Source organism: Rhipicephalus microplus, chromosome X (assembly GCF_043290135.1).
Source record: "Rhipicephalus microplus isolate Deutch F79 chromosome X, USDA_Rmic, whole genome shotgun sequence".
Lineage (NCBI taxonomy): Eukaryota > Metazoa > Arthropoda > Arachnida > Ixodida > Ixodidae > Rhipicephalus > Rhipicephalus microplus.
Genome location: NC_134710.1, coordinates 42,223,003 through 42,355,492, shown reverse-complemented (window position 1 = coordinate 42,355,492; position 132,490 = coordinate 42,223,003). Strand labels below are relative to the sequence as shown.

The window sequence follows — 132,490 nt, the reverse complement described above, 5'->3', positions numbered from 1 at the left end:
CACTGGTAGGTTGAGCTAGTGCGTCTGATGTAGAAGCACGGTCACCTCTCGCAGCACTAAGGAGACACTAATTAAATCGAGGAGAGGTTGAGGAAAGGAAAAGACGCAACTTCTGCAGCCCTAGTCGGGATCACGGCTCGGCGCCAGTAATTAAATCTGACGTTCTCACTCGACAGCATTCTTCATCACCGCCCACCCCCCTTGATGTTTTCTGCGTCCACATTTATCGCTGAAAGTTGCTGTGTCATTCTGCCAGAACGTGCTCAATCTATCGTATACATAAAAAAAGTCATCCTGCAACTCTACTTAGAAGTGTGGCGGTTTGGGCTAGTTGGTATGACATGACGGTAGATATAGCGCGAAAACAGCGCGATGACAAAGGGACAAGAAGGAGACTTCCAGTTGGAAGTTAGCGCTCGTCTACAGCGCTAACTTCCTTATGCACCTTATGCGCTCGACCGACAGGCCGAGCGCATAAGGTGCTTTGCGCCTAATAGCTTCTTTTCTTCGCTCATGCAGTGTCATTTTTCAAGTTCATTTCCGTTGATGTCCTGTTTATTGTTGACCCCCGCGTTTAACCTATGCATTTCAAGTAACTAGCGTAAGTGTCGCTGCTATTAACGTTACAATACGGAGTCCTACTTATAATAAATATGAATCCTATACTTGCCATGAGAAACAGAATATTTCTTTAACTCCAGCATAAAAGAATGTCAATTGTTCGATTCAAACTGTGAAGACGCTGCTCCACCACCGCGACATTGGATAGAGCGGAGGCGCTGCGTTATTGGTTACATTCCGAAAATTCGAGGCGTTTATCCGTGTATACTCCGCGCCCCCTTGGTAAATATATATTTTTTCAAATGAGCGTTCTCTGGTTTTTTCAAAATTCGTTTTAATAACCTATTGCGTGGATCGAGCTTGTTGCGGATTTTATCGTGTATTTATTTTGCCGCCGCGCAAATATGCTGCGCAACTAGATATTCAGCTCTTTTAACGCTGCAGTCTCATGCTGTACTCAAAACCGCCGTTTTCGGCAGTAATCCTATAGCAACATGTGCATTTTGCGTGTGCCCAGATTTGGGTGCACGTTACAGAACCCCAGGTGGTCAAAATTTCCGGAGCCCTCCACACTACGGCGTCTCATATGGTGGTTTTGGGACGTTAAACCCCACATATCAATCAGTCATATCAATCATCAACATGTGCACTTTGGTACTCACAGGGTGTGTCCTCGAAACCTCTGGAATTCAAGAGAACCTGTTCAACGCCCTCGAAAGCCGTGTAATCCTTTGATTCCCGCGCTAAAAGTGCGTTCGTCTGGCGAGCTACGTATTTGAGAAATAATGCGCCCGAGTCCTGCTTCGCACGACTTGCGCGCAATTCGAAACCGCATCGCAAACCGAGTCGAAGACACGTATTGGCGTGACGGCTCCCCTGCCGCGTGCTTTCTTGGCACCTTGTCCCATGTTACTCGCCTGTCGGTCTGCCTTCTCCCCACATCCTCGTAATTTGCTTCCTGCCAGCTCGACTTATGCTGCTTTCTCCGCTATCTCTTTTAAGCGAGCGGCAGTCGCCAACGTGCTTAACGAAAATTCACCGTGCTCATGCAGCCACAGGTGAATACTATATATATATATATATACTGAGCTGGTGGCGTCTCGTTACTCAATAACAATACCGTAATATCTTACAGGTTTAACGTTCCAAAACCCCGGTATGGTTATTAGAGTCGCCGTAGTGGAGGGTTCCAAAAATGCCGCGGGGGGTTAACAGCTACACGGGTCAGCGTAGAGGCTAGTTTCTTGTACATAGTGTTTCGCGCAGACAGCGCGTCGCTATAGTGTCAACCACCTGAGATATTTAACGTGCACCTAAATCTAAATACGCGGGTTTCAAACATTTCCGCCTCCATTGAAAATGCAGCGGCCGCAGCCGGGATTTGACCCCGCGACCTTCGTGTTAGCATTCCAGTGTCATAACCACCACGGCGGGGTGGCGTCTCATTGCTTGACATTGCTCGATAGTAATTTCTTTACCGCCATCTGCTTACACGAAAGCCTGCTATCCAAACTCACGGAAGGAATCTTGCAACGACAGAGGAGCGCACGATTGGCGATGTGCACATATTGCGCAAGTGGAGTCCTGGGAAAGACTGTATGCCGAATAAAACACCGAGTGCTTGGACTCCTCCCCCTCATCTTTGGACACTCTATCCAACCTTCCGGAGAGCGCACCATTTCAGCCATCGCCGAACATTCTTAGACAGAGGCTTAGCCAGAGAGGCTTAAAGAATTATGCGGTGGCTCCTTATAGCCTTCTGCACGCAGCCAACTTTAATTGCTTAGGTAATTATATAGCACCGAAACACTTGATAATTTTACATGTTAAAAGTTATTATACTTGCACCGCAGCGCTGGTTAAGTTTTATTTAAAAGAAAACGAATATGTGTGCATCCATGATCATCATCATCGGCGAACGTAAACTTTTTCGTACGAACGTAAAGGTTCCCGTATGTGTAGCAAAACGCTGCCAAAACTCGGGCGCCGGTAACACGGTAAACGTAAACCGGTAACACGGTAACGTAAAGAAGTATACGTACAAGCTAAAACTCGCTAATAAAATGAATAGGTTCACGTGAGCGTCGAACACAGGCCGTTTGCATGGCAAGCAGGTCTTCTCCACGCGTCTGTTCAGAAAAAAAACTTCCCCTGCCTAGAAATGCAGTGAAAATAACTTTCATGTTTTACGAACACACGCGTTATGTACGCAGGCTTCATATAATATAACACTGTAATATCGCAGTAATATTGCGTGGTACAAGCGTACACGTGACTATCCTAATGACCTCGAAGTTTAAAGCCGGCCACCCATTACAAAAAGCACACACGTTACACTGCGTGTACATACCCTTAAGACCACGTAGTGCAAGTTCGAAAACATTTCAAGCGCATAATTGCTCGTGGTTTAAAGGGGCCCTGAAGCACTTTTTCAAGTAACCATGAAACGGATACACTAAAAGAGCTTCTTTATTGCTTCACGAATTCAACGCCGCAAAAAGTCATGTTATGGCATACCAATCTTAGTATCGATACCATTATCCGAACAGCCTAGAGAGATAGATAGATAGATAGATAGATAGATAGATAGATAGATAGATAGATAGATAGATAGATAGATAGATAGATAGATAGATAGATAGATAGATAGATAGATAGATAGATAGATACGCTCATAGCCGCCGAACGAAGTTCGCTAAAGTGTTTCGCATTTAAGATGTCGAGGTTCATGACGCGTTCGCGACGTAACTTTCCCCTCTGCCATCCCTCCCTTCCTGCGGGCTCGTAAGGAGTAGAGAAAGCAACTGCAGCGTGCGACAAATTTTCGTAACTCCGCTCGAACTAGACGGACTCTTAAAATCATTGCGGTGGTTGATTCGTGTAAACTCCCTCCACGAAGCCTTTCTAAGGTTACTTAGGAAAGCGTTGCCGCGTCTCTCTAAATAGCGGCTGTGTTAAGATGCTGTGCGCAAGCCAGGAAACAACAACAAAAAAAAATCGAGCTTCGCCTTTGAGAGCCGATGGCGATAGCGTGATCGCGCGCCTTGTGCGCATCACCTTCGAAACTGCTAGCTTACTTCAGTTGTATGCCTCAACCGTTGATTGATATGTCACGGGTTTAACCTCCCAAAGTGCCTCAACCGTTGATTGATATGTCACGGGTTTAACCTCCCAAAGTGCCTCAACCGTTGATTGATATGTCACGGGTTTAACCTCCCAAAGTGCCTCAACCGTTGATTGATATGTCACGGGTTTAACCTCCCAAAGTGCCTCAACCGTGCTTAAATAAACGAACAACTGCGCGCGCAACATTGGTAATTTCAACGTATCATTGAATGCCTATTGCAAGCACAGTTGTTAAGTGCACACTGCGCCACGATTATTCCTTTTGCGTAACAGCGAAGGGCTCTCTGCGCGTCCGCAAGGCAACACGCGAATTATCCTGCGCAGCAGTTCGCTTTGATGATGGTTCCCGTTCATGATGATGTATAAATATGTCTCGGCGCTTTGTCTTTAAGTTGCTCGATTCACCTGCTCTGACGGCTGGCGCGATTCCACGCTTCTGCTACGCTTAAGGAGACTCCTAGTCCACTGTAGATGACAATCATGTATGTAGTGCTTTCCTTTCGTTTTTTTCCTAGGCAGTTTGAACCAACATCGTGGCTGTGCGGTAAAACACTTGCTTATCATGCAAGCGGCCTGGTTCAAATTTCACTCGAACTAAGCACGTTATATCAGTTAATTTTATTATTTCAATCTTTCTCGACCTTTCAGTCGGGGTCAAGATGACTCCTCGCTCACAAGTCGCAACCCACTCCGCCTACACCGATGACGCAATTTCCTCGAAACGAGCCGCTTTAACGCTATTTCGCTAAATGTAACAAGTTCTAATGAAAGCATGTGATCCTGCTACTGACGCTCTGTGGTTGGCTCCCTCGCTGTTTTCAATTGGCTTTTTTTAAGCCAATGCACTGGATGTACAGTCCTGGTCAAAAGTTCCCATGCCACGCTTCCATAAAAATGGGATAGTAGCCCGAAGACTTTTGACCCCCACCCCCCACCCCGTGCACTGGATGTACAGTCCTGGTCAAAAGTTTCCATGCCACGCTTCCATAAAAATGGGATAGTAACCCGAAGACTTTTGACCCCCACCCCCCACCCCGTACCAATTTTTTATTGGGGGTGGGGTGTTTTATTCTTGAAAACTGAGAACAAGCGCTAAAAGAACGGGGAGTAAAGTCATGTTTGTGCATGTCTCAATCATGTGTCTCATCGAATCTGTTTTCTTCGCACTTTTTTTTTTGCTTTCGCGTACCTGTCCTCACGACAAGAATGCTCAATAACGCAAGAAAGGTTTATGATACTAGGTTGTGAAAGTGGATTTGGATGCATCAATCACATTGCCAATACGACGAAAAAAAAAAAAAAACTCCGGAAGCATTCCTTGCAGTTGCTTCTGCTTCAACGCATCACTATTCTGGAAAAGCAGAAAAGTCTTGTGATATCACCTTCCCTGCGAAGTCGAATAGTTTTGCCAAATTTAAGAGCGAAAGGGAGCGAAATGGAAGAACGAAATAACAATATCCAGCTTATACAAGGGATATCCTATAATAAGAATTGTTGGGGTTTAACGTCCTAAAATACCACATGATTATGAGAGACGCCGTTGTAGAGGGCTCCGGAAATTTATACCACTCGGGGTTTTTGAACGTGCACTTAAATTTAAGTACGCGAGCCTTTAGCATTATCGCCTCAATTGAAAATACGGCCGGGATTCGATCGCGCGACCTATGAAAATAAATTTTTACACATATATAATGAGTCATTATATTGACATTAGGCCTGCAAAGCCTAATATCTCTTGGCATCAAGTGTGCGACGGAGTCTCGGATGACAACGTGCACCAGGATTTCTGATGATCGAAGTACGCAGATTTTCCATTGTGAAAGCACATCACAACGAAGAAATTTACATTGAGCTTTTATAGGCAACAAAAACTCAATCTCTTACTAATCAGAATAATCGCGAGAATTTTGCACCCCAAAGCCACCATATGATACTGAAGCACGCTGTAGCGGAGTACTTCAGAAATTTCGACAATTTGTGATTCCTTAACGAGCACCAAAGTCGAATTCAATTTCTTGCTGTCTCAACGTTCATGTGCATGTTGTCTTCCAGAAATCTCAAAGAACAAACTGTTTGTATTCCTATACATTTTTCAATCATGTTTCAGAATATAACATTGACATGATGATAATGTCTGCGAATACATGCATGCATGCTTAAGTGTACGTTCGCTGGACCTTAATAATAATAATAATAATAATAATAATAATAATAATAATAATAATAATAATAATAATAATAATAATAATAATAATAATAATGATGATGACGACGACGACGACGACGAAAACTTCCAGAGTCTCGTATGCCTTCACTTGATACGACTAGAAGGCAAAAGTGATCTCTTTTTTTTTTTTTCCCTATCAGTCGAGGTTTTGTTCATCCTGCCCCTTCGGAAGCTTGCGGCTACTTGAACTGCCTCCCAGGTAAGAGGCACCTCGCATGGTTTTGCGCAGTCTTCATAATCAGCCAGCCTTTAGCCAAGCTATGATGGAATTGGCTGCGATGTAATGACTTGATCATGTGACGCTATGTTGACGTCATCTCGTGGGGATTATTTTTGCATGACTCGTCCCCTACAGATGCTTGCATGGATGGATGGATGGATGCTATGAGCGTCCCCTTTATAACGGGGTGGTGACAAGTATGCCACCAGGCTCGACAAAAAAAAAAAAAAAACCTTTTTTTCTTTTTATGTTGGCCTAATGCCTCTACTTCGATAAATTCTCTCTTAATGGAAAAAAAAGGTAAATTTTCAGCTTAAGTTCTCTGCCATTTACGGCACACTGTCCATATTTTATTTTTCCAATATTTATTTTTGTCCTTTCTCTCTAATTTTCTGCCACCAATACTCTAACCGTCTCTTACTTATTTCAATCGCGGGTGTGTTCAGCTTTCCATTGTTGTCCCTAAAACCCAAGGCTTCCTGCAGGCTCGTGCCCAAACGTACACCTGGGTGGATATCTCCACATTCAATCAGAACATGCTCCGCCGTTTCCTTATCTTTCCCGCAGCATGTGCATTGTTCTTCTTCTTTACTGAATCTTGCTTTATAACTACGCGTTCTAAGGCAACCCGATCTCGCTTCAAACAGTAAAGCGCTTCCCCTTGAATTATCGTAAAATGCCTCCCTCCTTATTTCATTTTTGCCCTTTCGGTAGTTACTCAAAGCCGGTTTTTTCTCCATAGCTGCCATCCAGTAAATCCTCTCCGCCTCCCTGACTTTTCCCTTAACGCTCTTTGTTGACATACGGCTTACAATACCAGCCGTATACTTACTAGTGAGTCTTCTAGTTCTTTTTCTCCACTGTGTGTCCACGCTCTTCCTATACAAATAACGGAACACCTTCTCTGCCCATCTACTCTCCTTCATATTTCTTAGCCTTTCTTCGAACTTTATTTTGCTCTGCGCTTCCCTCGCCTCAAAACCTGCCCACCCCATATCGCCCTTTACAGCCTCGTTTGTCGTCTTCCCGTGAGCACCCAACGCGAGGCGTCCCACAGTCCTTTGATTTACATCCATTCCCGCTTGCACCTCTGCCCTCATGCACACCACTGAGTTCCCAAAAGTAAGCCCTGGAACCATTACACCCTTCCACAGACCTCGAAGCACCTCTTACCTATTGTATCCCCACAACGGTCTGTGCTTCATTATTGCCGCATTCCTCTTTCCTTTTGCTGCCGAGGCTTTTTCCTGTACCTCCATGTATCTATCACTCTCATTTACCCATACTCCAAGGTACTTGTATTCACTTACCCTCGGTATTTCTTGGCCTTGTATGGACACCGTCTGATCACTGGGATCATTGAATACCATCAATCCACACTTCGTTACACTGAATCCTAGTCCAAGAGCTTCACCTTCCCTTCCGCATATATTCGCCAGCTGCTGTATATCATCTCGACTGTCCGCAAATAAGACGATATCGTCCGCATAAAATAAACCTGGAAGCTTCTGCTCAATCATCATACCGCCCTGTTTGTGTGACAGATTAAAACCAATGTTGCTACCTTCTAGCGCTTTTTCCATACTCACCATGTACAGCATGAATAACAGTGGGGACAAAGGACATCCCTGTCTCAGACCCCTGCTAACCTCAACGTTCTCTTTGCTACGCATTCCTTCCCACTCTATGCAGACTGTATTTTCTCGGTATATCTCCCTCAAAAGCTGTATACAGTCGTCGCCCATGCCCATTCCTTTCAATATATCCCACAAAATTTCCTGATTAACGTTGTCGTATGCCCCAGTGATGTCTAGAAAAGCCACGTACAAGGGCCTATTCTCTATTTTGGATATTTCTATACACTGAGTGAGAACAAACAGGTTATCGTCTAACCGCCTGTCGACTCGAAATCCGTTCTGAAGTTCTCCCAAAATATCGTTATGTTCGGCCCATGTTTCTATTTTCATTTTTACTGCTTGCATCGCCATCCTGTATAGTACCGATGTAATGGTTAGTGGTCTATACGAGCGAATCTTGTCCTTTTCTCCCTTGCCTTTATAGATTAAGTTCATTCTACTTTGTCGCCAACTGTCCGGTATTTGTCCGTCCTTTAAGCTTTTTTCTACTGCTTTTAACAATGCTTCTTTAGTGTTATGTCCTAGTTCGTTAATGAGGCTAACGGTAATCCCATCTAAACCCGCGGCAGTGCGCTTTGGAATTTTTCCTTCGGCCTTTTTCCAGTTGAAATTATCAAGTACTAGCTCTTCCTCTGTTGCTTTCTCCGCCACACTTTTACTCACCGGGGAGATCCCCTGGACGCTCTTTTGAAACGAATCGGCTGTTACCTTTTGGATGTAACCTAGCGCTTCGTACCCTTCCAATTGATTTCCTCCTTCATCTAGAATATGTTGTTGCGTTGTGACAGACTTCCTACCTAGCGCCTTTATGTGGCTCCAAAAAATCCTAGGCGCGGCCTCCTTTTTTTCGTGTATCTCTGTCATCCAGCGTTCACTTTCACCTTTAATTTTTGCCTCTACCAATTTCTGTACAAGGGATTTTTTCTCTAAATATATTTCCCATATTTTTTTGACTTCGTCCTGCGGCCGCTTCTCCTTTTTTGCCTTTCTATGCTCCCGTGAGGCTTCGCGTCGCTTCTCGATCGCCTCCCGGATTTCCTTGTTCCACCAACTTTTTGGCTTCCTTTTTCCTTTCCAGCAAACAGTTTTCTTCTCTTTCCCTATCTCCTTCGTCATTAGATGTAACAGCTCACTATACTCCCAGTCCTTGCCTGGTATTTCGCCTACTTCTTCCTCGACTCTTGCGGCTATATTTATTATTTGTTTGTCATTTAAATACGAGCTGCCAGACTTTGATTCCATGCTCATATTTTCAGTTTCGTATCCCATTTGTAATGTTATTCGTTTATGATCACTACCCAAGCTGTTAATGCCTTCCTCGTCTATCCTCATTTCTGTCAGTTTGTGGTAAATTCCTTCAGTCATGAGACAATAATCAATACTTGATTGCTTGTTTCCGACTTCCCATGTGATCTGGCCGTCACATTTAGGCCCCGTGTTAACTATCTCCAGACTATGTTGCTCGCAAAGATCTAGTAATAACTTCCCATTGGTGTCTGAATATCCGTCAAGGTCATGTATGTGGGCATTCATGTCCCCTAGAAGGATGATTTCGGCCCCATTACCAAATTCCTTAATATCCGCACTCATGCAATCCACTATCTCCTGATTCTTTTCTCTGCAGTTATTCCCCGTCCACAAATAGGCTACCCCTAGCCACGTTTCCTTTCCACCTACTGTGCCCAGAACCCAGAGGTGCTCTGAACACGTCTGTTTCACTCTAACCCATTTGGCTCCGCGGTGAATTAGCATTCCTACACCCCCACCTTTCCTTTCCGATATGGTCCTGTTACACCCTTCCCAAACATAATTTTTAATATGTGGTGGCTCTTCCAAGTCTCTAAGGTGTGTTTCTGTAACCGCATACACGCCTATCTGTTCTTTGTTTAACTGCTCCTCAATCTCTAACCATTTTGCCTTCTTTCTGCCACCCTGCATGTTTATGTAACTAATTGCAACACGCGCCTTTTTCCTTTTTCTTTTACCTTTTTTCTGGTTTTTCGCAATTCTACCTGTCAAAGCGTCCTCCTGGTTGCTTTCCCTGTTACGAGCTACCCCGGACTCCGAAGGGCCCGTGAGCCCCCCAAAAAAGCTACTGCGCGTCCTGCCAGTCGCCAGCCCACCTCGTGTCCAAGCCTCTTATCGAAATGAATCCTGTCTCTTTGGAATCCACCCCACCTGTGCACTTCCCTGTTTAAATCCACTACCTCGAAACCCTTCTCTCGACTAATCCGCCATATCTCCTTGTTTGCACATCCGGATGCGAGACGCCGCCAACGGTCAAATTTCGCATTTTATGAGGCATATCTGAGGCTTGTGATTTCATTAATAGTCAATTATTTGTTATTTATTTAGTTAACATGCCTAGAAACAGCCATAAAGTCTTTGTGCAAGTATACACAAAAATAAAAATAAACAATACTATACATTCTTCAGGAAAATGATTAAAATAAAAATAGCAAATAATAAAATACTGCTGAGATATTCCGTGCCAGAAGTGCGATGTGGAGGCACACTTTATTGGGGCATTCCGGACTGATTTCGACCACTTTATGCGCATCAATTTTGAATATATATTGAAAGCTAACAAGCATAGAGTCGATCGCGTACTGTGAATCGATATCCAGAGCAGTTGCACAGGCGTGTCAAGTTTCCATTTGCACGGAGGGTGAGGGTACGTAGCCGATCGGTGGATAACGAGAACAGCACAGGAGATAAACCCATCGTATCGATGTAGCGGGCATTTGAAAGTGTATTTGAATATGAGCTACACGTTTACCACGAAAATGCGGCTGGGAGCAGTGGCTGCCAACATGTGCGTCCCCCCTACCAACGCCATTTCAAGGCCGAAAGGCTGCCGCAGTGACGTCAGAGGGTGGGGGCCCAGTTACGCCGCGAACGCGGCGGAAAGCCTGTGTTTCGTTCACGTTTTAGGAGAACCAACGCTCCCGCTCTCGCAGCTGCTGCGGCTTGATTGGGCCGAATAAAAGATGTGGAAAAGAAGTCTTACTGAGCATGCTCAGTTGGGCAACTGGGCCCCCAACCTCTGACGTCACTGCGGCAGCCTTTCGGCCTTGAAATTTAGTCGGCGTTGCCCCTACCCGCCGTCACCGGTAGGTCGTGGTGAGCGAAGGCGCGATGGAGAGGGGGAGAGAAGGGGTAGGTGGTGGTGGTGGTTAGAAGATGAAAAAAGGCACCTAATTTCTGCAACCCGGTCGGGAGCACGGCGCAGCCATGCCTCTCTCACCCCGCCACTGATGCTTCTGCTTTAGGGAGCCTACATGAACAGCCGTTTTTATATTCTGCTTGCTGTCACAACGCTACAGCGGCGTATGTAAAAAAAAAAAAAAATCAGGGGAGGGGGAGAGAAAGAACACCTCGTGGATCTGAAGACGGGGGGGGGGGGGGGGCAGGCAAATGGTCATTTTGCACCGTGTGTGCAACGGCGAAAAAGAAAAAAAAAATCGCAGGAGGAGCAGGAGGGTCACGGGCTTGGTGTGACACCTACTGGCTACGGCACTGCGTACAGAGGTAGAGTAACGGATTCCTGGTCGGATACCTTTCTTTCTTTATTGTACAGGAATGCATGCCATTCGTGCTTCTCTCCAATCGTGCAAAGCCGCTACCACAAAGGCATTGCCCTTGAGATCTGTACTTATTGGGGGTTGCGTTGCATAGACTCAGAGATGACTGTTGTTTTTAACATGAGTTCCGAAACTTTTTTAATTATTCAAAACAAAATAAATATAACAGCATAATTAATAACAGTAAATATAATATTTAAAGCACCTTTATACTTGGCTTAAAAGGTATAGTTAGTTACATTTCATATCTATTGCAAAACTTGCTTGTATGATAACACGATAGTGCTGCCACCTGCACGTTTATTTTAGTGCATACAGGAAACTACCGTAACGCCTGACTAGTGCACGAAGTACAGACCAATTATTTATTTATTTATTACTAATTTTATTCCTGTGGCGCATGAAACGCCTGCCCTGTATCAAAAGGGAATAGAAACAATTACTTATTTACTTACTTACTTAAGCCTGGAAACCCATACAGTTCGTAAACCAGAAGTTGCAACAGGCCTCGTTGTGCCAGGTGTTTGTTATGTGGTTGTACTGCAGGCTCACCACCAACTTCGCGCGAGCAAATGTGCTTCAAATCCGCGGTTACATGATTGCCGTGGTGATAAATATTGCGCGCATTTATTCTATGCTTATCGTGCTTTTGAATTCATCTACTGGATAGTTTACGCGTGTCGGAAAGTTCTCCTGCATTGATCGAGTGGCGGACGATGTCTCGCCGTACGTTGCCGCTCAAAACAGCCTCATCGGACGCGCGCCGTTGTGCCCGCTCTCAAAAGTGCTTTCTTCCTTCGTTTATCGATTACCCGCGCTGTTCGCGTGATGCAATATCGAATGTACGGAGACAATCCACGCCCCCGTGTTCTGACAAGCAGTGACTGGTGTTATACAAGAGCGGAAGCTTGAGCCTTTTGACGAGCGACTGAAGAGTGCACAGCCAATGCCAAACTTCGGTAAGTTGAAGAAAGTCGCCAAACTACTTAAGTGGGTTACTTCATTGCGTTACGACTGGAATGCAGGAACCGATAGCCCGGGCGGCGTGTTGGCACAGCGAGGATGATAAACTAAAGACCGGAAAGGCAAGTATGTTTTAAGTTGGCTTACTTTATGTCAGAGGATCTACAGAGGATTAACTACCACCATAGCGCTCTATAAGGAAAGCGACAGAATGCCAATCAAGAAGGGTGTGTGACAAGTAGATACCGTCTCCCCAATGATATTGACCGCGCGCTTACAAGAAATTTTCGGAGGCCTAGAATGGGATGAGTAAGGGATACCAGTTAATGGGGAGTACCTTAGTAACCTGTGCTTCGCCGATGACATTGCATTGCTGAGTAACTCAGGGGACGAATTGCAACTCATGATTACGGAGTTAGACAAGGAGAGCAGAAAGGTGGGTCTTAAAATTAATCTGCAGAAAACGAAAGTAATGTACAACTACCTCGGAAGAGAGCAGCGCTTCGAGATAAGTAATAGTGCACTTGAAGTTGTAGAAGACTACGTCTACTCAGGACAGGTAATAACCGCGGAGCCGAACCACGAAGTATCTAGAAGAATAAGAATGGGGTGGAGCACATTTGGCAAGCACTCTCAAATCTTGACAGGTAGATTGCCATTATCCCTCAAGAGGAAGGTATATAACTGCTGCATCTTGCAGGTACTTAGCTATTTAGCAGAAACATGGAGACTTACAAAGAGGGTTCAGCTTAAATTGAGGACGACGCAGCGACCAATTGAAAGAAAAATAATAGGTGTAACCTTAAGAGACAAGAAGAGAGCAAAGTGGATTGGGGAACAAACCGGGGTTAAGGATATCATAGTTGAAATCAAGAAAAGGAAATGGACATGGGCCGGGCATGTAACACGTGAACAGAGTAACCACTGGTCATTAGGGGAGCTAACTGGATTCCTGAAGAAGGCAAGCGGATTAGGCAAGCGGAGACAGAAGGTTAGGTGGGCAGATGTGATTAGGAAGTTTGCGGGTATAAAATGGAAGCAACAAGCACATCTGCAGGACCGAGTTGACTGGCAAAACATGGGAGAGGCCTTTGTCCTGCAGTAGACGTAGTCCACTGCAGGACAAAGTATTTATTTTGTATTTATTTTGTATTTTGTATTTTTATTTTGTATTTATTTTGTATTTAGTATTTGTTTTGTAAGGTAGTAAATTAAAAGAAAAAGATCTCATTCGTATGTTTCCACATGTTCACAGAAAGTTTCAGAATATTATTATTTTTTGTCAAGGGCTTACGTAATTAAAAGAAATCCTATAGATAGCTTGTGTGAGCAACTCAAACTACATGGGAGTTTGCTTCAGAGTACCAACAGTTTGTTTCTTGAATAGCTTATATTTAATATGTAATACAATGTGTACGGCTTGCTTTCTCTCACCCCACGTCATGTGCACATAGACCATGCACTCTTTGCAAATATTGTTTTCGTCATTTAGATCACCCACATGGATATGTGCATGCTCTGGGTAGTGCTGTTTCGTAGTTTTGTGAATGCTGAACATGTAGTGGCACTCTGTCAATTGTCAGCAAGAAGTGGCTAGTCCGAGAATACCTGTTCAAATTGTGCCATGATTCTTTATTCAAGGATCGACCTTTTATGTATCAATATACACTTGGCTAAAGATATGATTGGTGCTCGCTATTTGTGTGTGACAACGTTTATTTTGTGTGAAAGTAATATTTTCTGGTATTTGTTATGTATCAGCGATGACAGCTGTTCATGGCACCGACACAAAGGACAGGTTGCAGTGCACGATTGGAGTGGTCTTCCTGCAAGCCCTGACGAACCATATTGAGTGGTAGGCATTTCTTGTTGTTACTGCAGCGGGACAGTTCGGACACATATAAGCGTGGGACGCACAACCCAAATAATGCATGTTCCATGTCCAAGGAATACTGAACTGAAGTGCAGTATTCCTTGGACATGGAACATGCATTATTTGTTTTATAATCCTTGGACATGGAATGTTGCCGGAGTCAACATTGCGATACTTGGAGGTGTCTTGATAATGGGAACAGCTGTTTCTTGTCGCTGCTGTCTTGACAAAGGCAAGTCTATTGTTGAAGGGTTGCACAAGTGGAAAAGTTCAGCATTGTTTGTAAGACATTAGGTAATGTTTAGCTCAGTATAACAGAAGAACGAGAATAGTGCACTTACTTTGAACAAAATGGGCTATTGCTACTGAAGCACAAAACTTTGCGGCGGTGATGTTCACCCTGTATATTTTAGTGGTTCGGTTGCAATAAACCATTTTATATAAAGTTAGGGCACGTGTTGTGTCTTCTCTCCTGGTCTTTGTGTTACACTGTGCTAAATATCGCATAAGTTGGAAGGTTGGCTGCAGCGACATTTCCTCTTATAGGATTTGTTTGCCTCTTCAAGTGTCCTCTATCTTACTTATAATAATGTTGTTTCGCGTATTGTTATGATGATTGCTTTTACTTTCAACATTTTTTTGCTGTAATGAAAACAAAACATTCCTTTAACAAGTTTCTTTTTTTTTTTCTCGTACAAATCTCATTAAATTTCTGGTGCCTTTTAAGGGGACAGCAAACAACCTTGAAGTCCAAAAATTGTAGTGAAGTTAAATAAGTGCACTTTTGCTATGTGCACATGCTGCCACAAGAATTTGGAGGATTCATGCTTAAGGAAGTTACAGCAGTTGTTGTTTCAGTCGGTTTTTAAATTTTTATGTGTATGAGCTGAATATAGGAGCAGATGAGAGCTATTTTTATAGGTTGTAGTGCGTGTTTCAAGTAAAATCATGCAACATGCAAGTACCTATTTCTTTCTAACAAAGCCTTCTCAGATAATCGATATGCCTGAGAGTTTGATCATCTGAATTGAGGACAGCTTTTCTTGGAAGGCAGCTCATACTCATGTTTCATCACATTGTTTGGAACATGTTCTCACAACAGTCTATGAAAATGCCATGAATCTGTATATGTAACACAGCTCACAAGACAGGTGGAGGCCTACCACACAGAAGTATAATATGTGTGAAAGTGCCTTGAACAGCCTTGTTTCACTGCAAGTTTAATCATTGAATGAATTTATACTCTTATGGAAGTATATATATGTTAACAATACTGGGCTTGTTGGTTCGTACTTGGGAGGAAACAGGAGTGCAAGCAAATACATGAACAGCTACATTCATTATTCTTTTTGTGTTGATGTCTTAGCTCATGGCCCTGTTCACTCCTGAGTGTACACTTTATTTCTATGTTTAGCTCGTACATACACTTTAAATTGTATTACCTTTGTGACAATATGTGGGTTCAGGTAATGTTTTTGGCATCTGCACGATTTCTGAAAGAGTCATGAGTTCAACACTGCTATGTGCTCTTTCCTTATATACTTGATTAACACGAGTGTTTGGTTGGGTTGGTAATTCATCGCCTAGAAATTTTTCTAAGGTACGGCAAAATATGAACAGACAAAAGGGAGGTGACACGAACTAGCGCTAGTTCCTGTTGCCGCCCTTTTGATTGTTCATGTTTTTTCCTGCTGTTGAAATTTTCTTTAGAAAGGGTTGCTATCCTTATCCTATCAAGATGTTCAGCGAGTACTAACATACCCCTGTGTGGACTCTTCTGCTTATTAATGAGCAGCGATCAATTTCATAATTTCCAATATTTACTAGTGAACATTGGCAACTGTGCACTGTACTCTAAAGCATGGAGCTAGGAAAAAAAAAGTATTTCCATTTTTATAAAACTTTTGTCACCTCTTCAAGATACTTTAATAATGTATTTTTAGCTCTCAAATAATATGCAAAAGTAATCAAAGGTACAAAAATGTTTTGGCTTGCTTCCTCTAATCTGCAATTTATAGGATATATGTAGAAATGACCTGTAACACATTGGAACATGCATATCTGTGTAATATATTTTAGGTTACAGAAAGCGCCATTTTACTATTCTTTTCACTAGTCAAGATTTCTGGAGCTGTATCACCAAGACGTAGCTCTATATTACATGTGCCTGTTTGTTGCTCAATCTCATTTTGCACATAGGCATGTGCATGGGGGTGGGGGATTGCGCCTTCCACCTAGTTACCTAAGAGGGGGGCCACAAAATTGGCAGCTTACATAACTTGGGGGGGGGGGGGGGGGCATTGGGGTGAACCTTCTCGTTACCCCAGTGTAGGGAAACCCTGCTCACACCTATTACTTTGCACCTCTGAGCATGAGCTCCCAGTAGCTCTCTGTTAAAGAAGAGGAATTTCAATGTGGAAGATTTGTGTAAAGCCAAGTTGAGAAATAGACCCACTGATGGATGCCGTAGTTATACATGAAGTGTCACTGGAATCATAAAAGGGAGTTATTCTGATATATTACATTGGAGAAGCTGACTCAGCTAATTCCACTGTCCGTGATAGCTGGCCTCTCTCTCTCTCCGATTGCTGATGTATCTGCAGCCCTCTAAACTGTTGTGTAGTGGTTAGTTTTCCTATCTTATTTTTTTTATAAAAAGCAGCATGAAGTTAAGACTTTGTGGTTCGGCATTGAATACAGACGGATTATTCAATAAAACTGATAAAAATACTATCACTATTCTAAAAAAGGCATGAGTCATCAATTCCAATGTCTATTCACGTGCTGGACTAAAACGTATGCTTCATGCCAACAAAGTCTTCACGCTCTCTTTTGCAGGTTTTAAATACAGCAGCGGTGCCAGGAAGAGAGTGCAACAAGACATCCTATCATCAGTGCAAAGTTGGAAAATTAAATAAAAGTGCACTTCTGCAAACGTCTCATTTGGTGTTGCATCATCTGTGTGCTTGTACAAGAATTGTAAAACTGAACGAACTAGCTCCATTTATTATCCTATTGAAACTAAATGGCTTGACTGTGTAATGCATGTTTCCGAATGTGTACATTATATACTTTTAGCATTATTTATCAGCCTCGAAAGATTCAGACATGTAAAAAACAATGATCTGTTCATTGGTGGAAATGATCTGCTAGTATTTGCTTTACAATACTGTAATGTGTGCAGGCTTTCGTATTAACAACAAAAATATTTATTGACCTGCGTACAGCAAACATTTTTTTGTTGGCATAGGGCATTAGTCAACCTAATGCATATGCTCAATTACACTTGACTAGACAACGGCCATCAGAAACTCGCACGTCGGGACTCTATAGACTAACGCTAGGCAATGGTCATCAGAAACTCGCATGTCTGGACTCTATAGACTTGCGCTAGACAATGGTCATCAGAAACTCTAACGTCTCGACTCTATGGACTATCAGTGGCCAATTATTAGTAGACTCGCATTAGGTACGCATTAGACTGACATTAGATCGTGTAATGATTGTGATGTTGAACAACATTTGTCTGTTAATAAAAATACATTTTCTTCCAGCCGAGTGCCTAAGCCAATATACCACTGTGGCGGGTTACAGAAGATTTCCCAGCAGCTGAATTGATGTTCTGAACTTTTGTGCACGTTAAGATTTAAAGGGACCAACACTGAACCTTTGTAACCTAGTTTTTTTTTTAATTCTAGTTGAATGAAGCTGTCTATAGTGCTTTGTAAGCATTGTTATGGGAAATAATTTTTTTGGTGGTTTAACGACCGAAAACTACAATATGATTATGAAAGACGTCGTAGTGGAGGGCTCCGATAATTTCGACTTCCTGGGGTTTTTTAGCGTGCACCTAAATGTAAGTACATGTGCCTCAAGATCGAATATCGGCTGCCACAGCCGGGATTTAAGCCCGCGACCTTTGGGTCAGCAGCTGAGCATTATAACCGCTAGACTGCAGTGGTGAGTTATAGTACAGAACTTCTACCTAGGATTCTGCTCTGCACAGGTGTAGCCAGGTAGGGTTGGAGGTCCATACCCCCGACTCCTGCAAACGAATTTTTCAATTTTGCATCAGCACATATACAAGCAAATGCACGAGCGTACGTTCGCAGGGTGGTTGAACTCTCCCATCCCACCGAAAAAAGAAAAAAAAAACGGGCTATACGCCTCTGCCGCTCTACACTTGAGCGCGATCATCCGGCGTGCTGGGCTATGTTTCTGTCTGGAGTGTCAGAATAGGTGGAACGTTGGAAAGCCTGTGATCACATGCATGTCATCTCAATGGAGAATTTCCTGTAGTGCCCACTCTGCCTTGGTGAAGCTCTGGAACTGTGCTTTGCCGGTGCACCAATCGATGCATGAACACAGAGCTTACTAGTCACTGTTGCGAATTTGCATTCCACCAGTTCCCTGCACGGTGCGGAGAAAAAGATTAAGCATGATGGAGACGGTCTTGCATGCAGAGCGAAGCTCTTTCAACAACGGCAAGCGTACTTAATCATACTGCAGTAATTGAATTTGATGATATATTTCTAAAGAATGCCAACCTCTTGTCCTGTAGGTATTTAAAAAGGTTGTTGGAAGTCCACCTCAAAAGCGTGCAGATAAATTCAGTAGTAGCCACAGATTCTTCTGTTGCTGGAGTGGGAATTTATTCAACATCACTCGGTCAATTTCTCTTCGCTTGCCCGACTTCACACCAATATTCCAGGCAGACTAATGGCAATTATTCTTGCATTGCGTAAACCCCAACAACATATTTCTTCAGTTGTGATGTTAACAGATTCACTGTATTTGTGCACTGCTCTAACAGCATCTCACTCGTTGAGCTGCCTCACAGAGCTTAATTCACATATGCCTGATCATGTACGGCACATCCGTCTGGTTTGGGTATCAAGCCACACTGGATTAGCATTAAATGAAGCGGCAACACCTTAGCGATAGCATTCGTTAACAGACCTTTCCTAAGTGTTCTCAAAACCATCCTGCAATAATACAATCGCACGATTCAGAAACTTTTGCATGCACGAGGACCGTACTAAATATTCGGCCCTAAGCAACACAAATTTTCAGCACCTTAGATTTCCATGGAATTTCTCATGGTGGAGCACAAGAAAACTTGAAGTTAACAAAACTGTGATTCACAATACCATCATTCAATTTTTACTTGCACAGGCCTGGATTCATTCCTCCCCTTCAAATTAACTATAGTAATAAAGTAGAAACGATGGAGCACTTCTTTATTGAATGTCACATATATCAAAACTTAAGGCAAACATTTTTGAAACCAGCTTTTCAAGTAAGTGGCCTTGAGCTTTCTACATCGGGATAACTCTCCTTGGGGGTGCTGGCACTATAATGTGCTGCAAGAGGGGCATATATGATGCTGTATTTAATTACACAAAAGAAACAAAGATATTGTAACATTAATAGTATCAGTACATATAAAATATTGTTTCATTTATCTATCAAGCTTATCTGTATAAATTGAGTATTTCAATTGTTTAGCATTACTCTAAGTAGCTTTGTATGAAAGACACCAAAATTCTCACAAATATTTTTGCCTCCCTATAGATCTTTTTTCGCATATCCTTCCCTGGGTCGCAGGGTTGTAGCCAGGGGGTGGCACACCAAGCACATGCCCCCCCCCCCCTTTTTTGTCATGGCATAGAGGTTAGACAGCGAAAAATGAATGGACATTTTGAGAGGCTGCCCCTCCTCGAAAAAAAAAAAAAGTGTGGCTACATGCCTGCCGGGCCGACTTTTTCCTTCTCTCTCTCATTCATTTGTTACTTTTCTTCTTTCACAAATCCTACTGCCGCGCGTTTCGTGGCCTATCCCCCGTAGTGGGTTGTACCGTTCTTCTCTGGAACCGTTGTCATCGTTATCATCGGGCTGATCCAGATGCAGAAACGCCTGCCCCGACGACGCCGATTGTAGACTTCTCTGCGAGAACGCTACCGTGGAGACTCGAGCGTAAGTCGTATCAATTACAGGGGCTAGGTCATGCTTTGCGCTGGCCTCTTTTATTGGCAGTGCTCATGCTGGCAGTCTTTTCTTGTGCGAGTGTGTCTCTCACTGAAGTGTACCAGGCAAACGTGTCATCAACTACGACCTGTAGTGCCCGCGTTTGATGGTCCAAAGAGAAGTGGGTCGCCATACCGTCACGTCACCAGCGTATATACGTGTTTTTCCCCCTGTTTTAATGGTTTGCACGCCATCGGTTGTAGTACGTTGGATAATGTTGTGGTAAGGATGGACGCGTGTTGGATTGGCCGTACTCCGTAGCTAGAGGAGGAGGAGCGCTCTGGAGAAAGAGGAGCCGACGAATGCACGGGCACGACCAAGCAAGCGAATCCGTTGAAGAATCTTAAGGATGAACGTGTAGACAACAGCAGCAAAGACGCTTGTCGCTGCATGAAATCTCTGGTCAGACTTTTCGAACTGACCATGAAAGTTCACCAATCATCCCTGGATGTTTATTCAGTTAAAGATCGGTTCTGACGAAACCAGATTTTACGATGTTCCCGATTCTCATTGCCCGGCAGGCTCAACGTTGTGGATAGCAAAATGGCGCATCGTCTGTTACGGTACTTCTGGTTCGAGGTCTTTACTTGCGCTGCTTCAAGGTGCCTATATACTGCGCACATATGAAATTCTGTGACGCGTTTGTTGCCACTTGTTCAGTGATTATGTTCTTTCTTTATTTCATTTGCGAATGGGTAGACGATATTTCGCGCATTTCAGAGAACGAAGCAAGAAGTGGAAATGAGCAAACACATAGGAACGGTAAGAGGCAGGTTTCGAACGCAGCAAGCGATTATGCTTTGAAACATGCAGCAATGTTTTCCAGAACCACCTCGATTTAGCGATTTCGAGCACAAACGGTGACCACTTAAATATCACTCGCACTTATGGGTACATGCTGCCGAATGTCAACATACGTTCGATGACACAGAAGTACGCGTACTCTGTCAAATTTATGGAAACCACTGAACGCGTAGAAGACCCACGGGACGAAACGGCCTACCGTGGGGCGTAAAACGATCGGAGTAGCTTTCGAAGCAACGAGTAGCATGGTATGGCGTCTTTATTGTATCGGACTTGCAAGCGTAAGGTGCCGATATGCTGTGTCATGTATGTTGTGCGCGGATAATTTCGCATATATAGAAAGGCAATCTTCGAGTGTGTTAGTGAACGAGATCTCACGTTAGGAAGATGAAAAGGTGCGAAAATGCCAGAAGCCCACGAGCGCATTTCATCTCCAGAGTATGAAACGGTTTACTATTGCCGTTCACTAAATCGAACCCGGGTGTCTTTGTAACAGAAAAGCAAATAAATAATTTTACAGGTAAGCAGCATGAAAACGAGTGGACGGATAATTCGTGATGATATGAAGACTAGAAAATAATCGTGTGTGACGAAAGAGACGTGATAACACCTTTCGCAGCAAAAAAAAAAAAAAGCATGTGTTCGAAGATGCATGCCGCTTGAATAAAAAAAAACCCGCTCGCACGGTTGTAACTATCTCATGGTGACTGCATTTGTTATTCAACTAAACTGCGAAGTATTTAATTTGTGGGGAAAGGGCGCCGTGAGTGCTGGGTAGAACACGCCGAAACTGCTGGGTAGAACACGCCGGGCACTGGCAAGAATGCCTGTACGGCAGCACGGCATCTCGAACCGGAAGTCGATGCAGACGGGCGCCGTAGCCCACAATTCTTTGCGTGAACCGCGCTTTTGCTATCCACCTAAAATTAAGAAGGCACCAAACGTGACTTGAAGTAATTTTTCCTGAAATAACGAGTATAAAAGTGGCGATTTCTTTCCAATTTTGATACAGGCTGATTTTTTTTTTTTTTTGAGCGTGCACTCCAACGTTATCGCGTTCAAGCATTCAACCGCAACAGTCTTAATTTTGACGAGTCCATGCATGTAACAACCTACTCACCGGTTGGTAGCGCTCTTACCTGGCTACCAGATAATGCTAGGAGTGGCGACGGTGTATGGTTCCTGTAAATGCTCCCTTACGGACACTACTGGGATTGCTTTTGTTGATTTATTTTCTTTACGCGACCGATTGCATTGATCGTCTCCTCACAACTTTTTTGCTCAGCCTGTTCGCGCAATTTATGCAATCGCTCTCCCCGTCTTTGCATATCGACATCCTTAGGTGATTGCGACCTGCCCTGGACATGGGAAACTTCTTATCTGGGCCACCCTCAAGGACCTTTTATCCGCAAATACGTGAGTTCGTGGCAAGGCTTAAGAAGCTTTTGGGTGTTGCTACGTTATAATTTTAGATTTGCAAGGGCAGAAAGATGTCCTTCTCGATTTTAAGAGCTTCCCGATTTAACGACGTCATTCGAGCGCAACCATCACTTCGTTAAATTGAGTGTGAACTGTATGATCAGCCAAGCAAAAGACAATGCCGGACTTGTCATTGACCATTTTTATGTCTTCTATCGTGACATTAGAAATTTGCGCCAGATCTGTATTCAATCTATCATTAGTTTATAGGTTTAGTGACCTTGATCTGTAAGAATGCTTGTCAGTATTTGTTGTGAAAGAGCTCAAATTTGTCCGCAAACTCATTGTTTTCTGACAATCAGCTAGCCAGCGGAGAAAACGTGAGTGGCCATATTGCTCCGGGGAAGGGGGTAGGCAGATTTTGGGTGGGGGGATGCACGAGCTTTGTGTGCCACTCCTTGGCTACGTCATTGTCTCCGAGACATGTGGATTAACACCATAGCTGGCGGGTTTTTCCACAAGTGTGGAAGAATAGGCATGTTGGTTTGTCATTTTGCACCAAGGAAACTGAAGATAGTCGCGAGTCGGCCAAAATGATTAAGGATCATAGCGCTGGGCTCCTTCTATCTTACTTCTTTTGGCCGGCTCGGCTGTGTCATTGTTTTCCTTGGTGTCCTGTACCTATTAAAGGGCCACTCACCAGGTTTGACAATTTTGAGCTGAGAAGCTTAATGCGTAGACGAGGCGTTCATGATCACGTCTGCCAAAATTTGCAACGCTACGCGCCGCGGAAATGGGTCAAATTTTAAGATGAACGCTGCTCCCCCTCCCTTCTGCCGGCGCGCGCCCAGAGAATGAGGGCATGACGTGCGCGTATGAATGGCCCTACGTACACGGCAATGCAGTGACGTTGGTACCCTACGTAGACGACTCTACTCTGACGTTGCAAACAGTGGTACGTAACATGGCAAAAAATATTTAACATGGCATGCGTAGTTTATGTAATTTGTTGCTTGAAGAGATTAATAAAGCTCTAGATAAATAGTGAGATGCAATAAGAGAATATGAGCGTCTTTTTTTTCCATGTTTCACCGGTGAATTGCAACGCGATGCGGGTTTAATGTGCCGGCGTTTCGCATGCGTTCGTGTCCCCGCGGTCAGCGCATCGAGCAGACGACCGCCGTGGAACGCTCCTACGCGTTCGCGCACTCATTGTGCTCAGCTATTCTACCGCGTCTAACCAGCGTTTCCAAACCATCCCGCAGAAACAGGCAGAAGACAACAGAATAACGCTGGTCAACAAAGCAACGCCGCTCGCATGCTCGGGGGTTGGACTTGTTTGTGCACGTCATGCGCACGTGACCTCTTGGTCGGATGCCTGAGAGGATGGGGAAGAGATTTGGCTTGCGAAGGCTACGCGGAGGAGCGGCAAGGGTTTCGAGCTCGCCTCCTCTCAAACTCGTTTCGCGCCGCTTCAAAAAAAAAAAAAAAAACCGTTTTCTCCGCTCGTGATGAACCGATCAAAAAAAATTTTTGTGGCAAAATGGTTCTCATCGGACACCCAACAACTTCCACTGTCAAACTAAAATTTGGTATGGGGCCTGGTGAGTGGCCCTTTAAGGAATTCACTGCGACACCTGGAGGTGCATATAGCTCAATGAAACAAAAACGGAGTGTGGGCACCGCGATCTTCACGTGCCTGAGGACGATGCGGAAAGCGTGCTTAGCCCCAACCAATCAGCTTCGGCCAATATGTCGGCCAATATGTCGAGGAAAATCATTACTAGGGAGACACCTAGGTCGTATTTCATCGCTTGCAGATCCCTTGACACAATGTTTTTTTTTATTTGTGATGCGGATGATTTTATGATGTTTTAGCTTCGGCTTTTGCGTTGCTGCACTATGGTTAGAGTGCTCGGCTGCGGAAATGAAGGTCGCGGGGTCAATCCCGGCCGTGTCGGTTGCATCTCGATTTAGGCGAGATGCGAGAGACACGTGTTCTGTTGTCCAGATGGCCATAATTTCCGGAGCACTTCACTTACGGCTCATGACGGCCAGCGCAAACAGAATATAGACGAGAAAGGAAAACAATGACACAAGCGCTGCATTTTCCAACGCGCTACTACATTTCACTTACAGCGTTCCTCATAATCATATCGTGGTTGTGCCACTTGACACTCGATCCAGGTATTATTATTATTATTATTAGTCCCTAATTGGTAAAAATGAAAAGCAAAACGTCTTTGTGGCGGCCGTGCAATTAACCTACCAAGTTTAGGAAAATTTCATTAGGTCAATGGCGACAAAGTACGAAAAGTGTATTTTGAAATTTGTGACCTTACGCGCAGAGATTTCGGCGCGAAATTTAAAATTAAGAAAAATGGCAGAAATTTTCTCATTTATTATTATCTTTCTATTAATATAATAGAGACCGTGGTACCGTGGTATCACGGTCTCTGTGCGGCACGGTGAAGGGCGCTCTATGCGGCCCATATATTGCGGAAATATAAACCTGTGATGCTGAAATTAACGACATTATAGAGTTTTTTAGAGTACACTTCAGTGGCCCTTTGAAGGTACGTGACATGGAATAAGTGATGCGGGTGTAGCTCGCTTTTGTATTGCCAGAAATTAGAAAAGGCATGAAAGAAAGCATGAAATATCAGTTATACGGATATCCGTAGAATACAATTGTGCGCCTCGGGCCTGTGCTGCTTTCCCGGTAGTGTTGGAACAAAGCGTTTTATTTATCGGCTTTTTTTTTCTGTTGAATGGCGTTCAATACAAAGGGGGATCTTTCGTTATGTTCTGGGTGTATTTTTTCACAATGCAGATGTGGAATATTTGAGCCGCAAACGCGTGTTAAAGTTGCCTTATAGTATCAAAAGTCGGCATATATATATATATATATATATATATATATATATATATATATATATATATATATATATATATATATATATATATATATATATATATATATATATATATATATATATATATATATATATATATATATATATATATATATATAGACTGTTCTATTATAATGTTGTTGAAAACACTTTTTTTCATGCCTTCTGTCTCTTCAGCTATCCCCTGTTGACCTAACCTGAGAGAAGGATTTTCCATTTCAACGTTCAAGTAGTTGCGCTGTCCATGCAAGCACGGAAGATATTAAAACCTTCTTTTTTATTATAATGGACTTTTTTAACATTAAATAGCGGCAAGCCAAGCAGACCATGGTGGTTCAGTTGTTTGAAATGAACGCAACATCGAACTGCCTGACTATCTTGCGCAACTTTGTATTTTGTTGGTATACATAATTATGAATCGCCTCCGAATAGGTCGATGACGTCTTGTATGTTTCTGTCTGCTTCATGTACACTAGCGAAATGTGGCTTTTTTCTGTCTAACGTGTGACGGGTTAAAGTGGCACTCAGAAGTAAGGCATCGAGTTTTGATCGCCCGCGTCCTTGACAACGCAAACAGGGCACTGTAGCTCTCGTTTTGAACGTACATGACGCGAATATGCGCCGAAATGTGCCCGCAGGAATCATTTGTCACTCATAGTTGAGTTAAAGTGAAGCCTAAATATTTTTTTACTACCTTGTAATGATAACGCCGAAAATTTCGCGCAGCATTATTTCTGTGACGTCATATCCGTCGTGACCACAACGCGAAGGACGCGCTCTGACGGCATTCCGGGCGTCTGAGTATGAGAGGGAGACTGCATATTTGGATTATTGCGTTTTTGAAGGGTTCGCCATATACTATCGCTCACTAATACCGCGTTTACTGCAGGGGTGATATTGCATATATACATACAGCCGAAGTTTTTAATGCTGCAAAAAAATGAAATTTTAGTCACGTGTTGACGACCGCTCATAATGGAGGAACACACTACAGAGCTATGGAAGCACAAGGCTCGGAATGTTTTCTCGAGACTTGAGCGTCCCTCTGTACGTATGGCGTGCGAAAGCTTGGACGAGTTGGCAGTGGCTCATTGCGATATAATTCACAGCGCACAAATTGTAAAGAGATAGAAGCCGGAAAAAGTAAGTTGCAAGTCAGCTCTCGTTACGTATCCATCTTTGCACGCAAACTATATAGGTTCGTCCGCTGTGAATGGCATATCGTAATGACTACAAAACAGCCCTCACGTTGAGTAGTTTTCCGAGCTTAGCATTGTTACGCTAGCGTCACAATCACTTGATATCCCGCGAAGGAAAACAAGTTGCTCTGTCAGCGTTCTTACCTGTGGCCAAACCGAGCGAACGGAGCCGAAGCTGTAGACAAAGAAAAAAAAAACAATGGCCGGCCGACGGCTCCCCACGAGACACCGATGGGCGACTGGAACCGTTGTGCACAGCGCAGTGTTTCCGCGCGAAAATCGTCTCCGTTGGCGGCCGAACACAGCACGTGATCCGGGTGACCGGCCAGTCATTCCGTCCGCCCACTTACCATGGCGGCGGACAAAGGCCGGGGCACAAACGCGCGGTGCAGTATCCGCCCGCGGAACAAAGAGGCCACGTCCTCCGCGGTTTGCGCGCCAGAACGGGCGCCGAGCGCGGCCGGCGCCTCTTATACTCTCATTACCCAATTGAGCTCTCTACGAGGTCCGATTCAATCAGGGCGCCCATTGGTCGGGCGGCGTTCAATTGAGCCGGCACGTCATAGCCCTCGATGGGCGCTTCCCCGTCAACAGGGAGGGGGCCCGTGTAATGAGGATGCCTGTGGCACCCCGTGTCGCAAGAGGGGCGCGCCACGCGTGGACATGCTGTCTCACCAGCGCGATCTTCAACCGCTGCTCGCCGGCGCGGTCCCGCCAGTGTTAACAGACTCGCAGGCACTCCGGCTGCTATACGCGTCACAATGCCGGTGAAGATCGTCCCGCAATAAGTCTTCTCAAGTAATCCAGCTTTTCGCGCCAGTCGTCGAGAAGCCGACGTCATCGCCAACTCGTTCGCCCCGCAAAGTTGGCCTCTGGTGTGAACTCGCTTCTCTTTTATTTTACCGTAAGCCCTGAAACTCGCTTGCATAGATCTCATAGGTACTTCTGGGGACCGGTCACACGTGGCGGAAATATCACGTCGCCTGGTGGTTGGTTCCTAGGCTTCCTTTTGAACTTTTCATCGAGCAGCTGTGGAGTATATACTTGGCTAGTAGAACGCTGGAAAACTTCAAGTTGGAGCTTTCACTCCGCTGCCATGCAACACATTCGGCTATGCACAACTTTCCATCGTATCTAGGAGAAATCAGCATCAACCTATTTTCCGCGTTTACTACTAACGTATAATTGCTGACAGTCTTTTGTGAGCTATTGTTGCGTTTCGGTCAGCAAGGTGAACGCTTTCACATTACGTGGTGCATATGTATACGTAGGAAGCGACAACACTTAGTCCTTGGCGCAACATTTAGCACATATGGTATATTTGCGACAACGCTTTGAAACCATCCACCGAACTTTTCTTTTATTCTCTGCTTCAGATAGCTTCTTGCTGAAGCATTGTTTTCCAGGAGACAAAAGGGAGTATATACTCGAAACATAAAACATGAAACTATATAGTCACTAATGCCTTCTTATGATGCTACAGCTGAAAATGGCGCAGAAGAGCCGTATTTTGTGGGCTTCACGGTCGATGGGTATAGTTATTTCTGATCGAAAAAAAAAAAAAGGACATTGAAGCGGTTTTCTACTCTCGAGTCCATGCGAGCTCCGTCACAGAAGCAGCATGCAGCGGAAGGAGAGTTTTGTTCTAGTCGTGCGAGCGACACTGTTGCCTGAATAAAATAAATAACAATACCGCCCACCAGTAACTGTGCACTGTCACTGCATGCACGGTGTTTAGCATTACACGTAAGCATGAATGATTGCATACATCTCCAGGAGTAGCGCTTCTATCGAGGTAACTAACTAACGACCTTGAGAAAATAGCCATCGTTGAATTTCTCCGAATGTTACAGGAGTTCGTGAAGCGCATCGCTTAATTCATGAGAGGGCAGTGCGATTGCCACAAGGCCAGATCACTAGGTCAGTAGTGAACGAAAGCCCTCGTTCTCGGTGTATATAGCCACATTATGTGGCTGCTATAGCCGCCCAAACCTTGTCCTCACATCTATACCATTTCTATGGACAGCATTCCCAGACCGAGTGATTCCTCCGTTGTGTGCCGACTAAACGGCAACGGTGAATACGAGTGTATTTTCTTTACATCAGGACCAAACTATTTCCATTTCTCCGTGCTTTATAGAAGAGAAGCTGTGCTTTATAATTATACCATCTGCAGACGTTCGTATTTCTTCATGATATGCATGTTAGTACCCGTCAGAGAGAGGTTGGCGCAATCATTGTCAAAGTTTGTCTCTCCTCGCGACCTTCTTTTGCTTGATGTCGTTTAATGCATCTTAAATATTAGGCCGTTTTGGCAGTGCCGGATTACCATACCTTCGTGGTCTGGTCGGCCCGCCGATATTTTATTCTGGAAGTCTTGTATTAGCAGCTGTCTCACCATGGTATTTTACTCACCGAGCTCCGCTAAAACGTCTTTGGATGCATCACTGTAAGCGATACGGTATCAACGTTACTGCTAAACTACTCTGTTTTTATCCTCTTAGCTTCATAACTTTATTTCCAGCTGCGTAAAAGCAACCGCTCTTGTCCACCTGAAGAGTAGTGAACGCATTCCATTAATCGCTTTTATTAATACCAAATTTGATTGAAAAAAAAGTGTTAAACTGCTGTAGGAAAGGGGCGGTGTATAAGCGTTTTTCGTTCTCCGGCACATTTACCTGCGCAAGCGAGCGACAGCAAATTGATGCGGCGCACACACTCGTGTGACCCTGAAATTTGGACAGCTTGCCGTGACTCATCGCGCCCGAAAATGCTCCCGGCCGTTGCTGATTGCACGAAGTATGTCGTTAAGTATACCGATGAGTTTTATGTGGTGGCTGTGGTTGGTGTTTTAATTGGGTCACTCATTGAATGGATAATATTGCCTCTTCTATGTACCATACGTGTTTCGACTTCTTCAACGTGATGCATCTAACCTATAGGGATGAGTTTCGAGCGTCAAATGAGTATTTTTAAGTCGATTGGGTGGTGCATATCCGTTCAGTGCAGCAGAGGGGGGAGAGGGATCATCTGGATCCCATACACGATGCGGCCGTGCTCGTCGGCGTCTTTCCGGAGGGGGCACATGTCTCGCCGTGTCATCCGGCGCGCAATCTTGGCCGCGGCGTGGCTCGTTGTCGCCAATCAGGGCCTGAATACGGCCTCAATTGGGCGCGACAAGCCCCGATTTCCAGCTCGCACCGTCACTGGCCAGGACGCCGCTGACGGAACCTGCCGAAACGAGTCCGTGGGAATGGAAGGGAAGTCGCCCTGTGCCCAGGCACGACGAAATGGAGCGAAATTGCCACTGCACTCTGTCTCACTCAACCCTGCAGGCAGTGCTTCGCAGGAAGGTCCCAGCTTGCAACGCCGATCGCGCGCCGGAATAGGTCGCCATTGGCCGTGTGCAGGCTTCTCGACTGACCAGTGCGCGGGTGCCCCAGTTAACCATGACGCTCGGTGGTGTCATGCGTCTGGCTGGCATAACTCGCAGAAACGCGCAAGGTTTAACTGAATTAGGCGCATCTGATGCACTGTCGTTTCTGATGCACGAAACGGGAAAAGTTTTGACCCGACGGTATGCGCATCGTCGGTTCAGTCCTTCAACGCGCCTCGCACTGCAGCACGAAAGGGATGAATCGACGATCCCTCCTGTCTATAGTGAATTCAAGTTTACGGTACGTTTCAAAAGGGCACGAATTACATATGCTCCGTCCATGTCATGAGCATGCGTCTTCTGGGCTACAGGGTATATATGCTGCAATAATTAACAGAAAAACTAATAACGACGTGTTATTATGCCTAATCGGATGGATTTAGGCGGCTGCGGGATGCTAAAACAACCTTCCTATACATACGCGCGTTTCGTGTCATGTCCCGCCGCTGCCCGTGATAGGGTTCCCTCAAAGTGAAAAAGAGAGGGTGGGAAGAGAAGGAAGATGTCAGCCAGAGAAGCCGATTAAAAAAAAAAAAACGATATGTATGACGACGTACGCAAGAAGAACGTCAACGAACTGTGCGGACTGCGCAGAATACGCATATCTTGAGCGGATACGGTAAAGAAAAAAATATTAGGGAACCCTAAAGCTTCGCCTTTAATAGTTGAACGCAATAGTGATATCCTGCTCCTAGTGCGTATTTCGAACACTTAGTGCATGAAACCTTTTCGAAGTTGATATATGCACCCACTACGGGGCCTTATGGGAACAGGCCCAGTATGTGTGTGTGCCTTTTGCAGTGGGTGACTGGCTTTAAACCTCCAAGTAATTACTATAAATACGGGTTCTGACGCCCTCTAGCTGGCAATGGGCGCTTGTACCGCGCATTATTACTGCAATATTTCATGTTGTATTGCAAATGTACACAGGACGCGTGTGTTTGTGAAGCATGCAAGTTATACTTTCACTGCAAGCAGAAGAAGTTAGTTTCACTGTTTTCACAACGAGACACACAGCCGTGTGGTCCGCTCACCGTTCAAACGACCCGGGTTCGCTCCCCACTCCGACCCAAGATTTTGTTATCGTTTATTTTATTTGCATCGTTCTCGAATTTTCGGACACGAATAAGATTATGATTTTCCGCTCACAACCAACGACACCGACGCCGGGATTTCGGCGAAACGAGCTCTTTAACGCTGTCGCGTTAAAAGCCATTCCTGCATGGCCAGGACGAATCATCCATCACTCGTGCACGTGATTAGTAAATATAATGCCGTTTTACGGCGAAGCTGACTGGCTGCCCCATGATTGATTGATTTGTGGGGTTTAACGTCCCAAAACCACCGTATGATTATGAGAGACGCCGTAGTGGAGGGCTCCGGAAATTTTGACCACCTGGGGTTCTTTAACGTGCGCCCAAATATGAGCACACGGGCCTCGACATTTCCGCCTCCATCGGAAATGCAGCCGCCGCAGCCGGGATTTGAACCCGCGACCTGCGGGTCAGCAGCCGAGTACCTTAGCCACTAGACCACCGCGGCGGGGCATGGCTGCCCCATGCCGTCGTCGTCATCGTAGTAGTATAGTAGTAGCAGTAGCACTGGCAGTAGTAGTACATTCTATTACCACTATAGTAAGTAGTAGTGGCGGTGATAGTAATAGTATTAGTAGCAGTCTTATTACTGGTAGTGGCATCACGCAGGTATAAGCGTGACAAGAGGAGAGAGTGAATAAAAAAATAGATGGGGATGATGATAATACTCGAAATGAGACTATAAGCTGTCTTTCTCTACTCTCACACGCACTCAAGCGCGCTTACAGCTGTTGTCCGACTGTTTGCACGGCGTGGAACTGGATGAATTTCTTTTGTTTCAATTTTCTTCATTTTCGAGCCTTGTCGATGGTCAGAATGACGCCACACCACGCAGATCGCGCGCTCACTTTCACCGTTCTCCCTCTCCCTTTATCTCCTAACCTTCGGGGCCACGTAGATTACCGCTACTAATTAGGAGCTGCATTTTTTTTTCTGTAGACATGTAGTATACTGCTATAGAATAAACCTTGCCTATAGAAAAAGCTTCGTAATTTGCAGGTCGCGGGTTCGAATCCCGGCTGCGGCGGCTGCATTCCCGATGGAGGAGGAAATGTTGTAGGCCCGTACGTGTGCTGATATTTGGGTGCACGTTAAAGAACCCCCAGGTGGTCGAAATTTCCGGAGCCCTCCACTACGGCGTCTCTCATAATCAAATGGTGGTTTTGGGACGTTAAACCCCACATATCAATCAATCAAGCTTCGTAATTTTGATCAAGGCGATGAGAGATCAGTTACCTATAAAGCAGAAAAGGAGCCCTATATCTGTTACAGTTACAAAGCGATAAAAGAATAAACCAGTCAAGGAGAAGGAGGACAAATAGAGATGTGGCACACGCAACGACTTCAATATCGTCTGTGCTTTATTAGCAAACAGCCACTGCAATACAGGCGCGCACGCGCTGTTCAAACAACACGCGCACGCACCTTCAAAGAAATTGACGTATAGTGATTGTTGATATGGTATGCTTCGAGAATTTCTCTTTTCATGTCGAGGATTCTAACATTAGATAATTGATTGATTGATATGTGGGGTTTAATGTCCCAAAACCACCATATGATTATGAGAGACGCCGTAGTGGAGGGCTCCGGAAATTTCGACCACATGGGGTTCTTTAACGTGCACCCAAATATCAGCACACGGGCCTTCAACGTTTCCGCCTCCATCGGAAATGCGGCCGCCGCAGCCGGGATTCGAACCCGCGACCTGGGGGTCAGCAGCCGCGTACCTTAGCCACTAGACCACCGCGGCGGGACCATTAGATAATTCAGCAAGAAAATAGGAGACGGAAGCGTAAACGAGGGAAAGAGGGAGAGAAAGGAGGTGGGGGTATAGCGTATAGCATAACTAAATGCCAGCACAGCAAGGAGTGGGAAAGAGAAGTGATGGGGAAGAGGAGGGAGACCACTATGGAAACAGATAAAGGAGAAGGTGACGAAGAAAGAACTCAACATGCATGCGTTCGCCAGGTGGTGGCGCTTGCTTGCCAACTCTGCTGTTTAAACAGATTGAATAGGCGTGCTACTCACTATAGAGCACTACACGGCCCGATTTTTCCGGACCGAGTCCGAAAGGTTTGGGTCCGGCCAGGCCCGTTTCAGCCAGTTATGCCTTGAACAGGCACTGTCCACTCTTCGGTTATTGCCAAGATATCTGCCTCATACAAGAAATATTGTAGTGAGTGTTTTGGAACTTCTTTCGGTGTCATGGCGTTCGCTGGTATACTCTGTACACTTTTGGTTATTTACGCCCGTAACACTATTCCGAAATAATTGCAGGGTAATATAAATATAGTTGTTGTCGTAGCTGGCTGTATCATGTAGGCAGTGCTAACCACACAATCTTTTTTTATTTATAAGTACGACAACGAAATATTCAAATATTCTGACCCCTTGAAGTGAAAAAAAAAATGACAGGCATTTATTGAGTGTACATAAATTGCATGAGAGCCGTAGCTGCTGAGTAAATGTAATACATCTTCTGAACGTCATTGATTACGCTATACAATAAAAAATCACAATTTAGCTACTTTAAGATTGATTGATTGATTTATATGTTCGGTTTAACGTCCCAAAACCACCGTATGATTATGAGAGACGCCGTAGTGGAGAACTCCGGAAATTTTGACCACCTGGGGTTCTTTACGTGCACCGTATACTTTTGGGAGGAATGCACCAGGCTGGGCAGTGCTACATAAATTAAAGCTGTCATGTCAACTCCTCGCCTGTCTCCAACATTTACTGTTTCCGCGCTCAAAACAAGAAGGTTATTTTCCCCACCATGCTTCCCCGAGTCGCCGCACCGCAATTCAAAAGATCAGTCAGAACGAGCCACCGCCATTAGCAAGTGAGCCGCCGCCCTCGTTTTTTCCTGAAGATGCCTGTCTCGTCGTATGCTTGTGACGGCCTTCGATGTTTGGGAGTGTGATGTTTTTGTGGGAAAATCTCTCTGGAGCCTTTATTGGCACTTAGCACAGTGCCGTTCATACCATGCCGTACATTTGAACAGTCCAAGAACAAACAGAGCCTCTGCCCCACTACTCTTTTTAGTCTCTTCAGTCCGTGTCGCGCGCAATTTTCCGCACTCTTAAAGCAAGATCGTACTCAGTGTTTGCAAAATAGCTGTCGATTAAAGCGCCGAAGTGAACCAGCCGGTGGTTTTTTAGCGCTCCCCGTCGAACCCGGCGTGGTGGTGGTGGTAATGGTTAGAAGAGGAAGAAGGCGTCTAATGTCTGCAGCCCGGTAGGGAGCAGAGCGCAGCGCCTAAACCCGGCGTGTCGGGTGTCCAGAGCGCGCTCCCCCGCAGAGAGCAGAAGCAGGAAAGTGGGTTGCCCAGTCGCCCTAGGGGCGCCCCCCCCCTCTAGTCTTCTATGGGGGGGGGCGCAATGTCATCCCCTACACAATTATATAATAGGGAGGAGGGTCACTCTGACTCGGTGTGTGGTGCAATGTCATCCCCTACACAATGACATAATAGGGAGGAGGGTCACTGTGACTCGGGGGGGGTTGCACTGTCATCCCTTACACAATAACATAATAGGGAGGTGGGTCACTGTGACTCGGTGTGTGGTGCAATGTCATCCCCTACACAATGACATAATAGAAAGTAGGGGCACTGTGACTCGGAGGGATTCACTGTCATCCCCTACACAATGACATAATAGAGAGGAGGGGCACTCTGACTCGGTGTGTGGTGCAATGTCATTCCCTACACAATGACATAATAGGGAGGAGGGTCACTGTGACTCGGGGGAGGGGTTGCACTGTCATCCCTTACACAATGGCATAATAGGGAGGTGGGTCACTGTGACTCGGTGTGTGGTGCAATGTCATCCCCTACACAATGACATAATAGAAAGTAGGGGCACTGTGACTCGGAGGGATTCACTGTCATCCCCTACACAATGACATAATAGAGAGGAGGGGCACTGCGGCTCAGAGAGGGGGGGGGGGTGCAAGGTCAGCCCCACACATTGACATAATAGGGAGGGGGGCACTGAAACGAACCTTCGCCCCTCTTAAAGGGGAACCCTTCGCACGCCTATGCCGACGGCCAAAGGCCTCGGTGCGAACAGGAAGCGGCATGTCCGCCGACAAGAAGCGGCATGTAAGCCAGAGATACCTCGAGGAGCCGAGCGACAGAAATTTTTGGAATATTTAAGAAACATGTGGTGCGCAGTACATGTGGCCCCCACAGGTCCCTAATGAAGCACCTATGCAACTTGCGAAACTATGTCACGCAAGCACGTTGGTCCTCTGCAGGCATCAAAGAATAGAGTGCCTCGATGCGCTCGTTCACCTCACGAGGAGAGGCTACAAAAACTGCTGTAGTAGCGGAGGGGCTCCGTTGAAGCCGACGCGCCGCCATATTGCTGAGGGCAGAAAGCGGATGGGCGCATTGTAGCGTACATGGCTTTCGCGTTGTTTTGGTGCTAGTAATGTTGCGTCTGGTGCCTCTAATTGAACAAGATGTTTCTGAACACGTCTGTGATCACTTTTCGAGGCGACGATGGTGAGCTCTTGGGTAGCACTGCTGCGCGATTCGTATGAAGCGGACACCGGGCACATCTTTCGATGTGTAATGCTTCACTCGCTCGCTTTTCCTCGCATATTTTCGCGACTACGACTGCATTCGTGAGTACACAAATTTCCTTTTTGCGTCCGGAAGCACGGAGACATTTTGAGTAATTTTTGAACATTTCGGGATTCCAAAGACGTTGTGTTGCGCGGCACTTGAGAGTGCGTTCTGAGGCGAGAAGGTTAAGCGCCAAAAAAGAATGACGACTTATGTTCAGTACACATGTTGAAGCAGGCTACTTCGATGAGACAGGGCGAATAACGAGACGACGGGCTTGTAACATATAGACACGACGGGCTTGTAACATAGACGACGGGCTTGTAACAGACGACGGGCTTGTAAGCCAGTACGTGAGCGTGCCTATAGTGAGCGCTTTGTTTTGAAAGGTAGGTAGTGTAGCACCGGCTTTGCATTTCTGGAATTTCGATTTTCTGATATTTGCGAGAGCACAAAGCCCACAATGCCAAAACTCCTGATGATGCGATATGCCCCTTTTTACGTGAGAGAAAAAGAACTCCTCTGAAAAGTTAGGGAAATAAACACTTTCGCCTAAAGCGCCTCTCATTGATGGAGCTGTCAAAATCCCGCCACCCCAAAATTCACCCACAAAGGCGTGGTTGGGCGAAGAAATACTGAATTAATCGCTAACGAGGTACAATTAACGGCTGAAAAAGAAGGGTACGACATCGTAGCAGTACCAATTATATATATATATATATATATATATATATATATATATATATATATATATATATATATATATATATATTGAGGCTTCCCGGAATTTCATTGACCATATGATAGAGCATAGCATATTATCAGATGAAGGATTGGAAGTTTTCCAAGCATCGTTTTCTCCGAATATCCAAGAGCTTCTCAAACGAATACGTGAAAAAAGCTATCCCCCCCCCCCCCGCCTCCTCCCCACACAATAAAAGGAATTTGCACACACGCTGCACCATTATTCGCCAAGGACTTATGATTGCGTGCGAGTGAAACTTTTATTTTCGCTGCATCTCTTCACTGGTTACTTCTGCTGGTAGGCAATTCTGTAAACATGCAAATTCATATCCCTGAGTACCTTTCTTTTTTTCTTTAGTACGAAAGCTGTTACGAGATCAGAACACGCGCGGCTCCATATTGTAAAAAACTCGAGAAATAAAAAATACCAATGACACAATGGAATTCCAATCCGGGTCCGCTGCGTGCCTGCCCAGTATTCTACCACTGAGCCACGCTAGCGCTATGAACTCATTAAATAAATTAAAAAAAAACATTAATGACACAACACTATTCGAACCTAGGTCCACTGTGTGCGAGCCCAGTATTCAACGACTGAGCCATGCCAGTGCTTGGAAGTCGTTTCTAAATTGGCCTTAACCAGGCTTGATGTCGGGAAAGGAATCGCGTTAATATGAGTAATAAAGCGTTTTAGAACATCAGAGGAACAACCAGGCGTCACACAATGCGAATGGCCTAACGAGTGGGTCGTCCAATGCTCCAACCCATTAGACAAACTGTTTTTGATCGCTTATTAATTGCGGCGCATACCCACTTCAGCCATATGCAGGTCGCGGGCTCAAATCCCGGCTGCGGCGGCTGCATTTCCGATGGAGGCGGAAATGGTGTAGGCCCGTGTGCTTAGATTTAGGTGCACGTTAAGGAACCCTGCAGGTGGTCGAAATTTCCGGAGCCCTCCACTACGGCGTCTCTCGTAATCATATGCTGGTTTGGGGACGTTAAACCCCACATATCAATCAATCACTTCAGCCATAATTCTTCATCGTCGTCAGCCACAGCATAAGAAAAAAATTGCACAAATTTTCCAACAAGTGTGTAGCGGATACCATGCTTTTCCAAAGAATGACGAAGGATAGCATAGTGAATGCTGGCCTACTACACAAAATTTATGATTATTTATGGCGCGTTGGGTACCCTGCAGTGTGCTTGTGGCATCCCAATGATTGTTTAGAAAAGGCTTTGAAAAGCCGCTTTTCTAGCTTTCGCTGTGACTGTGCTGCGCGTTTCGAGAGCCTGGCGTTTTTTTTTAACAAGCTTAAAATGCTAAGAGTAAAAAAAAAATTAAAGCATATGTGCATTAAAGTACATAAGAAATAAAGAAGAGGAAATGGACATGGGCCGGGCATGTAGCGCGTAGACAGGATAACCACTGGTCATTAAAGGTAACTAACTGGAATCCCAGAGAAGGGAAGCGGGTTAGGGGGAAACGGAAGGTTAGGTGGGCAGATGAGATTAAGAAGTTTGCGGGTATAAATTGGCAGCAGCAAGCACAGGACCGGGTTAACTGGCGGAACATGGGAGAGGCCTTTGTCCTGCAGTGGACGTAGTCAGGCTGCTGCTGATGATGATGACATTAAAGTCCCCCCCACGTTCCCTCGCCTCCTAACAATAATAAACAGGTGCTTCAGTATATAGCTATAACGGAACTCACGACCTCAAGCGCCAACGCCCCGCCGCGGTGGTCTAGTGGCTAAGGTACTCCGCTGCTGACCCGCAGGGCGCGGGTTCGAATCCCGGCTGTGGCGGCTGCATTTCCGATGGAGGCGGAAATGGTGTAGGCCCGTGTGCTCAGATTTAGGTGCACGTTAAGGAACCCTGCAGGTGGTCGAAATTTCCGGAGCCCTCCACTACGGCGTCTCTCATAATCATATAGTGGTTTTGGGACGTTAAACCCCACATATCAATCATATCAATCAATCAACCTCAAGCGCCAAGAGCATTACGGCGCTACAAGGCAGTCGTCGCCTCCTGCCCTGAGCAATATGGCTGCCGCGGCTTCACTTCGATACATGGGTGGGTATGCGGGAGCGCCACTCCAGAGGCTTTAGTATAACCTCTCTCTTGTCACCTCCGCTCCGTTGAGAGTAGTATACAAGTGCATCGTCTGCTACAGCAGTCGCCAGCACTTGGCCCACTCCTTAATGCGCGCAATGCATGCGCACGGCTTCGCGGCCTTTTGCTCTCGAGTAAAGGCACTTTACTCGACAAAGAATATATAAACATCCTGGAAGAAGTCTACAGCGCATCAACTGCCACCACAGTGCTTCATAAAGAAAGCAACAGAACACCGATAAACTAGTGTGTAAGGCAGGGGGACACAATCTCCCCAGTGCTACGTACCGCGTGCTTACAGGAGGTTTTCAGAAGCCTAGAACGGGAACAGTTAGGGATAACAGTTAATGGAGAGTACCTTAGTAACCGGCGCTTCGCCGATGACATTGCAATGCTGAGTAACTCAGGGGACGAATTGCAACTCACGATTACTGAATTAGACAAGGATAGCAGAAAGGTGGGTCTTAAAATTAATCTGCCGAAAACGAAAGTGATGTCCAACAACTTCGGTAGAGAACAGCGCTTCGAGATAGGTAATAGTGCACTTCAAGTTGTAAAAGACTATGTCTGCTTAGGGCAGGTAATAACTGCAAAGCCTAACCACGATATTGAAGTAACTAGAAGAATAAGAATGGGGTGGAGCACATTTGGCAAGCACTTTCAAATCGTGACTGGTAGACTGCGACTATCCCTCAAGCATCTTGCCGGTACGTATGCGGAGCAGAAACCTGCATGGAGACTTACAAAGAGGGCTCAGCTTAAATTGAGTACGACGCAACGAGCGATGGAAAGGAAAATAATAGGTGTAACCTTAAGAGACAAGAAGAGAGCAGAATGGATTAGAGAACAAACCGGGGTTATGGATATCATAGTTGAAATCAAGAAGAGGAAATGGACGTGGGCCGGGCATGTGGCGCGTAGACAGGATAACCGCTGGTCATTAAGGGTAACTAACTAGATTCCGAGAGAATGCAAGCGGGTTAGGGGGAAACCGTACTCGTCCGCCAATATATATATATATATATATATATATATATATATATATATATATATATATATATATATATATATATATATATATATATATATATATATATATATATATACTGCAGTGTGCATTTCGGTTTCCTAATAAGTGACATTCCAATGAATCTAATCTTGAAACAGAACCGTCTTTTCATGGTGTCGCCGTTAAAACTAGGAAAAAATTCCATGCTAGAAGCCATCAGTTGTTCAGTTGTTTTATTTCTCAGTTTTTAATCCACTATGGTTAATTTGTAACTATATATGTATCTTGTTCACCACAAGCGTTGGCGTCCGTCAGTTTCAACCTAGTTCCACAGTTCTAAAATTTTAAAGGTATTAAGTTTTGCAGCTTTTCACTGTAACATTTTTCTGCCTGCACAATGTCCCTAAGATTTTATTTCGACCCTTAATTTTTATTTCATGGCCGTAATCAACATGAGTGTTTAGAACCTGCTACTGATTTTTTGCAAATGAAATTCTCTAACCAAATGTCATTGGTTTACACTTGTCTCACAGATATTTTGAATACTTACAATCTTTTCCATGCATTGTTTTCCTCTAGGATCGTATTTTAAGCTGAAGTTGCACGGCGGTGATAAGCAAGTGTTCATGGTCATGAAGGGTGCTCTAACCTTTTAAACAAATGTTCACCATTCTGCAGGATGGACCGAATTGCCAGAGTTCGTCAGGCGCCGCGAGTTATGGCCCCTGAGCAAAGGTTTGTTGCAAGAACTGCGTTTTGTAGACATATTTATGAGCTCTGGATGCGTTATGTTAAGGAAAACGAATAGAGCATGGTGCCAAGGCAAATGACTATAATGAGAGAATGCAATATAGTCGCATAAGGTTGATTTTGTATTCAGCATCCTGTTCCTGAAACACCGAGTTTGTGTGGCTATTAAGGTATCGCTAGTTTTTACTTTATCACAAATTACTTGTGACATATATCAGACACCTTGTTTTTGCATTGCATGAAAATCTTATTCAAATAAGAGAAATATATAGTTTTGCATATTCATGAAAAATTACACATATATTTAATGTAAAAAAATATTATTTAATAGGTCTATGGCAAAAGTTAAAAGAACGCAGTGCAGTTTACTTCGTTTACCATGCTTGTGTTAAAAATGCCAGCGAATATTTGAATGGCGATGAGTGGCTACTTCTGCGAATTCGCAGCTGTGCTCTCGTGATCTATACTCTGTACTTCAATGTTATTGCCATATTGGAGTCAAAATAAAACGTTCTAGAGCGCGCATTTCTGTTTGAAAATGTGCACGCATGCTTACAAGCTACCTTAAATATCATTCATATTCAAGATGTTTTGCCCAAAGGGTAGGGTGGGGTAAAATGAGACACGGGGCGAAATGCGGCATTTCTGCTTTGCCGGCCTCCGTAGCTAAAAAAAAAAAAAGTAAATTTCTTTGTCTCTCATTTGCAGCAATAAGTGCTGGTCCTTGTATACATTTTCACGTGTAAAAGTTCATGATTGCTCACAGCGTGTGCGCGGGAAAGATTACGCTGCTGGTGTGAATGTTTCCGCGACCCGTCAAAAAAGGGGCGAAATTCTGCTCGGCCGAATTTCCGGATCCGTTCATGAAGCTACTCCTGCGTCAGAACAGCAACGTAATTGTTTGTTTTGTTACTTAGACTACGAGCTACATGACACCAAATGTTTAGTTCGTTTCGTGCCCGGGACAAAGCCGATTTTGTTGGCATGTGAGAGGGGCAAAACGCGAACGAAAAGGCATCCTATAGAGAGTGTCTTATTGATTGAACCATTAACTTGCACTCATTATATATTATATTTCTTTGTTTAGGAGGGTTCGTACATACGAGATAGCGTTAAATAGAGCTTCCTGGTAGGAAAACAACATGAAAAAGCACTGATTGCGGTTCAGGACATGACTCCCTTCATTCGCGCCATCAAGGTTTTTTTCCGTTTTCCCAAGGATTCTATCAAGAGACGCCTAAAACGAAATGGCGGAATCTCCTAGTCAGTCGTTCACAAACACGTCTTGCAGTTGAGTTTCAACAACGTTCCTCTAATACCCTCATTTAAAAAAGTACAGGCGTTAGAAGATCTGAATCTGGCACATATTTAAATTCATTGCCTCACAAAGCCCGGTGGACGATGTTGAAAGGCGAGAAACCCCTAAGCAGTTCTGCATCAAAGCGGCAAAAAGAGGTGAGCGAGATAAGTCAGAACACATCTAACCTCTACTACTTGAATAATCCAATGAGGCGCAAGCGTTCAACAAGAGACAGCATTAGCACAAAGACGGGCAGTGTTTGACCTGCAAGGAGTTTCGGAGCCACACAACACCGGGTTCCGTGTAGATAAAATGCGTGGAGTCTAAGCACTGGGCTCCTTAAGACTGCGTAATGGCCCACAGAGCGAATTTCAAGTCTTTCTACTGCAAAAACTGAAGGAATGAATGTTCTCAGACTGTCTCGTTTTGCCCCGCAAATTGGGGCAGAATGAGACATCTGGATCATTATCTTTTTTTTTATTTTTAAAATATTGCTTTTAACAGTGGCAACACGACAATATTTATGTAGCACATACCCTGTACGCAAAGAGAAGTTTCTGCATTGATGTTTAATTGTAAGGAGTGAAATAAAACTAAATATTCACTATTTTAAAATTTTTTGTCGCGTTTTTACGCCACCCTACCCCTTATGCCGATCCGATGAACTCACCATCTAGACTACGGGAGAATCCACAGGCCAGCCCCGCCGCGGTGGTCTAGTGGCTAAGGTACTCGGCTGCTGACCCGCAGGTCGCGGGATCGAATCCCGGCTGCGGCGGCTGCATATCCGATGGAGGCGGAAATGCTGTATGCCCGTGTGCTCAGATCTGGGTGCACGTTAAAGAACCCCAGGTGGTCTAAATTTCCGGAGCCCTCCACTACGGCGTCTCTCATAATCATATGGTGGTTTTGGGACGTTAAACCCCACACATCAATCGTCAATCAATCCACAGGCCAACAGCAAGACGCTCGGCAAGAAGCGGTCGTCAGAGCAGAAGGATTCCTGGAAGCATGTAGACTGAGGTGCGCACTAGAAAATTCTGAGCTCTTGGGGCTAAGAAAATGCACAGGAGGTCGACAACCGCAGCAGACACATGACCCGGAAGTGAAGGTGGGAGGCATGGTAATTGCTCAGGTTTCAACCCGACACATCGACTCTTAGCTGCATTCAATAGGGGCCGGGAGACCAGAGTTGAGAATGTTCAGAAAACACCACTTGATAAAAAGGGTGCACGACAAACAAAAGCCACGGACTCAAAGAAGACTGCACGAAAACGATCCAAGCGCTGATCACGGGCATTATCACGCACGAGACCCCATACGTAAATATGAAGAACAGCCAACTCATCAGAAAAGCCCACAAGATTGCCATGGACCTGTCGCCCTCCACGTCAACGGTGCTCAAAATGGGATGGCACAACACATGGGAAGAGTTTGTGAACGCGCGCTATGGCAACCATCTAAAGAATACGGGTACAGCCCAACTCCGAGACCTCAGTCAGCACGTCGAAGGTGACGTGCACGTTCCTCAACGTACAAGATCAGAAACACATAAGCAATATACCAAGAAACATGCATCCCGAACTCCGATAAAGGGAGAAGACAGGCCAGGATGCAACTGCTCCTGCAGGCACTAGAACGCACCAACAGCAATGAAGAAGACGTGTGATACATAGACCAACCCTTCCTTAATTTTATCAATGCCAGCCAGATGCATCTGGTTCTATCTTGCTCTCGCCCATCGCCTAGCCCTCGCGTGTGCTTTGCGGTCACGGTGGAGAGAGCCCATCATGTAGTTGCCTCACGACGGAAAGCATATGAGTAATTTTTTTCATTTCAGTTGTGTGCAGATTTGTGGGGCTGCGTATTCCATTCCTCGTGTTCACAATGTTGGCGGTCACGCTGGCTCGACGGTGTTTTGAGATAGCGTGTCGCAGTTTGTGGCGCTATGCGGACAACCAATTGGGAAGCGCCACTCTCAACGCTACTGCATGGGCTGCGCTGTGATGCGGCGGCGGCATTGCTGCGTTCGAGCCACATAGAAGGAGCACGAAGGAACAAATATGACAGACGTACGATATTCCAGTTAAAAAACACTTCTATCGCGTCTTCCGGGTAAAGCACTCGGAAGCACGTGTGACGCAAGTAGCGCTACCTGCGTTACCCATCATGTAGCGACGCATCACGACCACTCTGTGCACTAATTAAGGCGGACCGACGGCTCCCGTCAAGAAGCGGGCGTTTGCACTGGCATTGAAATAAATAAAGGAGCAGTTGTCTGGACGCAGCAGCGTACATTATCAATGACCGTTTTGCAATCAGCATGGTCGACGAAAATGTTTAAGGAATTGAGAGAAACATCTATTCGTGCCAAAGACGCGAACAGAGAGGAAGAGCTGGTCATAGCTCTGGTCATCGATACACGCAAGAAGACGTGGGCCATAACGTGATCATTCGCCAGAGACGTGCAGAAGGTACATGAACAAATGGATCGGAAAGGCAGCACTTGATGTCTTAAAAAGCACCAAGGTGGACGAGACAACCATCCTCTGGACACCAGGACTCGAGTCTCTCGCAGAGAACCAGGTGGCGCACACCGCGGCTCGAGGTCATGCACGCCGAGCCATCTCCGACAAGCAGGGAACACGCATAGACGGGCTGTCACGGTGAGGACGAGCGCATATCGAAGAGGCAGAAATTTCGGCGTATTACAGGAAGCAGAGGAAGCGGTACCTGTCAGCACACAAAAGTCTGCGAGTAGAGAGCAAGCAGTGACCTGCAGAGAAGACTACAGGCTGGAAATTATTCGCACCGAACAATGATGCACAAAATGCGTCCTGGGACCTACGGGCGGGACCGCAAGTTTTCCCCACCGGACACGTGCAGCACCCTGCACCACATGGTGCTGGAGTGTAATAAAAATCAATGCAGGCGTACCGCTGTAATCACCCCCAAGCGAAAACGGACGAGAGCGGATCAAAAAAAAAAAAAAAAAATCGAAGGCAGTGGGAGGTTGTGCTGATGACGCAAAACGCTGACAACGAGCTACGATTGGTGAACATGGCTCGAGCGGCGGCAGCGAGCCATGGCTACCTGGACCAGGGAGGCCATTAACTATGGTGCTGAAGTACAAAGGGCCTGGTGGGAGTAAAGCTTACGTCTATTATATTTTTCGGTGCATAAGTTGGCTTCGCGGCACTGTTTGACGATAATGCAAGAAAGGCAGCTTTACAGAAATACGCGGTTAGTTTTTATGAGGTCAATTTTTTGCAGTTTGTAGATGAGGGAGGCGGCGAGCTATACATGACGAAATCCGGCATATATACAAACAGCCCCTCAACATCTACAAAACAGCTGTGCACCGTCCATGTCATGCGGGGCCAGAAGCCTTGGCCCTAATGTCGGCCATGTTCCTCAATATCGTGCTGCGCCACGGAGGAAGGAAAGTGTGCTGCGCGCACTTCTTGGAATGCAGTACGCAGCTGTGACGTCAGACGTCGTTTTCTATACGTTCAGCCACGTCGGTTATCGCCGGCCTTGCAGAGAACAGCCAGGTTTTTCTTCTTGAAGTTTTTGCACAAGCACACGGAGACAAAGATGAGAAACACAAACGGGCGCAACTCATGTTCCAACTAGGCCGAATCGCAGTTTCGCTTCTTCCGTTTCGCAGGAGCCAAAGGAAGCGAACAACGGACCCCACACGAGGGGACGACGGGCGATGAAGCACACCCTTATCAAGCAGTAGTTTCTACTCGCTCTGCGCGACGCCCCTCTTATCAACGCTACGAGAATCACACCGCCAACCATGCACATTCGGGAAAGTCGTCGTGCGTGAGAAAAAAGCCAGCTTCGTGCGTGGCAAAGCCAACATCTTTGGGTGTTTCGCAGGGCGCGATGTTTGATTAAGTGTTCCGGTCAATTTTGTTCGATGTAGCCGTAAACTTTCTTTCCTACGCGTTCACTTTCGATTATTGCTGCGTTCGAAGATAGTTTTTATATAAGGCACAGTTCGAGCTGCCCGAGTTCGGTATATCCGGGTTCGACTTCGTTTGATATAAGTAGCTGTCATGCAACGCTGCCAAGGCTGAGGAGTTGTGCAGGGCGCGTCACACTTGCCTCGAGAAAAGCAATACGTAACGCTGATCACAGTGGTAAACCTTGGAATACAGCCATAGGCGTGCGTACCAGAGGGGCAGGGGGGAGACGACCGCCTTCCCAGTTTTCGAAAAGGGGCGCTAAGCCTGCCCCCGAACATTATTACTCAGTAGTCTTGCCCCGTCATTCGACACATGTTTTTGACCATAATGCGCGGTCGAGGATCTTTGATATTCAATTCAAAACGCACTAGCCTCCCACCTTTACGAACGGAAAGAGGGGACCAAAGGAAGCTCATTGTAGGAAGTACGTCGTCGTTTCATTTTCATTTTTGCATCCATTACGAAGCTTTTTCTTTCTTTTTTTCTGAATCCACCAACCAGAACCACGGGGGGGGGGGGGGGGCGCTGCGATAAACCTTGAAGCCCCGTAACGATTTGTTTTCTAATTCGTAATTTGTTTCGTAATTTGTTTTCTAATTCATAATGTGTATCGCTCTTAAGTTTATAGATACCATAAAGGATTAGGTTATTTCGACGGCTCCTATTTTCTCTTTAAGCGTGAGAAATTTTCTGTCAAATTGGGAAATTTTACCTTCTATGTCCTTAATTTTGTCGCCCTATCTGGCAAGACTAGACAGCTGTCACTCTAAAGCTTCCATTCTATCGCTTACTGCCGACAGTTTCTTTTTCATTATATCATGTGAGGACTGCATAGCTGTCATGGTTTCCATTTTTTTTTTGTCCAGCAAGTATAGATCACGCAGCGTATCACTTTGCGAAGGGCCAGGGTTTGTTTCTATGTCTCCACAAAGTAATAAGCTTTTCGCTAAAGTAACGATATAAGTAAAGCAACATATAGTGCAAGCTGTCGGCAAGGCAGCAGCAACAAATAAAGGTTATCACTACGATAACAATGTAAAGTCCGCTTATCACCATCCTGAAGAACGAAGTAGAAGGGTTGCAGCGCGAGCACGAATGTGCTAGAAGAAACAGACGAAAGTCGAGGCACGGAAGCGCTCGTGTTGTCCTCTTTGCCTTCCGTGCCTCGAAGTAGAAGATATTTCTGAGCATACCGCCGGTGTAACTGCCGCCGGGCCCAGTGTTATAAGAAGTGAGGCTGCCAGCCGATTGTTCTGGATCCGATCACGCTTAACTGTAAAAAAAAAAACAAAAAAAAAACCGCTGGCTACGAGAATACGACCACCTCAAGGAGGTCAACACTTTTCGCAGAAAAAAAAAAAAAGCGTATGCGAGCCGCCTGTTGATGGCCGCCGAGCTAGCGCGCGCCAGCGGCCACGACCAGGGTCACGATTAAGCGAAGTTCAGTTATATCTCGAGCGACGCCCCCCCCTCGCTTCTTTTAATGCTTTTTCAAGACGGGCGGAGCCCTTCCTCTCTGCTTCGTCTACAGGCGCCCAGCGGTGGGGGGGAGGAGGGGGATGTTATTGCGCGCGCTCTCATTTGACGGAGATGGCTGGCATCGTTTCATCTTTGCTTCATGCCGCGTTCGCCGCCCCCGCACTTTTACCCGTGGATAAAACATACGATGAGCGGGTGTATGTTGTCAATTTGGAATTGATACGAGACATATGACTGCAGCGGCAAAAAAACCCGTCGAGAGTGTCCATATGATTTCTATCGCAATAGTAGAAGGTAGTCACAGTTTAGCTGAGTGTTTGGAAAATGCAGCATTGAATAAATCACAGGAGTGTGTTTCGTTGGGGCAGTTGGACAAACTTGAAAAGATTAAATACAGTGTGTTGTTAGTCAGCGCTCGTCCCGTCTATTATTTCTTCGTTCGTCCCTTCTATAGTTTGCGCTGTTTTCTCTGAAAAAGATGCTTTGAACGGGGCTACATCTGCTCTGAATGTTCTTACTGCTATAAACTTGCTCGAAAAGGCCCTCTTGGCTGCTCCAAGCCTGCTACAAAAAGCTAACGCAAGTTGCTGGGCTAGTTTCTTTGGTTTCATCATTCGTATGGGTATAGCGCATCACGACAAGGACACACACACACACACACACACACACACACACACACACACACACACACACACACACACACACACACACACACACACACACACACACACACACACATGCACACAGCAGCCGAGTACATTAGCCACTAGACCACCGCGGCGGGGCCGCCTAAGTGGAGAGTCAAACCAAAGGCAACGGTAAATGAAGAGAATACAGATTATATAAGGCTCAGGGCCGCAATGACGTTCCCAAAATGTGGCGAATGTCATGTGGGCGATAAATAGCAAATAAATAGCTCTTATGTCGCAAGTTTTAGGAATACATCTTTAAGGGAAAAATATATTTTTAAAGTTCCCCATTGGCAGGAACTTCAATGAACTATCAGCGATAGTTCCTTGCCCAGCGGCTTTCGTGTACTTCTTGTCTCTGTGTCGTCGTTTTGTTCTCGCGCCATAACTATCGTCATGCGGGTCCAGAGACGGGGCGGTAAAAGCGTCGCCCTCCCCCACTTCCCCTTGCCCATAGTCTATGCCAGCACCCCCCGCTTGAGTGCTCATAGTCCACTTCCTATCACCAATTAGGACAAATTAGTAAAACCACAGGGAACACACATTAACAGCATATAAAGGGGCTTTTCTGCTAGTAAAAACAAAGTCATGACCCCCCCCCCCTCCCCCGCGTGTAACTTCAGGCGATCGCCTCCACTAAAATGAGTGGTGTAGCGGTTCTTGAGAAAGAGAAAGGAAGAGAAAAGTTTGCCCCGTTATTGTCTGCTTCAGTGGGCGACACCGCCACAGGGCTCACAAGGGATGGGGGTGAGGAGGTATATAAAAGTTAGGAGTAAAGGTATAGAAAAGAGGAAGAAGAAGCAACAACAAACTGAGGGGATAGGAGAGATAGGAAAGATGGAAGCACGGTCACTGGAGTCCGAGGACGGGGTACACTTGCGAGAGATGCTGAGTGGCTGGATGCACTTTTACCCTTGTCTCTGCATTCACCCGAGTACCGTTTCTTGTCTTCGCTTACCTGATTCACTCTTTTCACCACTGTTGTCTAATTGTGTGTGTGTGTGTGTGCGTGAGCGGCAAGGCTGACTTGGAATAAAACATGATGCACATATGAAGGAATCGAGCAGCTGATAGTCAACGCTCGTGTGTGTAGTCTCTTTTCTCTGCGGGGTGTGTTTTGTGTTTGCGCTGTTAAATTTATTCCAGGGCTATCTAACAACTACGCCCAAATGAAGTTTCTCTGTTTTATTCAATGAGGAAGCTGCCATGTGAACACGTGAGAAGATTGCCGTCAATAGGTGACTTCCAAAATTATTTTCTTTCTTAAAAATTGTAATGATAAAGCTTGCTATATAAGAATAACTATTTGTTTCCTTTTGATTTAGATATAAAGCTGATTTTTTAATTGGAGCACAACGTGGTGTACATTGCGTCTCAATGTGAGCCAAAATTTTATTTTTCGGATTAGTGATTTTTCTTTCGTAAAACTTGGAAACTGCAGTCATTTCAAAACATTATTGTGGCCAAGTATACGTTCCGAAGAGTAAGTATTCATTACTCGGACATTCACACAGAAGGCAGCATTACAATGAAAAAAATGCAAACATTCTGATGAAATTTCTGAATGCGTGTATGAAAGAAAATTGCAATAATATCATAGGCATGACTGGTCCAAAGCATTGTCTTTGTGAGGTACCCCATGCGGTCATCGTGTGTTGAAGCGTGAGCGTGCAGTGAGAAATATATTTCAGAATCGGCGTCCAGATTTAAGCCATGTTGAATATTGGTATCGACTAGTTCTGGCACCAAATCTTCATAAATAGTGCGTATACATAAGAGATATACGGTAAGGTTTTCTTTCAACGATGTGAACGCTATCAAACATTTTCTACGACCCCCCCCCCCCCCCCCCCTTAGCCCCCTGCTTCTATCATCTTCTTCACTGCCCCGGTCTTTGTATTGTGTGACTGCGGCCCGCTGGCTGGGCTCAGTTTGAGACCCCTGCAGATGTATAGATTATACAGGTAGAGCTCCCATTCCTCCACTTCTTTTTTTTCCCCAAGGACACGGGATTTTTGCGCAGTACACATTCCTACTAATATTGCAGCATATTACAGTGCTTCGCTGTGTCATTCACCGTTGCAATTTTGATTAGTACCATTAAACAGAACATCCACGGTAAACACTCAGCTAGGAAGGTTCGAATGGAGTGGTGGCGTCCGTCGCATAATGACATTATAGGTTTCACCGATGAAAAGCAAGCGCGGACACATTTACCCATGAACTTAAGTCTGTATAATGGAAGCAGATATAATAAAATACTCTGTGAGAAACAAATATACACAAACGCCGTGCGTATGTATCACAGATACTCTAAAGCAAAAGCGGTACCTGCCGCTATGGTTATACGTTTGCATTTGTAGCAAGAGCGATATAATTGCGCAATATTGATTTGCTCTTTGCGTGTATTTGTGTCAGTCTTTCACGTGTGCAAAGCGGGTGCGGCGGCACATAAAACTAGCTCGGGGAACTAAAATAGCACGAATGAAATCATGCACGCTTTAACTTCAATATTCTATGGCCTAAAGCAGCAAATAATGAAGAAAGCTTGGCTAAACGTCATTTTTGTTAGCGTTCTTAAGCGATCTAGACCAATAATGACAATTAAAACCACAACTATATTCTAAACGGCACGATTAGGGAACTGTGCATTTTTACACGCGCATATATCACCGAAGGCAGTCGCGATCAGATACGTCCCATTAGCGGCGCCCTAGACTTATTGCCGTTTTATGTCTACCATCGTGCTAAATTCTATAGCTATACCTGCTTTCTTCGAAATGAATCGCCATTACATGTCAACTTATTCATAGAATCACCTCGCATACAAAATTTCGTTTCGCGCTGTGGCTGTGGAGACGTTCCCGAGCCAGCGACGTGCCTACAGACCTAACGCCCTCTTCACGTGCGCCCTTTCCTCATATGCTTGAACCGTCCCTGCCTAAGGTGTCGCTTTAGTGCCTTGATCATCGTGTTCGTTAGCACGCGCTATACGAACTTCTTATGCCAAACACATAGTTCAGTTTCTCATCTCCCGGAAAGTGGTAAGTTCCTCGAGTGCCAGTGCTCCGGAATGTCCCCAACTTATCGTTTGGGAGGTTTCTCCCTTGACGCTAAATGTCAGGCTTTGCTGCTGTTCCCATCTGACGTTAGATCGAAACACGGTGCCGAGGCCCAGTGAACCCCAACCTTCATACGGGGTACCTAGATTCCCCGCAGACGGCAACACGAAAGCTAGAATTTTATGTGAACTGGTAGGTGTTCTGTGGTAAGGCCGTGAAATCTCAATGTAAATGACATTGGGCTTTCAGAGTCTCACGCAGATAAACCCCTTAATTCTGGGGCACCGAAAAGTGGGCCCTTGGTTACACGTAGTGCCAGGTATTCATTTTATCCAAGAGTTACCGACATTTAAATTGAGTCTTTGCAAATAGTGTGCATGGCATAATTATCTTTTATGCATTTTTCGGTGGCGCTGTTAAAAAAATTTCCGTTGATTTTGTGCTGTGCAAGTAGGAACGAGCGATTGCGCCACTAACACGGGTATCGCAAGGTCTGCGCCATGAGCTAAGTATTATTTATTGTACACGCTTAGCAGAACATCCCTGTCATACATTCATTTCTAATGGCGACGTTCGGAAAAATAGCCCTCAAGAATGTCTTCTGAAGCATATTCGAAACACAACCTAAAAGCTTGCAGGTGGCCTCGTTTAAGCACCTTGCATTTGAACCACCCTTTACAATATTTTTATTTTATTTCGCTCAGCTGTTCTAATTACACGTTTCGAGGTAAGTAATGCACGGCAGATATTAACGTACGCGAGACACAGGTCAGACGTTATGCGTTTCTGTAAACTCCTTCGAACCAAGTTTTTTTTGTATAGTTTCTTTTATCGTAAATCAAGCAAGAGTACAATGTAGCGTTTTGTTTTAACGATGATAATTCATGAAGGAACATCAACAACGCCACTATAAAAAAATAAACAGAAGCTCTCGGTAAAATTAAAAAATAAGACATATAGACAGGTATTCAAATTAATTCATACCAGCTTTTTGTCGAGCCGATCGTTTTTTTTTTTTTTTTAGAATGAAAGTGAAAGAGCGTGCCTTACCTTTTCCTCAGCCGTGTAAGCGGCCCGACGGTCCCGTAAGAGTGAAATTAACAGCGGTGTTAAACTTAGCTAGCTGTTCGTGGCCTAGACGGCTGAGTTTAGCTCTGCAGTTAATTTCACTCTTCTCGCTGAACATTTAGGTTTAACAACAATCACAAAGCAGTCTAGGCGGCCCATTTTGGCTCCGCTGTGCCGTGAATGCAGGACTCTCAAGTCATGCGACGTAATCTAAACAGCTTGCTGATTATTATTTTTTCGGCTCGTATTAGACACCGAAGAAGCGATAAAACGCTGGACTGATTCTGCAAGGTCATTCGTACGCTTGAATCTTGGACTCAAGCGCATAATGACTACTCATGCAGTATCTGGTCCCCCACAACGAGTATACTAAAAAGAACTCACAGACAACAAACGACTGCAGTGAAGCAAAAATGCGCTTGGGCATGCAACAAGCCCGCAGGGAGGCCAATAGACATGACTAAACGCTATAACTGTACCAATTTCGAAGTGGCGGAACAAAAATACACTAGGTCGCACTTGAAACACACCGTATACATATAGCTACACCAACTGGCAGTATAGCTCACAATAGCAGCATCGAAGGCGACCTGATACGGAGAAATAAACAGCATTCACAGCGCATCGACAAAGCTGTGTTTCACTCGTAACCCTTGCGTGCTCCACTAGCCCCCATGGCGGTTTCCTGGGCGGCGCGATTCTACGAGGGCTGTGATGGCGTTAAGCCTGACACAATTGTAAGAAACGAACGCTTGTTATGAAGACGCTAACACACGTATCTCAACACACGGCGTTGCTGGCTAACTACTAGAGCTGAATATTTGCTCCGTTCTTAGGTTTCCCTAAAAGAATTGTCGAGAAAACAAGGCTGGAATGTACCGATACGAAACAGGGATTTTCGTGCCGGCCCGGTACTTCGCGCGTCAAATGCCTTTTGTGTGGTTGAGGGGACGATCGTATTTCGATTAAAAAATGAACCGCGAAGCTGCTCGCTTTATATTTGTGATCATTGCAGAGGTAATTTACCAGCAACGAGTGATCAGTGCACTGGTAAAGTCGTACTGCGCAATGTCCCCTATATCGCCATTTTGGGTGGCTGCCTGGGGAACGACCGTTTCCCCAAGCTCTTCGTCAGTCGCTTTGTCTGCGTCGCAGAGATTGTGCTAGGTCAAAATCGGTCAATTCCCTCGCTGTTATAATATATTCACGTTTTAATTCTCCACGCGGTATGTTTGAACATTTGTAGGCAATAGTTCAGCAGTGCTTATTGGTGTTACTGGATAGTTGGTAGCCGCATCGGGCGTGTCTCGCCGACCTCGGATTCTTGTCCCTTTACGTGAAATGCTCCGTTGCGGTCACAACGTGGTAGCTTGCGAGGGCTGATTATGTGCTCGAGTTCATGCTGATTTTGCGTGCATTTACAGTGCTCTTGAATAATGTTCCGATGGTGCTGCACCGTTCTAAACGTTCACTCTGAACAAAGTGCCGTTCATAGTGAACGTTGTCGGTGAGAGAATACAATGAGCCTGTGATTTACCGCTGTTGTTGGTTTTGTTACGTTCAGCGTAGTGCTTTCCACTTTCGTTTTGTTTCTTACCGTCGCTTGTGACACACGTTTATACTTACAATATTCACATTGCATGTATCCCTTTCTCTATCTTTTTTTGTTTTATTATGTAGTGAGAAACCCTCTTCGTTGGTTTGAATTGCCCCAATCGCGTCTCAATCTTCAGCGGTCAAATAGCTATAAGGTAGGTGAGCGAGCAAAAATTCTCGCGTACCTCTTTTTTTTTTTGTTCTTCTTTCTACTTGGTGCATTTATATTGTCACTACTGCCTTTTATTCGCGCCATTCGCGCGCTAGTGTATCGCGGCAATGGAAAATTTTTGTACAAATTGACGTACACCCGCAAACAATTGCTTGGTGCCATTCACGGTACCATCCCATTTGCTGATAAACCTTCGTAATTTTGTCATTGTGTTAAACACCTGCAATAAGTGGTTTCCAAATGTGTTTTCACTAACTTCTGTCCAACGAATGAACGAGTCTCTTGATCCAATTTCCTTCTTTCTTTCGTACAGACGTGGTTTGTAGGGCATTAAAACCTGACATGCGATTTGGCGCCGATTAACGAGCGATGAATTTTTTTCGGCGAATTAGAAAAAAAAAACTTTCCTGTTATAATTGGAACAATTCAAGATTTCTTGCACTGTGATGCAGAGTTTTCGTCATGGAGATTGTGTCTCTAGTTGCCATTCCGTATGTCGTATTTTAAATATTACATAGTCTTGCGGCAGCGATATATCGTTGATGTTTTATCGCTACTGGTGTAGTCGCGTAGTCACCGTTCATATCATGCAGTCGCGATGTCATATCGTATGGTGTCCAGAAAAAAAAAAAAAAAAAAACTTGGGGAGCTCACTCTTTACGGGCAGTCTCTGTTTTTGTAAACTAATTTTAAAAATTGCTTAGTATTCGTGTTTCGGCATTTGTAAACTGAAGCTTTATTTTCTTTTTTTCAATGATACGTTACATTTTTAATTCTTTTCTGCCTTCGTTGGCTCGAATACTACCGCACTGTGGTTGCCTGTGAGTTTCATATGTCGCAAAGGTAGATAAGGACTGAAACAATTGAATAGATCGTTACAAGTATTTCCCCTGGGTGGGGTTGGCGTTGCGTGTATTAAAATTGTATTTGCGAGCCATTCAATAGCTTTTCCAACGCTGCGTGTCATATCGTGCTTTTAAACAGCAGTTAAACCAACGACTTAACGATTTGTGTGTAGTTATAATAGTGGCTTCTAATTTCTCCCTGTGGATTTATTCCTATAAATTTAGGTGGCGCGTTAGAACGTTACAAAGTTTATGCCGAATCACGGGGACGCGTTTGTCAGGAAAGTGGAGATCAAGAACTCGTGTTAGGGAACTTTTAGTGATTTATCCCACAATTAAATAACCTTGCATCATTTTACTATGGCTGCATAAGTGCCCTTATAGCCGTTGGTGTGCCCCCACCCCCCTCCCTTATATGTGATGTTTGTGTCTTTACAAGAGTTCAGTCTATGACCTCAACGTTAACTCGCCGTTCCAAAAATTTTTCGAGATCACCACCAGTGGTGAAAAGCGCTGTATGTTTGAAATTCTGACTCGGCACAAAAAGACATTTACATCATTTTAACACTTTGTTTATAGCACTATATAGTGGATAGCCATAGTCCGTAGTTAGGCGTCCAGCCTTTCTCAGAGGGCGTGTGAAATTGCGCTGTTCAACCCCCGGATGTTATTCTGTTTTTTCAAATTGAGGGCATTTTCAGCAGCCCGACGTCGCTTGTTATATAACCACTCTTGTGTATTTATTCGTGGCAGCATTAGCATTAATGATTTTTTCTTGCCAGATTGAGTACTCCGCGGCTGAAATATTGGCTGACGACGCAGCAGACGACGGTTATGCGAAACTATCTTTTAACGGCGGCGCTAGCAACTGTTTGATGTTTGCATAGCCGCAACTCGGTCTAGCCGTCTAGCCACATTGACCGTCAACAGCGCCATTTTGTTTTCTTGTTGTCGTCGTTCCGTGTGTTGCGTGCCCTAGGGAGTAATGAATTGGAAAGCCTATTTTAATGGCACATTATATATTCTTCCGTGTATGGTTGAATATATAATGTGCGCCTTGGGATGACACTGCGAACTGTAAAAACCGCGGCTACTCATGTAAGTCGAACATTTCTTTTTTTCAACTTGAATCCGTGTGACTGATCAGGTTATTCCGATTACGAGGAACTAGGGAAGAAGTTGCTTTACAGGAGCTTTGTAGGGAATCGCTGGTGAATTTAGCTGCTCGCATGTTGTATGTTGTCCAAAACGTGTCCTAGCACATGTGTTGTGTGAATGGAGATGTGGCTGCTCGCTATCTTCCCAGTCAAAACGTCGGTCAGCCGCTCAGGAATCTGTTAGTAGCGTTGCCCTAAACATGGCGTCTCTGGGGCGGTGCACCGTTCGTTCCTCGCTCCCAGCGTTCGAGCGGCGGCAGTCTTCGAGCCCACGCATCGGACGCTCATTCACCGCACGTCGTTACTGTGGCGGATGAACTTTTATTACGTCTCATTTACGTTCTGATTTAAGCTGATGGGCTACTTTTTTGCAGAGTCCATGGAGGAGCAAGTGACGGCACTTTCCCCGCTGCACAGTAACAAAGTTGCTGCGGTCACGGCTGAGACAAGGGTAGCCGCCAAACGGAAGCCGGGTGGCAGCGCATCACAGAGCATAAAGTGGTACAAGCAAAAGTTCCGAGACTCTTGGCTGGAGGACGATCGCTTCAAGAACTGGCTTGTTAGCGTGCCGAACGATCCATATCGTGCCAGGTGCAAGCTGTGCAACGCTGATCTCAGAGCGGGCAAGAGCGAGCTGGAAAAGCACGCGCGCACCAAACACCACCGCGATACGGTCAGGGCGGTCGACGACGTGAAGGCTTTGTTGGGCTTCGCCAACCAAGCTGAAGCGCAGACGCTGCCGGAGATGACGGAAATGCAATCCGCTGATCAGGTGGGTCCTAGGCGCAGTGCCTGGCTGTCACCCCTCGTGGAGCGTCGTGCTATGTCGGCAAGCTAACGCGCCAGTTCAGTCTAACAATTCGTTCCAGATTCAGGAGGAAGAGCTTTCGCGACCCGCGACCACGTTTGGGCCACGGAAAAGGAGATCATCCCCACCACCTGGTGAGTCTCTACTGTCAGTTTGGTTTTCTCCGGAGCGGAGCAGTGCTCGAATATGACAGATGAAGCTGTGCACCTGAATGATTTTCTGTGCAAAGCCTGGGCTCGCGCTAGTGGCACTCCTCATTGTAGGTATTTCCTTAATAATGAAGGCTTATGGCAGTCTATAAGGCAGTCAAAAACAGGAGCGGGCTTTGCTTGTTATAATTTTTTCACCTCACTCATGTTATGCCCTCCTTTTCTTGTTTACAGTGGCTGCACCACCAGCTGTGCGGTACCACCTTCCACCTTGGGGCATCTTGCCCCAAGTGCACTATCAGGCACCTGATTTCAAAGGGATAGCTGTGGTGGACAGCCAGGTCCGGGAAGTCCAGCTGAGCGACTATGAAGGGAAATACCTGTTGCTGCTCTTTTACCCTCAGGACTTGTGAGTAAAACATGTTTCACGTACACAATTTTGTTTTGTAATAGTATTTACAAACGGTCTCCTTGCACATAATCAAACTTGACAACAGATATTTGGGAATGCGTATATTCGGTTAAGGCCTCACTGGTCATGATGGACCTGTGCTAATACCCTGAAACTTCTCAGTGATCATGGCATGACACTATTAAGACTGTTTGCTTACCAACATCTTGCTGCAAATTTTTTCACGTCTTTCATCAAACATAAGTGGAGATAGCTATTGGAAGCCAGGAAGAAAAAAAAGTGAATTTCTGCAACCCATACAAGGTGAGTGGTGTATAATCATTCTGTGGAGAGAGAAACGAAGTCAAAGATAGAAAAGAAAGGACAGGAGAAACTGCAGTTTTCATCATCTTGCTATTTCACTCCAGTTGCGACCACAGTACCGTACTCCTTTGTTTTGATAGCCCAAAACATATTGTGCACTACTGCGACTACCATGTGCACAGTACCATAGTTATTTTGCAGGTAAAATGGCAAGAAGCTCTTAATGCATCGTCACGAAGTAGCAAACAAGTTTTATGCCAGCATACTGACCACGACTGACAGCTCTTCAACCTCAATGTTTTATTTTTGTGACATGCGTGCAAGATGAAGTCAAAATGAAGCTGCAGGGTGCCAGATGCACGTGTGGGTGAAACCTTGGTCACTGACAAAGATAGCAATGCGTCTAAAACTGCCTTGTTTTATTTGTCTGTGAACGTCATTTTTGCTATTCGTGGCACTTGGCAGACTTTATGAGTACTGTCCGATTTAGGCAGGTTGCGGGTTAACTGTGACTGAATTAACAATTGTTTCATGCTATTGAATATTGCGTATGCTGGCCGAGGCCAGAGAACACATCTAAATTATACTTTCCAAATTAACAAGGGTCGAATCAAGGACCTTTTACCATTCATGTTGTGGATTGCTGATGTTACAGAAGAGATGAAAAAGTAGTGGAAGAACAGTTGACAATAAAAGAAAATCAAGTGGTGTGGCAAAAAGAGGAAATTTGGGGGAATTAGATAGAATTAGTTCAGTTGGGAAACCGTATGTCAACCATGAAATCATGACGCGTTGTCCTCTTTGATTGTTCATGAGTCTACGCTTCAAGCATGCGCAAGAGCTTGCTGACTGGCAAGGATTCTCCAATCTGTGATATATGTTACAGTCTTACCATCCTTCGGGCCCTGATGGAGTCTTGGCAAGCAGAACCTTACAGAGAGAGCACTTTCCCGTAGCATACTGAGAGAATATCTCTTGTCATACAACAATGCCCCTCAAAAAAGAACCAGGGTTTCACACTACATAGAGTAGCCTCTGGAGGGAGGCTGCTGTTGTGATGGTAGGGAAGCCTAAAACACGCCCTTGGGCCTTTTCCTCCTAGGTCTTTGTTGTGTTGGAGGGGGAAGGCGGCATACCCCACGACAGACCCATGGAGGTGCTGTGCAGTGGCAGGGCACGCAGTGATGTGGCACGGAGACTGAGCATCGGCGAGACTGACGGGAGACTGTACTCTCTCACATGCGAGGGCATGGTTCACGCCTCTGCAACATAAAAAAGCAAATGCATGTACAAACTGACACAGGGGTGGCGCGTGCTGCATGTAGTCTGCTACTGAAGCAACCCTTCACTTTGCTTTCACATAGCCGTGCCATGCAATTGTTCACCAAGAAACATTCAAAATTTTTTAGTGAATTCCTGCTTATAAATCTGTGCACCGAAGAATAAGGGCTGTGTAGCAAGTAAACATAGAGCTCATATACAGTTGACTCTCATTAAACAGAGCCTGAAGGGACCGGGAAAAGGTGTTACATTTACCGGGAGTTCTGTTTACTGAGGGATGAATAACAGTGGAGAGTCCAAGCATGAAACAAATTGTGGTGCATGCAGCTGTTCCATTTAATCAGCAGTTTCATATAATCGATTCCCGTTTACTGAGATTCTACTGTACTTTTAAGTTTGTCAGTGTAAATGTCTTATTTTGTTTATATTTCTTGTTCCTGAAAAGCTAAAATATTCTGTTCTCCTTTTTGCATGTCATGTGGGAGGTAGCAACGTGTCATTCGAAGTTCTCTCACAGTTCTTAGTGTGCGATTCATGGCAAGGCCATGGCAACGTGGTCGCGTACGAGCTATGTGAAGATGATTCAGTAGCAGATGACGCGTGGTACCGTATTTACTCGATTCTACCGCGCCCTCGATTGTAACGCGCACCCGTTTCCACGACGGGGAAAAAAAAAAAAAAAAAAAAAAACCGTAAGACATCGATTGCAACGCGCACCCATTTTTCTCGCTGGCTCGCACGACCACACCACTCGAAAAAACGACTCCTTTCAGGAGCGTCTTCCATTTAAATATGAGGTACGGCGAAGCTTGTGCCCATCTGACGTGTAACAGAGCATTACCGTCACTGTAGTTTTACCGTGGACCGATGTCAGCACGCGAACTTGCTTCACCCCCTTCTCGACAGTTGTGGTGCCAGGCATGTCGAAGTAAAGAGGCGTCTGATCAGCATTCCCGATTTGCCCAAGCAGGTAGCCGTTGTTGTGTCGCAAGTTTAGGACGAACCTCTGAAAACTGTGAAGCTTTTCATCGTACTCCTCCGCAAAACTTTTTGCATATGCCTGGTCGCCAGTTAGCCAACCCCTGCTCGCTTTAAACTGGCTCCGCATGAGCCCTTTTTTTATTCTAAGGCTAACTGCATAGCCCGCACTTGGAGCAGTTCTGTCGTCACGGGCCGCTCGCTGCCCAAGCACATACTCGCCGAGCAGCTCTTTAATTTGCGAAAACGGACCTTGCTGTGGTCCATTGAAGCCTTTGCGTGAAGTTTTGCTGTCGACAACCTTCTGCTTTTGTTTCCGCCAGTCGCGCACGCACGTTTCGGGAACTCCAAACGACCGCGATGCAGCCCGCTTCACGTCCGTTTCGGCACACGCGATGACTTTTCTTTTAAAAGCGGCACGGTGGTGCACTCGTCGAGTTTTTGGAGTCGGCCCTTCCATGCCGTCGATGCTAATGCGCACCAAGATGACGAACTCCTCAGCACACGTACGAAGTGCCGCACATGGGAAACACATAGGCAGAAATGGCTGACGCGCCATGCCGACGCACATAGGGGGCGGCCATTTCGGAATGCCGATGGCAATAGAACGACCGTATTCATTTTTTTTTTCGTACTCGATTCTAACGCGCATGCGATTTATGAATTCGCTTAACCTGAAAAAAGGTGCGCGTTAGATTCGAGTAATTACGGTATGTGCTGCCGCTGCATTGTTCTGCACAAGTGTTCGTTTTTTACTGCTTCCTTTGCAACGACCTACGTGGAGTGTGCACTGTGTGCTCACATGTTCTTTAACCATAGACCATACTGTACACCTCGGTAACCATGCCATAACCATAATGCCTATGCACTTGAACCTTATTAACTGAAACCTTAAGGCACTGAAACATACATGTCCAGATTAACATTAACAGGATTTCAGTTTGCTGAGAAAGATGTAGTGCTGATATTCAGCACTGTTCATTTGTTTCAGAATACTGCCAACCTGGGGGTTATACAGTATTAAGGAAGGCACTTGAAAAAGAAATTATGATTATACATGGTTTACATTGTTCTTCAGCATTGAGGCATCTTACTAAAAGAGTCAAAAAAATAATTCATTGATGAGAAAGTGAAGATAAGCATGAAAAAGAAAAGCTATTCGTAATGCCCACAAACAATCAGTGGCATACTATACCATTCAAGGTGGCGCCCAGAGGAGGGTCAACCCATTTGTAAGCAGAGGAACAAGAATGAGGTGCTGCCTGCACTGCTTTCACCGCATGAACTTCCGAGTTGCACTGAAATTTATATGAGAAACAAAAATGAAATTTATATATTAAAACACTTTACCAAACCATAAAATAAAGAATTGGACATCTAAAGGCTCGCCTTCTTTGTTAGACACAATATTAATGAGATCTAACAGACAATCATGCAAAGAAAAGCAGAGGGGATGTTATTGGAAGCAATTGTAATGCAAATGTGAAGAAAGACAATAGGACGAAAAGATAACTTGCCTTGGGTAGGGATTGAACCTGCGACCTTTGAAGAATGCGAACAGAATCTCGGACAAAAGCTCGCCACTTAATGATTTGCTGTGGTGTGAAAGGTTGTATTTCAGCTCCAATACCGTGCGTGAACGATCTTTTGTGAAATCCTGTGCGTGCTACAGAAAACTGCATGAACTGGATGGCGAATGGGAATTAGCGCAACAAAAATACGAACAAGTAGGAAGAGAGCATGGACTGTTCCTTCTTGATCGTGTTTTTTTTTGCGCAATTTCGCATCCACCATGGAATACCAACTCGCCAAACACTCGGTTCTTCTGAACTGAACGGCACTCCGAGGCAGTATGTACCGAGCCTGCGTGAAGAATTTGCAGCAGCAGTAGGCCACTAACGAGTAGTATCATTGGTATTGTCTGGGACCGAATGTTTCACATGGTGATAGTTTGGAGACATGCGGCCGTCATTACTTGTGCAGCTGGGAACACAGAGTCGCTTCTTCAAAGGAATACAAGCATTTCACACCCCATTCGCTAGTGCTTTTGTCACAACCATGCTCACAGTACTCGGATGTTGCAGCACTAGGATGTTGTAGGTTCGATCAGCACGATCAAACATGTATCATTATCCAAAAAAGTATGCACATATGCAACGCCTGAATCTGCTTCATTGCAAAAATTAGTCTGAACAACAATGCCGTTTGGAAGGTACCGGTGACGCACAGGAGAAGTTAGCCGAGAGACTTGGATTGTGGTCGTGACTGCACGTTTTATCGCTCTAAGCATTTCGCTTCGCTGGTCGAGCATGAATGTTTTGGCACCATTCGCTGCTCCATAATACCCCCAATAATTGCTCTACATGCAATGCACCAGAAAAACTATGGTTTATGTTGATTTCACAGAAGGATGTTATACATTAAATGCAATCAAATTGACCTATGAGCATGAAAAAAACCGTAAGCACGAGGGGACATGAAGTGCAACTCGCTTTTCACGAGTTAGCACCTGATCGAGCATCATCTCTGTGAAAAATCCTCGTCGCCAAATTGATTTTTTTTCAACATTGCTGCTGAAAGGAATCCGATGAATTTCTTCCGCCGAAAGACTTTGACTACACTGCGTCACCATGTTTAGGTGTTCATTTAGGCGCAGAGAACATTTTACTCCTAAAGGAGCTCTGCAACACTTTTTGAGCATGGTCAGATAACGCTGCCAATCGATACTAGAGGCTCCCGACAACACGTGAACCAAATATAATGGCGCAGCATGCGGCTTGGAATTCACAATAAATTATCAAAGTCGGTTAAAAATTGCTTTCTCTTGACAAATGACACACTCAAAAATCACTTGTAGAAAGCCATCTATGAGCCATTGGCTTATTTGAACATTGCGCGCTCGGTTGTTACAGGGATCGCCGTGGGAGGCTCCAACTTATCTATGCGTGCGCAGGCGATCGCACTGAAAAAGCCGTGTATTTGCAGAAAAAAAAAAGGAGGGAAAGAGAAGTGATCAAGGTCACGAGGCGCACGTGACTTATTTTCGTTGTCATCCCCCTGCTTAGCTTCCAGCGCTTTCGTCGGGACGAGAGAAGAGAAAATGAGATTGCAGCGTGCGACAAATCTATGTAACTTTGCTCGTACTGGAACGATTCTTAAAATTTCTGCTGTGTTGAATTCTTGAGGCAAAAAACTATTTTAGTGAATCTATTCTATGGTTACTTGAAAAAGTGTATCAGGGCCTTTTAAACTTGTCAACAAATTGCTTGCAGTGTGCTGCCGCCTGTCGGCAAACACACAAACGCAAGTCGTGCAGCGCTAATCAGTTTGAAATTGCTCAGGTATAAAAGAGCAAATCACGAGCCCGCACGACTTTCTGGGGATATTGTACGGGATTCATGCACTACAGTAGCACTGACGAATGCTTTATGCAAATAAAACAAGGTGAACTTGAAACTGAAAAGTTCAGACGATAACATTGAACTAACCTACGTGGCTACAGAAAACCTCTCAAAGCTGGCATGTCTTTGCTGTGAGCTGTCATTGAAAGCGGGAGCTACCACGTATTTTCATGTAAACATCGAGTCTCGCTAGAGCGAATCGCGATTTGTTGTGTCACAGAGGGCCTGATTTGTTCTTTGATGCAGGAAAAATGCGCCAAGTCGAACAAGGGAGTGATTGCGTAGTGCTGCCATTGTGTCGTGCACTGGCCCTCCTCGAGAGGACGCTCCTGAATTCCTTTTGGCGGCGCAAAAGTCTATGAGCATTGTGAATAAATTTGTAAAATGACATAGGAGCAGCAGTTTTAAACTTGCTTAAGGATGAATAATTGGTCATGCTGGGTTTGAATTAGTAGTACTGTTCTTTCATAGCTAAAGGGAAAAGTGAATATTTGAACCGATTAGTGTTGGAAGAGTATTGAGTTAGTGTATAGAACTATCTACCTTGTATTCTCTGAACATTGTTCGATAGATCAAGCATATACAAGTGAATGTATCGACTAGTTTGCCTGTGTTTACGGGGCACAATTGACCCTGACATATAAACAAAAAGAGTAGCTCTTACTGCTCCAATTAGTGGCCAACAACGTGCAGTTGTGCAAGCAGAGTCCAAATTATCAAACTATACGCTGTAAAGTGTATGAAACTTCATATGTGCCTATTTGGAAATATTTTATGCATGGTACAAGTAGCAGGTTTATATTTGGTATGTATGAAAAATCCGTCAGAATTTTGACATTCTTGAGTTCTTGCCACTGTTTAATAAGGATGGCTTGCCCCGCCGCGGTGGTCTAGTGGCTAAGGTACTCGGCTGCTGACCCGCAGGTCGCGGGTTCGAATCCCGGCTGCGGCGGCTGCATTTCCGATGGAGGCGGAAATGCTTTAGACCCGTGTGCTCAGATTTGGGTGCACGTTAAAGAACCCCAGGTGGTCGAAATTTCCGGAGCCCTCCACTACGGCGTCTCTCATAATCATATTGTGGTTTTGGGACGTTAAACCCCACATATCAATCATTAATAAGGATGGCTTTCTAGGCAGAGCAGTAAAAAGGTGTTACATGAATATATATTCAACTGCAGTAGAATGCAAGACTTCACTTACAAATATAATAGACTCGGTGTAAATGTAAATTTCTTAAGTGGCAAGTAAACAGGCTTCGTCTTTATTTTTTTCTTTCTTTCTTTTTACACCACCCAAAAAGCTCGCCAATTTGTACAGTTGACCATGGCGACCCCATTTTTCGAATATTACAACGCTACGCGCCGCGGAGACCCTCCATTTCGAGAACTATTCCCATGCCTGATGAGTACCCCGCATACATGCAGTGATGCAAGCATGCCCATGGGCAACTCAATAAACCACTGAGCTCGTTGATCGGTACTTTGTGTCTTCATTCTGTGGTGATGAAGTTTCACCACGTTTTCAGAATTTATCTGCTTTCATTTTACTGTGCTGTCCTCTGCGTATTGTATAGCCCGAGACAACTGGGAAGCGTGGTATTATGTGGCCAACAAAAAGCCTTTGAGGTAAATGGGTGTCGCGCCTACAAATTTGCCGCTAGGGTAACTGTCCTCGCATCGTGCTTTCTCCCCGCGTCGCTGTGACACATGCTCATATAAGAGAAGCCCTGCTTGGTCGTTGGCTGGGGGGTGATCACATATTGTGTTATGGTGCTGAAGTGGGTAGAGTCACAGCGATGGGCTACGCCTTAACCTCTCTATGGTGAAGGGTGGTGAGGACGTGCGAAAATTTGAAACCAGCTGAAACATATGGTCTAACCCCTGCAACTTTCTGATTATAGCATGTATTTGTTAAATTGTTGTAGCAGCATGTTCACATGTGGCAGCATGTTCACAATTTTTGGACCTCAGGGTTGTTTACTGGCCCTTTAGATGAACTGCTTCTTAGAATAGGAACTGCCTCAAATGTAATCGGTTTATTACTTGAATTCTAGACCGCCTATTTATATCATGTCAAGAAAATTGGAACTCCTAAAATATTTTCGTAGTCCCTTCAGGTTTCATTTAATGGTAGTCTGTATATAATTCTAATTTCTCTCTCTTTGTTTCCTCTTGCCGTCTTGAAGGAAAGGGTGCATTTGAAGCAACTTTTTTGAGTCAAAACAATAATCATCTATTGTGTGTGCATTTACTTGCTTTATTCGGGTGCATACTGTATTTCAGGGTCACGAAGGAATTGAGCGAGATGATAATTATCGCCGTGTGGCAGAAAGATACTCAAAATGCGCTCTTTTTATTTAGAGTAATAATGGACTGAATATGAAACTGAAAGTTACTACTGAATATTCGAATAAATGTTTTGTTTCTCATTCTTTTTTGAATGAGATATAAATTTGATATTTTGTGTCTTTGCAGCTCCCTTGCTTGTCCCAGTGAGCTTCTTGAATACAGCGAGCGCGCAGCTGAGTTCCGGAGCCTGAACGCAGAAATCTTGGCAATATCCACTGACTCCTACTTTACACACCTTTCCTGGACTAACACGCCTAGAAAGGTAAATTGGGTGTCAGCACTGAGATAAGGGATTTCGGTTTGTTATAGATTTGTTTGTGTTGACAGGTTGGCTTGAATAATGATATGATGGGTGGCTGAAAAGTTCTGAGGCTCTGGAGGCTTTGAGTGAACAGAATTGCTGTTTAAATGAAACCATCGCCATTAATATGATTGGTTTCATGCTCTGTTCATCTTTCATTAAACAGAATACTTGCTAAGTGGAACATTTTGTGCTGGGGTCTCCAGGTTCCAAACGAAAATTGACCGTCTCAAATTTCCTACTTCAAACATGACATGTGTCCTAGGGGTATTGCAGCACCCTTGCTTAGGTTTGCAAACAAAGTAACTTCTCCGTGACGCAAATGTCACTAGTGAAGTTAGAATCGTGACTCTTCACAGTCAGATGAAAAATGCGTTAACATGAAATGTTGGTGTTGTCACAGTTTCGAATAGCAAGTTTTTTCAAGGCTGCCTTCCTTAGCGTGTGTATGTATATACTTAATACCCTCTCCTTCAACCCAAACAAAGGAGCATAGGGCAACTTCAAAAATGGGTGGTGGTGGAGAGAAGGGGAAGCTGACCTGCCAAATTGAGTGAGTTAAATAGAAAGAGGAGTAGTTTGTGAAAGAAAGAGAGAAGGTGGCACATTCATAGACATTTTATACCTGCCTGCCGCGATGGTCTAGTGGTTATGGTGTTGACTGCTGGCATGCGGATCGCGGGATCGAACCCTGGCTGCGGCAGCGACATTTTCGATTGAGGTGAAAATGCTGGAGGCTTGTATATTTAGATTTAGGTGCACATTAAAGAATCCCAGGTGGTTGAAATTTCCAGAGCTCTCCGCTACGGCATCTCTCGTGATCATATTGTGGCTTTGGGATGTTAGAACCCTCCAATTATTATTTTACATTCGTTTCATCATATGTGAAAACACTTTTGATTTCACATTATTCCCGTTAATCCTTTGTTTATTTACAGGTGATCACTCGGGCTTTATTTTATTTGTTTATTTACAGATGATCACTCGGGCTTTATTTTATAACTTTTTGAATTTCCAGTTCCTCTTGTTCATTGATGCTAATTTGGTTGCCACTGCCATAGCTTTATTCACTACGACCACTCCCTAGCACAGCAAGTGCAATAGTTGTCACATTGTTTACTTGCGGTCAGGATCGACTTTTTCGATCACGATTGGTTGATTTTCCCAGGCTGCAGGAAGGAGCCAGTTGCTGTCGAAAATAGTTTTGCAACAACTGTATCACGAACGGTGCACAATAAAGCACTAAACATACATATGTTTTCAAGTGATTAGAGCTTTTACTCAGTTACCTGTTACGGAACAAGTGTAGAGCGTATTCGCACAAACAGGTGCTACACGGCAACCGAAAACCCCAGGTACAACATCACAGATAGTGACGTCGGGCAGTGCATGCAGAGCAGCAGGGTATGTTCAGATAAGAAGGCCTGTGCATGCCCGCGGACTAACCCCCCTTTAATTTTGTAGCATAAGAAAGTAAATTTTCTGTTTGAGCCCCTAGAGCTCCGAAATTAATCCTCTTTGAAAAAAATCTGCCTGAGTCATGAGAATTCAAAAGTTTTGCTCACCCAAACCACATTTTTGTTAATTGCGCAAAAATGGGATTTTCACGGTATCCTAGAAAACAAGTGTGTAGCTTTGAGTCAAAAGTTTTCTTTGCATACTGCTATGAGTAACTCGTGTTTACTAAATGTTGTTTTGCAGCGTTGTATCCATACTTCATTTAGAAATATTGCAAATACGGCTTATTGCTCAATAATGCTCAGATTGAGATATTTTGTTTTATTTTAAAATACTTACAGTTGCAAAAAATTTCCGAAGTGTTGTAAAACCTTAATTTAACAACTGGTGAGAGTTATGTCAAGCAATAATGCATAAGTGAAGGCAATAATGCATAAGTGAAGGCATGCATAAGTGAAGGCGAATGTCTACCCGCAGGGGCACCAGCGTAAGTAGACATTTGGTGTGTAGCGACACCACGAACCCGAGCTAACAGGGGAGTTTCTACTCCCTCCCATGCCTAGCTGTGCGTGGCTTTGCCGTGTTCGGGGAAAAGGGAATCCAGGGGGTTGAGCCGACGTCGAGTGATTGAACCTTTAAGGCCCCGCAGAGGCAACACACCCCTTTGGCCCCGGCTTCACGTAGACTGCACACCTGGGCTGACCCACCCAGGGGAAATCGGCAGTCGCCTTTTCCTATCTCTCTCTCTCTCTCCCTACATCTTCGTCTCTCTCACTTTTCATCTATCCTGTCTTCTACTTTCTTCTGTTTACTTCCAAACTTCCTGGCCGCTAGGATTAACCCTGTGTAAATAGTCTACCTTGGTCATGGCACATTGGGTTATAGTTGTGCTGTACGGCTGGCGTCTGCAGGTTCTAGCATCCCCAAACTTGTAATGTCCCTTCGTTGGGCTTCGTGGTGGGTGGCCGCCAACGCCTCTAAAGAAAATGAAACACTCATGCATAGAGCTTTTCCTCTGTTAAATGATCGTACCGCCTAAAAGCGCGTACGCACCGAAGACTTGGGTTTTCTCAACCGTTCAAAAGGGAACTTCCCCATTTTCATTTCATACATAGAAAAGTGGCAAGCAAGCCAGAACTGTATACCCCTTTGTAGTAGCCAAGTGTCTTACAGAAACTCTTGGGGCCGAGTACAAAGTTATCAAAATGGCCAGCGGAGACCTCCACTTCGAAACTCGAGAAAAAGAACAGTTTGAGAAGCTACAAAATCTTTAAACTTTTGGTGACACTCCGATCACTGTAACACCACACAAATCAATTAACAGAACCCGTGGTGTGGTATCTGATGCTGATTTGCTTGGCATGATCGAAGAGGAACTTCTGGAGGGGTGGAAGAGTCAGAATGTGACCAATGTACAAAGGATTATCATCAGAAGAGACAACTAGGTAACACCAACAAAACACCTAATACTCACGTTCGCTTCCAGTAATCTGCCAGCAAGTATTCAAACAGGGTACACGAAGACCTCTCTCAGGTCATACATACCGAACCCTCGTCGTTGCTTCCAATGTCAGAGATATGGCAATGGCTCTAAAAGCTGTCGTGGTCGCCAAACTTGTGCACAATGTGGAGTCCTAGGCCACGTGTTTGAGAACTGCAAACAACCGCAACACTGTGCAAACTGTGAAGGAAACCATGCCGTATATTTACGCTCTTGCGCATACTGGAAGAAAGAAAAAAAAGATAATTAACGTTGAAGGTGAAGGAGAACATTTCATTCAAGGAAGCACGGCGAAGAGTCTCGCCATTCTATGAACCTACATATGCTGATGCGGCGCATCAGGGGGCACCAGCCCTCGCCACTCCTTCGGCCCGCGCATACCGAGCCGGCGGTTGTGGCACCTGCCCTCAAGGCGGCTGTAGTCCAGACTACACTGCCTACTCCCGAACAGAGACTCCAGAGTCCTCGGGTCTCAAGGCCTCCCCTCGCCAGGCAAGGCCCAAACTAACAGCTTGCACGTGCGGGCATCCAGTGTCTTCGAGGAGGCAATGGATACGTCGGTACCCTTGATGCCGAAAGAGCGGCGTGGCTCTTTGGAGCGCGCCAGGAAAACAAAAAAAGCAGATAACAGGGCCTGGTGACGTCCCTGTTACGAGAACTCAAACTCCCTGTCTAAATAGCCACTCGCTTTTCGTACACACAGCACTATTTTACATTCACTTCAAATTATACAATGGAACATCAGGGGCCTTCTCAGAAACCTTGACGACATCCAAGAACTTTTACACAAATACTCACCAAAAGTGCTGTGTGTAAAAGAAACACACCTTGATTCAAAACACACCAACTTTCTTCGTAAATACGTTATTTTCCAAAAGGACCGTGATGATGCCATGATATAATCCGGAGGTGTTGCCATTATAGTGAATCAAGGGATTGCATGCACACACAACTCCAAACATCCCTTGAGGCAGTGGCTGTTCGAGCGGTTCTTTTTGATAACCTTATCACAATTTGCACTATTTACATTCCTCCTAGCTATCAGCTGAAAGAACACGATTTACACTCTTTAATTGATGAACTTCCGGAGCCTTATGTTCTCCTTGGAGACTTTAATGAGCATAGCAGGCTATGGGGTGACTCTCGTTGCGACGCGCGAGGTCGACTGATTGAACAGTTCCTTCTCTCGTCGAGCGCGTGTCTTTAAATCGAAAAGAACCAACCTATTATAATCTCTCTAATAATACCTACTCCTCCATAGACCTAAGCATAGTACCGCCGTCTCTTGTGCCTCTACTCTAGTGGAAAGTCATCAGTAATCCGTACGGAAGTGACCACTTCCCCGTAGTTTTGAGCACAACCACAGCAACTGAGTGTCCACCACGTGTTCCCAAACGGCTCGTAAACAGAGCCGACTGGGAACAGTTTTATACCACCGCTCGTTTAGGTTGGAGTGACATATGTACTTTGAGCATTGATGTTGCTGTTAACTACTTCACAGCGTTTTTGATTGATGCTGCAACAAAATGAATCCCACGAACAAATGGACACCCTGGAAAACGCCGTGTGCCATGCTGGAACTCTGAATGCCAAAGTGCGCGCAAACAGCAAAACAGAGCATGGAGGTTGCTTCGGAACTCACCGACAGCCGAAAATCTTGACACCTTCAAGAAAATGAAGTCTCAAGGCAGGAGAACGCGTCGGCAGGCCAGAAGAGAAAGCTGGCAGAAGTTTTTGTCAGGGATCAATTCATACACACAGGAGGCTAAAGTCTGGAACATGGTCGGTAGGATAGCAGGAAAACAAGTACACACACTTCTACTCGTAAACACTCAGGGTGATACCTTGGAAGATCAGGCAAACTTCCTCGGTGCACACTTTGAACGGGTATCCAGCTCATCACACTATACTTACACTTTCCAAATATACAGAACAAGAATATAAAAGCAGAAACTCGAACACAAATGCACTATATACGAGGCATATAACCAAGCTTTCAGTTTAGCTGAGCTCCAAATATCTCTAAACTATATATCGAACGGCACGGCGATCGCGAAATAGTTAGATATATCCAGAATTCGATATTAAAAAAATAACAAAAAAAAATGCGTCAACAGCTTGCTGAAAACAACCAACGAACTGTTCAAGCGTGGTGCAGTAAATACTCACTTTAAAATTCAAACATATTATTTATTGTGTTGGTTTAAAATATTGAAAAAGAGTAGCCTGCTTTTTGTTGGCCATGGCGTGTTTGACGATTGCGTCCTCAATATAGTCCAGGCGATCCATAAGTGATAGGCCGGTGCCTTCAATCGCGCCACAGTGGCGGCGCACATGGGCCAAGGCAGCTACAACCTCAGCTGATGTCAGGAGCGGGGCACCATCAGCGCTTGCGGGATCCACCTCGGCAGAGTCTTCATTTGGCTGCTCAGCAGTAGCTTCGGCGACAATCTCCACATGTGAGCTCCGCCGTTCGAAGTTAGGCCTGTCGCGCGCGACAGGCCTAACTCCGAACGCACGAACCCTGCGAGCACAACGACCGATGCCTGCCGATGCTACGGGGGAGGAGCTTGCAACAAGTGCGCAGTGTGCCGTTGACACCATAGAGACTGCAAGGCTGCGGCGCGCGTACGCCGCTACGTTAAAGTGGCGCTCTTGGCGCCATCGATGTGTGCAGCATTCGTAAACGCCCGCCGCTGTACCGCTACTTTCGAGAGTTGCAGGAAAGCTCGCCGCCTGTCAATGGAGCGCGGGCGGTTTGGGGTGGCTGAGTTCGATATATCCATTATATGTCAAACTTTGTTCGAAATAAAAAATCAATAATGCATGCAATTTCCCGCGTGATGTAGGAACCGTTTGATATAGGCAATAATTCGATATATCCGTATTCGATATATTGAGGTTTGACTGTACTAAGAGACCTGTCCCATCTTGGCGTGCGCGGAAGAATGTTTAACATAATCGAAAGTTACTTGTCAAATCGGACATTCCGAGTTCAAGTTGGCAGCATTCTTTCCCAAACATTTGTCCAAGAAACAGGCGTGCCGCAAGGTGGTGTATTTAGTTGCGCACTTTTTATTATCAAAATGAATTCTTTATGCTTGTCTATCCCTCGAAATATCTTTTACACCACATATGTCGACGACGTCCAGTTCGGTTTTAAGTCTTGTAATCTGGCCATGTGTGAGCGGCAGGTTCAGCTTGGTTTGAACAAAGTCTCCAATTGGGCTGTAGAAAATGGGTTCCGGCTGAATGCACAGAAAAGCACGTGTGTCTTGTTCTCCAGGAAGAGAGGTATTCATCCCGAACCCGATATTCAGCTGCATGGCAACGTCTTTCCGTTAATACCGAACACAAATTCTAAGGCCTAATCTTGGACACCAAGCTAACCTTCATACCACACATCAAATATTTAAAAAACAAGTGCATAAAACCTGCCTCGACTATGGGGCAATATATCAGTCTGCGACACCTACTGCCTTTAAAATGCTTGATCCTGTTCATCATCTAGGCATCTTCCTCTCTACAGATGCTTTTCGCACTAGCCCCGTAGAGCCTTTACGTGGAATCGAACTAATGGTCACTCCACCTACAGAGATGTTGCATGTCTTTTAAATATTATCTTAAACACAGACAAGGATCAACCATCACATTCCACAATCAATGACATGTCAAGCCTTGCTGTGTTTGAAAAACGGCCTTCTATGAGACAGCCCTACTCTGTCCGGGTGAGAGGCCTAGCGAAGGAAACAGGTGTGCCACTCGAACACCGCTTGATGGCTCCCGCAGTATGCCTGCCACTGTGGCAGTGGCAGGCGATAGATTGCGATGTGTCTTTCTTTGAGGTTACAAAACATGCACCAATCACACATATCCAGACATACTTCCTTGAACTACAACATAAATACACATGTCCTGAGTTCTTTACTGATGCTTCAAAGTCTAACACTTCTGTCTCGTACGCAGCCGTCGGCCCATCCTTTTCGGAAGCCGGTGTTCTGCACTCTGATACAAGCATATTCACCGGCGAAGCTTATGCCATACTTGCGGCCGTTAAACACATTAAACAAATAAAACTACAGAAGGCAATAATATATACAGAGTCCCTAAGCATAGTAAAAGCTCTGAAAACACCTAAAAAGCACAAAAACCCTGTCCTTGCCTCGCTTTATTCACTCCTATGCACAGTGTTCTAATCCAAACAGCATGTTGTAGTCTGCTGGGTGCCTGGACACTGCGAAATACAAGGCATCGTTCTGGTGGACCAGCTAGCTGGATCTGCCAACAAAACGGCTAGCAATACATCGATACCTGTTCCTGCACTCGACTTCGCCGTGCCCACAAGAGTGGGCACGGCGAAGCGGCTGGAAAGATGCCGCTAACGAAACGCTTCTTTTTCGTTGTACAGGCCGTGTTTTTCATGCTCGCCGGGCCATCGGAACCTTGCACTACCGGGAATGAAGTTGCGGCGATTACATCTGTCTCTGCTAACTACTGTCCAGTGCCTTCATCGAATTTGGACATACTGGATACGCCCCCTCTGGAACATTGCATGCCCGTGACGTCATCGTTGGATTGCCCTTTTAAAGACAGGCCACACAGTTGGACCTTCAGTGGGCACGGCGAAGCGGCTGGAAAGATGCCGCTAACGAAACGCTTCTTTTTCGTTGTACAGGCCGTGTTTTTCATGCTCGCCGGGCCATCGGAACCTTGCACTACCGGGAATGAAGTTGCGGCGATTACATCTGTCTCTGCTAACTACTGTCCAGTGCCTTCATCGAATTTGGACATACTGGATACGCCCCCTCTGGAACATTGCATGCCCGTGACGTCATCGTTGGATTGCCCTTTTAAAGACAGGCCACACAGTTGGACCTTCAGTGGGCACGGCGAAGCGGCTGGAAAGATGCCGCTAACGAAACGCTTCTTTTTCGTTGTACAGGTTAGTTTTTCTCTTTCAAATCATAGGTCTGGAGACGAAATTGTACTTCTTATTGTGCCGTGCCCACAGACATGTTTTATTATTGCATATGAATGTTATTTTGTTTGCAAGTTATTGCTGTGTGGAGATGTCGAGCAAAACCCTGGGCCAACTGTTGATGAAATGTTTCACGAGCTCTTGAAGGGACAATCTGATATCCGAGCAGAACTTGTAAGCCTTAGAGCACGTTTAGACTCAACAGAATCATTAATAAGCACCTTTGGAGTGCGTCTGAATAACTTAGAAGCAAATGTTAAGCAACTACAAACTCAGAAGGGCGTGAGCGAATCGATACAGGAGTCTGTAGATTCCATTCAGCAGTTAATTGATATTCATCAGTCCAAGCTGGTTGACCTTGAGAATCGCAGTCGCCGGAATAATCTTCTTGTATTTGGTATCAGCGCTGCTGGGAGTGAATCTGAAGCAGAGCTACGTGAAAAGGTAGTGAAGGGCATATTTCATGATCGATTAGGGGTGAAATGCACGACAATTGCGCGGATTCATAGATTAGGCAAGCCGGTATCAAGCAGACGTCCTGTTATACTTTTTTTCCAAGATTATACGGAAAAGCAAGCTGTGTTGCGTCAAGCACATAAGCTGAAGGGAACCAAAATTTATCTTCAAAACGACTACTGTCCTGACACACTCCGCAAAAGAAAACTGCTATGGGCAACTGCAAAAGCAGACAGAGAAAGCGGTAGCAAGGTTGCTCTTGTTCACGATAAGCTTCGTATTGATCACACCTTTTTCTGTTGGGACGACTCGCTTAATGCGCGTAGGAAAGTGTCACATGAGATTGCCGTAGGGAATCCCAGCTAGCAATTAGGGGAGCACCAACTTCGTTTGCTTTGCTTCAATGCACGGAGTATAACAAATAAAATTGAAAAGTTGGAAAATATTTTGCTCACGCACGATCCTCATGTCTGTGTGATAACAGAGTCTTGGTTACATGAAGCCATTGGCGATAGCGAGATAGTTCCGCCGAACTACCAACTTTTTCGATGTGATCGTGGTCATCGGGGCGGTGGAGTGGCTGTCATTATCAAGTATGGCATTGATGTAACTATTGCTGAGCGTTTTCCAGTGAGAGAGAGTCTGCTTTTAAAACTTTCATTTGCTGATATGTCATTTTTTCTCTGTGCGGTTTATCGATGTCCTAATGCTGATGATTCTTTTATGAGCGGTTTGTACGATGAACTACTACGTCTACGAAGCAAAAATCTTATTTTAACGGGTGACTTCAATCTGCCAGCCATTAATTGGGATGATATAAATTATGGTACTTCTTCCTCGGCTGACACACTCTTAGACATAATGTTTTCTCTAGGCCTTGAGCAAATGGTAGGACACCCCACAAGGGGGAGTTCGATACTTGATCTGCTATTTACAACGGAACTCTTTACCGAAGCGACTATCACAGTTGAAACCGGTATTTCTGACCATAGATTAATATCATTTGTTTGGGACAGGCATGCACGTTGTAAATCAGTGAAAACGCCAGTGGAAAGTGTTGTAAGAGATTTCAATCGAGCGGATGATGTTGCAGTAATTGATTATTTAGAAACACATCTCCCCACATCTGTTAGTGATGTTGATAGAGCCTGGCAACGCTTCCGTGGTATTGTGGACTTCTGTACAAAGAACTTTGTCCCGCTTAGGAGAATACGCAGGCGTTCACATAACCCATGGATAAACCGTGAGATTATAAAGATCAAGAGAAAGATAAAAAGGTTACGAAAAAAACACAAGACTAGTACGCAACATTTTTCCGATCTTAAAGAAAAATTATTAGAGAGTGTTAGCAAGGCTAGGCATCAATTTTTTAACGACACACTACCTGAATTCATCAGGACAGATCCTGATAAATTTTGGCGCTATATTAAGCAAACTAAAGAAGGCGTTTCTGAAATACAAGTTGATGAGGTCACGATAACAGATCCGGCACTAATTGCTGATCATTTTAATAAATACTTTCAGAGCGTCTTTTCCGAACCACAGTATTATGAACTGCGAGACCCGATGCCCATAATCACGGATGATGTTCTGATAACTCGTGAAGGTGTTTTACAAATGTTACTTAAGGTTAATCCTAAGAAATCGTCAGGCCCTGATGGCATTGGTAATTCATTCCTACGACGCTATGCTGAACAAATCACTGACTTCCTTACTGCCCTTTTCAATGTATCATTCAAATATGGTCAGATACCAGCCGATTGGCGTAAAGCTCGTGTTGTGCCGATCTTTAAAAAGGGTAACCGCTATTCCTTGACAAACTACCGTCCTGTTTCTATCACTAGTAGCTGCTGTAAAATGTTAGAGCATGTTGTTGCAAATTACATTAACACATTTTTATCAGAAAATAATATTTTGTCGCCTAATCAACATGGTTTCCGAAAAAATATGTCTACGGTAACACAGCTTGTGTCTACAGTGCATGAATTCGCACGGGTTCTAGATATATCTGGGCAGACTGATGTGTTCTTTTTAGATTTTAGCAAAGCGTTTGATAAGGTGCCTCATGGAAAACTTTTGTTTAAACTCGAAAATATTGGGCTACCTTCGGGTATCGTTAAATGGATTCATATGTACTTAAATAACAGAACTCAATTTGTTGAGGTCAGGGGTTGTTTTTCTTCTTCGCTAAATGTTTCTTCTGGTGTGCCACAAGGTAGTGTGTTAGGCCCCTTGTTATTCTTAATTTTTATTAATGATTTAGTTGATGTCGTACATAAGGACATATCCGTCAGATTATTCGCGGATGATTGTGTTGTTTTTAAAGAAATATGTTGTGTAAATGACCACATATTACTTCAACAGTCTCTTACAAGTATAGATGAGTGGTGTCAAAACTGGGGCATGGAACTTAATAGTGACAAAACAGTTCTCTTGAGAATAACAAGAAAACGAACTCCCAGCCTTTATACTTATTTTCTCCGCAATAACCCACTCAAAGACGTAGAAAAATACAAATATTTAGGAGTCACTTTGACAAAGTCACTTACGTGGTCAGACCACATTACAAGCATATGCACGGCTGCACTTAGGAAACTGTGGTTTCTTAAGAGGAAACTTAAATCCTCAACGAAGGAGACTAGATTATTGGCATATAACACCTGCATCCGATCAAAACTTGAATATGCCTCGGTTGTTTGGGACCCTCAATGTAAAAAAGATATTGCCTTGATTGAAAAAGTTCAACGGAAGGCTGTCAGATTTATATTTAGTAAATATAAAAGATATGATTCGCCAACACAACTTATGCAACTAAATGATATCCAAACACTGGAAACTCGCAGGAAAATTAATCGGTTAACGTTCCTACACAAAATTCTTTCCGGTAAAGTTACAACAAGTCTGCCCAACTGTGTGAAACCTCTATCTTCTAGAAAAACAAGACATAAGCATAAATATTCATTGGCGCCAGTTTTTGCCCGTACCACTGCTTTTAAAAATAGTTTTTTCCCTAGGACTATTGCTGACTGGAACTCTTTACCAATAAGTGCTTTTCAGTCCGAAGATATTGAAAAACAGCTTGAAACTTTTTTTGTTTAGTTCTGAATGATGTATCCATATGGTGTGTATTCGCAGTGCCCGAGTAATGTAGTTAGTTGACTTCTGCTGCGCATGAGTGTTCTGATCACTGTTTATGTGCTGTAACTCTGTTGTGCAAGTGCACTATAAGTTGTCTAATTAAGTGCTGTGACATTGTACTTTTTTTTTGTTGTTTTTGCCCCTCCTGCTTGGGCCTAAGTATAGGCCTGCAGAACCTGTAAATAAATAAATAAATAAATAAATAAATAAATAAATAAATGCACAGTGTTCTAATCCAAACAGCATGTTGTAGTCTGCTGGGTGCCTGGACACTGCGAAATACAAGGCATCGTTCTGGTGGACCAGCTAGCTGGATCTGCCAACAAAACGGCTAGCAATACATCGATACCTGTTCCTGCACTCGACTTGAAAGCCTTTGTAAAACGAAAGCTCGGGGATTATTGGCAGAGCACATGGGACACACACACGCAGGTAATAAATTGCATGTCATCAAGCCACAATTTGGTCATTGACCGCCAGTATCAATATCACGCCACACAGAAGTAATACTCGCAAGGTTAAGAACAGGACATCTATACACTACACATTCATTTCTTTTGTCTGGTGGCGATCCACCTTTGTCTGAAAGATGTGGAGAAGCGCTCACCGTACTTCACATTCTGATCCAGTGCAAATAATTAGGCACTCTAAGAAAACAACACTCTGCATTACCCTACCGACAGCAGATACCCCTTCACCCTGCAATGTTCGTCGGCAGGGAACCACTTTTCACACATAAATCATTGTTAGCTTTTTTTAAGAGAGGTTCATACTTTTCATATTATATACCAGGGCATTCCGTAGCATGACCTCTCCCGAGAGGTCTTCGCTGCGGTGGCTACACTCAACAAAGCACTTGCCTCAGGGCCCTTGGACGCAAGGGTGTGAATGATGAAGGCACTTGTGCTAATGCCTTACATATCCATCATCATTTTTATTACCGTATTTACTCGATTCTACCGCGCCCTCGATTGTAACGCGCGCCCGGTTTCCACGACAAAAAAAAAAAAAAAAAGGACATCGGTTGCAACGCGCACCCTTTTTCCTCGTTGGCCCGCTTGATCACACCACTCGTGAAAACGACTCTTTGAGAGCGTCTTCCGTTTAAATGTGAAGTACGGGGGAAGCTTATGCCTATCTGACATGCAACAGAGCATTGCTGTCACTCTAGTTTTACCGTGGCCCGATGTCAGTACACGAACTTGCTTCGCCCCCTTCTCCTCGACGGTTGTGGTGCCAGCCATGTCGAAGTAAAGAGGCGTCTGATCGGCGTTCCCGATTTGCCCAAGCAGGTAGCCGTTGTTGTGCCGCAAGTTTAGGAGGAACCTCTGAAGACTCTGAAGCTTTTTTTCGTACTCCTCCGGCTACTTCCGGCATATGCCCCTTCGCCTTCGGAGGGAAAAGCCTTTCCTCTTCATAAAAATCGTTAGCCAGCACCTGCTCGCTTGAAAATGGCTCTGCATTAGCCCTTTTTCTAAGGCTAACTGCATAGCCTGCACTTGGAGCAGTTCTGTCGTCACGGGCCGCTGTGCCGCTCACTGCGAGCAGCTCTTCAATTTGTGGAAACCGACCCTGCTCTGGTCCACTGAAGCCTTTGCGTGAATCTTTGCTATCGACAATATTCTGCTTTGGTTTCCGCCAGTCCCGCACGCACGTTTCGGGAACTCCGAATGACCGCGATGCTGCCTGATTTCTGTCCGTTCCGGCACACGCGATGACTTTTCTTTTAGAAGCAGCATTGTGGTGCACTCGTCGAGTTTTTGGAGTTGGCCCTACCATGCCGTTGATGCTTATGTACTACAAGATGACGAACTCCTCAGCACACGTATGAAGTGCCGCACATGGGAAACACATAGGCAGAAATGACCGACGCGCCATGCCGACGCACGTAGGGGGCGGCCATTTTGTAAGTGGCAATGGCAATAGAATGACCATATTCATTTTTTTTTTTCGTACTCGATTCTAACGCGCATGCGATTTATGAACTCTCTTAACCAGAAAAAAGGTGCGTGTTAGATTGAAGTAATTACGGTATCACAAACTTTTGTCATGCACTAACACTGCACACTTTTCACGGCATGGTCATGTTTTTATTACTTCTATGCTTTTACCCGCCTTAGAGCGAGGAATTTTATGGCCCATATACAGCCGCTTATCACAATCATTGTCCATATCTTTTGTAACATGAACTGGCACTCTTTGGCCATGAAATGGCCCTTGCGCCACTAAACATCAAACATCATCATCGCAGGCATGTCTCTAAAATGCAATATTTTCAAGTCTGATTAATAAAAATATTCTATTTTTTTAAACCCCCCCTGAATCAAAGCCAAGTGCATGCTCTAATTTTTATCAGCGAAACCATGTTGAATTATTTTTGTGAAATCAAAGTTATAAAGCTTGCAAGGTGTCCAAATTGATGTTCACGTGCAACCACATAAATGAGCGAGCATACAGCTATAGTGGCCATTGTCGTGATATTTAGCTCGTTCGAACATTGAATTGAGCGAATAAAGATGAAGAGCTCTTTTAAAGTGTAAAAAGTTGTACATATTGTTATGGTGTTTGCAAGAGAGGTCTATTTGTAAGAAGCGGACAGTGAGTGTCAGCCAGTACTGCACGCCATTTTTCTTTCTGCTTCGCTGTAGTTGTTGCTGCTACTCGTTCGCTGTGCATTAGATCCACTGTCACCCTGCCCCTTTTGCAGACGAAGCTCTCTGGGTGAGAAGTCAGCGGGAGGTTCGCTGAGTGAAGGGCTTCAAGCGTGCTGTATGCACGACTTCTGTTTTTGATGACCGTCTTCCCCTGGCAGTCAGGTGTGCACTCCTATACAGTCAAATTTCGCTACAATGAAATTCACGGGGATAGCGAAAAATTTCGTTGTAGCAGGAATTTTGTTAGCTTGGAAGAAGTGGTAAATAAAGAGAAAAAAGGTATTCACGACACTCAAAGGAGCAGCTTACTTCCAAAACTTGAAAAAAAAATAGCTTATTTTCGACTGCTTTCGCACGAGCAATGACAGAATGTGCTGCTCACATTACATGGCGACATCGTCGTCATGGGCACCAAAGAAACGACGCAGGATGTCCAATGAGTCCATGACCTGCGATGTGGTCACTTATATCGGGACCGCCGGAACACCATGCACGGCTTCGTCGTCGTTCGATGAATCGGTGGTGACGGTAGCCGCACAAGCACTCCTGAAGATCTCGGCATCATTCTGCTCTTCGTACATGATCACGTCTGCAACGGGATTAATGTAATCGCTCAGCGCAACGCTCTCGGGCATAGAGTTTCCTACAATTAAGTAGAGGGTGCTCTGGTGCTGCGATTTTTCAGCGACCATGGGAACAACGGGTAGTACACAGATTTGCCTTGTCTTCGTACTTGCAGGCGGCAAATCGCACTTGTGGCTTCGTTTATTGCTAGTTTCGGTTTTCTTTCAAAGGAAAGAACAAACTTTTTTGAACTCCGCGACTCAATTTGAAATGGTAAGCCTTAAGGGGAGACGCTCCTCGAAAAAGTTTTTTTTTATTTCTAGTAATAGAGACTTGAAAAGTTTGTTATTGGTATAGTTTTTCATGCAGATTTCAAATATGCAATCATTTTTTGTGTAGCTGCTATAATTATTGAGTTATGCCATAAACAATAGCAAAAAGTTACATTTTTTGCGGGCACTCTTTTATGTACTAAACTTTCAGTAAAAGCACTGTGTCTGATCTTATTTGACTCTTGGTAGATTGAAAAGTGCAAATATCTATAAAGATATGTCACAGAAATATTGGAACCAAGAAAAAAAAATTGTATTGAATGACTTATTATTTTCAATCTCCCTTGAAACAATAAGCTAATATTTTCACAACTAATGCTGGTAGGCATTGCAATTTAGAGTAGATATTTGCATTCTGCATGTGTTGAAGAATATGTGTGCCAAGTTTCGTTACTATACAATGAATATAAGTTTCTAAAAGGCTGCCCGGAAAACGTGAAACTGTCAGAAAAAATGAAAATGAGAAAAACAAGTTTGAAAGTTCGCAAAGTAGGCATTTATCAGGAAATCATTCTTTTTGCATCAAATTGGGGCACAATGAAAAGTACCTTGCCTTGAATGCACTGCAAGTGTCTAGAAGTCCCCTGCACCATAGCTTGGTCCTTCACGGCTCTTGCGGTCAGTGTCCTCAACACGAGCTCTCTTCGCTGTGTTGCGACGGTGTGCCCTCGCTTCTGCAGTTTGCTTCAGGTTCATCTTCCTGATGCGCATGACGTCACAGTGGTCACCATGTGTGGCCAGATCTTGTGAGGGGAGAATTCCAATGCCTTCGAGCACTTCTTCAAAGCCCCTGTGGCCTTTGTTGTACCAGAGTACAGCAAGAGCGGTGGCTGTCTCCACAGTTGTTCTGGAGGCGAACTTTGTTTTTGGACATAGCAGCCATATCTTGCTGTTCAGCGATTAGGCTGCATTCTATGTCATGCCATGAAGGCACCGAATAAGGAGTTTCTCCTCTGTAAGGCGCTTGTAGATAGGCATAATTGCCAATCCTTGAGCCTTCGTCAACAGTGGGGTGTGGCGTGGTGCAGGCTCCCCCAGTGCTTCCGCACGCTTGTGCTTGCACCACGAATTTGGTCCCGCGGGGCAAAAGTTGTGGCTACTGGCACCATCACTGGAGCAGCAATGAAAATACGATGCCCATATGGCAGTGTACATATTTCGGACACTGTCCTTGTTGCTCGTGATGGCGATCTTGTAATATGTTTGTAGTTTTATTATTGTCGCATCTTTTAGTTTTTCGCCTCGTGGCAGTGGCGTTGCCAATTTCCGTAGGGCAGTTCCCAAGCGCTTTGCAACGTGGTTCGTGCACTCTTCTTTGTCAATGGGGGTGTCACAGTATACATTTGCCTCGCAGACTGAGTGTAGGCCTTGCTGTCACCATCACTTAGGAAGCTGGTGAATCGCAGTGGAGTTTCATAAGACAAGGTCCTCTGCCAGATATTGACAGCTGCCGCAGGTTCCATTGCATGGGATGAGCAGTCAGTGTTTTTTTGGCAAACTGGAAGACGAAAAGCTCGCCATATCTCTTCATCCTCCCCAAGGTCCCTGTGTATACTGCAAGCATGGCAGTAGTTCGAAAGAACTTCAAAATCGAGGCAGAGCCCCGTGTCCAGGGACACGACTGTGCCCACTCCATTGTGGCTTTTATGACCTCTTTTCTGCCAGGTGCCATCAAACATGACTGGCACATCTCTGCCGCCGACTGCGTCCTTCGTGATGCTTCGTGCCTGGTGCAAGTTTTTGCTCACTGCCGTCATCGCCGCACCATGGAGCTTCTTGCAAATGCCGTTGAATGTCTTGTGATGCATCGGGCTCGGAAGACCGAGAATCGCACAAAATCGTGAAAGTTGGTCGTGGCTTGCGCCTATAGCGCGTGCTGCCAGAACTGCCTTCACGTTTACAGCAAAGCTGTCACGCGAGCTGCTGCTGTCAAAACGAGCGCTCGTTCCTTGGTCCCCGGCCGAAGCAGTACGTCTCGACGTGTGCGTGAACGAAAGTGCAGATTCAGGGCAATCAGAATTTTGACAGCACAGTTCGAGGAATGCCGAAAGTCCTTTGCGCTTTCCAGCTGCCTCTCGCACGCCGAGCTTCCGTTCGCGGCAGGTTGGGCATTGCGCACCCGCCACAAGTGCCGTCAGCGCATCGATTTCGCAAAGCAGCATGTTCGCAGTAGCAGCATCTACCGGTCTACGTTCACTCTCGAAGAATCCAATCTTCCTTTGGGATGCACTGACGAATTCCACGGCAGCGGCTATTTCACAACCACTGTCGCAGGGTTCGGTGACGGTGTTAGGCCTATCCGAAGTCGGAGCGTTGGGGCGTTGGTCGGGGGCGACATCGTCGTTCGCTGTCGCTTTGCGAAGCGTCCGACGCCGTTTCCCTCGAGACTTGTGGCGAGTTCTGAACTTTCGATTATCTGAACTGCACTTCTTCGGGCTTGCCATGACGCAAAAATGCAGAGAAACGCAGAAAAACTCGATCGCGACGTCCGAGGCTTCGCTCTTTTGCCGGAGAGATAGGAGGGGGAGGAGCGTGGAGCGCACCGCCGTTCAATGGCGGCCTCGCGCTGTGTGCCGCGATATTCAAAACGCGTGACGTACGCGTTGTTTTTCTCGTTTTTTGTTTATTCTGCGTGAAGGCACGAGACTGGCTACTAGTGGATTATGAAGGATACGGCCTTCGCAGCATGCGTGCACGATTGCAAATGGCGGCCAACGCGTCGTTTTCGCGACAGGACGACGCGAACTTCGCCGTTTTTCGCGACTTTTGCGCATTTCTCGCGTCGCCGCTGCCCAATTGGAAGCATTTTTTGATAATTTCTCGTGTGAATTTCAGCTTGATATTTTCAGAATTATAGTCCAAGGATGTCAATACAGCCGGAAAAAAAAAAATGCGAAAATTTTCCGGAAAACCGCGACTTTTCGACCCGCGTCTCCCCTTAAAGACTAAGGTGGTAAAGCGCAGAAAAAACTTGTGTACATTAGGCGACTGTTGTTTTTTGACAAAGTAGCTTCAAGCCACGCGAAGCCAAAAGGAACGTAAAGTAGGAAACCTAGGCGAACTTGTGTACTACTCATAATTCCCATGCTCGCTGAAGTGCTATGCGTTACAACTCCCGTAGACACTTGCACCAGAGTTTTCTCTAGAGTATAATTAGGAAACTCTATGCTCTCGAGTACAATGCCGGCATTTTCGAGAGCTGCCCATGCTGCGGTTGTTTCCACGTCTTGCCTAAGTCCAACGTCGTTGACAGCTTGTACGTTGTCACTTGTGCTGGCCAGCAAGTTCATCTCTTTGGGCAGTGTGTCCGCATAACAGTTCTTAACGACGTCACGCCGTGTCGACATCCATGTAGCGGCCAAGACTTGCACAGCCATGAACAAGTCGACTTTGGTGTCGCGGCCATGCTGAAGAGTTTGCTGAAGAAGCCTTGATTGGCATGCGTGTTTTAAGCTGTTAATGACGCCTTGATCTAAAGGCTGAATCAGCGACGTGCAGTTTGGCGGAAAAAACTTCGCCACAACGTTTGTCAGCTTGACATTGCTGCCCAAGGGATGTGCTGAGCAATCCTCCAGCAGCAAGCCAGCACTGCGGTCTTGATTTTTCATGTCGTTCTCAAATGCAACGATCCAGTCTATAAAAATGGTCCTCGTCATCCATGAACAGCAGTTGGCAACCTGCTTCACTGGCAGGTCTTTCGTGCCCTTGAAGCACCGCGGTTCAGCACTCTTGCCGATAATGAGGGGCCGTTTGTTGGACCCGTTCATATTTGCACAGAGCAACACTGTGCACAATCTGCCGTATTGTTGAGGAAAAGTCGAATTGTGAACTAGAATCGATGCTCACCACCGTCTGTACGTTAGCCAGGCAGCCAAATTTTAGCACTACACAACACATTTTCAGCACTTCAAACGTACGGCAGTGTTTCCGCTTCAAACGTGCAGCAGTGTTGCATTAGCTGGGACACAGATGCTAGGTTGTCTTTGGCTATAAAAAACTGATACACATCTTTTGCAATGCCTTTAAAAAAAAACACCCCACTTCTTCTGCTCGTTTGCTATGAATTAGACCCACTGTAACAATATGTGTGTTTGTACTCGTCGTAGTATTGTACCTGGCGAAAGCAACTATGGAAAAACGCTAATCTAGATGCAGACTTTAGTCGGGTTTTGGCATGCCACAGTTTCTTCAGCCATAATGCACATAGAACGTGAGACAGGCATTGATGAACGACTGGGTTCACGCAAAAAAGGGTCCACAGCACTTGTGATCTCTGCCTTCTTACGCCTGGCGTAGGCCGTGCGAAAATTTCGTTTTCCCTTCAAGGTCATTTTCAGAAGAAACATTTGTTGAGTTAATGACTGTCTTAGTTTAGCTCTTCAGCAGCATGTCTTTTTTGAGTAGCAAAATATTTTACAGACACAGAAGCATCTTTACATTTTGCATAGACCCGTTAAAGAGGCGGAAGCAGTTTCCAAGATGTAGGGAGCTTCTTCTGGGATAAAGTTCATGAGCAATAAAGTTCATGATCTTTCATACCCGGAAAGATCCACTTAGAGCTAACATTGTGTGCTCATTCAGGTAGTGAGCCATAAATTTCAAGAGGGGAGAGGGGGGGGGACAAGAAGTGCATGTATACTCGCATAGGCTGCTCAGTGCAGATGGTGTGCTGGGCAATCAACGCCTGGACTGACGTAAAAGCTGATGTGCTCTTGCAATCGCATCCTCTCTGAAGCATATTGAGGTGTTTATTTTTATAGTCCATTCATTTCAATTTGTTGCCCCGCCATGGTGGTCTACTGGTAATGGCACTCGAATGCAGACGAGAGGGTTGTGCGATCGAATCCCAGCTAAAGTGACTGCATTTTCAATAGAGGCAAAAATGTTTGAGGCTCATGTGCTATATTTACTCGCATAATCCTTGCACTTTTTTTTCATGGAAAACTGATGAAAAGTTGGGGGTGCGAGAATTACGCAGGGAAAAATTTCCGCGAAAATGTACAGAGCGCAAAGAAAAGCGAAGTGGCCGCAAATCGGTATTCTTACGCTAGCAACCAACTGTAAGCTTTGAGAAGTACTTATTTAGACTTACATTATCAATAAAACCACAGGTTCAACTCGAGGCAAGATTTATTTCAGACACAAAATCTGCAAGCAAATAGAGAATTCGAATACCGTACACAAAGCTTGTGGTCATTGCGAGTGTTCGTCACTCAACGGGAGCCAGCAAAAAGTTAGCATACGATGTTAACCTTGAACTGATGCCCATCTAACATGGAATTGTCCGCACTTGCCTTCTGACGAAATAAAGTTTGCCATCCATCCCAGTCTTAGGCATACAGAAGGCCCAACGCGTCTTAGTGGCTTTCGGCTGCTGGTGCTGCCAATGCCAGTAGCGAACACAAAACTCGTTGACTCCGAAGTGCCTACCGGGGGCCCTATTGCCATTGTTTAGTTCCACTATCAATCACTTTCATCGTGAAAGCAGCCGTGTTGCTTCCGTATTGCCTCTTAGCATAGCTACAGAACGAACACAACGTACAATACACGTCGCGACACGCACTTTCCACTTTAGCTTGGCTTGGATTGGATTGAGGCTCCGTGCATGGAGGGACGTGCGGCACCTACAGGTGGCGCGCTAATGTGTGACAAGCCAACGTGAACCAGGAAGCTTACGTCATCATTGTTGAAATTTGTGTGAAAACTTTTTCATCAGTTTATCTGTTTATTACCGAGCGAATGATGACATTAACGTGTGGTGTAGAGTGATGTCTTGAGGGCAATTGAGCGCAATCGGCGCTAGTGCGTACAATCGCCTCCCGTCTTGCATTTATTGATGTCGTAATGATTGTGTGAATATTACTGGATTGCAGTTCCGTATGTGGACGTTGCTCGGGCTGCATGAGTGATTAATCTTTGCGAGTGATACCTTAGAGCTCACGTAGCATAAAAAAACAGCGTGGCATGGCACCATTTGTGTGTGCAGCGCTGTCAAGGGGCAAATGCGATAAAGGGGTATTAGAAACTCGCACGGTCCTCTGTGCATTGTGCCACACATCTGGCTCTTGTTCCTTACGGTTGCCGTTTACGAACCACGCTGTCTGACTATGCATAGGGCGTGTGAGTAAGATTTTTTACCTGAAAATGAGCGTGACTGAATAATGCTTGCCTTTATGCAATTATTAAACTGTCTGAACTACGGTCCACGTAACAATAATGCAGGTACATCCAAGCGTGATCTCTTGTCCTCAGCAATTGCCGAAGTTTTGTGGTACGTTAGTGGAAAAATAGCAGGAGCTTGCGAGGCTGAAGCTGGATCCAATGATGACTTTCGTCAACGAAACGTGCACTGCAGACCCGAGACCACTTTGCCGGCTGCAACTCAATTTCGTTTGCACTGTAAAAACACCGGTTGACTTGCGCGGGGCATAAATTCAAAATGAACTAGCAACAACATCTACTTCATAACCATGCACAGAATCACTTCACACAGCGTATGCTGCGAATCCACTGTTCCCGCTGGCCTAGGAGGCATTGACGCCCGGGAAAATGGAAGAACTTTGTTCTAGGTGGGCATTTCTCGTAAGAATTAGTGCACTTGATAACGCAGAAATTCATGCGCCACATTGTAAAGCTCCTCCACCAGCGTGGCATGGCTCGGCTCGTGGAGCTGTTGCTGCACCTATCGCACCACATAGTTTCATTCCCTCTCACATAGCGACGCCACCAGGTCAATGCATGTTCCTTATTGATAGGACGCTTGATGCTTAAGAGATGGCATGTGCATACCTGCCAACTCTTCCGATTTGCCCGCAAAATGTACGAATTTCTACCAGGATTACGATTTTACGAATCTTGCATGAAATTTTGTGAAAAATATTTCATTTCTAATAAAAAAAAATTGTAAAATAGCGTGGCTTCCACGATTGTCTATGGCTCATTGCGGTTGCGGTAGCTACTCACGGAGTCCACAAAAACGGCATTGTGCTATATTCCGCAACCAGGAGAGAACAATATGTATTAGTGTTATCATCATCATCACGTACCTGCCAGGTCTCCCGCATTGTCCAAGAGACTCTCGGATTTCGACCATTTCTTCTGTTATGGTTGCCATAAAAATTGCCCGGGAATCGAAATTTGTGTGTGAGATTTGGCTGCATTGACAAAAATGCAGGTCAGTTCGTTCCAGGCTTTTTGCTAGGCCACCGCATTTTTTTATAAACGAATTTGAGAGGCGTTCATTTAAACGTACATTGGCCTCAGTGGTGCAAAACCGCGGCAGATACGAATTCGTGAAGCCAAATGCATGTGACCATGGGGCCATAATTCGAATGATTGAGCACTTTTCCTAATCGCGGCGTGTGATATGAACGTTAGTACTAAAACCATTATCAAAAGCAGCGTGTTCGAAGCTTTGGAAGTACGCGTGCGACAAGCGCACGCACTGTCTTTTACAGTGTGTGTGTTGTCGTTGCCACAACTGCTGTGGACGAAACCGCGGGTCGTTTGACACAATCATGTATGGCGATGACGTTACTGACAGAACCCCGAAAGTGGTGTGTGCGTGGCCAACGCTCGACCAGTCAAATGAACACTGCTTTCTGCAAACTATCTGGACAAAACAGCTTGCGATCATATATGGCATAAAATGTCTTAGTTTTGAAGGTGCATGGATTGAAAATGAAACTACCACTAGCCGCAACCGCCGCGCGCAAAACCGCAGTCGCGGCAATGCGATAGCGATCCACGAGCTCCAAGGGCATGTGGCTGACGCAGCGGTAGATAGAGGCGGTAAAGACGTAAAAAATACCAGAAGCGTTTTGGCGTTCTGTCCAACGAATCCTGTAGCGAGCACAGCCTAAGCTTTGACCCTCGCTTTCACGGCAGCCAGCTGCGCCGTCCCATCCGTTCACGTGTGGAGACATACACAAGTCGTTTTGATTTCCAGAAATCGATTTTTTTGAGAATTGCTTTGATGAAGCGAAATTCGGGAGCATTTACGCTCCCCCTTTAAGACCCTCACCTTAGTAGGAAACCCTACTCTCGTGTGTTTGGCCACTCCAAGCCGTTATGAGACCAAAACTCCAATGTTGGCGCTTGCGTTTGGGACCCCCCTTTTGTTTTTCACGATGTTTTTTTTATATTTTGGTGCCAAGAACAGGGGGAAATAATTCAGCGCGTCGATTTAAATTACGCTGGCAAAACATGATTATGCTCGTCGATAAAGGCAAATTGATCACAGCTACAAATTAAAAAGTCTGTAGGCCCCCACGCCCCCCCATTCCCCTCTCAGGGGTTTTATGAATCTCTCTGTTTCCAGGTTGGCAGGAATGCATGCGCTATCATCATCAGTGGCTGGAACGAGCAAATGACATTACTGCTGCGATTTTCGACGGTGCGAATATCACTGGCAGAAAAGGAACAATCATATTTGTTGAGCGATGGGGGGTGCGAGAGTTATCGAGTGCGAGGATTACGTGAGTAAATACATTATTTAGATTAGGTGCACGTTAAAGAACCCCAGGGGGTCGAAATTTCTGGAGCCCTCTGCTACAGCATCTCTCATAATCATATGGTGGTTTTGGGTTGTTAAACCCCAACATTATATATACTCATCATCACGCTTTCCCTAAAGATGCTTAAGAATTGTTGAGTCTGGTGATAACTGACTTGACAGAAATTAATTTGATATGATGATGTTTCTCTTACAATACGGTCTGTCGAACTTTTGTGAAATTCCTACGTGTGCATTAATGTATGACAAGTCCTGCATGGTCAAATGTAGGAATGTTGACATTTTTGTTAGTCTCATCAGCTAAAGGCCTTGATTATCTTAACTCTTTGATGTGCTTCTCCAACTACGGAAGCCCTGTGCTCAGATTGTCCGTGGTATTTGGATGGACTCGGTTCATGTCACAAGTGTAGTGAATGTGTGCATTTTATAGGGGGGTGAAATTGTTTGAATTGGTATAGTACAGTTCCTACAAGTTTGAGGGCCTTGAAAGACTTTTAACCATGCGGCTTCCAAAATGTTAACGGTGCACCTGTTCTGAACACAAAGTATTCTTTGGTTATATTATGACTTAGGACTTTTCAGTCACCCCTCCAGGTTTGTTCTTAGGTAGTAATGCTACATTAAAATGCCTAAGCTTGCTTGTTAGAATTGTGCTCAGGAACAAAGTTAGCTGTACAACTAATAAAAGTGTAAAATTGTGCATCCATGTGCCTCGCATGCCTTTGTCACCTTCCAAGTCGTAAAAGTTTTCTATTTGCACTGACATATTGTCTAATAAGATTTTTGTTGTCAGCTCTGTCAAATCAGGCTGCAAAAAGGTGGATCTGAGAAACCCTTCCCTGTGGCTGAATATGGAGTTAAGGCAACATTGAAAAGGCAGAGAGCAATGAAATGGGCAATGCAATCAGAGGAAGTACAAAGAATTTCCCGGATTAAACAGTGTGAAAGTCGCAGAGCCCAAGGAAATCATACCTTGTTTCTGCATAGTCTTCTGAGGAATGCCTTCACATTTGACTCTCAAAATGCAAGCTACCTTGAAAACTCAAATTCACTAAATGTCTTTTTGTGTTCAAAGATGAGTGTCAATCAGCAGGGCAGCTGTACTGCATTAATCTTATACTTTGATAGCATGGGTAATTCAGAGTGACAAGTTTGTGCAACTGTAAGCTGATAGGAGCAGTCCTGTGAACTTTAGGTCATTTGTGTACTTGTGTAAAAATGAAAATTACACTTTGGAAGCCACATAGCGTTTGCACTACTGGCTGATCTGCAGTGTGATATGTGCAGATGTAAACATTGCTGGTGAAAATGTGAATGTGTTCTTTTCCTGTTTTTTGAAGCTCTTAATGAGTACGGTTAGAGAGACATCAAAAAGAGAAACATTTTTTCTCATATTTTGAAATTATTACTCTTTCACGATTCCCAAAACAGCATGCTTGTCGCGAGAAGACTTTCGGTAAGGGAGAAAACGTACGTGAAGGAAATGCTGGTGGCGATGCCAGATTGAAATTTTTGCTCTGTCATAGATTTTGACGCTGTAAATCACTAAAAACAAATCAACTTGTTCTCTATTGGAGTGATACACTTAAAATACCTAAGTTCAGAAAATTTTGTCGAGTCAGTCTTGCCAAAACACGAGAAAAACACTGAAATTTGTGACGTCACACGTGGAGATTTCGGGAAAAATAAAACTGACTTCTATTTCCTTCTCGAATAATAAACCTATGATGGTGAAATTAAGGCCATTAGACTTTTCACAGCATAATTTATCAATATAAATCAATTAATTTCACTTTAGTGTCCTTTTAATTAAGTGTGGGACAGTTGTATAGCTTTTTGGGTCAGCGTTGTTGGTTCACTTCAGAAAGTTAGCCTGACAGTCATAGAGTCAACTTGTTAATGTTTATTAGTTGTTTGGTTCTGTGTTGTTCGTTTTCTCAAGCAAACTTGTCTGAAAGTGATAGAGGGCACATATCGAGGTGGGACTTTCATAAGACCCGATTGTGCTTAAGGAGTGGGCATGTGGCATTCGGGAAAATCTCATGTGTTCCTTAGCCGGCTCTCTATCAAAACCTCGAAAGTCAAAAGGCCAAACGTCAGAACGACAAAAAATTGAAATGCTGAAAAATTAAAACGCTGAAGAGACGATGCTGAAATCATATGCAGCAACTTTAACTGTACCATATGAAAAATGAATGACACGCTTTGTGACCACCATTTGTTTGTTTTCCGCGTGTCACTGTACTCTGATGTAGCTGTTTAACTTGTTCTGAAAATGTATGAATATTACCATATTTACTCGCATAATCCTCGCACTTTTTTTTGGTGAAAAACCGATGCAAAGTTGGGGGGTGCGAGAGTTATGTGGGGAAAACTTTCCACACTTCCAGTGGCCGCAAATCGGGATTCTCACGCCAGCAACTTACAGCAAGCTTTAAGAAGTACTAATTAAGAGTTACCTCAACAATAAAGGCTCAGGTTCAACACAAGGCAAGATTTATGTGAGACACAAAAGGCGCAAGCAAATAGTCGCGAATTGGAATACCATAAGCAAAGCTTGTGGGCGTTGCGGTAGCGTTCGTCGCTTAACAAGAGCCCTCAAAAGGTAAGCGTAGAACATCAGTATTGGGCTGATGGCTATTTAACGGAATCTTCTGCAGTTTCCTTCCGAAGAAATAAAGTTTACCATCAATCAGAGTTTTAGGCACACGGCAGGCCTAACGCGTCTTGGTGTCTTTCAGCTGCCGTCACCAGTAGCGAACACAAAACTCGTAGACTCCGAAAGGCCTACCGGCGGCCCTGTTGCCGTTGTTTAGTGCATGATCTATCACTTTTAACTTTAACGTGTAGCTTCAGTATCGCCCCATAACGTGACAAGATTGCCGGCACAACATACAAAACACGCCGCATCGCGTACTTGCCACTTTGGCTTGGCTTGAATTGGATTGAATTTCTGTGCAATAGTACACTTGATGCTTAAGAGATGGCGCTAGAAGCGCGTGCTATCATCATCAGTGGCTGGAACGCAGACGACATTATTGTGGCAGTTTTCGGGGGTGCGATAAATAATCAAGGGAAAAAAAAATCAATTTTTGTTGGGCGATATGGAGGGTGCGAGAATTATGCGAGTGCAAGAATTACGCGAGTAAATACGGTAGAATATTAAAGTGCTGTAAAATTTTCATCTGTTGTGAAGCTATAGGTATATCAGTTGGACAGGGTGGCTCTTACAGGTAAGCTGGAAAAAAAATGCGGTGCTGTCCAGCGTTTGGAGTGCAAAAGCAGCAGCAATGTGAGGGAGGTGTGATTTTCATGGAAATGGAAGAACACGCTGTTGTGGCATTCTCCCAGAAAGGAAAAACAAAACTTCGATGCAAAGACAGTTATGTATACATTCTTGACAAAAAAAGTATGCTCCAGACATACTGGAGGTGCGAGAAGCAAGGCGAATGTAATGCTAGAATGATTGCCGACAATCCTGGAGAAGGTACTCATAAGGTCGTCTAGAAAAAAAGTCCACGCAAGACATGCTCTGCATGTCTATAGAGCGGCAGTTCTTTGCACTCAAGAGCAGTTCAAAGCTCTGGCGGTGGCCTCGGGCAAGGCCCCCGTGAAGCTTGTGCAGCAAGTTACGGCAGATATACAAGTGTCTTCAAGGCAACACCTTCCGAGAGATGAAGCCTTTCGCCAGGTTGTGAGGAGGAAAAGAAAAACTGACTGCCCTCAGGCTCGTCTGCCGTGCATGAGCTCATCAAGGGCGGGTACCGAACAACCTTAGATGGTAAAACTTCTTTTGGGCCTAGTTGGTTCATAGCCATAGAATATACTTTTACAGCGCAAACATAAAACGATCCACAAAGAAAGCGACGACACACACCAGCGCTGACTAACAACTGACTTTATTTCGTATTTCGTATTTATGCATTGACATATCCCGAAATAAAGTCAGTTGTTAGTCAGCGCTGGTGTGTGTCGTCGCTTTCTTTGTGGATCGTTTTATGTTTGCGCTGTAAAAGTATATTCTATAACCTTAGATGGGCCACGAGTTTCCGCGATGGGAGTGCACCAGCGCAGATGAAGCTTGACTCCTCATTTATTTCATTGGCGGAAACATCTGGAAACTGAACGACGCACCAATGTGGCTCATGGATGGAACATTTAAGACTGTTTTACAAAATTCACGGTTATCTTTATGGTCATATGTTCTCTTTTGTTTACTGTAACGACTCTACGAACGAAGGGCTGAACCATATGCGATGGGAACATGGCTATTAGAAACGAGGGTGAAAGCGCATGCATGTCATACAAAGCTGGCGGAACTTTTATCTTGCTATGATACATTATCTTCTTTTATAGTAGCTGGGTGAGGTCGGCATTTTGATGTTTTGGTGTTTGGAATTTTCGGCATTTTAAATTTCTGGCTTTTTATATTTTTGTCGTTTTGATTTTTCAGTGTATTCAGTGCTTTCGGCATTCCGATAGTTTGGCCTTTTGAATGCCGCCCTCCTTAGTCTCTGAAAATCGGCCTTTTAGTATTAGCATGTGTGGTTGAGTTGAGTCCTGGCCTATGTTGATAAAGAACTGAGCATTGGCTTCTACCTTGTATTTAAAAATTAAAACGAAAGAAAGGAACTTTTCAAATTAAAATTAAGGTAGCTAGAAAATTTGTTAACCTTTTGTGCTGTTTTTAAAGCATGAAGTTAGGGATATATCAATGTTTTAGCTTAGGCACAGCAATTAGGCGAATTGCTGTATAGTGTTTATTTTTTGAGAGTTGACTAGGACAGTGAACAAAAAAAAAGAAGCGAGAATATTGAACGGCCTCCTTAATTTCTGGTTTATTTTGGTTTCAAGTGGAATTAATTTTTTTTTATTTTTACGGTCATTTCAAAAGTTAAGAGATAAGCTCTTGTGAGGGATAACATCCTCTTGTTACGCTGTTATTGTTACTGCACATAAAATTAGGATGAACGTCTTTGTAAATTGAGTTAAAAAGTAACTTGCAAGGAAATACTAGAAGGATGAGCATAATCGGGCTATCGTGAGATATTTTCTATCGTGAAAGGCTTAAATGAGCATCTTCGCATTTTTTTTGAAGCACACTACAGAGAACAGTGAGATTAAGTACCCTATCAAAATTCTAGCTCTTAGCTGCATAGATGGGCATTCAACAGCTTGCACTAAAGTCATGTACTATTTAGAAAAAACAGAGGTTCGAAACTGTTAATATGACTTTTCAAATGGTTGAACCCTTTCTCTACTGAAGACGAGCTAAAAGAAGCTAACGGCACTGTGATTATTAAGCTCCCGTTGTTCATTTTGCAAAGTTCTCTTTGGCTTGAATAGATGCATTAAAAAAACATTTTTAAATCTGCTCAAAGCATGCATTTTAGTCTAATAAGACTGGATTCTGGCAGCTGGAATTATAAAAGGGTGTTCTCCTTGGTGTGTTAGTGGTGTGCATGTGTCGGCAAAAATCGTCTGGGGAAAAAAAAAATCAAGAAACAACTGCTTGTTTTCTGAAGTTTTGATGATTGGAAGATTTCAGTTTTTCTGAGGGTGCGGCAGCAACTACGTAGAGCAGCCCAAGTTTTCTAATTCATAGGAGTCAGACGATCACCGTGTCTTTGCATATTGGCATGCAGTGGACACTGATAGATGTAAACACCCTCCAGTGTGTATAAGGCTTTTTTTTTTTTTTTAACAAGCTATTTGTTCTTGTGCTTTATTTTTGAAATTTGAAAGATAAATTTTTGCATGAAAGGCAGGAAAGCTTAAGGCACTTTCAGGGGTGCAGTGCAGTCAAGTCAATCCTCTGCATATATTCATAAAATATTTTGCATTTATCTTATGAGCAAAGCACCTTTCAGTAGTCTTTTTAGTTGTTTCAAGACATGTAGAATCAAAGAGGCAAATTTAAAAAAAATCTGTATTTTTTATTGTTTTTGACCAGAAAACTAGCAAAAGAGTTAAAGTGGATTTGAAGTTGGTGGAAGTATTTAGTATTTGAAGCTGGTGGAAGTGCATGCACCGCTAGCTACTTCCTGTGGTTTACTTCCTGTGGTTGCCTTTTATGTTCTTTTTCAACTTGCGTTTCAGTTTCATGATGGGATAAGAGTTATTTCACTTCAGTTCTTGTTATGCATTGCTTAATGGAGTGCAGTTACTAGTTACTGGGACCCGTCTTTATAAAATCTAAACTTGTTCGCAGCCGAAACAAACCATTATGTTGGGCCCTTAGCTCTCCACTTTGGTAGGGTGATGCGACATGTAGCTTCTGTAAAATTTCGTGGGAGCCTTAGAGTGAACCTCGGCAGTAGTCTTGCTGTCGTAGTGACCTCTGCTGTCTCCCAGTGCTTCTTTCATAGGCCTGAAGTCGAGTCATCAGTAACTGTGTGCTATGTACTAACTGTGTTTGTAGTTAGGTACATTTGTAGAAGGTAGCAGCATTTTTTGATCAAAGGCAAATGAATATGAGACTACACTAACAGGCTGACCTCCTGAGATGGACACCCGCTGACTCCGCCATGTGGTTCATGCGCAGCACTATATCGTCACGAGAGGAAACGATAGACAGGAACAGTGATCGACTGTTTACTCAGCCACAGCGGCCACTCACTTCTTCGCTCTCTTCTTTTGCCACCAACACAGCATGGCATAACCCTCTTTTCAACCCCCCAAAAAAGAAGAAACATCACATGAATGCCGCTGCTTCGAAAAACAATGAAAGGTGGTCGAAAATCTCTGTGTTCATTGAGAAGAAAAAGGGCGAGATGAAAAAAAAAAATGGCGAGAAAGAAATGTACAATTGCCTTGAAGGCAAGTGCCACATCACAAAGTTCAGGACTTGCAGTCAACGCGAATAGTACAGCTTCATCTTGGAGACAAGAACCGCATCCGAGGAGCGTGGTCTACGAGAACAGTGCGACGTGTCTGCCAGGACAACTTCATAGTTGACTTCCCCGAGGTGATGAAGAACTCGGTAGGGTCCGAAGTACCGACATAACAATTTCTCTGAGCACCCACATTGACGTATGAGAGTCGAAACCCAAACTAGATCACCTAGTTCGTATATTACGGCTCTGTGGTAGGTGTTGTACCGGCGAGCATCTTGATTTTGCTGCGATGAAATGCAAAACCTGCCGGGTGTGACTGCTGTGGCTGAGTAAACAGTCGTTCACTCACTTCTTCACTTCCTTCTTCTGCCACCAACACAGCAGTATGTGTTTAGTAGCATGTGCACTTGCACTTGGGTCGCCTTCCTTCTGAAGTTTTATGAGACTATTGACCTCCATACGCCCATTCTTTTGTGTAACCATTGTAGCTTAGTGGCTGAACAAATAAGAGATTCATTATTGTGGCGACATGCTCCGATTTTTTTTCAAGTGCAAGGTGAAAAATTTCGTTGAGGGCTTACATTTTACCCTTCTCTAGTCATTTGCGCTGCTTTAGAAGTAGTGTATGTTTTTGCCAGCACGCTCTTGCATAAAATGAAATAGAGCTGTTGCAAGACACGGCAAGGTATGTGCATGCTACTGTGTTTGTGCTGTACCAAATTTTAACCCCGCTCTCTTCACCATATTAGATGTAAAGTTTCCAACTCTAATGCACAAAGTTGTGACAAGCGTGGGGAGGCTACGACTTGTTCAATGTCAAAAGCTGTTCCTCTTCATGAGCACCGAGGGCATTTTTAGTCTTATTATATATTGATTAAAATCAATATAGATACAGTGGTTGGCTAATGTCACAGCTTCCAATTCATATAGAGGCACTGTGAACAGTTATGGCCTGCTAATACCCGTGTCACACAGGCGTGTGGAAGGTCATCGAACTGATGGTCTGTTGACTCAACTGTCAAGCACGAGCTGCCACACAGATAGTTTCAAAGGTCATTGAGTCAATAGTCGATTGAGTCAAGTGAGCGCCCCAACACTTCTTTGAAACTTTGATGGCAATTGAGCGATGAAAGCGGAAACAGAGAGAACATGCCTCCTCGTTTACAGTGTGCTTGTTACAGAATTAGAACAAAAAAATTTAACCAGTATGCTTTAAGAGCAGTATATTTGAGTGTTGTTAGTTATACAATTGAGTTTTTGTCACAACAGCTGCGTGCCTGTCTTCAGCGTGCTGTCTTGCTAGGAATCACTTGCCACAGTTTCCTTTCTGAACAACTTAAAAGCTCAATTACATTCATGACTACGAATAAACACTTTATTGAAGTATATAAACAATATTAACGAACATGTTTGGTTTGGTTTGGGAATACTTTATTGTGAAAGTCCGAAGGCGTGCGCTCTAGCACACGGCGAGCCGAGTTGTTAAGGTGGTAGGCCACTCAAAAACAAAATTTTTTTTAAGGGCAGGCAGTGTTGAAATAACTTTTTCCTCAAAACCAGCATGTCCTATTTGATTTATCCAGCTATTTACAGTGCAAAATATTGAATATTTATTTATTGGGAGGTAATCTTTGTCAAAAATTGCATTAAATGTGCTAGCCACGCCAGCTGTGATAAGTGACTAATGGGTGGCTTTATTCAGTAGAGCTTTGACATTTGTGTAACTAATGGCTGGAACTATGCAGTGAACTAGAATAAATATTATGAAGTGAATATCAAGGAAGTAATGCTAAAAAAAAGGGGGGGGGGAAACAGAGCCAATTCAGACTGAACCTGTTGGAGAATTCAGCTGTGAACTGAAAAATATTCTATGGATTTCTTTTATTCTAGTTCACTGCACAGATATATATGTTGTAAATCATTGTGCAAAATTTCAGTTCAAAGTATACGCTGAGAAATACGTTATGACAGTTTGCATCGCAACACTTGGAGCAAATTGTTATTTTCAGAAAAACGTAAACAAAAGATTTCCCAGCTTGTAAAAAGGGTCACAATCTTCGCATGCAAGCCTAAAATCCACCAGATTCATAGCTGGGCCCTTTTGCGGAAGCATTATTGTCTCCTTTTGTTCGGGTGGCTGCTCGTCTTTTCTTCCTGGCCTGTTTTGTCCCATCTGCTGACTTGCGTTTAGCATTCTGCATGCGCAGGTGATCCCTGGCGATGCAAGCTTTCGTGATACCCTGGTTCTATGCCAGCTTGCCTCAGGATCTCTAGGGTGCTTACACTGCCATTATTAAAGTGTGCCACAGAATCATGCAAGGCAAACATTACTGTAGGCAAGCTTACTAGACCTCTTTGGGTGCCCGCTGCCATATTAGACCATTGAAACACTCATTAGCATTTTGAGTCTTTCCATGAAGGCACTTTTAACATTGTTGAGCACATCATTTGGAAGTCCTCCTTTGTGTACATATTTCCCTTGGCCGAATGTTTCGACTCTTTGGTATCCGCACCAGCTTTTTGGTCCAAGTGGACGCAGGCCATGTCTCAGCTGCTTGTCGGTAGAGCTGCAATGAAAAAGACTGGCAAGAGGTAGCCTTTTTTATTGCAGAAAGGTTCCCCACATTAGCCCTTATGACGATGCCATAGTAGTTTTGCAGGCGGTCAATGAGTGGTTCCCTTACCAATGGTGGTTCCCTTACCACCGAGTCCACACACTGTCTTTTTCAGTTTTCTGAGGCGGCAGCCAAAATGCTTCTGGACATGCCCAATACATTCCAGTTTCTGCACACTGTCCTTTCCATACATGTCTTTGACAGCGGCATAGCTCTTGGAATCACCATCGCCGTAGTACTGCAGGTACTTCAAATCTCTTTTGCCTTTCGACCTTCCAAATATTCGGTATAGACCAACCGTCTCCATACTGCCAGCACTTTCTTCATGGTTTGCTTGACAGGAAGTGTGGTTTGCCTTCCATTCCTGGTACGAAGCACTATCTTGCCTCAACTTGCTTTTGGTTTTACAAGACTTACACGAACTAGAAAGGGCCTCAACATCAATAACCTTTCCCGTGTCAACAGAAATCACAGGCACACAACCGTTCAAAGATGAATGGCCACGCTTCTGCCACGTGCCATCACCTAAAACACCACACTCGGCACTCCCCACAACACGACAAACTTTTACAGCAGCATCAGTCATCGACTTCGACGCCACTTCTCCTGCCGCTGCAGAAAGCTGAGATGACAATTTGTCGTAGGCGGAGTGACGTGGAGGAGCAGGCATTTTCATCACTTTGGAAAAAGTTTTCGCACCAGCGTGCCCTTTTCCTAACTGGCGCATCGCGTAAACCAGACGTAAATTGTTCTCATTGGCACGACCCACCTTTCTCGACGTATGAAATGGGCGCTTGAACCCACAGTCGGTACACACGACCGCACAAGCCGAGCATATCCCTTGGTGAGAGCGTTCCTCGAGCTTCAGTGTTGTGTTCATGCATTCGGAACATGCCAGCGATGGAAACACTGAAGAAAGAATACCAATGTCCATTATCCTGTTCCCTTGGAGCGCAGAATTCTCTCCTGGAGCCTGGTATGCCTTGTTTATGTCCCCAAGCTTCTTCGCGGTCGCCGAAATACCGGCGTCTGTGTCAGTAGGCAGCTTCGTCGTCGTGTAGCAATTTCCAGCAAACTTGCGCTTCCTCGTCTTCTGTGTTCTACACTTCCCCATGCTGATCGTAATATGGTCCAGGTGGCCTAAGGATACAGCCCTGTAGCAAGGCTCAATAAGCGCCTCGTCACTGTTTGTACCTTTAGTGCGCATGCCTGGCGGCGGCACTAGTTGTGTATATATACTCGTTCTTGTTCCGGCAATAAAGTTGTTCATTGCCTGAAGCCGACTCGCACACATACGTGGACCAGAAGCCTCGTTCAACACGTATCACTGGGCAAGGTTTCCCTTAAGTCGCACACAAGCCCTAGTAGCGTTGACACGTGGAACAAATGCAAAACGAAGCCTGACGTAGCCTGACCAAGGCAAACAACAAAAATTCTGACGAGCATCGTGCGTCCCCCTTGTGGCTGTTGTTAGAGATTAACGAAGACTTTTCAACACAAAGTTGTATTTAATGACATCATCTTATATAACAGTCACAATAAAATGCATAAAGCATTTTGAATAGCATTAATATAGACGAAACAACACTTGCTTTTCAAAGCGATTTTTTGAAACAGAAACCACAGTTGGAAATGTGGTTTTTGTTTTGCTATAGGAGCATAAGGTATAGAAAACTTGCTGTAACTCGCCAACTAATGAGGCTAGGAGGATAATTTTTGTTGCAACATATGTGTGAATGTTTGGGCGTGCAAGAAAAACAAAACCCTAAAAATTTATTTCACGAAAAAAAATTACTTTTGAAGGTGGCCTACCACCTTATTAAGTGAAGCTATTTTGTTTAACCTAAGTACAAAAATAAAAACTCGCAGCACCAGAAAATTTTTGTGATAAATGCCTGAACCACTCAACGGCTCTACAAAGCTGCTGTGTAGTAGCGTAATAACTCAAAGTTATGGCTATTGGCTGGATTGCCTTTCAAAAGGGCCGATATGACACAGGTATAAAGGAGTAGAACCGCCAGAAAAATAAAACTATAATTTTTGAGACTTTGCCACAGAAGACAAAAGAGAGAGATTTGCAACTTGTATTTCAGGCATTATGAAAAGGTAGTTGCATTTATTGATAGTAGTTAACCAGCAGCAAGGAAAAAAAAAATGAAAATGTGGACATTGTCATTTATAACTGCATCAAGATATTCACTCAAAAGATGGGACTGTCCTACCACTCTCGGGTTGGTTGGCAACCCTAATTAGCCTCGGAATGTATTTTCACTGAAGGCAGGGTTATTCATTGAGAGTCACAATAACTTATTAACATCACTAATGGCCCAATGCATGTACAGTATTTGTCTCTGCTGGAGCAAGAAATGTTTTGTCTATAGTTTTTCTGTGTAGTCATCATTGTATGGCATGAATATCTGGCTTGTCTTTCTTAATTGCACCATTGACTATTGACCGTCATGGCTTGTCTTGAAAAGATGTTGTAATGAAGTGCATTTTTTTAGGCAGCACGCTATAACTGCAGTGAAACCACCTTTTTTCTTCAAAGCTGCTCTTTGCTTTAAGCAAAATTATGGAGTCTCCTAAACTTTTACGATAGGAAGGTGACAAAAGTAATAGTAGGTATGAAACAATAGTAATGAAATGAATGCATCTTCTTTAGCTAGTAACTTCTCTGCGCAATTTCCCCAGGTACAGGAGGAAGAATGAAATGCCAGAAAATGTGGGATCAATACCTGGGCAATTTTTGGTCCTTGTTGGGATCCTTTGGAAAATGGAGGTGGAATCTTTGGTTTTGAGCCAACTTGGCTTCATTCTGCATATTGACATTGCTGAGGTGGGGCAGTGAGTGTGGGAAGGCATTTTATGTGGAACAGTGGTTGTTTATCAATATTTTGCATTTTTCAGCTTGGAGGGCTTGGAAAGGCCAATGTTGCCTTGATGTCGGACTTCACTAAGAAGATCTCAAAGGACTACAATGTACTGATTGAAGCAACTGGAATGGCATTGAGGTAGGTCTATCGCATGTACAGACCGTGGAGTAAGTTGTTTAAATTTGTTCTATCTAAAGACCTGCAGTTACAAACTTTCTTGGCCATTAACAGCACCCCACTTAAATGTAGCCTCGAGGGGGATCTCCAACAACTTCTTGAATAAAGGAGGTCCTGTGATAATGGGAACTGGATGCTGCCCTGCAGAATGTGAAATGGATGTCCAACCCACATGGCCATGTGGGAGGGTGCCAATAACTGCCATGAAAAATGCTTCATTGCCATCCTGGGAGCATCCTTTAATGTCTGGCAGTCTATAATGGCGATGTACCATCCTCAGATGTACATCACCTGCCCTTGCGAATTTCACTGCCCTGTGAGTGTTCCAGAGAAATTGTTTATCTCAACTGCTGTTGAAGGTATTTTTCATTTTACATGCCTACCAAACACATTCAGGGGCTGCTGTGTTGATAGCCTTGACAGCTTATATAAAATTATTCGTTCCTAATTATATAACCTTTTCCCAGGGCATCATTCATTATTGACACCAAGGCTATGATTCGCCAGATCACAATCAATGATTTCAACCTATATAGATCTGTGGATGAGACACTCCGGTTACTGAAGGCACTGCAGTATATTGAAAAGCATGGGACAGGTGAGTATTTTTTTTTTGTCTTCCTAAATTGTGTATTGTAGACCAGGGCCTGCCTCAGTGGATGTGTGGCTAAGGTGCGCGGCTGCTGACCCGAAGGTCGCATTTCAATGGAGGCAAAATGGTAGAGGCTCGTGTACTGCGCGATGTTAGTGCACGTTAAAGAACACCAGATGGTTGAAATTTCCTCGGCCCTCCACTACGACATTTATCATAGTCATATCATTGTTTTGGGACGTGAAGCCCCAAATATTATTATTATTATTATTATTATTATAGACCAGGGAGTCCTAAACCTTCGGGCCTTGGGGAGCCCAAACAGCTTTTCCGGAATGCCTCTGCACCCCTCTCCCACCCTTGTGAGAGTTGCATAAAGCACCCGCTGATCATATACTGTATGCTTCAGAGACCGTGCACTGTAAGCATTGTGCTCATTGCAAACTAAGTGCCAGATAAACAGAATCCTGTTTTATACCTCTGTCACATGGGCACAGAAAATGAAATTAACTTTCTAATGCCTTAAGATTTAATGCCAATTGTGCGGTGCCGCAGAGGCACATGAAATAACATTCGCCGTAATGCCATTCGGCATCTAATGCCTTCATTAGAAATCGTTCGACTGAAAAATGTCTACTCTCAGCCCCAAAGCATGCCCAGTAGAATGCACGCACACAAAACATTTAAAATAGCATCGATTATGTCCAAAATATTTTATGCATGAACAGAAAGCATACCGTATTTACTCGCATAATCCTCGCACTCGCATAATTCTCGCACCCCCCACACTGCCCAAGAAAAATATGAAAAAATTTTTTCCTCGAGTAATTATCCCACCCCCGAAAACTGCCGCAATAATGTCGCCTGTTCGTTCCAGCCACTGATGATGATAGCGCGCGCCATTTGGCGCCATCTCTTAAGTATCAAGCGTACTATTGCATGGAGATTCAATCCAATCTAAGCCAAGCCGAAGTGGCCAGTGCGCGTTGCGGCGTGTTTTGTATATTGTGTCGGTTATCTTGGCACGTTATGGGGCGATACTGAAGCCACACGGCTGCTTCAAGTTGCAAGTGATAGATCATACGCTAAACAACGGCAACAGAGCCGCCGGTAGGCCCTTCGGAGCCTACGAGTTTTGTGTTCGCTACTGGTGACGGCAGCTGAAAGCCACCAAGACGCGTTGGGCCTGCTGTGTGCCTAAAACTGGGATTGATGGTAAACTTTATTTCTTCAGAAGGAAACTGCGGACGATTCTGTTAAATAGCCATCAGCCCAATACTGACGTCCTATGCTTACCTTTTGAGGGCTCCTGTTGAGCGCCGACCGCTACCGCAACGCCCACAAGCTTCGCGTATAGTATTCTAATTCTCGACTATTTGCTTCCACTTTTTCTGTCTCAAATAAATCTTGCCTTGTGTTGAACCTCTGCTTTTATTGTTGAGGTAAGTTCTAATTAGTACTTTGTAAAGCTTGCTGTAAGTTGCTGGTGTGAGAATCCCGATTTGCGGCCACTTCGTTTTTTTTTTTTCGCTCTCTGCGTTTTCGTGGAAAGTTTTCCCCGCGTAATTCTTGCACCCCCCAACTTTGCATCAGGTTTCCGGCAAAAAAAGTGCGAGGATTATGCGAGTAAATACGGTATTACTTGCCTGTTGCACCATAAAGAAGTCCACTTCGGGGTCACAACGATTCCGAAATGACATGGTACCATGAATAAATGAACCTGGCTCTGAGGTTCATTTATTCTAGCTACTCTCGTTTTGCAAGAGTCTCTGCCCTTCGCGAGAAGGCAAACCTGAAAACACTCGCTCATCCTAGAATAGTCTCTCGATTAAAATTTATCTATCAATTGTGCCATGGTCACTTCAAAATTGCACCCAATCGCTACATAACCAACCCGTCCGTGCGCTTTGACCGTATTCATCATAATAAAACAGACAACCATTCAGTCATCTGAACGTTCATCAGTACTAATTATTTCCTCATGCTCTTTCATTATGGAACAAGTTACCTCAGGAGGTCGTTAATGCGGACCCGACACAATCGTTCGTCCATCTCGTCAATGACCTAAGACTTGATCTTTAATATGCAATATCTTATGTTCCTCATTAGTGCTGAGATTTTTTGTATTTTGGTATGCATGCCATTATTGCTATGTATTATTTATATTTTTCCTGATCTTGAGAATTTCCTTATTTTTGTACCAAGTATTGCATTTTCTTATATTTTTATATTCTGTTTTGTCACTGACATTTGTTACCCACTCCTGCTTGGGCCCGAACAGGGCCTGCAGTATTTGTAAATAAATACATAATTAAATATTCTAAGCTTCAGATGCAACACGCAATGGCCAAAGTTGCTGTGATCAGTCGAGATGTTGTAAAAGACAAAAACAAACTCAAGCTAATGGCAATATAAAAGCTTACTGTTATGTCTCAGTATTCATGAAAGCAGGTTAGAGTTGTTAAAATTTGTGTTTATATTTTATTGTTATCCTAAAATTGTGCATTTCAAGAGTTGTTGCTATCGACATCGTCAGGTTACATTCCATTTAATTTAGATGTGTGCCAGCTTGGCTGATGAAAATGTCATTTAGAAACTTGATTGCTCTGACTGCTGAATGTGATTTTTTATGCCCCGGTGGCGTGGGTATTACAAAAATGCTTTCGTGCCTGTTTTCTTTTTTGCAAAACAAATATAAACGCATACAGTCTCACTGCAAAATGGTTGTTGACCAAGTACACCAATCATAAGGCTATGCATAAATGTTTGCATAGTACATTGCATAGTTTCTCACAATAATACCTAAAGAAAAGTGTGGTGCCACCGTCTATGCGAATTTCTTAAGGGGCCCAGTTGGAGCGCTGGGAATGATCGTATATGTGTGCGAGGCTTGTGTTGGCTGGTGTTGAGCGAGGCTTCAACTTAAAAGCAAACACGGCTGCATAAGTAAAGCTTCTGTAAAACAATGTTTATCAGTAGACCTCATTGACATGTATTACAATCTAAAATAGAAGTCCATTCACTTTGATGGCACAACCAAATAGCGAAAGAAACAGACAACATAAAAGTGGTGAAGGGAACGCTCGCTTTGTTATCTGCCTGCCAAGTTTAGCGGCCGTTGGTTACTTCTTACGCTTCGTCAAATTGTACATCAACGCAGAAGGTTACAGTGCCACTGTAATTACTCGATTCTACCGCGCCCTCGATTGTAACGCGCACTCGGTTTCCAGGACGAAAAAAAAAAAAAGTAATCGATTGCAACGCGCACCCATTTTTCTCGTTGGCCCGCACGATCGCACCACTCGGAAAAACGACTCCTTTCGGGAGCGGCTTTCGTTTAAATATGAGGTACGGAGGAAGCTTGTGCCCATCTGACGTGCAACAGAGCATTGCTGTCACTCTAGTTTTACCGTGGCCCGATGCCAGCATGCGAACTTGCTTCGCCCCCTTCTTCTCGATGGTTGTGGTGCCAGGTATGTTGAAGTAAAGAGGCATCTGATTGGCATTCCCGATTTGCCCAAGCAGGTAGCGGTTGTACCACAAGTTAAGGATGAACCTCTGAAAACTGTGAAGCTTTTCATCGTACTCCTCCGGAAACTTTTCGCATATGCCCATTCGCCTTCGAAGGGAAAAGCCTTTCCTCTTCATAAAATTAGCCAGCACCTGCTCGCTTTAAACTAGTTCCGCATTAGCCCTTTTTCTATGGCTAACTGCATAGCCCGCACTTGGAGCAGTTCTGTCGTCACGGGCCGCTGTGCCGCTCAAGCACATACTCGCCGAGCAGCTCTTCAATTTGTGGTCCACTGAAGCCTTTGCGTGAAGCTTCGCTGTCGACAATCTTCTGCTTTTGTTTCCGCCAGTCCCGCATGCATGTTTCGGGAACTCCGAACGACCGCGATGCAGCCCAATTTCCATCTGTTTCTGCACACGCGATGACTTTTCTTTTAAAAGCGGCATCGAGGTGCACTCGTCGAGTTTTTGGAGTCTGACCTTCCATGCCATCAATGCTAATGCATTACAAGATGACGAACTTCTCAGCACATGTATGAAGTGGGGCACAGGGGAAACACATAGGCAGAAATGGCCAACGCGCCATACTGACGCACGTAGGGGGCGGCCATTTTGGAAATGCCGATGGCAATAGAATGACCGTATTGATTTTTTTTTTCGTACTTGATTGTAACGCGCATGCGATTTATGAACTCGCTTAACCGAAAAAAAGGTCCGCGTTAGATTAGAGTAATTATGGTAAATAAAACACGTTTCTGTGCAATGACAAAAATCAACAGCTTATTACGTGCTTTTATTTAGTAAGAAATCGATCATTTTACCGTGCAGCCAGACGTGTATTTGAGGTACTATACAGATCAGAGTCAAGCTCGAAGCCCACATATACCATCATTCCCTTGCATCCAGCAACTCACTAGCGCCAGATTTTCCTCTAGATAAGTTTGTGAGTAACTATATGGTACGTAGTACAGAGCCAGCAAGAAGCAGTGCCTCTTGCTCATATCAAAGTGACTATTGTGCATTTTGATTACAGAACTGTCATTGTGCAGTGGCAAATCAGCATGTATGAAAACTCTGCCACATGAATTCCGGTGTGCCATGAGCCATGAAGAAAGCTTTGAGGTGCCCATTAGTGTTGTTTGAACGGGTTTGAATGGGTTTGAACACGAAGTATCATCTTCTGTCTCTTAAGTTGCAGGATCACCAAATTGATTCTCCCTCACATGTTACAAACTCCACGCATGAGCATGAATGATCAGTGATCTGTGTGATCTGTCTCCTTGAGTATGCAAATCGTGCAAGTTTCATTACGTGCTGTGGTTTTATTGCTGATACGATGTGCGTATCAATGGCTTTAGAATACCCGCTAAGTCTCCTGCGATTGTTCATAACACGACCATGTATGGTGACGACGTAACTGACGGTGTGCGCGCGTCCAACGCTCGACTAGTCAAATCAACGCTGCTTTTTGCAAACTCTGTGAACAAAACCGTGGCAGATGCAATTATAGATAGCATAAAACGAATTAATTTTGAAGGAAAAAAGGCTAGAAGTGTTTCGGCGTTCCTGTCCAAAGAATCTTATAGCGAGCAAAGCTTTGACCCACGCTTGCGCGGGAGCCAGCTATGCCGTCTCGTCCGTTCACGTTTGTTCCAGCAAGACACATGCGAGTTTTGACATAAATAGATTTTGCTAGTTGTTTTGATGATGCGAAATTTCGGGAGTATTTGCTCACGCTCCCCCCCTTTTGAGACTCTCACCTTTTGGGAGAAACCTTATACCTGTGTCACACGGGCGCCAAAAAGTTTAAGTAAGCGGTGTTTTACGAAGTTGAAAGACTTTTAACAAAGAGGTGTTGCGGCGCAGACACACGGCAGCAACGATCTCCTTTTAGTGTTTTCGTTCGAAGACGCTAGCGAAAGCGGGGCGCTAGCAGTTAAGAGAAGCAATGAAAATTAAACGATGTATCACGATGTACAAATTAAAGACTTGTTGCACTGCTCGTTTCTTCGAATAAGTTAAGAATAAGAGATGAAGAAACACCAATGTGAAAGTTTGTTGTACTAGTTAAGGAAGCATTCCCATAACTAGCGACGTGCACAAGCCCGTCTGGCACCACTGGGCTTTTATTTACCGTATTTGTTTTTCGCTGCTCTCGACTGCTCTTGACACGTTATGGGCGACCGTACGGAAGAAAAAGCGAGGATCGCAAGCCTCACGGCCTGCTTTCTCGCTCTGGAAAGCGAGGCAGACGCTGCAAAAGCCGCCAAGGAGAGGATCAAGCAGCAACTGCTGTTCAGCAATTCCCTGCTGTGCGCACTGGAGCTGTCGGAGAAGGCCTGCGATCGATCGATCTGGGCCTTCAGACGAAACGAGAGGTGGTTCGAGGGAACTGTACCTCACCTCGGTGAGCAGAACTTCAAGCAATCTTTTCGAGTGTACCCGTCCACCTTTCGTTTCATTGTGGAGAGCTTGCGCAGTGAGCCTGAAAGACAGTGCACCAGCATGCATGAAATCATCACTCCTGAGAAGCGAGTCGGCATTGCCCTATACAAGCTTGACTACTTGAATGACGGGCAAACACACGACTGCCACGCTTTCCTCGCTTGTGCAAAATGGCGCGGCGCGAGACCGAGCGTCACCACGTGATATTGCCGACGCGTTGTAGCTGCTTACGAGAGTAGAAAAGGAAATAACCATTAAAAGAGTTCATTACACCTTCTGCAGGATATGAAATTTCTTTTTACAAAGAGTTTTGGTGACAGAAAAATAAGCATTCGCTCTTTTTTTCCCACCACTCGAAAATTGCTGGCGCCCACTGGTTTCGAGGCTACTCATTCGGAGCCGTAAAAGAGATCGACGAACTCCGTTTACGAAAAAGACCGCTTCTGAAAAGGAGTTCGCTGTGTGCCTTGTGTCTGCTGTCAGGAACTCCTTTTCGGAAAAAGACCGCTTAAAAGACTTTCAAGTGCCCGTGTGACAGGGGTATTACCCTTGTGCGTTCGGCCACTCCGCAACGCTGATTTTTACGCTTGCGATTGGACCCCCCTATTGTTTTTTGCAATGTTTTTTTCTTTTGGTGTAAAAAAAAATGGGGGAAAACAATACAGTGCGACCCCTCTCCCCTCTTCTGTTGCGGGAATCTCCCGGATTCAGAATCCTTGCACTTGGCAGGTATGCTTTATTGCTACTCACAGGCTCATTTTGCTACTCACAGGCTCATTGTGTGCTGATGTGGTGTGCATTAGCTTTGTTGAACAGCTTCTCACCAGGTCATGTAAGAAATTGTAGTTAGGCACCGGAAGTTGTGTGCATAATGAAGAGATTTTGTTGGAAGAATTTTATCAAATCGTTTCATTATGAGCTAAGAAAAGCAATATTTTGAGGCGGCCCAAAACCATGAGGCAAACTTGTAGCTGTTGCCACTCCATCTTGAAATATTTGTGCAGGAACACAGAAGAGACACACGAACAGGTGTAATCTAACCACTGGTTAATTTTTAACGTTCATTTAATGACCTTCAGATCTGCACACACGACACATCTTATGGTCACATGCTCAATTAACAGCAGATAAGGGCGAAATTTTTCAGTCAAGACAACCGATGGGTGGCTAACACACTTGTATTCCAGCTTGTCCATATGATAGGTTTCCATGATTTCTCTTGAAGTTCAGTTTTGATGCCTATATTCTAAGGTAGTATATTAGTAAAACAAGGCGAACATGTGCACTCTTTGCAATGCAGCGTTAAATGTGCGGCCAAAAACAAAATCGGAAGAGTGTGCGCGTTGATTAACTAAACATGTGACAAACTGAGCAGTGTAAAGGAGTATCGTAGCAATAAACACAAGCTCCAATTTGTAAAATGTACAAATAATGTGGTGTATAGTACACAGCTGAACTCCTTTATAAGAGGCATGCTCTGAGCAGCAATTCTCGCCTTTTACATGAGATGTCTCTTATAAGCAGGGCACCATGTAGGCAGTTTCCTATCAACCCATATTTTACTTTAGGCACATAGGTGTTTGTTATAAAGGGTGTTGACTGTCCCTCTGACGTGTGGTCATGTGCATGTAGGGCAAGCTGGCAGATGTATTAACACGAGGCTAAGGGAGTATATGTCAAGTCTGAAAGGTCACCCTAATACACAATTAGCCCTGCAGTGCAATGAGTGCACGTGTTTGCCTTGTTTCAATAATGGTACAGTAGACTTGCAATAATTCAAACTCTGATAATTCATACTTTTGGTTAATTCAAACAAAAATCTATTTTTTGGTTGGCTCTTTATTTTTTCAGTGTAATTAAAAGCCTCTTAATTAAAACTTCATTATTTATTTGTGGTTCCATATGATTAAATATCTGCTGGGCGATTCCACGAGAGATCGACACGGGTTCAAAAGTTGATATTTTAGATTTCATTGAGTATTTTATATTTTGTGCACCTCTCACCAGGTAGCCCGAAAGTCAACTTCGTTTTATGATTAACGGCATAACTTACAAGAAAATAATATCAAACTTCACCAACACGAAGGCACCAATTTCGTCACCTGTCATTTTCGAAAATTGCAGATGCTATAAACACAAATATTTTTGTTTCAAGGAAAATATTTTTTAGCTGAAATGCATGTTTAATGAAGAATGAATTTATACGGTTTCAAGTTTGTAGACCTTAAGAAAATAGCTTTTAAAAATGTCTAATTTTGCGACAGTTTAAAAAAAGTTACGTACTCCCAATTTTTTTTTTCGAAAGTAATGCAAGCAGCGTTTTCAAACTTGTCACGTTTTAAGGATATAGTGTGTTCATAAGGTACATAAGTTATTGCTGCCGTAGGGCAAATGTAAATTTTTATATATTGCCTCAAAGTTCTCATATTGGCAAAGGTGTACTCCACTGAAATTTGAATAATAGAAAAACCCCATCTTCGATTTTTTTTTAAATCTCGTAAATAGACAACCGAAGGCCATCATACAGTAATATAGAAAAACATGTTGCATTATTTTGTTTTTAGCGACAATATTCGAGGTACAAATCAGAGCTTATCGAGAATGCGCTGATAAGTTGAGAAATCTAGAAATCGGAACGGAAAAGCGGCAATGAGCTTCAAACACGAGTAAACGTTGACCGCATTTGGTGAAGAAAAGCTGTTTTAGCAGATAGGAGTAACTATTTTGAAGACGATATTCTACAGTATCTGAATTCACTCTTATACGTAGAGCACTGAGACTTCTAATATGTGGTGCCTCTCCATTACTGACACACAGATGGAGCTGCTGTGACGGCCATGTGTTTGCAGCACGTTGGGTAAAACAATTGAATGTTGAATGAGTTCATAAACGATTCATAACAAATTTTTATCATTTGGGGCATGAAGACTGCCGCATTTGACTGAAGAACACGCTTTAGGGCAAGTTGTCATCCGTCGTCTGCTCTACAGATGAATTGCTGTGCGCCGCATCTCGGAGGCAATGCTTTAGATCATATGGTTCAAAGTAGAGACAAAGATTACGCCTCCCGTAATTTTATCGACAAAAACATTGTGAAATTCATTTTAACGTACTATACTTCAGTTTTGCATTCGCACTGTGGAAACTTGCGCACGCTGTTTTACGTCTGCTCTCATTAAAGGTGAGAGACAGGAACAGACGACAGATAGATCACTTTCGTGCTGCTGGTTTCACGCATAGTTTCATTGCCAGTAATTTGAGCCTCAAGGAGCGTGGCGATGGCTGACCACTTCAGCTGGGATAGAGTTTTTTTGTTCAGATTACCTCATGTTGCATAAAAAGAAAATACCTTAACAAAGAGACTTCCGCAAGGTCGAAGACATCGGCCTGTTTGCCCTCCAAAAGCTTTTGCTGAAAGCTGCCCGCCATGCACATAACTATGACCACGTCTGCCAGAACTGCTTCAGACGCCTCAGAGATGCTGTCTTCGTCTAATGGCTTCTCAGCAGAAATAGCTTATGAGTTTTTGCCGGAAGAAGAAAAAGGCAGAAGTCAAGAGCGGTGTGTAAACACGCCTGAAGCATTGTCACATATGCGACTGGAGAAGCTTCATGCGCAAAATAGCAAAGTTCATGCAGAGCCAAGACAACTTAGCAGCAATTCTACAGTAACCGTGAAATGCCACCGTAACGTGTGTAACCGCCACTTTCAACCATCAGATCTAAAGTGCAGTGTGTGTGCCCAGTGGTTCAAGAACTTCAAGCAAGCCTATGTAGCGTGTTCTTCATATCAAGAGCGCATGCGTTTGTTGACACGTTGAGCGATGTAGAGTGCCGAAAACTCCAAGCGCTTATACCAAACTTGTCAGCTTACATGATATACAGATCCCGACGCTGGCGCGCAAAACACGGGATATGGTTAGCACCACATGCGGTAAAAAGGACACGGCTGAACCAAATGGACGTCCAGGCAGCTATGGCTTACTACTCTAAAGATGAGTATAGCTGTTCTCGGCAGAGTCCCAACAAAAAAGATGTAGTATCTGTTATCATTGACGGAAAAAAGGAGCTTGTTTCGAAAAGGTTTATGACCGGTTCAATGTGAGAGGCTTACCCTCTCTTTAGAGAAGCTAATCCGAACACATCTATTGGGCTCTCAAAGTTTTATTCACTGAGGCCGAAGTGGGTTCTTCTTGCACCACACCAAGAAGTGTGCCTTTGTATATACTGTGCTAATGCCACGGAGTGTGTTTCTGCCCTACAAGACGTCACCGATGGTGCCTACACGGCGGACTTCTTGAAAGAACTATGTCTTCGCAGCTCCCCTACAAGTGATTGTTTTTTAGGCCATTGTGACTATTGTGCTAAGGAGGACGCTCTGACAGCCACATGTTTAGGAATCTCTGAAGATATTGACGTAGCCTATGCAGAATGGGAAAATGGCGATCTAGTAAAAAAAACAGCCCAGGCAAGTGCTTTTCTGCGAGAGCTATGTTTATGGTTCGTGAAGTGGATTACCCATGATTACATAAGATACATTCAAGAATCAGCAATACGCCAGGCGAAAGAGAACCAAGAAAAAGATTCTTGCATTTTTCACTTTGATTTCGCTCAAAATTGGACAGTCATTTTAGCGAATGAGGTACAGTCGTATCACTGGCACAAAAGACAGGTGTCTATATTCACGTGTGTCGTCACAAGAAAGCAATCAATTCAAAATTTTTGCTGTCATCAGTGATGACACATGCCATGATGCTGCACATGCGCATCTGTTTTGCTCTACAAATAATTCACAACTATATGAAGGAACAACTTAAGCCTGACACGCATGTTACTTATGTTTCCGATGGTGCATGCAGTCAAAAACAAGTACCAGTTGTTCGAGTTATGTCAGAAAGATCATATATCACCAACGTGGATTTTTTCGGCCACAGGACATGGCAAGAACTCTTGTGACGGCGTTGGTGGCCTACTAAAGCATCAGGCTACGCTCTACAACCTCAGAGCGGCAAGCTCAGCTGTGATTATGTCAGCATCCCAAATGGTGGCGCAAATGAGCGCGAAGCTTAAGAATGTCTAGCTGCTGTGTGCAAATGCAGACGAGCTAGAAACATTCCGTCAGTTTAAGAAGAGCCAGTGGAAATTGTTGCCACGTGTTCCAGGCATACGTTCTTGGCATGTTTGGCTAAGCACATCTGAGGGCACTGATCGTGGTCGTGTTTTGTTAGCGTCACGTACTGCTAAATGTGATCTGCAAAAGATGCAGCCATTTTGAGCGCATCTCTTGTTTCACGCAGTCACCACCTAAATACCAGTGAGGGTACTTCAAACGCATATGCTTTTTCTAGCGAGACCCAACACTTGCGTTGCAACATTTTCATGTTTGAGTTTATCTGCAAATATAGACAGATGTTTTGCAACTGAGTTACAGTGTCGAAGATTTCCTCCATTAGAGCTGTGTTTGCAAGAACATAAATGCGCCTTCATGGGTACGTATTTGTCACAGTGCTAAAACAGCCTTTCTTCACCAAATGCGGTCACGTTTACTCGTGTTTGAAGCTCATTGCCGCTTTTCCGTTCCGATTTCTAGATTTCTCAACTTACCAGCGCATTCTCGAAAAGCTCTGATTTGTACCACGAATATTGTCGCTAAAAACAAAATAATGCAACATGTTTTTCTATATTACTGTATGATGGCCTTCGGTTGTCTATTTACGAGATTTTAAGAAAAATCGAAGATGGGGTTTTTTAATATTCAAATTTCAGTGGAGTACACCTTTGCCAATATGAGAACTTTGAGGCAATATATAAAAATTTACATTTGCCCTACGGCAGCAATAATTTATGTACCTAATGAACACACTATATCCTTAAAACATGTCAAGTTTGAAAACGCAGCTTGCATTACTTTCGAAAAAAAAAAAATTGGTAGTACGCAACTTTTTTAAACTGTCGCAAAATTAGACATCTTTAAAAGCTATTTCCTTAAGGTCTACAAACTTGAAACCGTATGAATTCATTCTTCATTAGACATGCATTTCAGGTAAAAAATATCTTCCTTGAAACAAAAATATTTATCTTTTTATAGCATCTGCAATATTCGAAAATGACAGGTGACGAAATTGGTGCCTCGTGTTGGTGAAGTTTGATATTTTTTTCTCGTAAGTTATGCCGTTAATCATAACACGAAGTTGACTTTCGGGCTACCTGGTGAAAGGTGCACGAAATATAAGATACTCAATGAAATCTAAAATATCAACTTTTGGACCCGTGTCGATCTCTCGTGGAATCACCCTGCTGCTTTCCCACTACTATTTAAAAAGTTTGCGTGCTCATGTATATAATCCTAACAGTCTAAAAATGAAAAATAAGCGCCTCAGGTTTTTGAAGCAAGACTTTGCTAGTAAACAAATGTTCGAAACGAAGCACACGTATGGTAAACCGTGATGCTTCTCAACTGGTGGAGAGCTTTGTGCTGAAGGCACATATAGCAAAGAAGCAGTTCGCAATTCACAATGCCTAATCATAATGTGTGGTGTCACCTCACCCACAGTCATACATCTGAAAGCTTCTGATAACTCAGACTTCTTGATAATTCAAATAAAATTCAGAGGCCCCTTCGAGTTTGAATTAACGATGGTCGACTGCACCTTAGAATATAGGCATCAAAGTGGAACTTCAAGAGAAATCATGGAAGCCTATCATATTGACAAGCTGAATAAAGGCCACCCATTGGTTGCCTTTATTGAGAAAGAAATTTCGCTCTAATCTGCTGTTTTGTGACCACGTGACCGTAACCTGTGCCATGTTTGCAGTTCAAATTTTTTTTTTTTTTGTGACCAGTTGTTAGATAGCACCCGTTTGTTTGTCTCTTCTTTGTGCCTGCACAAATATTTTTAGATATGTTCCAACTAGCCCCAATCGCAGTCTTGCCACTCGCCTTGTGTAGCCTTTGCAAGCCAAATTCTTTCGTGCCCTCTTCAGTATCGGTGCTGGAGAATCACGTACGTGATGCGGGTGCATCAACATGTCACATGCACGCAAGGTCACGTGCGCCATGACGAGCAGAGGCCAGCCCCAGCATGCCAGTGGCGTCGTATTGGTGTGGCATTCTCTTTAGGGAACGACCTGTTTCTGCGGTGTGCGCGTACATTTGGAGAGGCTTGCACTGATCATGGATCTTTACCACGATACAACGTATCGCACTATTGAAACTGCTGTCAGAAACAATGCACCAAAATTGCACCAAACATTGTCAGGGTTAGTGCCATGCATAATGCAGGAACGGTGAGAACACTAATGCATACGAAATAGAGGCAGATCAGTTTCTCATATCGCTGTGATTCTATGAAAAAATTAATAATAATGAAAACACGCATGCATTCTGTTTCTGTTTGTTATTTCGCTAAACTTTCATTCATCTGCTAAGCCAACAAATAAAAAATTACTCTAGTAGCCTCAAATAATTCTCACAGTGTCGCATGCTGCTGTGAGTGATGTCTAGGCACCGATGTTTACCTAGGGGAGCGATGTCGGAGTCCAGATGACTACGTGGGGTCATTCCTTGTTGCACGTCACCCCCTCCATGTTGAGGTGCATGCCCGCACGAAAAACAAGAAGCGTTCGCTTTGGAATTTCAGCTCTATCTGCAGGACCATAGCATTGCGAATCTTGCTAGACGTAGCCGTGAGTGCCTAGCGATCATGATTACATTGCTTATGTTACACTTGTCTGCGACCTGGTGGGGGGCCCTTTAAGTGCAAAATGCAAGTCAAATTTTCTCATTTAAGTTAACAAATTAGGTGCCAGTGGGGGTAAAGTGAGAGTAGCTTGCATTTGTTCTAACTGCTCACAGTACCCTAAATTCTACGGATTTGATCCTGGCTGTTGTGGCAGAATTTCAATGGAGGCAAAAGGCAAGAGGCCCGTGTACTTCAGGAACCCGAGGTGGTTGAAATTTCCGGAGCCTATGGCATGCCTCGTAAACGTACTGTAATTACTCAAATCTAACGTGCACCTTTTTTCCGGTTAAGCGAGCTCATAAATCGCATGCGCGTTAGAATCGAGTACGAAAACAAAAATTAATACGGTCATTCTATTGCCTTCGGCATTTCCAAAATGGCCGTCCCCTACGTGCGTCTGCCTATGTGTTTCCTATGTGCGGCACTTCGTACGTGTGCTGAGAAGTTTGTCATCTTGTAGTGCATTAGCATCGACGGCATGGAAGGGCCGACTCCAAAAACTCGAGTGCACCATGATGCCGCTTTTAAAAGAAAAGTCATCGTGTGTGCAGAAACGGACGGAAATTGGGCCGCATCGTGGTCGTTCGGAGTTCCCGAAACGTGCGTGCGGGACTGGCGGAAACAAAAGCAGAAGATTGTCGACAGCAAAGCTTCACGCAAAGGCTTCAGTGGACCACAGCAGGGTTGGTTTCCGCAAATTGAAAAGCTGCTCGGCGAGTATGTGCTTGAGCAGCGAGCGGCACAGCGGCCCGTGACGACAGAACTACTCCAAGTGCGGGCTCACTAACTTTATGAAGAGGAAAGGCTTTTCCGTCCGAAGGTGAACGGGCATATGCGAAAAGTTTTGCGGAGGAGTACGATGAAAAGCTTCACAGTTTTCAGAGGTTCGTCCTAAACTTGCGGCACAACAACGGCTACCTGCTTGGGCAAATCGGGAATGCCGATGAGACGCCTCTTTACTTCGACATACCTGGCACCACAACCGTCGAGAAGAAGGGGGCGAAGAAAGTTTGCGTGCTGACATCATTCCACAATAAAACTACAGTGACGGCAATGCTCTGTTACACGTCAGATGGGCACAGGCTTCCCCCGTACCTCATATTTAAATGGAAGACACTCCCGAAAGGATTGATTGATTGATTGATATGTGTGGTTTAATGTCTCAAAACCACCATATGATTATGAGAGACGCTGTAGTGGAGGGCTCCGGAAATTTCGACCACCTGGGGTTCTTTAACGTGCCCCCAAATCTGAGCACACGGGCCTACAACATTTCCGCCTCCATCGGAAATGCAGCCGCCGCAGCCGGGATTTGAACCCGCGACCTGCGGGTCAGTAGCCGAGTACCTTAGCCACTAGACCACCACGGCGGGGCGCTCCCGAAAGGAGTCATTTTTTCGAGTGGTGTGATAGTGCGGGCCAGCAAGAAAAATGGGTGCGCGTTGCAATCGGTGTCTTACTTTTTTTTTTTTCCGTCATGGAAATTGGGTGCGCGTTACAATCGAGGGCGCGGTAGAATCAAGTAAATACGGTATATGATTAAACCAACATACAGTTATTTCATGGAAAGCATAGGGGACATTATTTGTTATTTTTACCTGTGTTTTAATTATTTTTATTCTAAATTGAAAGGAATTAAAGTTAGAAAAGTCACCATTTTTGTCGGTGGAATATCAGGGTGTCTAACAACCTGGAAAAGTCCAGGAATTTCCAAAAAAAATCTGCCCTGGTCATGGAAACTGATGGCAATCTGTGCGATCGTAACAAAAATAAACATCACCATTGATCAAAGCTTCAAAACCACTACAGTGAACAGCAAGAAGATGTGCGAAAAAATAAAAAGCAGTGTATAACTGTTGCTTCTTAGTGTAGACGCGAAAGGATACACCTATTAATAGAATACAAAGTTTACTGATGTTTTGGCATTCGCTACGAGAGCCTTGTTTACAATAATAGCCATAAAAAAGGCACAGGGTGTTTAAGTACGCCGAAGTTTTCGTCGTAAGCACTGGGAACAGGTTGTCGGAAGCGTCTCATTACTCCTGTTCAGTGCAAGTGCAGTTCACTGCATGTGCTGGTATTCCAGGTGCAGGCAGATGGAACCTTTTCTTTGGCTAGAATATGTGCGTTTGACCAGTCAGTTTTGTGGCCTGTAGATTCCACAAGTTTAATGAGGGAATATGAGGTAACGCATTGCTTCCCAATATCATATTTATGTTGTTACTCTTTTCATGAAATCGGTGCTTTCATCAATGTACTGGTTGTCACAATTTCGGCAGCTTTAAGTGCTCAAAAAACCATGGAAATTTTCACTCAGCAACTTGTCCTTCATGTTGCCTAAAGCGATCCTTAGCTTCCATGTCGGTACATTTTGATGTCTGTTGCTTCTACATATAGCACAGCATATTTGGCTTTCCAACCACAGCATTAAACACGTCGGTAAATTTGTGCATGTTTGTCCTGACCATGATTTCGGCTTGGCTTGAAGGCCTTCTGGTTAGGATACAACTGCCATTAGCAGAGGCTTGCCAGGCTATGTGATGCTTTTTATTATTATTATAATTATTATTATTGCGATGCAACAGCAAATGTCCTCAGCTACTCACTTAGTGCTGGTAGCTCGTGTTGCAAGGGCTGAGTTGGGTAACTTCACCTAAATTTCTCATTTCAGTTTCTTGAGATGGTATTATTAAATCTGTGGTCAGTGTTTAGCGTTATGTCCATAGAACAGTACACAATCGAAGGTAACCTGTCCGTATCTGCAATGAATCTGTGGAATAGAGGGAGCTGTTGTGACCAGACAGGTTTCTTCTTGCCAGGGCATACTCGAACGTCATCGCTGTAAATACTACCCCTAGCTTTCAGTGCAGACATCTGAGGACTTTGTTGAACTTGAAGTGTCAGAGCCCAGAGAAATAAAATATCACCATGCATGTGCTCGTGGTGAAAAAAAACAAAGAAAATTATGCAGTATGGCTCTATTCTTGTGATATTGTTAGGCATTGTCAACGTAAGTCGCACAGAATATGCGAGTAGCATTTTTTGTTTTTTTTTTTCCTACTGAAAAGTATATATTAGAGGTGTGCAAATTATGTAGGGATGCAAATCAGTAGTAGATACGGCAATCCAGGTCGCATCAGGTCCAATTCAATCCACATCCTAAATAAATAGTAGTCGGTAGATAGAGGTCGATCTAATCCAATCCGATCTTTAATGGCCTGGGCTGTAACCCAGGCCACTTAGGTTTATCGTGGGCTCCTTCAAACTTTCAGCTGTGGTTAGTTTTAACTCATGTCTTTGCATTCTGCCAAGCAGCCAACTTGCTGACTCTCTGGCTCGGAGATATCATTTTGGCCAGATATTGCATATTTTTTCATATTTACCGCACGCGCTCAGAATGTTCCGAGCACCTGCGGTACATTTATTTACTTGTTTCATAGGATTGCCTGATTTTTTTTTTATCACTCGTGGGTTTGTTTTCAGGGCACAGTTTTCGAAGCTGACATAACTGTCATGGGATTTCCTTTAAATTATTATGGAAAACCTGGAAACGTCGGGAAATTTCGAAAAAGCAAATTGGTAGACACACTGGATATGAAGCCACAGCCTACGTATTATGCGTCTAATCATGTACTAATTAAGGTACGATGGAGTACACTTCCTGTACCTTTTGTAGGGGGCTTATTTGCATTTAATCCAAGGGAGTGCTAGGAGGCGCCACCTGTAAACGTGATAGCAATGGTGGAACACTCTTTTCGCCAGAGGGTGCTATATGGCATATGATCGGAGGGTGCTACATCACACGTAATGTAGTTTTTGCTAGCTTCATTAGGTTTTGTTTAAAAATATAACTAATACTGCTGTAGTTGTTTAAACAGGCAAACTGCCAACTAAAGTATTATTACCATAGTCTCTCCAGCTTTGTTTATTTAGACTGAAAAACCACTGCAGTCAAATAGAAAACTTGGTCTGTTCCAGCAATGCTGGTACACATCGGCTTTGTGAAATGAACTGTAGTGGTTCTACACATGCGAAACGTGGCACTAAAACGAATGTGAGCCGCTCTATACCGAGACCAGAAGGCCTCTGCTGTCCTTTAGTTATGTTTAAGTGTTCTGTATTGCATATGCAAGATCACAGTCAGCATGGACACGGTGGAATGGAACCTGAAGGTACCATCTTCTTAAAGGGCCCCTCACCAGGCCCCATACCAAATTTTAGTTAGAGACCGTGGAAGTTGTTGGGTGTCTGATGAGGAACATTTTGTCACAAAAATGTTTTGAATGTGTTCATTAAGAGCTGAGAAAACTGTTGTTTTTTTAAGCTGCACGAAACGAGGATGAGTGGAGGCGCGCTCGAAGCCCTTGCCCCTCCTCTGCGTAGCCTTCGCTAGCCAAATCTCTTCCCTACCCTCTCCGGCATCCGACCAACACAGGTCACGTGCGCACGACGTGCCTGAACAAGCCCAACTTCTGTGCACGAGGGCGGCATCTTTTTTTTTCTTCTTCTTTTTTTTTTGACCAGCATTGCTTTGAGGTCTACTGCCTGTTTCTGCGAGATGGTAGAATAGATGAGCACAATGAATGCGTGAATGCGTAGGTGCGTTCCACAGCTGTCGTCTGTTCGATGCGATGACCGCGGGGACACGAACGCATGCGAAACGCCGGTGCATTAGCCCCGCATCTCCCTGTAATTCACGCGGAAAAAAAGAATGCTCATATTCTCTTATTGCGTCTTATTATTTATTTAGAGATTTATTAATCTCTTCAAGCAACAAATACATAAACTACGCATGTCGTGTTAAATAATGTTCGCCATGTCACGTGCCACTGTTGGCAAGCAACGTCAGAGCGTAGTCGTCTACGTAGAGGACCAACGTCACTCCATTGCCGTGTACGTAGGGTCATTCATACGCGCATATCATGCCCTTATTCTCTGGGCGCACGCCTGCAAAAGAAAGGAAGAGCAGCTTTCATTTTGAAATTTTACCCATTTCCGCCGCGCATAGCGTTGCAAATACTGGCAGACATGATCATGAACGCCTCATTTACACATTGCGCTTGTCAGCTCAAAATTGTCAAACCTGGTGAGTGGCCCTTTAAATGGAGTACTTCGGTGAATGCTGGTATGCACTTTATGTGTTCGGACTCACGGACATTGCTCCCAAATATCCTGAAGTCAGTTGCACTGCTCTTGGCCCAAGACAGTGTTTTCTTGTGAGTGGCACCGGACGCCGTGCTTGCATGGCTTTGTGTTTTTCTGCTGTAGGCAGGCAGGCAAATGCATTGCCGTCAGCACCACCGGGCAACTCTGAACACATGAGAGAAAAAAAAAAGATTGCTCTCTGACAAAAGGAAAACTGCCAAAAGTGCATAAAGTACAATTTTAAGTTATACATATATGTTTTTAACAAATAAGTCTACCTGCAAGAGATTTTTTTTTCTCCAACCAATAAATTGAACGACGTCGCTGTTGGGTGACGCTATAAGTCATACTTTCACTACTTTCAGTGCCAAATTAAAAATATAATTGGTTTTTTATTGGACAAAGGGATGCTCTCTGCTGATGATGTGGCTAAAGAATCTTCTAATTTTCACCACAATCAAAATAATTTGTCTGAGCAGTAGACAGTTAAACCAAGGAAAAGTAGTGGAGGCATCATTTTCCTTTTAACTATAGAGCAATCATTTTTAGCGTAAATCAAAAGGAAATAGCGTTTCGAAAATAACCTCTTCCAACGGTGGGATCTGAGCCCACAACTTGCGAATTTTGCAGAGTTCTTTGAAATACTTTCAAAGTTCACCTTAATTCCTTTAAATTGGTTTCAGCTTTGGGTTCAGTTCTATCTTAACAAAAATATATATATTATCAATTTAGAATGAAATGACTAAAATTGATAGTTTGTTGTGGTCTGAATGACACACCTATTTAAATGGAGACAGATATAAATAATTGTGGTGTATTGCAGTTGTGCAGACCATCAGCTTCGTGAAATACATCACAAAACACACAAAGGAGTTCACTTAAGTGAAATAGTTATCTGCCATTGTGTTAGCATGTCATGCAGCCCATCAATCGACTGTCTTGATTTTGGTAAAGCAGTTTATTGCCATCTTCAACACGAATGCACTTTTGAAATAAAGCACAGTTTGTTTGCCCTTAATGAGCACTAAACTCCATGCTAGAAGCATTTGTCATACTATACTGCTCTTTTTTATATAGCTTAATTTCAGTATGGTTATACAGCACACTTTATTTCACTTCCCTATGCATTTGATGTTTATCATTATATAACATTTTTATTCAGTCTGTTTAAAAATTCTAGCTCTTTGACCTTCTAGTCTTTTACCTGTTTTCATCAGTAGAAAAATACACTCAAAAGAGAGAGCTCAAGGATGCTATGCTGAAGGTCTGTACCATGCTTGCCATGTGAAGAGTGCTCACAAGGTAGTTGCTTGAGTTTGGGTACTGCAGCAACCTACTTCAATAACTTAGTGATATTGGTTATGAAACTTCCTAGCGAAGATTATGGATGTGCCATACTCACAGTTGAACATAAGATTTGAAATGAAAAAGTTAAATTAATGAAAAACTGAAAAAGCAAGTTCTGATCAACTTACGAGTACTTTCATTGTAGTAGTGCTGCCTAGAGTGTGTCTGCTGGGCACACTAGAGTCTCTGGCATGGAGCCACTTGTAGTTGAAGGTAGGTTGAGCTTAGTGTGCTGGACCAAAGTGTGAAGCAGTTCAATTTTACAAACCAGTTTGTGAGCTATTATATTTCTTCAAACTATAAAAAACAAATAGTGAAATAGAGCAGTTAAAACCCAAACTCTCTCTTTTGACATGAGCTTGTGATTCTGCTTTGGTGTACTTTTGTCATCTGCAGCAAAGAGAAGCAATGTCAAAGCTGACAGTTAATACAGATTATGTTTTGCCAAGAATTCTTCTCTTGTAACATCAACACCCCTCATTTATCAGCTAAATGCATGTACGGCTAGGGAAATCTAAGTGCGTGCAATGTCAAGGTTATCAAATTAGCACTTTCCAAACTATATCACAAAAAGGCCCGCATGACATAAGTGTTCTTTGGGTTGCAGTAACAGGTCTCTCTTCGACGACATGTTTTACATGTGAAGCAGCTCTTTGATTAGCCTGTGTAGCGCTGTCCGTTCGTGTCTCCGTGCCAATGCACCACATTGCGCGCCCCTCACCGCATTTGCTAGAACGATGCCAAGTAGGTCAAGTCGCAGCTGTGCGTTGACATCAATCTCTCCTTCACCCGCAGCAGCTGCTGGCTCCTCCGCCAACTCGCAACACGCTTCTCTCTCGCTTCATCCTTTCCACCGCCTGCTGTGCTCGACCACACGTAGAGTGGAAACACTAGACAGATTTAGTTGCACGTCCGCAGCAGCAGTACGAATGCCGCCTGCCATTGCAAATGGCTAGCAGGCTGCGTCCGTACAGCTGCTATGGATGTGTGACTAAATCTGTCTACTCTTTCAGCTCGTTTATATGTGATGAAACTTACATGAAACCTAGCCTGCCTCTTGTGTCTTTGCATTTTAAACAAATCTTTGCGCAAGTAAACATTCTTCCAGCACCCGCATTGATGCCAGTTTCAATGGGGTCAAAGCTGTGCGAACCACTGCTGCTTCTCATCCCATCGGTGTTGCCTTCGGGGAGATGGTCCATAATTTTTTAACCAACTTGGTGACAATAACTGGGGTAGTGTTATGACAACAGCGCTTTTTTCTTCCCCTGTGATGGCAATCTGGGTGTCGTGAATATTTGACTTGTATTCATTCAAAGCCAAGTCGTTACCTTATTCTAGTTGTGATGCTTCTTTAAGTACTCACCAAAAAGCAAACTGACGACTGTAATGGGAAAGGTTTGTTTTACTTTGTTTTTCTGGTGTAATGGCAGGGAGCGTGGACGTTCCCACCAAACTGATGAGGCTGCTTGCAGGTTTGGAACACTTTAGGAACACAGAGAAAGCACACACTAGCCAATTAGCATTCCTAATCTCACACAAAAGTCATGTGCTCTAAGTTGACGTAGGCTCACCCACTTGCGTTGAGAGAGGCGTAATGCTGAGGCATGGTGACGATGAGGGACTGAGCAGTGAGAGGGCAGCTTGCGGGAGGTGGGCACAGGTCTCTGGGAACTCGCGAGGGAGCTTGATGCTCGCAGTTGCGAAGCGCAGGAGATGGAGGTAGTGGGCGGCCACGTGACGACCGTAGCCTCAACTCGTGGACTGCTACACTGAGGTATAACACTCGGGTCCGGCCACACGACTGCATCGAACAACTCACACTGTCTGCCCTATCCTTGTCTTTTTTCCCATGCCACTCCTCATGTTCCCACGTTTTCTGCGCATGCTTCAGCGTCCTTGTCATCGCCTTTCATCGCCGCACACACAGGCACACTCGTCCATTGGCATGCACACCACAATGACAATATTATCAAAGACTGGTGCACTTTCAATGTATTGCCAGTGGCGGCTGCTTGCGCCGAAGCAATTTTATGCCATGCTGTGCTTCCAGATGTGCTACCAGATGTGCTACACGCCTATTTTTATTTTCTTATTGTGTTGCTTCTGCATGGAAGTTTGAGCTTGCCTGTTCAACATCCTTTTCTCATCCTGCACAACGATCAGAGGCCACAAGCTTTTAACTTTGACGGTGACAACAATCAACTCGGGCATTACTGCTCATGCTGCCTTCGTTCCACGAACTTTGTATTGCAACATTCTTAGTGGAACCAGGTGATCTGTAGATGATTATAGAATTACGTGGAACAAAAATCACAGCAAAAAAGAGAAAAAAAGGTGGGATGATTTTATACATTTATGCGTGCACTTAAGGTGCAGCTGGCCAATGGCAGATGTATTCGCTCGTCTCCATTGACGTTTCACCTATTCGTCCGAAAGTTGTCCAAAAAATTAACGCTAGTGCATACTACGCCCAGAACCCCACAAGGCCAGCTATAATAAAACATACAAACCAGTTACCCATTTACACATGCTAAAGGGGTTGTGTAAAGGTTGCTACTAAAAAAACAGTGCAGAACTGCCAGCAGCCACACGCACTATCTAGGTGACGTCAGGCAAAGTAGAAAAGACCCGCATGGATGCTTATTGAGGGAAAGCGTCCATGCAGGATAGGCTGACATCACCTAGTTAGTGAGTGCATGTGGCTGCTGGCGGTTTCTCAATATCCTTTCAGGAGTAACCTTTTCCCATTTCCTTTAAAAACTACATTTAAATTCTACTTGACTTGTACATCTATCATTGGCATATCTGCCATGTCTCCCCGATTGTCCGGGAGACTCCCATTTCTTCTGTTTGTACGGATGTCATGAAAATTTCCCTGAAATCGAAATTCCTGTGCTTGATCTCTGGCCACATTGATGCAAATGCAGGTCAGTCCGCTCCAGGCTTTCTGTGAACCGACCGCATTTTATTATAAACGAATTTAGGAGGCATTCATCTAAACATACAGTAGTCTCAGTGATGCGAAATTGCAGCAAGTATGAATTCGTGAAATTAAATTCACTGTGTGCAGTGGGCCAAAATTCGAATGTTCCGAACACTTTTTATTATTGTGGCGTGATATGAACTTTAGTACTAAAGCCCTTGAACGAAGGCCGATCGAAGTACACGTGCGATCTGTGCATGCACTGTTTTATACAGTGCATATGATTGTTGCCACAACCGCTGTGGACGAAACAGCGATCATTCTTGACACGATCATGTATGGCAATGACGTTACTGACACTACTCCGAAAGTGTGCACGCGTCCAACATGCTACCAGTCAAAGCAATGCTGCTTTTCACAAACTGTGGACAAGACAGTGGCAGATACGATCATAGATAGCATAAAACACGTGCACAGCCAATACACGCTGCACAAAACTGCAATTGCAGTGACACGATAGCGATCTACGAGCTCCGAGGACACATGGCTAACGCAGCGGTAGGTTAATTGCAGTGAAGACGTAATAAAAGGCTAGAAGCATTTTGGGGTTCCTGTTCAAATAATCTAATAGCAAGCGAAGCCAAAGCTTTGACCCGCACTTTTGAGGAAGCCAGCTGAGCCATCTCGTCCGTTCACGTGTGTCCCAGGAAGACATCGGCGAGTTGTTTTGACGGAAGTAGATTTGGTTGGTTGTTATAATGGCGCTAAATTTTGGGAGTATTTGCGCTTCCCTTTGAGACTCTCACCTTAGTGCGAAACCTAGCTCATTTGTTCGGCCACTCCAAGCCATTATAAGACTGCAACGCCGATGTTGGCGCTTGCAATTGGGACCCCCCCCCCCCCCCCCCCCCCAGCCCTTCTTGTTTTTGCAGAGTCTTTTTTTTTTTTGCCAAAAAAATTGAGAAAAATAATTCAGTGCGCCTCGACACCCCCTCCCCCCGCCCCTTCCCATGTTGCGGAAATCTCCCGGATTCAGAATCCTTGAACTTGGCAGGTATGCATTGGCATCGCTGTGGGAACGTCTCAGGGGTCACTGCTGCTGTTTGTTTCAACCGTTTTGAACCCGACAGATTAGTGATTATTTACTAGCACCTTTACAGTCGCGAAGTTTTGTGGCTTGCCCCTGCACCTTGAGCAATAGCAATACCTTGTAAACAGCGTATACGCTGCATAAACTGCCACTAAACCCCCGCACACTGGCATGGCGGCGAAACATTGCAGATGTTGGGTGGTTGCGCTGTGGTGGGAAAAATTGCAGCCTCTTTGTGAAATTGGTTTACATACCTGTGCCCTCCCATGAACCATTGAAGCCATGCCCCTGTGTGCAGTGAACTAGCTAGCATCAAGTGGTTACCTTTTAAGGAGCGAAAAAACTGTGTATAATCAGTTTTTGAGAGCACAATAAAAGAAAGCTGCCAGTGAAATAAATCGAAACTAACCACCACAGACCTTTGTGGAGTGCAAGCACTAACCAATGCGCTTGTCTAAACAAATTTTAAAAAGGTAACCGGAGGTCAACATCGCAAGAAAAAAAAAATTCTGCATTCCTACAGGCTGACAGCACTTGCTGGGCAAAAAAGGAGTTAGGCAGATTTTCAAATATTCATATGGAGCTCTAAACGTGCAATGACGACAAATTTGCACATGTTTGCAGTGCGGTATATATAAATACTTGACCCTCGAAGGGCTGCTAGGTGTACAGCTTTGGTGCTATTTAAATGGTCAGGGTAATCATATATGCTGATCATTTTACTGCCTTGTTCCAGTGGCCATGTAATTGTTCTTTCTTTGCTGCTAAAATTACCTCGAAATCTCTCTTCTAGTCTTTTTACCGTACCATCTACCAATTCAGACCAATCCCTGTTTTCTGCTTTTCAGCAATCCGTAGTACGTGGGATGCGGAACCTGCTGGCGGACGTGGGGTTGAGCGCGCCAATGGGCGCAACAAAGTGGACAAGTGATGCTTGTAACCTGAATGCACAGCCTGGAACATTGATTTGCTTTGTGGCCATTATCATTGTTGTCGCTAATGTAATAAGACATTTGATTTTTTCTTTCCTCATCTGTATAATATTTCATGAACACACTGTAAATATATTGCAACACTTCAGACTGTCGCCGTGGTGTCACTTTTACCACAAGGGAATGTTTTTCGGCATGGGCAAGCGTACCAACTGTTTTGCTTCATATACAAGCGTTGTTAAGAGGCTTAAAAGCCTGTGGATAGAAGGGCTAGGTGTTTTACACCTTTTCTACTTTTGTTTTCTTTATGTCTTCTTTTTTGTTACTTTGCAAGTTATTTTTAGAAATAAAGGTCTAGTGCATGCATACTATTTAAGTTTTTTTAATTTTTTTGTTGGCTAAAATTGTAATGTTTTTGTTTGCATCCGATTGTGCCTCTTGCAAGTGTTGGTGTTGCAAAGAAATGAATTGCTTCTTCTTTTTTTTTTCCATCATAACATTGCACATGCACCTATATGGGCACCTTTTGCTTTGCAAAATAAACGCAGGTGCTCCTGGACTCTGCCTGTCTCTGTTATGATCATAAAAATGTGCTGTAATTGCACAGTGATAGTGTGGTTAAATGAAGTGATGTTACTGATAAAAAAATCTCAGATAATCTGCTGAAAACTAGTTTTAATATAGCATGTCCATACCAGAGATAGAAAAGTGCCCGTAGTACTTACAATTTTGTGGCTCTAGCTTGATTCAAGGTGTTTGGACAACAGTCTCGTAGGGGAAAAAAGGTTAAGATTCTCTATGTCAGTCATGTTTTGGTGCAGCGAGTTGGGCCAGAATCTAGTCCCTATGTGCAATTCTGTAATAGCGCCAAGTTTTAGACCATAATGTAAGAACAGTTAGCTGCCAGTAAAAAAGGATCTGGTCGCAACAGTGCAGCAAAGCATTCTGCAAGACTGCCCATACCTGTCGGTGCTTACATGATAAGATTTGCAGCTCTATTAAGCATAAAAGGATGAATGCATTTAAACTACAAAATATTTACCTGCCTGCACTTACATGCAATGTCATAGGTTGTGCATTATACAAACGAAAATTGCCATATAATTATGAAACACGAACTGAGCGCAAAAATTTACGTTCCAGAATTGTTTACACAATTTCTCCTGCTAAACTTCAAATTAGAAGTGATATAACTTGGAAAAGTTCATAATTATTTATTGTCAAAGTGAACTGAGGCTATGTGGAAGCCATTTTTCACAAATGAAATGAAATTTACGATGGATATGCCAAATTTGGTTTGAGCAGTGGGGGTGATGTCCAAATCATTGCACTAATTTTATAAACCATGCAATTCCTGTATTGCTAAATCTGAAAAATAGCGGGCAGTGGTGGAACTGGAATTTTTTCTTTGAGAGAAAGAAAATTTGGGACAACTACCCATAATCAGTTCCAGTCCTTTTAAGAGTCTGCTTACTTAAAGGAACGAGCTATAAAGAGTTGAAACTTGGGCAAATTGGTATGGATCCTTTAGTAAGTGTTACAGTGCATTCAAGATCAGAAGACAAGACTGGACAAACACAGCAAGGGGTGCTCTTTTGCTCGTGCCCTGTCCCATTTTTTAATCTCGTATGTGCTGCAACACTTTATAATGCAGCCAGCTATGATATCGGCATTCATGTGCACTAGGGGTGAAAGGTGAAAGTGCAAGTTTGAATTTCTGTAGTGTTTCAGACTCCTGGAGGTATAACAATTTCTCTAGATGGTGGAATATGAGCATTCACTTCAGAAACTCCCTTACAAAGGTCAGCCTGGTGGTTGCAGACAAAAGTAGCCTACTTTTGACAAGAGAGTACCTGGACACTGGAACATACATGAAGGACTGTGATGACCGAACAGGAACAGTTTTGTGTGTGGAGGCAAATGGTGTGCAAATATTTAAGGTGTGTTTGAGATTGGCAATGAGCGTTGAAGCACCGTATAATCGTCAGCAGAATTTCAAGGCTGCTGCCATTTTTGAACATGCAATCAAATGGTCATCGAGTTTCTTTTGGTGGCCTCTTCCCAATAGCAGGATAAAGTGTGGTAATGCCACTAGTGTTTTTTTTTACTTTTTGGATTGATTATCTTCAACTTAGTGATGCTGTGCTTTCACTCAGAAGCACAAATGGAATGCTACTGCTGATAATTTACATATTGCCTACTTTTGCCTCACGGCTGTGTGCAGGTCTTCCAATTCAGCATGTGTGTACTTTCCTATCAAGTGGTATCCCACTCCATAGTTTTTTCGTTTTTTTTTGCACTACACCTTTTGTGCTTCAGCTTAAAAAGTTTGCCATATTTACATATTAAATGCTGCTATCAGCAAAGCAGCAGGATTGCACAGCAGTGTTTATCTGCAAGTAATGTAAAGATATATATAGTTTTTGATGTAAAGTTCAAGTACTCGTCTTGCTGGTACTGCAGAGAGAATAAGAAGAGTGAAGAGCTGCTGATGGGTGCATTACAGAGGCTGTGTAAGGTCTGCATGGAACTACTGTATAATATGTTTTTTTTAGCCTCCATATTATTAACATCTAATTGTGATGTATTGTAGTTTTGCCAATATCAGGAATCCCTACCTTTTTACATGCCCTTATTTATCAATATGCTTTGTTGAATGGCTTGGTGCATGTTTTGAAAGCAGGATCATTCGCAAAAGTTTGACAAATAAAAAAGGCCACTGCAGAGCAGGTGATCACTTGGAGTTGTTTAAATCCAGCAGGTTGAAAAATAAACCACTGTTAAACTGTCAGATATGCAGAGTAAAGATGGGCATCACGAAGTGATTATAAGAAGCTTATCTACCATTTCAAGTTGTTCAAAGCAAAACAAATGTTTTGCTAACATATTTTTATTGAAGCACTATACTATCAGTATTGTTATTCTTTCTGAGCATTTAAACAGACCCAAGCGATGGCTCACATGAGCACCCCTAACAATGTTCAGGCAGATTTAGAAGTGCTCATATTTGTTGTGGCTAAGTTATGTAATCATGTCACATTGTGCATCCCTGCTTATTCTATATATTTCTTGCCTCATGATCAAGAAACTTGACACACAGTGCAGAGAACATAAGGCCGGGCACGCTCTGCTAACTGTTGTGCCTTGAAAAGGAACACACGTACACGAGTGTGAAAAGAGTGGGAAAAACAGGAAAAAGTGGGGCAAAGGTATGTTATGCAACTTTTCTTCGCGTGCATTTCATGAGAATTGTATTTGAGATTACACTGATGTTCAACTGAATGACATGCGGATATTTTGTGCATCTTTCTGCATATTACAAAAAGAATTCATACACTCAGCACTCTGGGTGATTTTTTGTTTATTTATTTAATACTGTAAGCCTTTCTCAGGCTCATACAGCGTGGGCGGGCAAATATACACAGTCACGTACAAACCAGGCAATATCACACATAGCGGAAGAAAACAATCACAAGATGCTGGTGAAAAGAAAACTGGAACGATGAAAACAATTGCACAAAATCATAGGCAGGTCACAAAACATCATCGAGGTATCAGCAGGTGGTACAGTGATCAGTGTGTTCGAAAGCGCTCACAAACATAAAAAACAAAAGTTGCTTTTACTCTTCATAAAACAGGCTTTCTACATTCCGAACAAATGCATCTGCAAAGGAAAGAGTAACGCATTCACGTGGCAGTTTGTTCCACTGTTGATGGGAAGAATGAATATTTAAATGCGTCACAGCGTGACATGAATGGTCTGATGCACTTATTATGGTTGGTACGAAGGAAGTGATGGTTAGGCGGCTTTATATAGTTGTCTTTATCTGTGTTTAAGCCGTTGTGCTACAAAAGGAAAAGAAACTTTAAGGAATAGACACGGCGACGGGCTGCAAGGGTCGGTAAGCACGCCCGCCTGCGCAGCTCAGTGACACTGTCATGCCTCGAATACTTAGAATAGAGAAAGCGAAGGGCCTTGCGTTGGACGATTTCTAATTTTCTGGAAAGATATTTTTAGTGGGGGTTCCAAACAATGCTGGCGCACTCGAGGATCAACCTTATGAGAGATTTATATGCTGTCAGTTTTACATTAGAAGGTGTCAATGCAAGTTTTCGATGCAGGAACCCTAGCTGGCGATAGGCTTTTGTCTATGTGCTGCTTATATGTGCATCCCACTTCAGTTTACATGTAAACGTGACGCCCAGGTATTTAACAGCGTCGTTTTTTGCAATGTTTGTGCCGACCAAATTGTAACTAAAATGCTGGATTGTTTTTCTGCATGTTATGCTAAGGCAAGCTGTTTTCGACACGTTAATTTCCATTCTCCACTCAAGGCACCAACATGCAATATTAGCTAGTGTGGTGTTAAGTCTAAGCTGGTCATCAGTTGCGCGGATAGTGGTGTAGATCACGCAGTCGTCAGCGAATAATCCTTTAACTTAGTAGCATTTAACCTTAGTAACTTAGCCTTAGTAACTTAGTAATTAGCAACTTAGTAACTTAACCTTAACCTTAGTAACTTTAACTTAGTAGCCTTTAACTCGAGCAGAGCTTAAAACGATGTATGTTTCATCGGTGAATAGATTAGGGAGAATCAGGTCAATTTCCTGAAAGAAAGTGGCTTGACTGGTGCAACTAAAAAATTTAGATAAAATGTTTCCTTTAGCAGCGGTGGCTACTTTTGTGTACACTACTTTTTTATGCTAGTTGTGTCAACTTGTGGTGAAAAAATGAGCAAGATGCATCGCTCATTGAATGGACTAAACCTTCTTCGTGGTCAGTAGTCTCAACTTCAGTGTGCTGCGTGTGACCGTAGCCACTTGTTTTGGTGAAGGCACTGCGATGTTTGATGTGCCGCGTTCTGGAACCCGCAACCAAAGTTAATTTTCTTTTTTTTTTGTAGAACTGAATACAATGAAAAATTTACTTGTGCACATATTTGGGGCCTACGTTTTCATTCTTTCGGTATCAAACAGGAACATGTCTGACCAGAATAATGAAATATTTTGTTCTGAATATAATTAATGACAAACTCACACGAAGCAACCAATTGTTTCATTTTCTT

The 132,490-nt window shown here is 44.2% G+C and overlaps 1 protein-coding gene and 1 long non-coding RNA gene across 9 annotated transcripts; both read left to right on the top strand.

Annotated features, from left to right (window-relative positions):
* Positions 1-11,676: 11,676 nt before the first annotated feature.
* Positions 11,677-17,133, top strand: LOC119175865 (uncharacterized). 2 transcript variants are annotated; one of them, XR_012886645.1, is made up of 4 exons: positions 11,677-12,314; positions 12,381-12,440; positions 14,080-14,173; positions 17,030-17,133. It is a non-coding gene; the product is annotated as an uncharacterized LOC119175865 (long non-coding RNA). The 2 variants fall into 2 exon arrangements; XR_005110371.2 differs by having other exon boundaries at positions 12,381-12,444.
* A 2,893-nt stretch (positions 17,134-20,026) lies between these two features.
* LOC119175863 (uncharacterized) lies at positions 20,027-127,983 on the top strand. 7 transcript variants are annotated; one of them, XM_037426874.2, is made up of 10 exons: positions 20,027-20,167; positions 22,365-22,438; positions 40,202-40,258; positions 55,993-56,390; positions 56,488-56,560; positions 56,810-56,984; positions 65,425-65,560; positions 101,554-101,657; positions 102,164-102,294; positions 127,341-127,983. In XM_037426874.2, the coding sequence occupies exons 2-10, from the start codon at positions 22,387-22,389 to the stop codon at positions 127,421-127,423; spliced, it is 1,209 nt and encodes a 402-aa protein (XP_037282771.2). In that variant the 5' UTR covers positions 20,027-20,167; positions 22,365-22,386; the 3' UTR covers positions 127,424-127,983. The 7 variants fall into 7 exon arrangements, with proteins under 7 accessions (XP_037282771.2, XP_037282778.2, XP_037282776.2 ...); XM_037426881.2 differs by having other exon boundaries at positions 20,030-20,167; positions 56,470-56,560; XM_037426876.2 differs by lacking the exons at positions 20,027-20,167; positions 22,365-22,438; positions 40,202-40,258 and adding exons at positions 52,991-53,074; positions 53,529-53,599 and having other exon boundaries at positions 56,470-56,560.
* The last annotated feature ends 4,507 nt before the right edge of the window (positions 127,984-132,490 follow it).

What these genes read in the sequence shown, in the direction of transcription:
- LOC119175863 (XM_037426881.2), top strand. Translation starts at nt 22,387, where the DNA reads ATGGGAAACTTCTTATCTGGGCCACCCTCAAGGACCTTTTATCCGCAA. An exon ending in CTCTTTTACCCTCAGGACTT is followed by an intron (nt 56,985 to 65,424) that starts GTGAGTAAAACA and finishes GTGTCTTTGCAG; the next exon opens with CTCCCTTGCTTGTCCCAGTG. An exon ending in TATTGAAAAGCATGGGACAG is followed by an intron (nt 102,295 to 127,340) that starts GTGAGTATTTTT and finishes TCTGCTTTTCAG; the next exon opens with CAATCCGTAGTACGTGGGAT.